The following is a 144,179-nucleotide window of genomic DNA, read 5'->3' on the forward strand; positions in this document are numbered from 1 at the left end:
TGAGAACAGCTGGTAAGTTGTAACTTAGACCAAACATTCACATGTTAAGGTAATGGTTAACAGTATTTGAACAGAATGACCAGTTACTTTAATTTGACAGGTTTTTGTGCCCTGGAGGGCAGATACAGTGAGTTTCATTTGAGCAGAAAGTGAGAAGGAAGTGAAGCTGTATTATTAGGTAGATGGTATAAGAGAAAATTATACTTCCTGGAGCAGAAGTCATATGATATCAGGATAAAGCCTTTTATACTGATACTATAATTCTTCTGACTGAAGATACTCTTGGGCATGAGCTCGTGAGATTTAATGCCCCTGATAAGGGGAAGGCTTATGATTCTTGTTCGGTCTTCTACATAGCATATTTGTAGGCAGAAGATGGAGTTGTCTGCAGATTCGACATCATAGTGTCTCCTCTGTGAAAGTGTTGTTTGTTTATTGTCCAGTATTTTGGAGAGGAGAATTTTGATGCATGATGGTTTTTTTTTTTTTTTTTGCAGAGACACTCTGTAACTTGGAAAAAAAAGTAGTATCTTTCAAAAGCTGTTTTTGTTCTTGTATAAATGGTTATATTCAAGCTTTCAAAGCTAAGGAAATAGACGGATATATGGAAGAAAATACTCTACTGCAGTTTCATTTCTACAAACATTTAGAGATAAACACCTCCACCCATTAGTTATGTAAGAAGGGTTGCATGACTTTTCCTTCAAAGGAAGCACTTCCACTTGCTCCCAGTCATCCCAAGCATACCTACTTGTTACAGTTGTTGTAGTGACAGTTGCAGACCTGAAGATTGATTATAATTTTACCTCACAGTTAGTAAAGCAAGGGGATTACCGGCCACTCTGTACTGCAAGTGCTCTATGTCATGTGTTCATGGTTAGTGTTGATTAAAGGCTCCATGTTTTAGGGGAAACACTCTTTGATTAGCTGCATTTTTACTTTTTAGTTCTGCTCCCCCATCCCATTTTTGTTTATAGTTACTAATATTTGGAGATATTCAGATTGAAACAGCACCAGATAACACCAAAACATAACACTGAGCTCTGGAATTCAAAGATATTATATTTCCATGTTTACATTGCCATGGTTCAGTATTGCCGTACTGAGGTTCTTCCTTATTCAGCCCATTGCACCTGTTTGATGACACAGCCCATCGTCAAAACCCTAATTTGTTCTTTACTTCATTCATCAAGCTGCAGTCTCTGGTGTTTATTGTACTGAGCATGAAAACACAGAAATGCAAAACAGTTGCAGGAACACAAACAGATGCAAAAAAATGAGCCTATGTATAGATGTAAACCTAACTGTGCAGGTATTGCTACACCAGAGCAAAGGCACATTCTGAGAAAACAGCAACCTAGTTGTTGCACAGTTGGGTGTATTTCTCAAGAAATATGCAAGCCGATAGCACTAGATGATGATAGTCCTCTCACAGGCATAATTACTGAGCACATGTGGCTGAGTTTTCAAGTTTGTCCTACACCTGTGCAATTAAATCCTTGACCTAGGACGTACAGTCCTGCCTGTCATCTCCTAAGCAGAGATGTGGCTAGAACCACACCAAATTAAGATTGTGCTTTTCAATATATGTGTGTATGTATGTTTTATATATTTTTATATTATTATATTTTTCATATATGTATATATATGTATACATGAGTACATGAGTCCAACTTTGAGAAGAAATACTTTCTTTGAGGGGATGCAAAGTCACAGTGCAAGTTTTCTTCCCAGTTTTTCATATGCAGTGGACAGGCTTGTTTCCATGTGCAAATGTTGATGTATTCTGGGACTGTGTATTAACTGTGACATATCCCAAATCATTTTTCTTCCTCCCAGCCTTTCCCTGCATTGTATTTCTTCACATTAATATCTAGATTAATCCTGTAAGTTTTCCAAAGCAAACCCTACCACAGCTGTGGCCTTAAATTAACATGGGATATGAAGTATTGCTGTAATGCTAATTAATATCAATACTAAACTCTGGAGAGCAGGTAACAGCGAATTAATGCCAATGAAATCCATTTTTCCAGAAGTGACCAGAAGATGAAGTGTTTGGCACTGCACTGTTAGTTCACTGTGCAGTCTTCTCCTTCAGAAGGTTATCTTTGCCAATTGTTTTTTTTTTTTTTTTAATTAATGGAGTGAGGCAACCTGAAAATGTTGAATCCATAATTTGCAGAAGCATACAGCCGTTGTTTCATTCAACAGCCCTTCTCTTCTGTACAAGGTCTGTGTAAGCATTCAAATATTTATCACTGAGCTTGAGGCCAGGTGTTAGGCAGTGGTCACTAAGGAACGAGCATGCACGTGCATTCCTGTACTGCACACTCTATTAGCTGACAGCACATGAGCAACTGAGCAAATTTTGAATACCACCACGAGCCCATCTCTGGTTGATCTGTAGATGGGCTAAATGCAGCTAGATGGGCTAGATGCATCTCTAGGTGGACATGCAGCCCCATCTCTAGAAACTGCATTTCTCCAAAAAAGGAACTAAACTGCCTCAAACTTGTTCTCACCGTGGGGTTTGTATCCTACCTCCTCAGTGTACAGCCAAGATCCTAGCCTGAAGTAGAACAGTCTTATTGGAGAGGAGTTACAGGTGTTCATACCAGCCAAGGGATCCCCACTGGTGTCTGCAAAGGGAGATAGCACAGGAAACTGTTCTCTGTAGTGTGTGTCACACAGACACGAGCTCTACTTTGCCATTTCTATAGCCTTTTCGCCTCAGAGGTTTCCTCACATGGAATGTTGAATCCTTTCAAGTCATTCGAAGTAAATCCAGTGACTGGAAAAGAGATTCATACTTGCAGTGTGCTGACATTTTATATACTGACATGCCTTTGCTTTGCATACTATTCACAGCCTCGTTGTCTTTCAGAGCCTCAGCAGATCTTTGGGTCAGATCCGGGGTCCCTGTGGGGTCCCTTACAGTCACCCGCCTCTGGCTGAGGCCTTGGGCCATTTTGTCAGGAGAAGTCCTCTATGCCAGGACCTCTCTCATGTCTCAGTGAAGAGGCTGTGATTGCAGAATTGCTCTGCTGGTGCGGCAGAGAGAAGGGAACTGTTTCTCAAGTGATGCCCATGCCATTTAGCGCACATCAGGTGAAGGAAAACATCTTAAGCAACAGCCACACACCACGTGGTGGCTAGTACCCATGAAAAAGAGACTCCCATTAAAGCATCCAGAAAAGGAAGTTGTATGAAACTCCAGCGTGAGTCAGACATTGATCATTTACATGAGATTTTTCATGTTCTTTAGTGGGGAAGGTGCTGGGGGAAATGGAAAATGGTTTAGAGTAATTTGTTATTTTAAATTTCATTGAGTCGTGTTTTTTTCACTGTGTGTAACTTTCCACTTTTTTTGTAATAAAGTGTACTTGAGCAGATCAGATGAAAAAGTGATTACACCCTGCTGTAACGTCTAAAATATGCTTATTCAGCTAAATATGTTTTGAAATATTGGCAAAAAGGAGCCTGCTAAGTTCAGACTGGAAGTAGTTTCCGTAGTTTCTGTGATGGATCCCTCTACTGTTCAATATATCAAGAACTTGTAGTGCTGCAGCAAGTAATATTTTCTACTTCTGAAAAATATCTTGAGGTTCAAATTCATATGAATTGATTCTCCTTCTCATATATAAAGAATAACAGTGTGAGCTGTTAGTAGATTATTTTTTCTAAGCAAAACTCACATATATGTTGTTTTTTTTCTTTAAGGCTTTCCAATTAAAAGAACATGCAAATGTGAAGTACAAGCACCAAATTAAAAAGTACTTTGTTCTTTTTGTAAATTCACTTTTTGCAGTACCAATGTAAGAAAACCTACTTTAAAATTATCTTTATTATTTCAGAAAATCCATATTGAGATTTTACATTAAAGAATAGAACCACAGAATCATTATGTTTGGAAAAGATCTTCAAGATCATCGAGTCCAACCATAAACCTTATCACCACCATGCCTGCTAAACCATGTCCCTTAGCTACTCAGCTACACATTTCTTGAGTACTGCCAGGGACGGTGACTCCACCACTTCCCTGGGCAGACTGTTCCAATGATTCACCACTCTTTCCATGTAGAAAATTTTCCTAATATCTAACCTGAACCTCCCCTGGTGCAACTTGAGGCCATTTCCTCTTGTCCTATTGGTGGTTATTTTGAAGAAGAGATCGACCCCAAGAAATAACCATGCACTAACTCAGCCAGAATTTAGGGGGAAAAATTCAAAGTAACCTATTGTTAGGAAAATGAAAAACATTGAATTTAGTCACTAAGGTGCTAAAATTAATGGGCTTTGAGTGAATACTTTATTTGCAGTTGTGGTTCACTGCTCTGGATTGCAAAGGAATATTTTAAAAGTGTTATTCAAGTAAAAATTGACTTGCGTATTTCAAATACATAGGATTGGGTTTTTTTCTACATACTTTGTAAAAATCAAAGGACCACCGGCCTAAAGACTTGAGAATCATTTTTTTCTATCTTTGTACAGTGCAAAGACAGTCTGGCCTGAAGTAACGGGCCATGTGTGGTACAAACAGTAATTCTGATAACTCAAACTGCACAGTAATCTTAAGTATCCTTTAAATGGTGAGGAGGAAGAAAATCTTTGCAATTTTTAAATGGAGAGTGGTGTTACATCTTAACAGAGAGTACTGGTTAGGAAATATTCGACTAACTCTTTTTAAATAATTGCCCTAGTCTTTCCCAAATATTTGCAATTTGTCAACTGCGTTTGCAGACAGATTTAAGCAAAACATCTCTGGAGGCTATATAAAGAGGGAAATTTTCTAAAAGGCAGTCAAGTTCCAGATGAGTTTTGTCCTCTTTTGAGCTCCTTTCCTATATCTATTAGGATCTATTTACGGAAACAACATACCATTTGATAGGTTTGGCCTATATTACAAATAATACATGAAGAGAAGAAGGCTGTACAGCTTTCTCTGTAAAGAACATCCTCTGTTACACAAAGCTAAACAGCTAAACACAAAGCATGGCATCTTCTGTTATTTTAGCTCTAAGAGAGGGAAAAAAAAAAAGAAACCTTGATACTGTAAAATCCAAAGAAGGTTAGGACTTTTTTTTTTGTTTATGCCATGCCATGGTTGCTATGTTCTCTCTGACTGTGCTAGGAATTTCTATAATTCTCAATAATCTTCAGTCAATGAGATTTTGTCATATAAAATTTTAAATAGGTTTAGGTAGGCAAGCAATTTGGGGATTAAATGTAATATGTCTTAAATAAGTGAAGGGGAATTATAAAAGCATATCTGGAAAAGCCAGTGAGGCATTAATCATTTAACGAAAAAAGGTCTAATGGCATTAGTGCATTATGGTAGAGTTAAAGTAATCTGTGATGTATTCTTTTTCATCACCTGTTAGTTTCTTTTGTATAAATTCAGTACATTCCAGAGCTTCTGGAAACAGATTTTGATTTGCTAGATTCATATCTGCATGTGAGAGCTTTAGTCACAAATATATTTAGATTGGGAGCAAACCAATATAGATTTATTTTACAACACACACAGTGCTAGGAGACCTGGTACAAACTTCCACATGACTTCCTGACAGATGCAGCTATATAAAAATAAGCGTGCAGAATGCAATGTTTGGCAACTTTTAAAATTGTTAGAATATCCTTAGAAATGCTGTTGAATTAACACAGATTTCATCACTCCACTCCACTTCCCATTATTTATTTTATTTTAAAATAATTCAAAAAATCTATTTGGACTGAAACAAGTGTAAAAGAGTTTTTAGTATCAGCATGCATTGTAATGTGTAAAAAAGAATACATAAACACTGCTTGTAAAGCAGTCCTGTCTTAGAAGTCGAATCATAAGCAAAACACAGTATTTTTATAACATCAATATGGTGAGATAAAGAGACACAAGCTAGAAAATAAAGTTAACACCTGACTATATATGTTTGTTTACATTTCTGGTTGGCTGATTTTGACTTTGATTCATTGAACAAAAGATGATGTGAAGGATTTTCCACTACTTTCACAATTTTTCCAGTTAAGTATCGGCCTTATTTCCCAGTAGCAAGTGTCTTGTCCCAGAATATGTGAATGCTGCTCTTAGATTCTTAAGATAATAATAATATGACCTGTACTCACAGCTTAAACCACAGTTGTGTGGTTGGGAACCATGGTAAGAGGAAAGGTCTAGCACTTTCTCATCTCCCATACATGCTTTTTTTTTTCATTTGCCTTTTCAACAATCAAAATCTATAGTCTGTGCACTGTGAACATAACTTCAACTCTTAGTTTTCCTACTTTTTCTTAATTAGATCATTTATCAGATCAATCTTTCTGTGATAGGGAGTGCGGATAGATAGGTAAGTTGTGCTGTTTTCAAAGCATCGTTTTTTAAGAAAGTAGAAGTATGTCAGAAACAGTCTGTAATAAGAAATGCTTTCACAGACAGGTTTATTTTGTTCATGCAGACAGTAATGTTTTTGATTAGTTTAGACCATTTCTTCCTCTTCCTCTCCTCAACCATTCTGACCTAAGCGTCCTAGATTTCAGGATCCAGTTTTAGTGTTTTTCATCAGTGTATTTGTTAGAAGTTTTATAGTAGCTTTGTGATAGGAAAGAAGGGAAAAGTACTGTAAAGAAGTTAAAATTATATTGCTCCAGATCCAGAAGAGTGCCTTCAAAATTATACTTGAGTGCAAATCTTGAGTTCCAAATTCTATTTGGAAACTGAACTATTTCTCTCCTGGAATAATATATATAGATACAGATATATAGATATATATTTTAAGCCTTGACCAATTTTGGCTTGAGCCAAGTTGACTTCAAATTACAGCACTGTGCTAAGATCATTTAACACCGAACGGCCCTCACTCTTCTATTGAGAAGATGCTTGTTGCTGGATGACTGCTGCTTCATTAAAGCAGCATACTATGACTCTTATTCATTTAAGGACTTTGTTGTTTGCATCACGATACTCTGATGTAGAGGTCCTATCCTTCCAAAGTTGCAGCCTGCCTTGTGGTCTTGATTCCCTGTTGCTGTGATCAAGCTGTTCACGGTTAGGTCTTTGCAATGATTTTCAGAGAATGACTCATTGTGAAAATCATTGTCTTTTTGGATTGTTGCACATTTAACTTTAACTTCACAACTCGTGTTATCCCTTATTTATCTCACTTAGGATTTTGCTTCCATGACATTAATTGCCAGCTCTCAAAAATACCCATATACTTTGATGGCGGTTTGGTTTGGCAAGGATTTCTAATGGTCACTTTGTAATGTGGGCACTTGCCAGTGGTGTTTATGCTTAAGACATTTATGTTCCTGAGCTGACAACACTTGACTTTGTCCACATGGCCCCTGAGAAGTCACCAGCTGCAGCCATCATGAGTCACAACTCTTGTGCATGTTCAGCCAGACATGGAAGGCTCCACAGCCCATTACGCTTCCTCCTCAGGCATAACCAGCATTGCCAACTGTACAGTGCAAAACTTAGGAGTCAAACTTTCCACAGACCATGATATTTGCTTAAAACAATTCTTTTTGCACTTTTATTTTATATTGTCTTTTAGAACTGTAACATCAAGGAAAAAATGACTTTTATTAAGCAGTGGTAACTGGAAATGTAACCTAATGCCATAATGCATACCACCCTTTGCTTTAAAACTTGCTTTTAAGGAGGTGTGTTTATTTGGCAGAAATCCTTAAACTCAGGCATTTTACTCTTGTTTTTTTAACACACTCAGATTTTAAGTCTGTTAATTTTGGTGCCTTGTTTTCTCATTTGGGTCCATGAGCTGTAGCAAGCCACTGCCAGTGAAGTCTAGGGGAAAGGTGTGTTTGCCAAACAGTGCCAACATACACAGTGCTTGGTAGTGCCAAGAAACGTGAAAAACCAGGTTCTTCCTCTCAATTTGGGCACCCAAAATGGAAACATACTTCTGCCAAGTCCTTACTTTAACAGTAAGTCAAGGTAATATCTCTTTTTGTGGAGATAAATGAATAGATAGAGAAGCATTCAAGGATCAAGTTGTAAGTATTACAGAAAATCCTTTTGATTCTGGCTCTTGAAGAGAATCCAATAAATAACATGTGGGGCTGAACATTATTTAGTGAGAAAAATACAAAATGCTCAGTACCTGCTAATACTGTCATTCTTTTGTTTCATGCATCATATGAAGCTGGGACCCAGGAGAAAAGGCAGAATACAAGTTGTGATGGAGAGTTGTTTTATGAAAGAAACTCATACAAGAAATGCTCCTGCACAGCAGATTTTATTCCTATTTTTTGTGTTTGATTCTGCACCTTTAAGTCTGCTTGAATAATATTGACCCTTGTTTTAATCTAGTTTTGCCATGTGTAGGCCTATGTATATGTGTGTGCTTGCACATGTTTGTGCATGTATTTTTGAGCAAGTTGCAGAGGGAGGTTAAAAGCAAATTGCTCAGATAGGGATTTTATCCTGTGGCAGTCTACTAATTTCCAAATGAGTCATCAGCAGGAGCTGAATATTCTGCCCCATCCCACAACCCTCTCCTCCTTGAGCCAGCTGATGGCAGTAAGATATTCTCTATTTAAAGCACCTCTGTAGTAAAACAACTTACAGTTGTTACAGTGCAAAAACAGTACAGTTGTTAGTGATTCCTTCTTTTCTTCTGTCACTGTGCTGTCTTGTGAACACTCCCTCTTGTTCTTTCCTGGCTCCAGGGTTCTGGTTTCTTTATGCAGATAGTTTCAGCTTCCCTGCCCAAACTGGGAGACCAGCACCACTTTCTGTTCCCTTGCTCTGCCAAGGCACTGTCAGTGTGCTGCCATCCTTCCGCCCTCTCTTTTCTCCATTCTGTTTTAGTATCTCTAGTTCTTACACGCTTAAACAAATTCTTTCTCAAGACTGGCTGGATGCAAGTAGGGAAGGCCGAAGACATTCGTTTCAAGGCACCTAGTCCAGGGTTTGTGATTGCGCCTTGTTCAGCCTTTACAAGGCTGAATTACACAGCTCTGGTCTAGAGTGTGTGATACTTCTCTGTGCGGTCTTGTCAATCTGGAAAGTTGTGAGAGGTAGCAACATGCCTAGTGAAGGTGGAAACCTTGGGAATTTTTCCAGTTAAACTTTAGCAAGTCTCTGACAAGCGTGTGTGAACTGAAGTTTTGAAATGTTTACAACCTGACTAGAATGAAGTAGCAACATGCACTTCCCTAGCAAACAATCTCCCTTCTGAATCTCCCTTCCGAAAATAGGGGTGCAAGGGCTTCTCAGAGGTTGCTGCGATTTTGTAATGTGGACCAAAGAATTGATGCTTCAATAGGCTTATTCTTGGAAAGGTCTGGACAATTTAGCTGCAGATTTCAAATAAATTATCCCTGAGGCACACACCTGGTAAGGACGTTTTCAGCCAAACAGTTTAAGTTTGGCAAACTTTTTAAGCAACTGAAAATGCAGTATTATAATAGGAAGTATCTGGCAATCATAAGAGTTGGCAGTTGTACCAGCCCCACCTATAATATATAACTTTTTTGGATCGTTTTAATGAGCTACATTTGAGCTACGGCTCATGGATAGATCCTTTAAAGTAAACATGTTGAGTTTGTAGTTGGCAGCCAATTAATATAAGCTTGGTAATACTGGAAAGGTTGAAATTATTTGAACATGTACCTAAAAAACAAGAGAAAATGCAGTAAAACCTGTATTGATTGATTGACTTTTTCAGTTTTAAAACCCTCAGAATCTCCTTAATTATTTAGACACATTTTCACTTGATACAGAAATTATATTAGAAACCTGAAATTAGTCCTACTAATGTGTTTCATCCATGTGTGTTAGCTTCTTAGGTTAGTATCAGCTCCTGAGGGTATCACGCTGCTTTAAAACAAAAAAGTATCAACACAATAAAAGGGTGATAGCATATGCAATAAACATGCATTAACACTGATAGCAAAAAACATTTTGACATATGCTACTTTTGCCTGTTTTAACACAATATTTGGTATTTGTTTTTGTGCCTGTGCTTGACTAAATTAATAGGTCAAAAGAGCAAGCTTTTTATCCATTTTTAACTATGTCTATTAACATTTCTTATAGTTGCAAGATTATATTCTCTAAAGAATTCTGTGGCATCTGAAAACAAATATGCATCGAAATAGTTTGTGCCTGCCTTTCTAACTCTTCGTGGATTAGGATTTGTTCAGAGTGCTTTTTGTTTGTTTACTTTGAGATGCCATCTATGAATGCAAAGCATTTGGGTATAACAAGTTGTTCTTCATATTGCGCATCAGAATATAATTGCTGATATGTTAAGATGATGAAAATTTGCTTGATGGTGGTAGTCAGGCAATGGCTTTGGCAGTTGGCCCAGTGTGACTTCCTATAAGATAAGGATAAACAGACCCAATAAAAACTTTTATAAAACAGTAATAATAGGGAGTTAAATACAGAGACATCTCTGATCAGAACAGCAGCTTTTGTTTTTCTTTTTCTTTTTTTTTTTTTGGTTTGTATTTTATTTTGTTTTTTAAGTTGTACCGTGACCTTCTTATTGGAGCATTTACCAAATGCGTGAAGCTGAAGGACTGTGATGGGCAGGCATTTGTTAACATCTAGATGGGGGGAGGACCTAGCAGTTGGTATTTGGGTCCTTTACATGATATTGTTAAATTTTATTGCCTCTCCCTTCTCTCCTTGCTCAGAACATTAGTTAATACGCTAAGTAATACCAATGGGATCAAATGGGATCAATGGGACAAACTTGCTGCCAGATTGGGAATTGACCACAGGAAGGAAATGAGCCTAACTGGCCTAAATCGTGTCTGGATGAACTCAGTTTGCTTGAGGTGCCTGACAAGTAACATACAGAACTCACACTGTAAAAAAATTTATGAATAAGTCAAATGATCATGCTCCTAGTTCGACCAAAACAACAAAAAAAGCTTTTGTTCAATGCATGGCACAGTCCGTCTATTTTGAATATTCCCAAAAGTGTTCTGCTGCCTAAAAATTTATAAGCTTTTGCTTTTACTGTATATTGTTTCTCTTTCTTACCCAAGGAAACGGAAGGTTAAGTGGGGATGAATAACCAAACAGATGCAGGTGAAATTCTGGATTGCCGGGATTTAAAAGAAGGGAGGGATAGGCAGAAGAAAAGGGTTAAAAACTTGAGTTTGAGCTGGGCAGGAGGGTGGCTGTGGATAGCAGCAGCATCTCGAGAGCAGGCGGAGAGGAGATTTTCCTTTTTTCCGTGATGCCTGCAGACTGCTGAATCACGCCAGTCACGTGGGCCCCGAGCGCGACGCCGGCCAGCGGCCTGGCCGGGCAGGATGCAGCGCCCGGCGCTGCAGGCCGAGCGCACACAAGCGCCCGAGGGAACCGAGGAGCTGCTCGTGACCCGCGGAGCTCACGTGCCCTGTCTGACTCGCCACCGGGCCAGCTACTGTGCACAGGTTTCCGCAGCTTGAGTTTCCACAGCCCTAAATTTCACTGAGGATTTCAGGGACTAACCAGCACAGGGAAACGCAGCCTTTCCCGTGGGGGACAAGAAAACCCTGCAGCCTCTGTGTTACGGTTAGGTCTGAAAGTACTTGGAAGAAACAGAATAATCGGAAGTTTGAGCTTGCTGGTAAATTATTGTTAAATATTTTGATTACTGTATACAGCATATTTATTGCATGCCTTCATTCATGTTTGCGAATCTGAGATTCTGTGTGCAAGTTAATCACAGTATTTCAATAAGGAAATATTTTCCTAGTTTGGAGGACTCCGATGAGTTTAAATTACACATTTTATTGGATTTTAATTGCAATATTTCTTTGTATAAATAACTTTGTGAGTATTCTTTTAACCTAACTGCCAGAAAAGACACTAATTTACAATCATACTAAAATTTATAAGCATTTTTTTTCCCCAAATGAAAAGCTAATGATGAGTGGATTGCAGCAAATTCCCTTCATTAGTTCGTGGCTATTCAGAGCCTGGCAGAAGAGCTCACGTGGCCGCCCAGCTCCACAGAAATAGCATAATTAATATTCCCTCCGAGTTCCCAGCAACCAACTAGCGGGGGGAATCCTGAAGACTCGCCTTGGGCAGCCGCTGGCACGGGGAGCGAGGAGTTAAAGCAGGCCGGCTCTCTGGCAAGCTGTGCTGGGCAGAAAGCGCAGGCCTTTCCTCCTCCTTTTTTTTTTTTTTTTTCCCCTCCTCTCTCCTTTTTTTTCCTTCTTAATTAATCATACACTGCTTCCCCCAATTTAAATATGGAGATGGCAAGCCGGTCGCAATTATTAATGAGCCCGCAGGCTGTGCCGGGGCGCTCGGGGGCGAGCCGCAGCAGCCCGCAGAAAGCAGCGTGGCATCTCCTTCCCGAGGCGTGCGAAATTCGCGTGCACAAAGACTCCTCCTTATCTAGGCGCCGGCTAAATAAATAAATAAAGGCTTTTGTTTGCCGGGCTGCGCGCACATGGCTGTTTTGACTAAACCCGCACCGTGTTATGTGCAGTTTACAGAGAGGGAGAAAAAATATGGGGGGGGAGGAGGGATAGGAAAAGAGAAAGGGAAGATGCCCAAAGCCGCTACCTGCTCCAGCGTGGATGCTTCTCAGCTGCAGCCTCCTTGGGGCCAGGTGGTGCTTGCCCTGGGGCGCGGGGGAAACATAAAAAAATGAAAAATAAAAATAATGCAACCCCATAAACTTTGCCCTCGCCTGACACCAGCCTTGCGACAGGAGGCTTGGCGCGCTGCCAGCACTTCGCCCGCGACGCCAGGGCAGGAGGAGCGGTGACAACATGGCTGATGGTTGGTCTCCGCTCCCAGCCCTTGCTGGGAAGCAGCCGCTCTCCCGGGGCCGCCGAGGTTTATCGCTGCACATCCCTGCTGGTGCGAAAATAGAGGTGATGGCTCTTAGGGTTTAAAAACTGCAGTAGCCCTTTATCTTACTCTTTTTTTTTTTCTTTCTGTTATGTGAGCTTTCTATTTTATATAATTTAAATGCTAGGTTTGAAAAAAAAATAGTAATAGGTACATTTTATTGGGTTGCGTTTTTAGAGCCGTTATCAGTGAGGAGCAGTGAAAGGAGGGAGGAGGACGCTGGGACCGTGGGAGCAGGGACTGCCGAGAGGATAACAAAGAGTCAGGTGCAGCCCCGCGCGTGCAGCCTGCGCGGGTGCTCGGGTCTGCTTTTCTCCTGTTTTTTAATTTTACTTTTTAACATTTGTGTCATGGGTTAAATGGGAAAATGGAAAAGCAGAAGTCCAATTTCTAATTGTGGCTAACAGGCTTTGAAAAACGTGTGTGTGTTGTATCAGGCACTGTTGCTGCAGTGATGGGTGAGCAGATACCATCCAGCTCGGTGGGGAAACACTGTTTAAAGATACGTTTGCCTTTCCCCTTCCCCCCCCCCCTTTTTTTTTTCTCTCTTCCAAAATAGTCTGCTGCTTCATTGTCTGAAGGTAAAATCCCCATAACGACGTGTTTTTGCAAGTTTGCCACGTTAGATAAGAGCATGACTTTGATGTCTTGATGCGGTTTCGAAGCGAAACAAAGCGGGGCAAAGGCAGTGATTTCAGCTACAGTGAGAAAAAAGGGCAGGAAGATCAGGATATGATAAACAACACTGAAAAAAATGGCAGGAGAATAATGTTTACTTTTGAATGTGTGGCCTGCTGCCAGGTTGGCGCTGGTTTTTAGGTTAGCAGAGGTTGGAGGAAGGGCCAGACTGAGGCGTGGCGAGCTGCTGTCAAGGAAAAAAAAAAGGTCTGCAAATTGCTGCTCTCAGCTTTTTTCTCTTCTCTCTTCCATCCCTCCTCCTCCTCCCTCACCCTTTACCACCCCCCCCCCAAAAAAAGGCAGTGCTTTCTCTTAAGGCTATTAAAAATGATGCAGAATTTTAACCATCTGCTGTGCAGGGTGCTCTGCACTGCAGAGCGTCGCAAAGCTGTGTTTATCTGAAGGAAAGAAATGCACAGCTCTCAATTTTTAAAAATATATTATTGAAGCATTGTAATATTGTCTGAAGCAGCATCTTTAAGGAAGGGGAGGGTATTTTAACCTGGGGCTTGAGAAATAGGCTTTAGCAAAATTGTAGTGATTTGAGGAAACAGCCTGTCCTTATCAGTGCAGGGCGAGCAAAGGGCATTTTTCCGTAAAGGGCTTCAGGTGTTAAAATGCTGCCTGTTAGTGCTGTGGAAACGTAGTGACAGCGAGCAGTATGACAGTCAAGAAATGGACAGCGATGGGAACTGATAATTTTTGGTTTTGAATGACTCTGTAAAGGATTTCTGTTGAAGTGTACAGGACAGAGCTGAATGCAGCAAGTCATTTCTTGCACTTGTCCAGATGGTTATGTGTGTGCAGGAGTGCAGTTAGCTAACGAGTAATATGGAGCCTGCTGAAGAAATCTTAGTGCTGCTGTGGCATCAGTAACTGTCTTTGTCTGTCCAGTTCACAAAGGAAAAATATTTCTGATGATAATAGGTGGAAAAAGTGCTTTTGAATTGGTGAAGTTTAAAGAAGAAAAAAGCAGGAACCTTGTATGTGGTATTCTTACTTCTCATAAATTATATTAACTATTTAAGTGCCATGAAGAGCTTTTTCTTTTTTTAAAAAAAATCTGTAGATCAGAATCTAAATGTTTATTTGGAGTACAAAAAATAAGAAAAGCAAAGGATATTGCATGGTAATTCGGCTAGATATTTATGAACAATTAGCAAGTTTTTGGAAAAGAGATTGTAATGGAGGCATACAGCTGCTTTGAAAATGCTGTATGATACTTCATTTTTTGCTCTAAAGATCTCTGAATCCTGGCTTGTTAGCTGCGGCCACTGGTTATTATTTGTTACTGAGAGTGCTGTGTTTTATTTAACTGAAACATCTACAATCTATAACTGAGCATTAAGAGAGGCTGCTGTTACATTCAGAAACCAACACAGGGCCCAGTTAAACCTCTTTACCTTTCAAATAAAAGTCTCAGAAGACTGAGATAGATATCTTGTGCACTAGGTAAGTTTTATATTTGTAAAACTGGAGGGCGGGGGCTGCATTTTGTCACCTGTTGTCTATGAGAGAAAGGGGGACGTGGTGAGGGGGAAGCTGTGCTGCTTATGCGAGATGTGCTTCAGCCTCATGGTTTGTCATGTCACTATTGCACCATCGGGAAAGCAACCCCCCCCCCGCTTCTTTTTTCCCTTTGCTTATAGGTGCTATATTAAATTGTACAATACATTTGCTCCAGATAGTGTCCGAGAGGCATAATGAGGTGCTTAGTCACATTTTGGATGTGGTACTGGCAGAAAATATACAGGATGCGTGGGCTGGATGTTTAAGGGAATAGTCCTTGTAATTCAAGGCAGCCTAAATCCCCAAATGGCACCCAGGCAATACTGGGACATTAATTCTCTATTCGCTTCTTGCCTGTCTGTTATCTGCTTAATATTTTTCTTTTCTTGCAAGATCTTCAGTATAGCTGGGGATTTTGGTGGTGTTTTCTTTTTTATTCCTTCTCCATGCATATGCCCCCTGCCTCCCCTCAGTTAACCCTTGGATTTCTATTCCTTCCCTTTCTTGCAAAATATTGGCATAAATACGAATGCAAAGAGCCTGGAGTGAGTGAGCTACTGTGGCACAGGGCATGTAGATGGGAAGGTTTTGTGGGGTGCATATTACAGACCAGTAAAACACTCGCATGCTCATCTTTTCCACTAGGATTTTGCATTTGGATTTTTAAATCCAAATCCACCAGGGCACTTCAGTACAGTGCATGTATCAGCTAATATGCTGCAGTTCAAAGAAAATGATTTTTTAGATGAATAAGCATATACATGAGCACTACGGTATTGATACTATTCCGAAAGTTAATTGTATTTTACTGTATGCATGGTGTACAGCAAGCGCACTTTACCTAAGCTTGCATTTTGCAGGCTGCAAGGTTTCAAATTTGCATGTGGGTAACCACTTACGATTTGGGACTATATAAAATTGCGGACATCTCTACCAGTAGTGAAAGTGCATATAAATATTTTTTTCTGTGGTTTTGAAAACATACATGAACAAATATGTAATAGATGCTGGGATGACAAGATGGTTTTTGATTTGGAGTTATTTTATATACCACCTATAATATGTTATCATCACAGCATAATATATCTTTTTATAACATTTTAATTTTATGACCAGTTTGCTCTTTCTGCAAACAAAAGGGTATGACGCTGTGGATTCTGGTTACATGCATAGTTCTAAATTTAAATAAGTCAGCAGTTTATTTTAATATTAATGTTACAGTCCTGATGATAGTTAAACAGTAATACCTTTGTGCTGTTGTTTACAAAAAATAAGATTAGATGGCTTAACCTTAAATGCTTTGTTTTTGGCTTGTTTTCAGTGCTGGAGCTGGTTATTTGAAAATAAATGTTCTTCCTGAGGCACTGGGGGAAAAAAAAAGCTGTTTCTATTACTGTGTATTTATATTCAATATTGTATGGTTAAATATCATGTGAAATGTAGTATAATTACAGTATCATGTAAATAATACACTAAGCCTGTAGGTGATACGATATGCAAAACTGTATAGCAACCATCAATTTCTATAATGTTCTTTGTATTGCCAAATTACTGATAAAATAAATTGCATGAAATATAGTAATGTTAAGTACACGTTGAGTGATGCACACGATGCAGTTTCGTTCTGATTGTGGTAAATATAGAGTGAGCTAAATATTTGACAGTCTGGGTAATACTCTGAGTAACATGTAAGCTGAGAAAGATTTGCTCAAATATTACTTTCTTTTCTGAAGTCTGAGTAGAACCAATCATTTTCCTTTTAAATCTGAACCCCAGTGATAAAGAAGGGAACCTCTGGAGCACCTTTCTAAGTTGTCTGCATTGGTATCTGTTACTACCATATAATGCGTAGGTTTGTCAGAAGTTATTCTGAAAAGCCTCTGTTTTTTTTTTCCTTACCAATGGAGGTGACATTATATTAAATCCTATGAAAGAACTGAGGGTTTGATTATTCTGTCAACACAGAACAGCTTTTAATGATGTTTTTCGTGGTTTGAATAGAGCGCCAAATCAGGCCCACCAAATTTCTTTGAAGTAAAACAGAAAATAGAAATGTACGTGTACAAATATATAAATTTGGTGGGGTTTTTTATTTCAATCTGCATAATTAAATCAGTAATGCAGTATCTGGTGTCCATTAAAAATGTATTTTTTCAGTGCCTGGCTTAGAAAGTATCTCATGGTCAGTGAAGAAAAATGAGGAAGAGGAGGGTGTGGCTGCTGCCTGGAGAGCCTGGCCATGCAGATGGGGCTGCTGGAGGCTGCGCCTTGGGAGATGCCGCCCGTGATCTTTGCACTGTGAAGACATCTTTTTAGGTAAAACAAAACCCTTTTTATCACAAGTCCAGCGGGCGTGCGATCCTATTGACTTCTTAATTGGGATGATGGGTGGTTGCTTGTTCTCACTTAAGGTTGGCGGTTTTGTGTGCTCTTGCTTTGCCTCAAATTGCTCAACTCTTTCACCACAATTCATGACAAAAAGCACAAAAATCAGTTTCAACTCTTAATTTTGATTTCCATGCAGAACACCACAGCATTAGCCCCTAATTTGGCACATATGCTCACAGAAATTTCTCCCTGTAGTTCCTTGCATTATGACTGCAGTTACAGGATCATAAAGCTTGGGATAAGATTTTAAGTATATTTTAAGTGAAAACTCTTTATGGGTGAGACTTCAAGAATATTTCCAGTAAAACCACACATTTTAAGACATAACCCACATTTGTTATGATGGTTATTTGCTAATAAGGGTTATTTACATTACTAATTCTGTGTAATAGATTTTAAAGTTTTTTTTTTCTGTAGTGGCCAGTTTTTATGACTCCTTTTTTTCTTCTGCTGTTGCAAATGTTATTTAAGCCTCTTGAACATGTGACTGTTTTACTGACATAATGAGCGAAAGTGGAGCTGAATAAACTTCTTCAGTAGTATAACCACGCACAGGTGTGGTTACAGAATCTGTTCCCTCATCTCCTCTTTTACATTTGAGCTCATCATCTCTTAATTATGTATCCTTATTTTCCTTTGAAGAGCAATAATCTGTGGGTTGTGGTGAGGTATTATCACAGTTTGGGTGAGTTGTTAGCCACAAGACTGAAGGCTAAGTGTAGCAAACTACCATACAAGTGGCAGTATCCCAGGATCTGACACACATCTTGGAATCTCTCATAATTATTAAATGGTTTTTGCAAATGAGAATGTGTGGATGGGGAAAAAGATAATAAAGAAGAAAACACAGTTGTTTAGTAGAACAGTATATTACTTATAATTTCAGAGTTCCTTCTAATTAATAATGGGGAGGGGGCAGACCAGGTGGCAAAGTCAACATACATGTTTCTAACTGTTTTTGTTAAGTTTGAGTGATGCCTTGATAGTGTGGTATCAAGCATTGTAACTTAGATGATTATATATTTCATTTTTGTTGGAGTGAACTTTTCCATTTTTTTTGCAATCACTTTTGGCCAGAGAAAGCCTTTCAATATAGAAATTATTGCATTGGACCAGATCTACAACCTAACAAATACTTTGTTTCTTTGACAGTTTTTACAATGATGGTAGGAGATTATAAGACTAAGAGGACCATCACTTGATTCTTTTGGATTCCCTGTCCTTTGTGGAAGGTGGGCCAAGGAGATCCCTTGCCAAAAGTTTTATCGTGGCTTTGCGCAAGTGTCTTCCCAGTCCTTACAGCAAACAATCCTATTTAAAGCTGTAATATTCTGGTAGGCTGTGCGTGGATCTGTTTTCTTGCAGAATCCCACTGAGATCTCTTAGTGATGCACTGTGGCACTGATCTTCACATGCTGAGCCTGTACTTTGCAAAATAATATGTAGTAATATTCCCACGATTTTAACTTAACTGCTTATTTAATTTAACCTAATGGTCTCCTGTTTGAGATTGGGAATAGATGACTGCAGCTCTGACTTTTAAAGTATGTGTCTTTGTCATGTTCCCTGTTGCTCATGTACTCGCTAGAATAAATAGTTTAATCATTTGTATGGTCGTATATAGGGCGTCTTTCTGTGAATCGAATCACTGTAGCCATCTGCGCTTGCATTCCTATTACTTCTGGGCTTTTCATGAGGTGAGGGTTGGAAGGAACCGCAGAAAGCAGTCTCCATGAAGGTATTTCCCTAGCAAGTCTAACAGATAACACCAAAAGCATGATGTTTGCAATATTGTATTGCATGCTTCTTCCTATGCATCGTAAGATTTGTCTTTTCTGACATTGCTGCATGTACATGAAAGCTTTCACTGACTTTCTCTGATGGCTCCTAGGTCTTTTCCCTCTGCTGAGAATGTCATAGTATGACTTTTACTTGTCAAAACTAAGGGTTTTTTATCATACTGATTCATGCACACTCAACTTTGTTAAACCCGTTGAGTAGCCCAAATACATGGCAATCAATTGTCAATTTTGCCGCCTCACTATACAGCTGTTTTTTTGTGACCACTAATGAATGTTAAAAGCTGATGCAAGCATGCTTTCTACAGGCATCAACTGCTAACCTTTTTCTACTTAAATTGTCTCTTTATTCCTACATTTTGCTCTTGGCTGCTTAGCTAATTTTTAATCACGACTCTGACTCTGTCATGATTATTCTGTTTTCTTTATGGCCTTTATGAGTCACATTATCAAAGCACTTTTGAAAGGCCAAATAAATAACAATTTCTTCTGAGGATTCATTGCAAGTTGAAGAAGACATTTCATTATGTTAGCAATGCTGCTTTTTTCTCCATTATGGAATCCTTGCTTAGGCATTAAAGTTACGATGTTTTTAAGTAGCCTTCCAGACAGTTGGCTAAATGCTAGAATTCACTGGCTTTAATCTAGATCATTTGTAGCAATATATATATATTTTTAAACATGAGCTTCAACCGGTGTTTGAGCTTTTTCAGAACTCTTGCATGTGTATTTAGTCCGCTGACTGGCCTGCTTTTTAACTTCCTCAGTTATTTCAGCACTTTCTGGTTTGATGTGTGCTATTCTCTCATCCTTTACCTACCAAAGTATGGGTTAATGGGATTTGAAGTGAAGCAGGAAGACACAAGTACAGTTTGATCAATTGCGTATCACGGTATTTCAACTGTTTCCACCTTGTATTAGACCCGATAACTACTTTTGAGCTAAGGGTTTGTCTCTGGGTTTTTCTTGATTTATGGACACCAGGAGATGAAGAGGTACGGTCAGGAATAAGAGGTAGGATCAATATTGCTCCTCTCCCAGAATGGTCTATACAGGAGTCGTGTGCCACAAATTCAAGCTCCCTTCTGCTGTTTTCTTGTTCTAGAGAAGGAAATCTTATTCCACTTAAAATGTTGTTTTATTTCCTATCTTGGATCTCGATAGTTCTGCTGTCTGCTGCGAAGGTTACGCAGAACAAGAAAATTAAGGGCCAGAAGGAATAGTCCTGAGTTTTTATTGGGAAGACCAGTGGTTATACAGCTTTTTATTTTAATATATAAATAAATAATCTATTCCAGATTAAGAACCCAGCTAACAAGAAGTGCTAACGTGCTTATATGTACAGAGTGAGAAAGGGTGAGTTTACTATTTTGGATGACTAAATATCTCAAGGTCGTAATTAACCATTATCTTTTCTGCAGTGCTTTTCCTCCTCTTTATTCACTCCCTTTATTTCCCAGGACTATTTTAGACTTACCAGACAACTGTCGTACAGTCTTCCTGCTTCCAAAATATGCCAATAAAGCGGTTCTAATCCTTTTAATAAACCTTATGCTTCTAATCACCACTTAAAATATTATTTAAGTATATTCTTTGTATGAGCTGTTTTGATGCAGTGCTTTTGCATTTTGGAAGGCATACCTCTTTGCCTCAACCTATTATAAAGCCTTTTTTCTGTGTATAATTTGTCCTTGCCCACATACTTCTCCTCCTTCTGTTATCCTTTATTTCTGACTGATCACCCACCCGCAGTGCAAATACTGCCCATCATGGTGCAAGCAGGTGCAGATTTGGAAGTTTCTTCTCTTACATTTGGCCTTTTTTGAGGCTGTTGCGAGCTGTCTGGGCTAAACTCCATGCTTCCCAATGGGACACATATGCTAGGAAGGGTTTTTCAATTCTGTTTTCTTCCCAACAGTAGGTTTCCCTCTCTGCCTGCACTTTCCTGCTAGAGAAAGGAGAGATCAGAAACAGGTGCTAGGAACAGCAGGGATAGGTAAGGAAGGAAGCAATTCTTTTCGCAAGGGATAACCCAATAAATTGAGTGCAATGCTCTTCTTTTTTGGGAGGAGGGGAGGAGAGCGTGATCCTTGATTTCATTGTTTATCTGTTAAGATTCTTTTAAATCCATTTGAGATGCAAATGGGAGACATTAATTCTCACTCTTCCTTACTGCTCATGCCTGTTCTGGAAGACAGCGGCCTAGCATAGGAGAGGAGGAAGCAGGAGCTGGGATCTCCTGGCAGGTCGGTGAGTTGGGCCAAGGATGGAAAGGCAACAGTGCAGCGTGCTAGCAAACAGGCCCTGGTGCCTCCCGTGTGTTACCAGCACAATGTTAATCTAGGTGCTGCATAAGATCATTTTGTTATTAATATATAACAAAATATATTAACATATTAATATTAATATATTAATATATTAACATATTAACATATTAATATATTTTGTTATAAAGTGTTAAAGATAAGCAGGTGACAGAAAGCCTCATGCCAAAAACAGGTGCTTATTTCACCTGGGTGCTCCTAGCCAACTAGCAGCATGCCTTTGAATAAAGAACATTTTCTCTTTCCTTCCCCTTTCACTAGTGAAATATTCTAGATTTAGCAATAATGTCCTACACTAGCTAGTACTCCTTCTACATATTGCCACATTTCAGGCTATCTTAAGATATCAAATATGTAACAGCTCCAAAAAATACAGCTTTTTACTAACCATTTTATGACCATTTTGTAAGTTGACTCAGAACTTTTCAGAAGGAAATGTAGAAAAATCATACTGAGGCGATGGATTTTGTTTAAGATATTTCAATAGCTTTAAAAAAACAACTTCAAAACAGCCAGCTGCGTATGCAGCAGTTAACCCGTTTCTGCAAGGAAGGCCACACACAAATTTTGCAGGCTTTTTTTTCTGCTTTTGCTTGAGAAATAACTTGTCAATGAGCCAGTTAAGGTGTCTCAATTTAAAAGGGAGGGAAAAAAAAAAAGGAAAAGTCGAGTGATTTACTGACTGGTGAGAGTTGCCACTGGCGCGAGCTCCATCCCCGGGGACGTGACCTTTTTAATCCTCTTTAGTTAATGTATTGGTGATCTTTACTTAGGCAGAGTAAACAGTGCTGTTGGGCACAAAGGGGAGGTCACGCTCCCGGCATTACGCCTGACCCCGGGTCGCGGCCTTTGTTCCCCTCTCAATGGGAATTGCTCTCCCAGGGCCTCCGAAAAATGGAGAACTAATTTGGGCGCGTGCGGGCGGCGAGTGGCGGCGGCGGCGGTGCAGGTTGGCCACGCCGCAGCCCCCAGTAGGTAGCAGGGCCTGGGGCGAGGGGCAGCCCATCAGCGCTTTGCTTGCCGGGGCCTGGGTCGCTTCATCCGTTCCCAAGGAAAATGTCTTCCTCAGGAAATTAAATTCCTCTGTTTTCAGCCTCCAACGTTATTATTGTACCATTTCCCTGCGCTTTTCCAAAGGAAGAAATATGAGATCAGTGAAAATTGCTTATTTATTTTTTTCTCCTGGAAGAAAGATTCCACACGGTAACTGCAGCATTAAAGCCAGGCCTATGAGGCCATCATCAACCTCAAGATCCACATCTTTTTTTCAGCTCAGGAGACTTCCCAAGCTGAAATTTCACCCCCCACCCCTGCTTCCTTCATAACTTTTCGTAGAGTTGCACCACTTTGTGTGCACGCACAGAAAGGGAAAAATCTCAGCCTGTGCTCTGCCTAACCAGGGCGAAGCAGAGCAAGGGGCACAAAGCCAAAGTGAACTAGGGCTTTCCTGCACTCAGCACCAGTTTAATGTACCAATGCCGCGTTTTGCTTTCAAAAGGTGGCAAAATGGCAGGATGGTTTTTAGTTGCTGTGGCCAGTGGACGTGGATAATTTATGTCAACTACCGCATGTTTATACGGAAAGCTTGCTATAGAAAAACTGCCACATTTCTCTGAGGGATGTTTATTATTTTTCATCTCAGAGTGCTGTTCTTTGTGTAGCAGGGAAATCTGCAAAGTAAAATGACAGATCGTAAAATAATTACTGAGACTGTAAACACATCTTCTGCAAAAGTACAGCTTTTCCACATTTTTTCCTTCTATCAGAAATAAATAAATAATAGTTTAAAAAAGCCCCTAAATTGCTGATGGCAACCAAGTTGTCTAAAACACGGCAGGGTTTGCCCGACACAATCACTGGCTTGGGGTGTGATCCTGCAAAGGCTGCCCTGAGTCTTTCTCTGGACCCGTTCTGGGTGGCCGCGGTGAGGCACAGGGGCCATTCCCTACTTTCCGTGGCCGCGGTGAGGCACAGGGGCCATTCCCTGCTTTCCAGCCTGCCCGTCCGTGGTCACCCCTTGTGCTGGCTGCCTGGATGGTGCGGGAGGCGCGAGGATGCGTGTGGCGGTGGCCGGCGCCTGGGAGCATCCCCAACTCCCCGCTCTTGTGTCTAAAACACAGGTATTTTCTGCTGCAGATATGCTCTGTGCTCTCTTTTCCTCTCCCTCTCCAAAGTTTAATTTCTTTCATTTGGTTTGCCAAATTTCTTTTACTTCAAGTAAAATATTACATCTCTTTCTCCCCCTCCCCCCTTTTTTTTTGACCTTGTATTTTTTAAAAAAACACTTCCAGGCATCTACTCGTAGGTTTAAAATGGAGGTTCTGTAATTCAGCAAAATAAGCGACTTACTTAAACAAAAGCAGCAGCAAAACAGTTCAGGCATCTTTCCCTCCTAATGAAAACTTGCATTCAAAGCTGGGCCAAACTGACAGCACAGAGCTAGAGTGTAACCCTGAATACAAGCAATACTGAAACCAAACCTTCTGCTTTCCTTATTCGTTATTTTAAATTCCCTCAGTACACCAGCATTACATTTGAAGGAAAGCCAGGTGGGAAAGGTATACACCTTATATCCATTTGATGTGACAATATTTTAACACGCATATATTCCTCCCTTGTGTTAGTAGGTTAAAATTAAAACACTGACTAGTGAAAATATAAGATCCTTTCGCTGAGTGCTTTTCAATACTAATATTTAGTTTCTGCTAGTTGCTGGATTTCAAAGATTAAAGCATGTCAATGCAATGTTGGTTAGGTTCATTTTCTTTTTTCTTTTTGCCATAAAGCATTGATACGGTTGTGCTTTGTTTGGAGTCAGAGTGTTGTAGGATAATTTTAAAATGAGAAGAATTACTTGAGAAAAAAAAATGGTGAGGAAAATATCCAGCCAACAGTAAATATGTAAAATGTTTGTATTTTCTGAAAACAATAATTTGAACCTTAACCATAAATACAGTTACTGTCTGCTTGAAATAAAAACTGTTTTTTTCTGAGTGTATGCTAGGTTATCATCACATTGTATATTGAAATAATTTTAAGAGAAAGTAGTAGAAATAATTCTTCTGAAAGCTTCATCTTGGATGGGGCTTTTTAGAGGTTTTCTGCTTTGTGTGTACTTCATCTTTTCAAAAACTCTCAAGCTATTTATGTTAATTTTTTTTGTTTGCTCATTTATTTTACTGTTTAAAATACTAACTTCATCTCTGGTAACATTTATATAAAGTGGATGGACAGGGAATAGTCTATTTTATTGTGTAAATTTGATTTCTCAGTGTTACGGCTGCCAGGGATTTCTCCGGGTAATATACTTTTTAGCAGTCTTTTTTGTCCTTTGAAGCTTTTTTTGATTTGCTAGACAAAGACATTACAGAAATTAGACATTTTTGTGTTATTTTTCTAGATTTGCTTTATCACAGTTGTTTCCAGGTGTTATCCCTCTGCAGTGAAATCTAAACAAGACCCAGTCATATTAAACAGTAGTCTCTGTGAAGTAACTGCTATACACCTGTTATTCTACTTTTAATTTTTATTTTTTAGCCCTTTCTGTCACCCACCTGATTTTTTTTGGACAGTAATTTACTACATTTTTGTTTATCTGAGAAAGAAAAGGTTAAAGGAAAAAAAAAATATTGTGTAGAACATGGGTTTGGAGAGGCTTTACATTTGCTGTGGAAATTACTGAGTCTATTCATTACTTTTCTGAAGAGAAACATTTTTCTAAATACTGGACTGCGAAATATTTAGGCCTCCAGTAACTCAGCACAGGTCAGTTGAATTAAATGCTAATTTGCTCATTTTATTTTAAGGTAAAATCTCTTCTGCCTCTTTCCTCTGAATACTTGAATAAAAAGAAAGACACTAAAGAGTTTCAACATGGTGCATCAGTACAGATGGCTGCATATTGTACATTTAAAAAGTTAATACTACGGTGAGCAGAAAGTGCAGAACAGGCTATTTGTTCTTTTACACCTGTAAAAATAGAAACATCGCTTTTCTGTGGTGCTGCGTTGCTATTTTTCTGTAGTAACGAGAGTACCGTCCTGATGTTTTCTGCAGTCATTAACTACTTTGGAAAGAAAAACGTAGTAGAGGCACAAAATGGTGTTTCCTGAGAGAGAAAGGCACACAGAAAGGCTCCTGCAACACCGCAGTTCGAGCACAAAGTGGACTTTTCCAACTAGATCACGTTTCTTGTGATCTTAAGGTTTTGGCCATTTGCTAGCCAGCAAAAGGTAAGCACTAAAATAATGGATCCGAGAGTCCTTTAAAAATCTGCGTCTCTGAGTACAGCATAGCCCTTTGCATAGATGTGTGCAAGTATTAAGGCAAAACTATGCTTTGCAAATCGGTGCAATGAATCTTGAAGTATTTGTTTTGCTCTCCTTTCTGTGCTGAAGACTCGCAGCACTGCCAGCTGAGAGCTGAGCAAAAGCAGGGAGAAAACCTTTGGCTATCAGGATAAATGGGAATGGAAAAAAAACATTTTATGTGTGCATGTGTAGTGCTGCATTGGATGAAATATCTCGTGTTTAAGACAGCTTTCCTAATTCTGGCAGTTCTTGCAAATAAACGAGGTCCTAAATTCAGGTAGTTACAGATCGGTTAGCTGTACATGATCCATGCATGTAGTGAAGAGTTGCTACAATAAAAATCCTGGGATAAAAATAATACTGGTGTAGGACTTGTTGCAATTTTTGAAGGGTTCTTTATGCTGTGTTTAAATGCTGGGTTTACTTGGCTGACAAGGAAAAAAAAAAACAGTTCTAAAATCATGCCTTCTATGATTTGCCTATTAAAATTCAAACCTAACTTATTGTTAGTAATTTTTAGGCAGCCCTATTAAAATATTAGGATTTATACTAAGCTGTAATGTGAAAACTGAATATTAGCACTACGGCCTTTCACTAGGGCAGTTCATACCTTAAGGTAACCTATACCTATAGGCACATAACCTGTAAGCACATAACACGCATACATATGTCTGGATGGGTCTACATGCAGCACCGTGTGTGCACACAGAGAAGAGAAATCATGGCATTTGGTTAAAACAGTTGTTGAGGGGAGGAAAACTTGTTTGTTTTTCCTGCAGCCATATGATGGAAGTAGTATAGACTCTAGATGACAACTTTGATTTTGGCATTTGCCTTAAAAAATTTCTGAGAAGCAGATGTCTCTACAAGCGCGTCAGGGAAAGTGCTCGACTCCCAGCCCCAGACTCACTACCCTGCTGCCAGGACACAAAAGGTGTCCCTGTCATTTATTTATTATTATAGCTTTTTTTCACAATTTCCTTATTAAGGTACTCATGTGCAATAGCAAATATATTGTGCCGTTTTCTTGAAATTTGTTTGGCGGACCGAGAGAAATCCATTGCATACCATTTCTGGGAATATAAACTGAAGAGACGACCTTTTAACATTTCACTGTTTTTATGATCCATCTAAAATCTCCAGTGAAATGGAATTATGCCCTAGCAAAAATGGTTAATTTCGAAACTTGAAGTTTTCATGGATTAGTCATTAATATCCGCTGGGAATTCTCAGTATACAGAAAGGGAAATGCTGTTAAACAACTGAAAAAAAAATGAATGAGTCTGGAAGCCGATTTTCAATAGTTTCTTTTCTGTTTTGATGATGCCAAAGTCGTCATTCATTTTGTACATTATCACTATATACAGCAGACTAAAAAAACCCACTGAAAAGCAGTGTTCATATTAGCAATGCCAGGTTGCAAAAAAATTCATTAAAATAACCTTTATTAAATTGTGACATACATTTCACCTGCACGAAGGCAGATTAATCTTTTTAAAGTAAAATGAAAAAATATATAAAAAGATTATTTGCAGTAAACTTACAGTTTATTGACAGTACCACAGTAGCAGCCTTTTTAAAACTACTTTACATGATATTTAATGTGAAGGTAAGGTAATGTACATTTTTATTCAAACATAAATAGTTCAATTTGGAGTGCTCTATGCTCAGTTGAGGCCTTCTTGCTAAATCTGCTTTGAATTCCCCAGCTGTAACTCCATCACTGCAGCTGGTGTTAGTAGACTTACTTTGAACTACTCTTGATATAAATAAGTTTGTAACGCTGTGTATTGTTCATATTATCTGTTTGGGAGTAGGATAGGAGTCCATTTGAATTTTCTAAAATCCTTCATTTTTATTCTGCCATTTTAGTCAAATATGCAATGTGTGCGCATGTATAAATAATGTCTAAATGTATCTCTGTCTGGGAATACATATTTCTGGGCAAAGGAAATATAGGATCACATATGTGTGTGACATTTTGTTTACTAGAACTGAAAAATAGCAGAATACTGTTAAAGCTGAATATGTAAATTTACACATCCTTACAAAATGAAAGAATTTGATAATGGGTGCAACTGTGACAACTTTAGTGAGTATTCTGTCACAGAGGAAAAAAGCAAATGATTCATTGCATGGCAGCTCATACAACACACATTTTATGACGTTTTTAATCGACAGTGATATTTACCTGACTGATGTAGAGAATGCCCATATTACTGATGCAAATAAATACATTATTGCATTCAGTGGGAAAATTATTTTCTTGAAATTATATTTCACAGTAATAACAACATGTGTCAATATTGTTCATCTTTTTTCAAGAAAAGGCATTTAAATATGCTAACATTTGCCTAGTACATTTAAATACCACTTCACCTACAAATATTACAGTTTGCAATTTCAATAATATTTTAGATAGCCAGGCTAGATATATGAATCTAAAATGCATATGTAGCACATATTTTAAGTGTCTTAAAATAAGTATATGTTTAATTGAACTCTAAAATTATAATTTCCTATAAAATATAGACGTAATACTAATAGTTCACAATTAGATAATGTACCTGTGAATGTTATATTTATAACCACATTCAGATTAAATATCTATACATTCTGAATAATTATAACTCTAGTGTGCATCTTTTACCATAATGGACATCCTTTTCTGTTTCCCCTAAAATTTATGCAAATTTTTAGGCTTGACTAAAGTTTATATTAATTTAAGCAATTTATTTGCATGTCATTTTTGTTTCCATTAGAATTTACTTTGTTCAGAATTGCAGCACCCTATTGTAATGAAAAAATGAAAACTCTTTTAACACAGAATTTAGTCACTGGGCAACTCTTGTCTATTATAAAAACCTGTAAATAATTTACAATATAAGGGTAATTTTATCTCCCTTTTGAAGACGTAAGCTTTAAGTTTTCATTATGGATTTCATCATGAATGTTTGCTTACCTCTTGCAGCTTAGCATGTTATGAAAATTAGTATTTTATTATTTACCATATATTGGCTACTTTATATTTTTGCAATTCTTTGTAATTCGTAATTTTGTTTTTTAATCCAGCAGTTATATCTACAGGGCTTTCAACAATCATCCAGTTTTAAGCAGACCTGCCCATTTAGATAAGTGGAGGGCTCTGTTTTAAAACCCAGTAGCTTATTGTACCTCTGTATTTCCAGTGATCCTGGGATAACAGTATTGCCAGAACAGAATATTTATAGCAGGAAAACTAGAAATGCCAGCCACTGCTCAAGGCATAGAAATATCAGCTGCTAAAAATCTTTCAACATTTCCGGGCTGCAAACCCTGCCTGTAAACCAGGACGTTCCGTGCTACGAGTGCCCGCGCTGCTGCTCCAGGCTCGGCGGGGTGTCCTGCTGCTGCAGCGAGCGGCTCCCTTCTCCAGGGAGCCCAAGGGGCGAGGGCCGCGCGTCAGCAGCGCCGCGGGCACGCGGCTCTTCGGGAGTTAGCTAGAGAACACCGCACCGAAACCAAAATCGTGGCATTTTACAGCCGAGGAGCTCTCTCCTTACCTGCGCATGAAACGAGGGCTGAGCGTGTCATTGCTGCGTTTCCAGCTCGCACCTCCTTCACAGATGGGCACGGCGGCTGAATCAGGCTCCAGGACTTTGTAGCACGGCTATGGTAATCAAGTAGAAGCCAGTAAACAAAGTTCAGGCTTGCGCTTTCGTTTGCTGCTTGCAATGTGAATTTCATCAGCGAGCAGGGCATGTAAGCAAAATGCTATTACTTTTGAGCATACAGCTCTGTATGGCTAAAAACAAAGGTTCGAGAAAAAATTGTGTTGTAAACCCTTCTAAAAAACTGCACATGCAATGCACTGTTTAATGCCTTTCTCAAAAAATAAAATAAAATAAATAAAAAACCCTAACCCCCTAAAACCTTGTCCTACTGCCAGAGTTTAATTTGTGTTGGTACCCGGTTAATGCCAAGTTTGCTGCAAAACATTACAGTTAAAATACGATGTATTGGAGGAAATGTTTTTGCAAAATGCTTCATCATGTTGTGAAGGCAAGGCTGTGGGAAATGGATCGGTTTTCAGATACACTGAATCACTTGAAGTAAGAATCGCTTGCTTCAAAATTGTCTTTATTTGGTATTTAAATGTTTTTCCCCCATAATTTAATGCGTTACGCATGCATTGGAATAGATATGAGTTATTCCAGGGTAAACAGAAGTTTCCCAAGTAACTGTCCAGTATGAAATTGCTGTTCTTCCTATGCAGTGTGCACCAGCTGTAATCCCAGAGAGCACCCTGAATCCCTGCAGGGAACACTGGACAAAGCTGCTTCACGTTTAGTTATCTTTTTCAGGGTTAATTTTCAGCCTGGAAGAGTATCTTTAAAAAAAGAAAGAAAGAAAAAAAAAAAAAAAGACTGCCTAAATCCTAAGTTAAAGCTATCCTTAGTGATGTTATGTACTGGAATTATTTTAGTGATATGGTAAGAAACAAGAGAGGGGAATTTGATTTTTCCCAGACAGCTTAACCCTAAAATTGTACTATATTTAATTGGATTTTTTAAAGTGCTTTTTTATTATTAAATGTTTATGATAGGTTTTTAGAGCCATCAGATATTGAAAATGTCTGCTATACAGGAGAAAAAAAATCACAAATATGTTTAGAGCTGACCTTAGTGTCAACACCTGTATTACACAGAACTGAGATAAAAGAGAGAGAGGTATTGCTCTGAGTTTAATTATAGAAAGAAATGCTAGTGTATTATAAACAGGAGCTTCTCTAATGAGTTTACAATAGACTGAATTTGTGACAAGTGAAAAGAGAGAGGTTATAAAACTACGTAAATGTTTTAGCAAGAACAAACCTCAGCATGAATGTATTGCTGTGTTGCTATTTATATAATTCAAAATCAATCATAAATTGATTCGGCTCCTTTTGGAATTCCTTTTCTATTCAGGGAATCTTGTAACTTAGTCTTTACTTAACTGTTTTTCTCTTTCCTGAATCCTTTTTATTATTATTATTATTACTGCAGTAACTTAAAGATAAATGACTTTCAATCTTATTTTTCAACTGTGGGGACAGATAAATGCTTTTATATTTCTCCTTGAAGAAGAGCAACTTTCAGTGAATTAATTTGAGCCGTAATTGTGCAAGAAGATGCACTTTTAACCCTCCATGTACACCAGAAGACATGCACCAGAAGATATGTATTTTGCATAGAAAAATTAAAAATAAGGAGTCAAAAATATTGCTTAATTAAAAGGGGCGGGGGGGGGAATTTCAGAATTCCAGAAAATTTCTTGAATACAAATAAAGCAAGCTTAGTTGTTCATATACATGACTCTGATCCTCCTTTAGGAAGCACATCTATCTTTTATATTACATTGGCATCAAAAGTTGAACACACTGCCCCATATAATCTCTTTTCTTCTGCATGGGACTAGCATTCTCGTGTGTGCATGTTCTGTTACATTAAATACTGTCATGAATGTAATATTATTTTTAGACAGCAAATTATAACAAGAGTTTCAGCTGGACATTATGACCATCTGCTGCTGGGTTTGATATCCAGAATTTTTGCCTGCTTTTACTTTTTAACCACCCAGAATTTATGCATAGGTATTCTCGGTATCAGTGGGCCTTATGCAATAGATACCAACATTGTTAGAGGCAGAGTTCAGAATTAGAAGGTATGATTATATCCAAGCAGAAACTTGGTGGGAAAGTCAGCTTTTTAAATATCTTGTCAGACATGTTCTGCTAAGCTGTAGTATGTTCTTACTGTAATTCCCTAAAAATAAATATTAAAAACACTTTGTGGTTTCACACTATAAAAAAAAAAGTTGGTAAGGGTAAACCATAAAACATATAGTTGGCTTGCAAAAGAAATGTTTATTCTTCTCCGAATGGTAGTGGTGGAGTATTTTCTTGAGATTTGAGGCTTCATAAAAATGTGTAACAGAAGTTCCTTAAATATGTCACTGCAGTAGTCATTCAAGTTGTGACACAGGCAGCTAACTCTGAGAAACCCACATGTGCCACACTCCCCAGGCTTGCCGGATATTGTGCATTGTAATAGAGTAAATGTCATTAAAGACATGTCTGAAACCAATGTGATGATTTAAATATGCTTCATGATGTACAGGTAGAAAGTATTTTCTGTCAAATGCAGTATATACTGCATTTCGTGTGGGATAGGTTTTTTAGTAATTCTTGCTTTTGCCACTCTTATCAGTTTGGCAGAGTTCATATTAGCTGTTGGAATGGCTGCATTGCAAGCTGGAATATACTGCCAATCGTATTTAGTCTTTGCCACTGTCATTACTACGACAGATTATTACATGTTGTATATTTAATGCATCTTGGAAAAAAAATCTGTCACTCCGAAGACCTAAGCTCCATTTTGCAGGCTAGTGAGTTTTTCAGCAGAAGTTGGAGAGCAGCCTCTTTGGATAGAATTTGAGAGTTGCAAGGAATAGAAACTCCCATCTACTCTTTTCCTTTCCCTCACATTTTTTTCTATCTTCTGATCAATATTTAGCAGAATAAAATATCACTTCATATACTTGCTATCAGGAATGTTTTATGAAGTCTTAGAAACACATTGTATTGACTTTTCCAGTTAGTTGAAACTGCGCAGCTGTTTTAAAAGCACATCAGGAAAGCAATGATAGCATAAGCAAAATAAATATTAAATTAGAGGGACAATTATGAGTTCTCTTAAGTAACCATGTAATCCCTTTTTTTCTTATGGTAACATATTTTCCACAAAGAAGACTCATCAAGGTTGAATCCTGTACAGTGTCTTTTTTTTTTCTTCCCCCTTTCCTTCATGGAGAGCAAACGAAATGCTCGACAACGTTTTTGTTAGGAAAGCATATAAAAATTTTTGAATATACCAATAACAGAGAAAGTACATATATTTTTATTGCAACAGGGAGATTTCATTGGTTGAGTGAAATGGCGAGATGTGACGCAAAAGGACACTTGGACGGGTAGAAATGCTGATGTATGCCAAAGCAGGCGTACCAAGAAAGGCTGTTGCTATGAGAGAAACGGAGAGAGAGAGAGAGAGATCGTGAGAGAGCAAGTTGTGGAGGCCTTATTTTCTCCTTTTTGGCTTGCGCCGCAGGGACTGCAACATCTCCAGCTTTTAGCAGGGAGGCTTTAGGACCTTTAGAGCAGGGTTTTCACCTCACCAAGCATTTGGAGGAGGGGAGGAAAGGAAAAAATAGGGAGAGAGAGATGCAGGTTACTTTACAGTACAAGAGCAACTGGAAAGTAGAAAAGGATATAGGGTATATACTAAGCCAACGATCCGTGCCATGATAGATATACAAATTAGCACAACAGAGGAAGCAGCTGAGATCATTATCCACCTGATAGTAGCGTGTCTTCCCATTTAAAATCACAAAACTAAAATGCATACAGATACACACAGACAGACACACACACTGATATTCACCCCACCTTTTAAGCTTATGAATTATCCAGCTGGGATACCGGCGTCTCCTGTGTAACATTCTTTCTTAAGGAGCTGCAATAAATTCACCTTATGAGTCCATTAGTCAGGAAAGGGGGAAAATAATTTGCAGGAGTATATATATATTTTTGTCTCTCTTCTTCGGCAAAGGGGAAAAAAGTTTGTGCTATGAACTTAGCCTAGCAGCTTCTGGAACTTGAGCCAAAAGGGGCAGGAAGTTGTTTTACAATAGCGTTACAGTGATCTGCCACAAATGGAAAAAGCCAAATGTTGGACTCTGAAAAAAAAAAAAAAAAAAAAAAAAACCTCTTCTCCCCCTTCCTCTCTCTTGCCCCTTAAAAAGATTTAAAAAAAAAAAGGAAAGTTTAGCTAAAAGTTCTTTTTCTTTTAATTGCTTTCTGTAAGTAATGGAAAGATTATCTTACTTGCATATTCCATGGCAAAGCATGAGGGAAAGAAGTATCAAAGGGACGTTTAAAAAAATGCACTTGGTAACTAGCAACGGGACTTTTGGCACAATTCCTTGAGTTTGCTTGAGGTTATGGAGGGGGGATGGGAAGAAGAAAAGCCAGTCTACGCAGTACGTTTTCTTTAAAAAAAAAGGGGAGGGGGAATGGAGGAAAAAACGTATAAAAGTTTTTTTTTTTTTTTTAAGGAAATGTGTGTTGATCCTCTGAAGCTGAATCCTCCGGCATTCGTGGCCCGTCTTTGCCGTCCGATGTGTTTTTCTGTGAGTGTGTGTAAGCGCTCTCAATCAAACAGCAATCATGGCAGCTGTTTTTCTTCCAGCACAGCAGTTGAGCTGTCTCGCCCAAATGCTTATCAGCTTTTGACTCCGTGCCAAGATAGTTATAAGGGCCAAGCAGCCTGAGCTTGGCTGTGCAGCTGGTTTAGAAGTAAGGGCATGAGAAAACAAAATCACTGAGTTTTTTTGTCACATACAGTATTTACATTTCCAAATCTCCATTTGCAGCTCCCTTTTTCTTTTTGTGGTGTGTGTGCACACTGCAGTTTCACAGCCCGTATGTACAGACCGCTTTGTTATAAAGATGTGTAGAGGGGTATAAATATAACGAGGAGCCCTCGTCTCTCTCAGTTTTAATCCCGGAAGATATTTCCTTGGGACCTCCCCCTTCCCCCCCCCTCCCCCCGGTAATTAAAAGCTTCATTAGCTGAGGCGCATGAGGAGCCGCATCACTGCGTTGCGCGCTGCATTGGGCTCCTGCGGGCACCTTGGTGCCCGCGCGGCCGCAGCACAGGCCAGGCCAGGCCGCGCGTGGCTCTTCTGGGGGCCATGAGGACGAGCCTGCTCACGCAGGGCCGTGCCTCTGTTTCATCATCAGCTCCGCTGCACTAGCTCAGTCCTCCTCCTGCTGCTGCTGCAGCCGCCGCTCGCCCTTGGCCAGAGCGCTGGCTGGCTGGCGTCGCGCGCGAGGGGGAGGCCGGAGTCGGAAAAAGGGCCGCTGCCGCTCGCATTCCTGCTGCAAGGGCCTCCCCTTCAGACGGCCCTTGCCAGAGCAGAACTTTTAAAAACGCTGCAAATAGGAGCTTCTCTCTCTCTCTCTTTTTTTTTTTTCCTTTGCTGCTTTATTTAACCCTTCTCTTTCAACGTGGAGGAACTGGCCTGATTTTCCTTCTCCTCTTGCTTTGCTTGGCTCTTGCCGTGTATCGCAATGTTGAGGTTAAAGCTCCAAGTATTTTCCCCTCCGCTGATCCTTTTCTCTCTCTCTTTCTCTCTCCTCTTTTTCCTCGGTAAAAGAAATTGATTTCTTTGAGCAGTGAATCGGACTCTGCTAGTTTGTATGCTGTGGGAGTGAGGGCCTTTTATTTGCAATTTCTTTTCCCCCTTGAGTATCAGCGCACTGTGCTGCCTACAGACCAGCTTCTCTCTCCCTCTGGCTTTCACTTTAATGTATTTTTTTTTAATTGCTTTAGGTATCTGTGCCATGTGAAATAGGGCGGATCATATCCCTCCAAACCCCCTGTAATTTGACCATGGCTGAAAAAGGAAATATTGTGGAGTGTGTGTGGGGAGACAAGGGGGCTGCCTGTGGAGACGGGGGGGGGGCGCAGGGGCTGTGTATGGGGACGGGGGAGCGCAGAGGCTGCCTCGTCCCCCAGACGGCTCCCCCTGCGCTCCCGGCGGAGGGAAGCGGGGATGTGCAGTAAAATGCCGTCTCTGGGACAGGTGCCAGCTCCTAGACAAAAGAAGTAAAATAGGCGGTAAAGAGGGATATGGGGCGGCGGCGGCGGGGGGCGGGGGGGAATTAATAACCAGCGAAAAATAGGAATCAAAAATCTCGGAGAGGCAGCGCTGGTGAAAGTGATGTTGCCTAACTGGCCTTTTTTTCTTTTTTCTTTTTTTTTTTCCCTGAATTTTGTTCTTAGCCGTGGGTCGAAAGGAGAAAGTTGAGGCGCACTTTTTATTCACGTCTTCTCTGCAGACGTTTGAAAGCGCAAAGGGAGGGTGGAGGATGGCTCCCCCCCCCGCCTCCCTCTCTCCCTCTCCTCTCTCTCTCCTGAATTATTCATAGTGTCAGCGGTGCAGCCAGGACTATTAGCATGCACCAGACATGCTGTTTGTCTGTTTGCTAACATTCTTCATTCAGGACTTGTTAACTACCAGACAAGCTTAACACGCTCCGCTCCTCTCCCCTCCCCTGCGCTCCGCCTGCGTCTCCCCGTCTCCGCGCGCCTCATTCCCGCCGTCCCTTCCCGTCCCGCCGGGCCGGCCGCCCCTCAGACGCCCATTGTTGCTGCCGGGAGCCCGCAGGGGGAAGAGCCGCCGCCGCGGACGCGGAGCCGGAGCGCGTTGCTAGGTAAGGACGGAGGCGCCTTCCCGCCGCGCGGGCCGCGGAGGAGCCGCGAGGTGACGGCGCGGCCGGGGCCCCGCGCTCGGCGCGCCCAGGTGCGGCCGCGGCGGCCGCGAAGGGGGAACAGCGGCAAGTCCCGCCCGCGGCCCCGGCGGCGCGCGGGGAGCCGCGGCCGCAGCGCCGGCGCTGAGCCGTGCTTATAACATCACCGCTTATCGCCCGGATTTCTGATTTTTTTTTTTATCTCCTCACCTTTTTTTTTTTTTTTTTTTTCCTTACTTCGGCCTCCCTATCTGGCCGCCCCTCCCCTCGGCAGGCCGTGTAAAACGGGCCAGCTTCGTTTTCCGAGCAGACAAAGGTCGATCGCAGCTTTTATTTCTGAATGCAAATGTTGCAGGACTTGTGCCAGCCTTGCCTTCATTGATTGCGATATAGCTGCTTCCCTCAGTGCCATCACCGCCCCACCTTTATTTTTATTCTCTTTTATTTTTTAATAGAAGGAAGGCCATGGAAAGCAGAAAACAAAGTTGAGTGCTACGAGTTTTTATGTATTTCCTTAATGTTTCAGCGCGTCGGAAGCAGATTATTAACCGCCGGCGTGCAGCGTAGCGGCGGTGCGGCTGCTGCTGAGGGCGCAGGGCTGTATGCTGTTGGTGTGCGCACACACGAGCGTGCATCCTCGCACCTCCTAAGTCATGGCTTCTTAAGGAAGCCGTGTGATGATCTTCGTTTTTTAATGTCTTGTCACCACTGTTTTCCTGATCGTCCCTGCAAGGCAAACTTGGACAGAAATATTTTCAGGTTCGCTATTAAAATTTTTAAACATCCGGAACTGTTCAGGCTTAGTTTATAATGCCCATTTTTATCATCTCTTTATTAAATTCTACTTTTGAAAGCCTTTAGAGGCTTGCAAGTGCCGTATTTTCTTCTTCTCTTGCTCTCTTCCAAGCGCGCGCACGGGCACATGCTCACACACGCACCCAGTGTCTATCTCCTGCCCTTCATGTATTAACGAATTTATTTAAGTATCATAGTTCAATTTTAGACTAATGCCATGTTAGGTGGAAGTAGCATAACCATATAGCACGTAGATGCTCTGAGTTAGGTGCAGTGTGACAGACCTAAGATTTGTCAGTACTGTGAAATGGCCAGACCTTCAATATTGAGTTTGTACTCTTTATACAGACAAGTGCACGTGCAAATTCAAGGATCTGGAAGTAAATATGTTTTAAAGGTACTTTATTAGAAAGCTGCTCTTTTCATTTATGTTTTGTAAAGCAAAATACTTTCCTCTAGGCTGAAAAAATCAGATATTTATGCAAAGCACCTTATTGGCTTTTTTTAACATTCTTGAATTTAAATAAATAACAGAACAAATTCAAACAATATTTTTCCCACAACCCCCCCAAAGTAATTAGAAAATACCTAGTGATCTGTACAAAAGCACTTTAAATTCAGGCCATTGACAGTATTGTATCCCCAGAATGGCATTGCATTTTAACTGTTTTATGGCAACATAAACTGAAAAACAACTCATAACTTTAAGTAGTAAAGCTGTATTTATTGGCCAATCAAGCTCAGAGTAGAAAATGTTTTGGTGAATTGTGGAGATTAAGAAAGGAATTCAAGAAAGCATGGCTTCGTGATGGCTAAAATTAATTTGTTCGGAGCTCTTTTGAGAGGCCTGTAGTAGCTGCACAGCACAGTGCAAATGAAATAATAGTTGGTGTTTTTAGCCAGCACCAGTTCTTATAAAATCAGATACTGTTGAAGACCCCCTCACTGAGAAATTTCGGACTGCTCGATGATGTTGTACCTAATGATGCTGTTTACCTTAAGAGGATTTTTTTCTCCCTTTGGTTGGAATCCTGTTGGAGTTGCTTTGTTGCGGAGGACTAGCATTTAAAGGAAGATAAAGCAGTTTTTGGTTTGTTAGCTTGTTAGTTTGTGGTGGCTTGCTAGAAATGTTGGTTGTGCAAGTAAGAGCAGTAAAATTGCCTTTTTTTCACAGTAAGGATTTCTTTGAGCATGCTGTAAATGAACATAGCAGTGCATAAAGATCACGTGTGTGTTAATTGAAGAAGAGGGCTTAAAATGAGTTCATTAGATTGGTAAATTCCAGTTTTTAAATTTTCAAGTTATTTTTGTCTACAACTAGAAATATGACTGCTCATAGAAATACTCAGCCTCTCAGATGAATGCCTTCAGGAATTACGCACATGAACTAACGCATTTGCATTTTGAAAGTGTTTTGTGTTGAGCTGCCAAATATTTTTTTACATAATATTAGGTGAATGGAATGAAGTACTGAATGTATAGACGATACTTTCCTTAATTAAAACATTTTTTAAAATAGGTGACTCGGATGAAGCGCTCCATTTTCTCAGATAAAAATTTAGTGAAGCGTTGCGAAAACAAACTAAGATGCACTGTTATAACAGGAAACTGTTTTTTACTCCACCCCCCCCTTCTCTCCCCGACGCTTATTCAAAATGATTCGGTTCTTATTTAAGGTGTTGCTGGTAAATGAGCTTTCTGGTCTTGAACTCCCTCCTCTCATGATTAAAAATGTGTCTTTCAGCAAATGATATTAAGACAGAGAAAGCTGGGAGCTCAGGGGAGAAAGGCATGCAAATTGTAGGCCTCAGCTCGAGAGCCCTGTTACACGGAAGGGCGAGAGCGGCTTGCACTAAAACACGCCGAGCGCGGCACGCAGCATTTGAACGAGTAGACGGCCCGTGGCGCGATGGTTACTTTCAGAGATAGTAAATTGGACGTGTGGTCAATCCTTGCTTGGGGTTTTGAAAATTAACTGGAATTTTCCCTGGGTGAATGCTGCAAGATTTGGGCAGAGGAGAGGGAACGAGGGGTTAGGTGAAGACAGGCAAAGGGAATGGAGCAGGAGTTACCCCTTGTGAGTCGGAGTTCCCGTGCTGAGTCTGTGCCTCCTGCGCATGTAGGAGACAGCCCAGGAGTGGGTTCTGCTTGGCATGGCCCTGTTGGTACAGCGCTGCCTTCTCGGAGCGCATGCCAAGTATTCATAAACATTGTGCGGCCGCTAAAGAGGAATAAAAGGAGTGCCAGGAATGCCTCCCTTTATCCAGATTTCTTTTTTGGAGGGTGGTGTTTTTTTTTTTTTTTTTTTTTTTGGTAAATCACATGCACTAAATGTGGCAGCAGCGGAATTGTTTCACAGTAATCGGCCTTCGTTCCATGTGGCACATATTCCTGTGGTATAACAGACCTCCACAGGATCTGGGAGGTAATAAAGCGGTACCGGGAGTCCCTTGTGCACATGGGTGCTTAGGGCTCAGGCAGGCCAGGGATCGTGCCACCTTCCCTCCGGAAAACGGGAATCTGCCCCAGTTAGACATTCTTCCTCCTAACTGCATCAGTCGCTTGCAGCTTGAAACAGGTGCAGGTGATCAGCGCTGCCCCTTTCCCTCCCACCATATGGTTGCTATTGTGGAGGTATATTATATATGCTTAACAATGCCCTGCTGTGGTACAGTTATCATTTGAAATTGTAGAGTTTACCTGGCTGAAAAGAGGAAAAAGAGAAAAAGAAAAGCCAAAAGCAGTTCGGAATAGGAGTGTGTGGCTTTGTTTCTCATATAGGGCAGACTGTGTAGCTGCGAAGAAGCGCGTGGTGTGCGTGTCCGGGTAGCACGCGAGCCTGTGCATGGGATTGGGCTCGTGCAGGACACATACTCGTTCATCCAGCCTGCCTGCAGCCAGCCAGGCTCATGGCTGCAGCCAGGAGACCAAGTTGTTGCTCTGAGCCGCTGGAATCGCGATCCCAGCAGATGTAAAATGGCGGGCGGGCTCTGCAAGCGCACACGCGCTTCGGCCGCTTCCAGGTCTGTACCGTGGCCGTACACAAGCGCAGGGGCTGCGTAACTCTCCGCTGGTTTGTGCATTTAACTCTGTGCCTGGTGGGAAACGGGCTGCCCTCGGCAGCTTTGGATGGGCTTTGCACGGAGCCCTCTGCACCCTGAGACTCCTTTGCGTTGTGCATCTGCGCGTCGGGGGGCTTGCTGGCCAGTAACGAAGCAGCAGGGAGCAAAGCAGGTGGTGATTTTTGTGAAAACGGTGCAGAAATTTGTCCTTGGCTATTCCTGCCCTCACTCGCAGGCTTAAAAACTCCTTGTGACCTAGCAGTGCTGTTAGGATTTCATGAAAATTTGACACGCAGCCTCTAAAACAGAATGTGATCCTGTTTCTGATGCCTCGATTTCTTTATTTGATGCACGTAGGAATGGGTAAAATGCCCAGAATCAGGCCCTTTGCAACCCGTCTTTTAAAAATATATCCCGTCAGATATGAGTTCTCATCATTTTGCTTCGCTTTTTGTGAAAACAGCCCTTTTTTCACGAATTAGTGTGTAGGCACATGCACTTCCCCCTTGCATACATTGGAAATTTGCTGTGCCATGCCTCTTGAAACAAAGGATCTGATCCAGAGGCCTGTTGAGGCGATGAGGTTTTTTCCATTATTTCAAATGGGCTTTAGGTTAGGTTTATATACATTTGCAGTAACGATCTGGCTACTGGAGTGTTTTTCTGGCTGTTCCACAAAACTTTTCAAAACTCTTAAAAAATTGTTCAAAATTGACACCCTGAAAATGCAGGTCAAGGCACGTGTTAAAAGAAGGGGTTGGGGGGGGGACTATCAGGGAGCTTCGTTTTGCTGGTCCTCCAAAGGGAGTTTTTGAGTTCTATGAATGAGCTAGGGGTGTGTGTTAGGAAGTTGATTGATTCATTGGCTTCTGCGTTTTTTATTTAAATTATGACAGTCTTTTTTTGGAAGAAGTCTGTAGATTTAAGACGGCAGTGTACTCTTTATTTATTTTTATGCACGTAAGCTTAAATTTACTACAACCATCATGTCCCGTTGTCTGCCAGGGAAAACATGTAGCTCCCGACCGGTGTCTCTGGGCTTTCCGAGTGATTTGCTCTTTTAAACTTGTTAAAACACAGATAGAAAAGTAAATTGCTTCAGATGCTGATTGCAGCTTTTGCAAAGGGGTAGGAAGAAGAACCAAGGAAAGAGGGATTTGTTATTATAATAACCAATATACCTTTATTAAATATTAATTAAGCCATAGTTTTCTATAGCCCTTTATTGATCATGTTTGAATTTCTGACTGATACTCGGGAATGCCTTAAATTTGGTGTATACTTAGCATGTTGCCCATGACTTCAGATACCTGCATACAATATGTTTGCTATGGCATTCATTCACCTGCTGAAATTCTTTTGTCTGAAGCCAGTGCATCTTCAATTTTAGTATTGAGGAAGTTTACATGCTTTTAGAACTACAAGCATACATATATTTAGAATGCAATATTAGGAAAAAAATTGAAGGTGGTCTCATTTCTTTTTTTTTTTCCCTTTTTCATCTTCCCTCGTTATAGGTAATTTCAGAAATAGAAAAAAAAAATGCACCAGAAAAGAATTCTGTCTGTAAAAAGCCAGAAAAGAAAAGCAGCACCATCATGGCTACTTGCAAGCTGGCAGGGGGAGCAGGCAGGGACATTCAGTAGCTTAGAAAATACGTAATAGGGTTTTTGTTGTCGTCGTCGTTCTTCTACGATCATCATAGGCTAAGATATTTCATGCTGAAGTTTATTTGTCTTTTCTCTTAGGGGGGGCGTAGTAGTTTGGAGCTTTTGTGAAGATGGTATTGATACTGATATTTCAACATAGTTTATGTTAGTTTTTCTAGTACGTTGCTCACAGTAATTGTGATATAAAGAATTTCCTCCAGCAAGAATTTTGAAATTATTGAAATCTTATTTTATCTGTAAGATGTAACAAATAAAAAAATGCTACACATATTTGCAGCATTTTAGGTGGACAGTTATTGCTTCAGTTCAGGAAGTACTGATGAATGTAAGTCTTTGACATAGATGTTTAAATGCATGGGCGGTCTTTTGGGAATTATTTGTGCTTTTTATTGGACTCTCGAATGCCATACTGACTCCAGAAGATTTTGGTCATCATATTTGTTTTGCTACCCATGCACAAAGAACTCTAGTATATTTATGTCCACGTATGAATATCCAAATAGTACAATTAAGTAAAGAGCCTATTCTTGAATAAATCATTGTTTTATTTCTTTTAATTTTTTTTTCTGCCTAGTCGCAAGCCCTTTCTTTAAAAAGGAAAATTCTCTTTAATGTTTTTGTAACCTTTGGCAGATGAGATTACTTGTCTAGAAGGCAAAAGAAAAAAAAAAAAAAAAAGTGGTGTCCAGTGCAGAGTCAGTGAGAAGTGCCCCACAGATGCCGGAGTGTTTTGCGTTATACTCTTAGAGCAAAGTTACAGTGATTTGAAAACCTGATGCAGGAAGCCTGAACTCGAATGGCTCTTAAGGTACCTTCACAGAGTGCTCAATTCTGTATGAAGGTCGGTACCTTCACGCAGGGTGCTGTTCTGCCTTCTGGCTTGGCCCATGTAAAACGAGGAGTGCCAGAGCGCTGCTCGCCTGTGTGGAGGGACGCAGCGTCTGTGTTCTCCCTGCTGCCACAGACGTTTGTGCATCACAGGGTGCACGAGAAGCAGGAGCTGATTCTGTTAGCCCCAAATGGTGGAACCTGCCTGAGAAGCCCAAAGGGCCTGGACTTGCAGTCTCTGCAAGGCTCTGTCAGGGTGCTTTGCTTTGTTTTTTAATGTGATTCCTGAAAATATGAACTTTTTGTTGTGTGGTGTTATGAATAACTTACATTTTGAAAATCTATTTTTATTAGTAGCCATTTATTTTTTGTTTTAAATAAATAGTTTTCCAACTCAGGCTAGTTAGCTAGTGTTTTTTTTTTTAATGGAAGGTTATACATTCCTTATTCTATAATTATTACAGAAGGAGGAATTAACATGATCGCATGGAAATTTTGTTTCTTGAATGGCGATTTACATTGATGGATTGAAGGTTTAGGGTGCAGATTTACATTTAAATTACATATTTCATGGCATTTACATTTTAAATGATACTAAAGCAATTATTTCTACTGTCTCCTTGGTGCCTTCTGACTTTGTGTATAAAGTTATTTCATTTAAGTATAACCCGCTGCAATATGTGTATGTTCTGTGTATGACAGGAATGTGCTCTTGTATGCATGCACACCTACTTGGTGTACGTCAGTGATGATGTACGGACAATATTCACATGTACACATTTAAGATGTTATTTAGTACTTATTTATAGTGGTTAATTACTTTCTTCTGCAGGGGGGATGATTGCTGTTTTACAAGTTAGGAATGGGATCCGTATTGCTTGCCCCGCAGATCCTTTCAGGAGTCAAGCCTTACAGTGTTGCATAAGGCGAGGAGGTAAGAAAGACCTGTTAGCCACAGCTCGTGTGTATTAATACTTCAGCAGGCCCTAATTTCTGGACAGGTGCATGTCTAAGAAACTTCTACTTTGAAAGAGTGAAAGTACTAACTTTCTCAGTGACTTATATCGAAGCAGTTGCCAGTGTTATGAAGAAGAGCAAAAAAAGTTGTGCTATTTGAACTGCTTTGATTGAGACTTAAACTATACATAGGCCTTGAACTTGTCCACAAAGAGGAGAACCGCACTCTGTTAAGAGTGGCTTAACTTCCTCCATTTGCCCCTGGAAACACTAGAAATATTTTTCTAAAATACTCAGGCCTGTGACAAAGTGCGCCAGTGCACTGCCCAGTGAATTTTTCAGCTTGGTCTTTTAGTGGTAATTGAACTGTGAGACTATTTATTTGTTCTTCTGCTGTTGACAATTTTAAAACTAATATATGCGGTCAAGACATAGGCCTGAGTTTTCACAGGTTGATCTCCAGGAAAGCTTGTTAGCCCTTCTTCACTGAACCGTTCCATTAATCTGTATTTTCGATTAGACTGTATCTCAGGAGGAACGCACAGATGACAACAGAAGTTACGAAATTCAGACGCCGCAGGGATTTGATACTCTCTCCCTCAGCCCCCTTTTCCATGGGAATCTCAATCCATGACCACGTGTATTCAGCTCCGCAGGCACCAAGAGTTCAGAGGCTTGTAACAGTTATTTTAACAGTGCTGGCATCGTAGTGTTTCTGTGCCAGTCCTGACCCTTACCAGGGTGCACAACAGCCATGCGCAACTCGCAGTGCAAAGAAATACTTGTCTTCCCAAAATAATGTGTTCCTGACGTTATGTGCTGGCTTGTCAGAACTGACTGTAAGGTGTGAGCTACAGTGTCACAGGCTGAGGAATTAGGCCTTGTTGAAGTACGAGAGCGTGTGGATTGTGGTGCCCTTGTGTTGAAAATGGGTGAGAAACTGGGAGATGGTTTTCCAGCCAGCCAGGGGTGTCAGAGTAAAGAGTCTTTTCTGTGTTTCTTCATTTTTCTTTGTCTCATCACTTGTAAATTTGAGATAGCTCTGACCCTGTGCACACCATTTCTTCTGCGAGAAATAGTTGGTGGCCAACTAAACCAAGCGCAACGTGTATCTATAGTAAGCTAGAAAGGAAGAGCTGTGACCTCTTTTGCAGTGCACACTTACAGATTTCAAGGGGTTAAATACTGATTTGAACAAAGCTGTGTCCTGTGGCCTGGATTTCTGCTGCAGCTGCTGTGCTAGGCCTGGAGTTCCCTTGAACAGGGACCGTCCCGCACAGCTTTAAGAGGAGACTCCTCTACCTCCCCAAGTTCAGTGTCACTGCTTACTGGGGGGAGGTTATTTGCTGCCATGAGGTGTTTCTTTCATCACCAACATCCTGAAAATTAGCTGCTGTGTTTTATGCACTCATAAGTAATAAGTGAGATTACAGCATGTACAGCATCTGCATAGAAGCCCCTCAAATCAAAGTCGAAGTGTGATCAGAAGAGCTCAGCAAAAAGATGCAGGGAAATTGCCGAGCGCATTTCCTTTCTGCTTTAGGATGCTGCTCTACGAGTAATGAAAGTGCAGTATGTTTTTAAGAAAGTGTGGGGAAATCAACTAAATCATTGACCTAAAAAAATAAAAACAAAACAAAAAAACAACAAAAAAGCCCATACCTTTACAGAATCCTAAGCAGTGATGATGGAAGATAAAACTTACAGATTTTATGTGCTCCCTGTGGACCAGCAGCCCAGGAGGGAACTTGTTAAAATAGTGGTGGTGGCATATTCCAACCTTTTGTTTGCTGACTATTTTTTCCCTGATAATTCCATTCTTTTTATCCTATTACTTGCCCGAGTGAGGCTGAGCGCAGGATTTTCTTGTTATTTTTTTTTACCCATCCTGTTTAGCACTGGAACATGGGCGCTGTGCAGCAAATGGCAGCCCAGGTGAGCGGGCTCTCCCCTCTCCCGGGGAGCCTCATGCGGGCACATGACGATGGCGCAGGGCCCGGCCCTGCTGTAATTGCTGTCATAAAAGTGATTTTCTTTTCCCTTCCGTTTCTGTTCAGTATTGACAGTCCGATCCTGCAGGTGTTCATGCGTGGGGACTGCTTGTACACCAGGAGTACGGTCAGGTTCGTGAGCAGAAGTCGTTGTGTTTCCAGGGCTGCTCTGTCCCCCTCCCGCCGATGCTTCCTCTCCTCTCCCATCGGCAGCAGCAAGGATTGCTTGAGAAATGGGTCTTGCAACCAATACCGCAGGCCTGGAGTTTGCTCTCGTTTTCTGACACGTTCCCCGGAATTCTGTGCCCTGTTTGAGAGCCTGATCATTAGCAGTACTGAAGGTCTTCAAGGGCCCTGAGTGTGCTCACGTCTGCATGTCCCTGCTTGCGACGGTGACACTTGAGCGCAGTGTCTTTAATGCAATGTTGCAATAATTGTTTAAGCTTGTGCACCATCCTTAAAGAATGGCTTTAATTAGAAGTCAATTTTAAAATTTACATTTTGAATATAGATTTTATGAATAAATTACTGTTATTGGATATGCTTAGTTTAGGTGGATTGGTGAAAAAAATCAGTGTTTTGCAATTCGGTGGGGCTTTGCAGAGAGTAATATCACAAAGGAATTTGTGATATTGTAATGTGTGTTACAATATGAAACCTCTCCTCCAAAAAACTGGCCAGTGAAGATATAAAAACAAGCAAGGACATAAAAACAATTTAGAGATAGAGAGAGAAAGAAACTCCTAGAAGGCCTGTCTTTCTATTAATTTAAGGCTATGTATTTTATTTAATACTTAAGATGTACTTTTTTATTATTAATTGGTAAAATCGTTTTGATGCCAAGTGTGAAAAACAGAAGCTCTAAGTCTACAAACGTCACACAGCTTCATTTTTCGGTAGTTTTTTTGTACTTGTGTTTGTATATCAAAATTTAAATGTTGATGCTGAAATGAAATAACTCTTTCTTGTAAATTATACTTTCAAAAGGGGGAAAATACATATTTCCAATGAGATATATATTACAAGAAAGCCATGGCCCTGGGCCTCCTTGGGGTGAAAGGCAAAGCCCAAAGACTGCTGTAATTGCAGAATCAGGCCCTGAGTAATTGTCCGTCTGGTAGCATTGCATTAGCACAAACGCTGCAGGAGCGATACTTTTTAGCAGGCTTCTGTTTTGTCAAAAGGTGAGAGAGGTGCCTATAAATTACCCTGATTGATCGTGTTGTAGCTAGTGATTTTTTTTTGGAGTTACTACAGAAGTCAGCATGCTTTGTATTTTTCTTACATCTTAATAGCATGCAATGTTGTAACATTTATTATACCTTTATTTAATTTGTCTCATCCGTGACATAGTCTCTTCTAAGGAGCTCAAGCTTTAGATTAAAATGTAGTTCTCAGGCAGAAAGAAACTGCAGTAAAAGTACTTGTACTACTAGTTCATCCTATGATTAATAGCAAGACTTGCTTAGAAGTTAGTCTTTGATTTCCTCTGTTTAATTGTAGCCCTAAGTGAAATGGGCTTTTGATTTATAGAAAATGCAAAATTGGGTACAGAAAGTTTTAAATTACAGTAACAGTAAAAAATTTCCCACAATAATCATCCCATATTGTTTCAATTCAAAAGAGCTAAGGCTTGATTTGTGTGGGAAAGAACCCATAGCAGCCAAGTTCCACGTTTGAAACTGGGGAAAGGGGAGGATCAATTACCCTCTTTTGAGGGTATAAAAATATGCCTGATCTTCACTGTGTAATACTTTTATCATTTAATGAATGGTATGCCTCTGTGTTCCCTTCAGAAGGGTGCATGCTGATTAATTACTTTAGAATAACTATTTTCTTGCACAGATAGTATGGAAAAGTAAGTAGGAAAGTTGTGTTGGCACATGCAAGAACAATGGTGAAAAAGGCAGCAGCATTAGTAAAAGCAATGGCCTGTAATTATATTTGAAAACTTAATCTGTCCTGCTTTTTTGATAATATTTGCGTTGTTACACAGAATGGCGTAGGATACTATTAAAGCTTTAATAACAGTAGTTTAATGATTGCAGCTTTAATAGCAGTAGTTTAATTCCTAAACAGCTTTTTGGAAATTTTGTATGGTTGATCTCTCTGTTGCTTCACTGTGTTTATGGTGACATTTTTTCATTAGATCACAATCATTATATATGTTTACAACACTAAATCTACATGTTGAAATTCTAGATAGTAAAAATATATTTAGAGTAATTGAAGGTGCTTTGGGGAAAATTGCTTAGCTTTAACAGGGTGAGACCAAATTCTGCTCTGTTTTCAGGGCTAAATGCCGAAAACCACTATTACAACACATGCAGGTTTACATCTTTATTCCTGAGAAGTGAGCTTCGGGCTTTCATATGTACTTTTATGTGCACCAAAATCCATTTAAAAATCTTTTGAAAATAATAATACAGTTATTATTCTCTTGGCCAACTTGCTGATTTTTAAAATCCTGCTTCACAGTCTCTCCTCACATGCAGATTTTATTTGGAACATACAGAGTTTACAGTCTGAATAATGCTGCCTTATAAAATGTTGCTTCTATTCTACTTGATTTGGCATGACCAAAATTTGAAATTTAAACATAAAATACATTTTGGATCCATCTGTAAGTTTTTTTTTTTCTAATTGTACTTCACTTGGATAATTTATTGTATGAACATTTTAAAGTCAGGTAAGCTCTGCCTTTGTGCTATAATCTGACAGTTTAATCAAGATACAAATTTAGAAACAAATCAGCACTGTCTTTTATATAGTGCCTCTAAATCCATGGTAATTGGTACCAGACCTTGGCAAAAGGAAAGATCGCCGTTTCATGCTACCAATACCATCGGGTGCTGCTCCACAGCTGCATCGTATCAGAAGAGAAGATGCAAGAAAAATCAAAAGGATCCCCACATGCATTTTTTTCTGTAACATACCTTTTCCAGAATATGAGGTTGGTGGAAAATTCCCTTGCATTTTGTGTGCTAGCCAGCTGTAATAAATAGTGCCATATGTTGTATACGCTTTAACCCTTACCTTTTGATAGCACTGGATAATTTTTTTAAGCAAGCTTTCTTTATTTTGTAGTTGCGAAACATTAAGAAGAAAAAAAAAATTGAAAAGCTTCTACTTAATAAAATCAGAACAGGAAGAGTAGAACTGAAGTGCTGCTGGTTTATGTGTATTATGTTGATGTCAGCTATTTAGCTTAGAACTCTCTAAAAGGGCCTATTTTTCATATTTCTGTAATGTCAGAGCATAGCCTGCAATATTAGCTACAGTGCAGTTTGCACTGCTCTTCCCTCCGTTTCCAGAGCATTCGTGTTGAGACGGAGCCTATATGAGCTATAGACTGAAACTGTACGTGCTCGCAGCACAGATGGAGTATTCTGTCATTAGAAGTGTTTGTTGCCTGTTGGAACACACAGCATATTTCTGCCGTGGCATCAACAGTTTCTAAGAACTGAGGTCAAAATAAACAGGTTGCAGTTGGATGCAAGAACAGCCTGGGAAACAAAATTCCCTGCTTGAGTGTAAGTGTATTTCTAGATATGCGGGTATAAATACATTTTTATAGCAAGGTCTCGTCTTGATTTTTACCAGCACATGTGGGTTAGCATGGATTTGCAGGAGCACAGTAAGTTTTCTATGGACATTGGTATACATATGCAGTATTGACAGTATTTTAAATAATTAGCTGAATTTTAATGCAATAATCTTGCTTTTCCTCCTCCGCCCCTCCCCCACAAGTATTTGTTGCATTTTAATAAAAGGTTTATCATACTGCACATTTAAAAAATGCATATTTGAGTCGGTATTTAGTCTTCTCTGGAAACACGTGCGTCAGGAATTGCACTGATGCAAACAGTCTCTTTGAAGTTGATCAGATTCTTTCCATGAGGGAAGTTTGGGCGCAGGCGGGCAAGCTCTGGCACACCTTCCCACAGTGTTTTTAAGCTCTTGCTGCCCCAAACTCTCTGCCCCACATTCTTGCTGGGCGTTAGTGCTTCCTCGGCAGAATTGACAAGGGGAAAAATGTGCCTGCACCTGAGCTGCTTCACTGCAAAACTTGGAGGGGCGCCTGGTGCCTCTCGCTGGTTTGGCATGGCGGGGTGATCTCTGCCCGCTGCTGGAGCAGACCCCAGAGCGGGGACTTGTTAGCTTTGGGATAGCAAGGTTCACCAGCACCACCGCTTGGAGCATCAGAAAGGATTCACAGGGTCAGTCCTTGCCTGACTCAAGGCCCAGGTGGAATTCTGGCCACAGAGAGAGAAACAGAATTTCAGATTTCGGTGAAGCCAGGGTTGCACTGATAACGTCTAAAGAAACCAGATTTTTTTTTTTTTTTATCTAGCAAGAGAAATACTTGGAATGGGGCTGTAAATAGATGTATTTGCTTTCATCACTCCTACAGATTTACTTATATTTGACTTATCACAGTTCATTTTTATTTAATGCAGCTACCTCTTACGTGTCTGTTGAGTTGCAAATGCATACAGGTGTAGCAAGCTGCTAGGAGTTAGAAAATGGTCTCACGGATGTTTTTTTGTTTTTTGGGGACAGGGATGTTAAATGTAGTTGATGTTACAGTAGCTGAGAAACAAAAAGGGTTATTTTTAGTTTTCGGCAGAGGAGCACTATAGAGCTGCGTGGAGTGCATGGCAGTGCGGAGCCAAGATGGGCACATGTAGTGGCTGTAGTGAAAAGAGAAGGTTTGAGAGAGGGCTACAAAGATCAGTAATCTGAGAACATAGGTCAAAGCAGCAAGCACCCCCCCCTAGTTTCTTTGTTGCTACTGGTGTGCGGCCGCGTCCTTACTCTTCTCGTCACCGGGAGCCGGGGGTCCCGTTGCGCCGGGCGCTGCTGCGGTTCCTCACCTCAGCCTCCTCATGCAGACGCCTCGTGCTGCCGCCACAGGCGCTGCGGACAGGTCGCTCTAGGAGCAAGCTGCTCTTGCGGGCTCCTCTCTGGGTCCTCGTCACATTTCCTCTTGCTCTTTTCCACACAGCCCCTAACCACACACGTCCCTCTTAGGTCTAGGCAGGCGTTTTTTTCCCCCAAAACCCTCACAGCAGCAAGTCCTGTGCCCCTCTCTCCGTCTTAATCTGTGGTCTCTCTGCAACTTGCAAGCTGTTTCTGAGCCTGAGCTCTTGGCCGACTGCAAATGCAGCCAGGAATCCCCTTCCCACCTTTTCTAACTGGCTCTGCGAGCCCACCGCAGATGGTCTGCACCTCATACATAATACAGATATTTTTTTTCCTTCTGAGGCAGATTTCTGTGAATGTAAGAAATGCTGGCAAGCTTGGACCTGTGTTTTTATATATTTTTTTTAAAGTGAGCCTTGTGGGACTTGTTTGCCATGGCTTGGGACTTCTTAATAGCTTGAGGAGCTCAGTAATGTCTTGGAGCCTGTTTTGTCCATTTGATCTTTTCTTAGGGAAAATTATATATGTTAGCAAAATGAAGTTAGGAAGCAGCTGGACAAGAAAAGAAATGAAGCAAAAATGCTTGCTCTGCTGAAAATCAGTCACTTTAAGGAGGTGGTCTTCTAATAAAAGTATAACAGCTTTGTGCTAACTGTGTTTGGAAGTACTTTGGGGTGGTCTGCTATGACTGTGTATTTCTTTCTTTGAGTGTTTTTTTTTCAGTGAGTCCCACTCTGCATTATTTTTAGAATAATAAACTAAAATGTACCTAGAGCTTTATGTAGGAGCAAAAGAAAGAAGGGAACCAGCATTTTCAAATGTCAAACGGAGGAAGCTTTAGGTACCTCAACACTCCTGCTTCCCAGTTCCTTGGTTTATTTCCTTTTGTGCGCTTTTAGGCTAGGAGTGTTATAGTAGTCATAAAAATTAGGAGAACTTGGACAGGTAGGCATTTAGAGAAGGTCTGTTTCTTAGGTCCTGCTGCACATATGCGATGATTTTCTGATAGGCCTGGAAGCTCCATCCACAGGACTGGTCTTGATCTCAGCAAAGCGCTTTGGGAGCTGCAAACCTATTCAGAAAAATATTGGACACACATTCATACTGGTAGTTTAGGCAGCTGGTTTGACTCCATAAAAAAGCTTGTGTCCGGGTTAGAAATAGGGTTCTATTTCTCGAGAAGATCAAGCTAGACATGGCTTGAACAAAATTTTGTTCATGGTAGGGAAAAAAATGATGAGTATTTTGTTTCTCCCAGTTTTGCGTGTTGACACTCTGGCGGGGTCACTCATTAGACAAGTAACAGTTACCATCCAGAATCAACTCGTGGATTTCAGAGGATCTGTTAAAATATTTTGGGGTTCAACTACCTAAAAAAATAGTTGTATATAACGTATTGCTGTCTTTGATCATTCTTTCGCGGAGTGAATAGTGTCAGAGAAAGGCCTCTATAGTGTGAATAGAGGAAAATGAAATCTTTGAGAAGAGTTTAACTGCAGAAAGCATGCCAGTCAGGCAGTGGAGATATGCTACACAGAATCATCATAAGATTATTCGGGTTGGAAGTGACCTCAGGTCCAACCGCTGGTCCAACTTGCAGCTCAAAGGAGGGACATGTGAGAGGTTCCTCCTGGCTGCCCAGCACCTCACCTGTTTACGTCCTGAAACTTCCAAGCACAGAGAGTCACAACATCTCCAGGCACCCTGTGCCACTGCTCGACTACTGACCTTACGGTGAAGAAGTTTTGTCCTTAGATCCAGTCCGATCCTCTCTTATTTTGATTTCTGTCCGCTGTTTCTCATCTTCCCACATTGCACTGCTGCGAGCAGCCTGGCTTTGACATCCCAGTGACCTGCTTACGGGTCCTGGAAGGCTGTTCTTGAGTTTCCCTGAAGCCTTCCTTTTCTTGGCTCAACTGGCCGGGTTCCCCTCGGCTCTTCTCACGGCCCCAGTGAATGCTGCAGCCCCGGATCCTCGCGGCCCTTCTCCTCAGCAAGCCAAGGGGCACCCGAGTGGGCACTGCTGGAGCTCTGCTGCGGAGCTCCTCCACTTCACCTGTAGCCAGGAGTGCGCTGGTGGCCGCATGCGAGCAGTGCCGCTCTCCTAAAACCCGTCTAAAGTAAAAAGGTGTTTTTGCTGGCCATCAGCTGGAAGCCCTGCCAGAAATCTGATCTTACTGGCCAGCATGGCCTTGGCCTTCACGGTAGTTTCTGAGTTAATGGGACAGCTTTGCTAATTCCAGGTATTTATTTAGGAAAATATTAACCTGGCCTTCAAAATTTATGACACTGTTTAAATGCTGTGAGATGGTAAAATAAATTCTGTGCAGTTTCTTTTAATGTGCTGTATGGTTTTTGAGCTCCAAGATAGACGTTTTAGGCTTTTATCCTTGAAGACGAGAGTTTAAGGTATAATCAATCTTTAAAAGTGTTTTACAATTGTGATTGTATAGCTGCAGGAGCCAAAGCTTTAAGAACAATAACAAATAGAAAATTTGTGATTTGATTGTAAATTAAGCAACCTCATGAAAAAGGGTCCGTAGTTTTTCTGTTTAGTGTCAAATTTTTGAAAATCAGGTGCTTATCTAAAAAGACTTTTTTTTTTTAAATAATGAACCATGTCTGTAAAGTTTAAAATAGTATTTGGGTTAGCTGCTATTATATGCTCATCTGCTTGGGACAGTATTTAAAATGTACATTAATACTCTAAGGCACAAGTTTATGGAAGTAAGAAAGATACAGAGGTTAATATTAATCACCAAGGCACAGCCTAAATTGTTTGCTGAGGGCATCGGTGTATATGTTTCTATAGAGAGTCATATGCTTGTGTGTGTTCTGCGTAGCTGCAGATAAGTTTTAGTATTTCATGTATTTAATTTCATTAACTACTTGTGTGGTTTTTTCATATATTTAACTTCTCATCAAGCTTTATTTATTTCTCACAAGTACACCTTACAATGATTACCCTAAAGATTAAATAGTCAAGATATTCAGATGTAACTCGGTGTGTCTTTCAGTTGTCTGCAAGTGTATGTCTGGGCAGGAGTTACTACCTCTGGAAGGTTTGAATTGTCCGGGATGACTCGTTTTCCCATATGTGCTGCACGTGGGGAAGGTTCTCTTGCAGCACAGCAGGCCTGTCCCTCTCTCAAGCTGCAGAGTGGATATTTACCTAGATCTAGGCAGCCTTTGTGGAGGAAGAGGCCCTGCTCTAGCGGAAAAGCACTGTCGTTCTTTAGCTGTTAGCGAGGATGTTACCTGGAGCTTGTGATGTTGATTCCATCTCTGGCATCGTGAAGAGCAAGCAGTGTCCTTACTAAATCGCCAGTCTGAATTTATGGACCACTGTGCAGTTGCAAAGTAAGTGAGGTATTACCACTGTCTGCAACATGGTTAGTCTTTATACTGCAAAACATAAAAAAAAAGGAAAAAAATGTTATGTTGCTGCTATGCAGGACAGTCCAGATCAGGTCTGCTATTACTTTGCAGACTACGTGACTTGGAAATCAAATAGCAGGTGCCTGTCATTTTTGCTCTGCTGAATTGCATGCAGCGTATAGTAAAACAATACTGCTGCCCTGCTTTACAATGGAGATAACTTCTTTTATAGTTTGTCTCACTCTATGGAGAGCTATTTCGAATGTATATGTATGCATGCTGCTTGAGCTGCTGCATTTTTCTCAGTGTTACAGTTGCAGTCCTCTAAACATAGATGATCCTTCTCTGCAGTATTATCATGGAGCTTGTAGATTGTGATAGAGAAATATCTAGCACTGTGCTGAAAGGGCCACAAAAAGGATATTTTTTGTATGGAAGTTTGTATGGAGTCGTTTTGCCCTTGCAAAGCTAAAATTTGTGCACTGAATATGTGTTGTGCTTTCCTGCCCACACTCTGATACAGGACCTAATTTTAAAAGATGAATGTTTCTGTAAAACTTTAATTCCCAGACCCGTACACGTGTCCAGATCTCTTTGTGTGTTTGGGGTCTAAAAGTAGTGTTGAAGCATTCTTCCTTACAACTAACACTGATGATCCTGCTGGAGTTAAAAAGCAGGAAAAATAAAAAACTTACTGGCATTTGCTTCTTCAGTGGATGTATATTTCCGTGTGTATACATGGTGAAAGATTATTCTTTTAACTGTTTTTCAGAATAGCCTGGATGCAGTCTCTGTGTAAGGAGAAAAGGAGTGTGAAATGTACAGCTGCTACACTACAGTTTTAAACAAGCAAACCAAAAAAGCTCTTCCCTGTCTGAACTGTCATTCAAACCACAGGATGAAAGCAGCTGAAGAAAAGTTGTTTATGATCTCATCTGCAGGACTCTTAGAAAATTCTTCAGAAACTCCGGGTAAGCCAAAAAAAAAACTCTTAATTGTAGAGCAGAAGCAGACACAACGTGTTTTAGAGCAGAGAAGGTTCTGTATTTGCATTGACCTGTCTGCTGAAATATCTCTAGCAGCAGTTCTGTGTGAGAGCAACATCTAAGTGTCGATACTTATGCACCTAATGAAAAGGAAACAACAAGAACAGCAAGATTATTACCAGAATTATATACATATACTTGAAGAAAAAGTTGATTTACTGTTCAGAATGAAAACGTGTACTTATGCCCTATTTGTTTTGTGGTAACACATGTCAAAGGACAGAAATATTCAACTATGAAAAATAGGTTTTAGTTCAAGTATGAAAAGTATGAATTACTAAATAATGTAGTACATTTTGACTTGCTTAGCTCCTGAGAAGTGGCTGATTTTTTTTGCACTGCACACAGTTAATGCAATTGCTTTGTTCTTACTATCTTCGTTTTGTATTCAGTAGTAATACCCATTATCCTGTTTGCTGAATGAAATGTTTCCTGTGTATTTCCTTATTGCTCTGTCACTTTAGTACAGCTAGGTGGGATGTTGTCATGACACCTTTTCTGTGTCCATAGTCTTAGTATTTCTTATATAGAGCATTTTCAAAAGGATAGCAATACATTCTCAGATATGTAGGTCTGTTTCTCCTGTTTCTGTTTCAAGTCAGATATATATAACAAAAATTCATGCCTTAAGACCTTGTTGTTTAAATGTATGGGGGTACAGAACTTAGTACTGCAGGTGTTCTCCCCCATAGAAATATAAACCCCTCTTTTATGACAAATAGTGGAATTCTCACTTTAAATCCTTAGGAATTTGGCCAGGGCATGCGAAGATTTGTCTTACATTTGTTTATAGTCAGATGAGCTTTTAATTAAGAGAGTCATGGACATAAGCATCCTTCCAGCCCTCCTATCTTCTCTTTCTTGTTAACATCAAAGGGAATATTTGTGGTAGAAAACATTGCAGTAGGTAATAAGTGTTTGTGGGAGAATCAATAGCATGTATATCCATATATGTATTTTTTAATCTCGTTATTCCCTATCTACATAAAGAGAAATCATGCCTACATTTTTTGTAGTCATTCCAAATGCTGTTGATTAAAATAATAGTTGTGCAGTAGTAGCACATTCTGTGCACGCCCCAGGCCACTAGAGATAGTAAAGAAAATGTGCGAACACTTATATAACCAGTCTATCAGTCTTTTATTTTTAGAAGTGTCTAGTGTAAACTTACCTTTTGCTTATAAATTTATTGCACTACTCTGTAGCCTGTACAGTCCAACTGTGGTTTAAATGAAGAACAGATTCGAAGCGGAGAGTGGGAGACCTAACACACTGTGGTGTCGCTTTGTTTAACATAGGAACATGTATGTGGATAACCATGTGTGTACATGCACACTTGTGTATAAATACACAAGATGTTCTGCATTTATTGTGTCTGAGAGCAAAGCCCCATCCATAATGGACCTTTTAATTTAGTGGGTTGTGTGTCACTTGGGTTGGTACGTGCACAGTTGAGATCAGCTGAGATACTGGTGCTCAGGTGTTCCTGGTGTGAAGAAAGAGGGTTGCAAGCAGGGCAGTTTTTATCCGGGCGCTTTTACTCTATGATTTGATGCCCCCCACTATTGAACCAAAATTTAATGCCTTGACTATGAAGCCCATGTTTTACTTTTGCTTGGGATTGTGAATGTGTATGCAAAGGTACTAGGTGGGTTGTGAGTTTCTGGACTTGAAAAGGTTTTTGTAGTGTAGTGACCTCTGTTGATGAAGTGTTAAGCGGTTGGGCATTTTTTTTTTTTCTTGGATTATGTCTTGAGTTACAAGGCAGTGATGTTAAGCAGCTGAGGTTTGTGTGTTCCTTTATTTTGCGCTAAATTTAAAATATAAATAGCACACATAAGAATTTTCTTACAAAAACTGGAAAGAGGGGAAAAAAATATGAGACCATTTAAGACATATGTATTATTAAATTTATGTATGTCAGAGACAGCAATAATTCACTATCTTCTTAGTAAGAACAATGATATCTTTAGGATTACCCTGCAGAATAAATTGCAAGATCAGAGACTAAATTTTGGTCTCTTAAAATTTATAAGGTATATGAAAGGTATAAGATCTACCCCAAGAACTCTACTGGCATCAAGCCTTGTGCTTGCCCTCCACAGGCTGTTCTTCATTCATCAAAGAAAAAAATCAAGCTAACACTAAAATCAGATAATGCCCAATGATGTTGTCATGAATAATTAAGTAAAATTATTGTAAGCAAAACCACCTGCAATATATAGGACAAGTACTAACTTGTGGAGTAGTGGAATAACATTTTCTCTCCCTTTTTTATTATTTTGTTTCACAGCTCTCTCAGTAATATCCAGTTTATGTCCAAAATACTAACCAGTGCATCTTGGCCTAACACTTATCATTCAATACTTTTACGTTGCTGTGGTTCTTCTCTAATGTATTCATTCATAAGAGGGTTTTTGGAACAAACCTCAAAAGCTTTTTAATGCCAAATAAATCTTCCTTCAAATATGCTCACTCTGGATACTCTCAGCGGGAGGAGGAAACATCCTCCTGTGTTTCAGGTTTCCTGGGTAGGGGCAGTCTACTTTCTCGGCAAACACGGATCTGCATCGCTCCGCATATAAATAGAAAGGGAAATCAGTAAGTCAAGTTTTATCTCACCTGTTGTAATGTGAGAAATGAAGCATTTTGAAAACAGCTGCAGACACAGATACAAATTAACTTTGCGCGTTCCAATATCTGAGTTTCTGACCCGGGGAACAAACATGATGTTCTTAAATGCTCTAAGCAGTCAGAGGGGAATGACTGAAGTGTATAGATGAAGAAAGATGTTAGTTTTTTTTTTTTTTCCCTCAGCTGCAGTTTTCTTTATAATTCCTCAAGAAAATGAATAAATCAGGGTCTTCATACGAAGAGCCTTAGACCCATCTGTGAAAAGCAGATTCCCTTGTACACAAGGGATCTTAACTCAGCTGGTGAGAAATGCATATGGAAAATGGACAATGCGGTGCTCCAATATTAATTCCCTCTTGCAAGCCTATCATTCAAGTCTAGGCTTCTCTCCAGTCCACAGGAAAGGACCGATAATCCTACTTTTTTTTTCAGAGAAGGAATGTGTTGGAATATATATCAGAAGGTAACATTAAGATAAGTCTTATCCCCAAGTTAGTTAGTTAATTCATTTGAAAGGTATTGCCTTCTCTATCCAACTTAAATGATAGCAGTAAATCAGGGAAAGTTGTTTTGGGAGAGGCTGGTTGCTTCTTATTTCCATTGATTTTTCCTTAAAATATTGCCAAAAGATCAGTATTTGGGATGGACTTAACTGTGATAGGGCAACCTCAAAATAGCTCTATCTGAGAAAATGGCAATCTTAGCTTCGGCATCTTACAAATTTTGAGGACTTTCAGCTCTAACCGCAACCTTTTTCTCTTTTGTGGGAAATTTTATAAAGGTCCTCTTAATATAAACCTTTGTTCACATAGTAGGTTGGCTGATTTAATCTCCAGCTGAAAAGTGATTATAAAATGAATATTGCTCTGTATAACAGGTTTCGAAAAGGACTATGTGCAAAAATAAATATTGCAGTGGTCTTCATGTTGTATTGCTTCTCTCTATACATTACCCTTGTGAAAGAAGCCCTGTGAGAAAAAGTGGCTCAGCTACTCCTAAATTTAAAAAATAGAATTTATTTTGAAGATTTAGGGGACAAAAAAGAAGGTGTGAGAAACAGAATGACAGGGTGAATTCCTCAATTAATAGGAAAAACAGCAGAAAGGCAGTGATGTTACTTTTGAGTATTAGTCATATCCTTTCTTTTATCTTTATTAAATTTGTATAGATTACCAAACCAGATACCAAATACTTTCATGATCTCTCAATATTACTTTAGCACTTTCAACAACTTCCTTGTATTAGTAATCAGTGAAATGAAATTATTAAGAAAACTGTCTTGCATCTATGAACTGTTATTACTGGAAGCTACTTGCACATGCAAAGTGGAAGCTGGAGATACGCCAATTTTAACAGGAGAATCTGGGGCACCTCTGCCATATGCATAAATATCCTTGGTGTTTTTGCTGTGTGAAATGCATCAGAATTCTTTGTTTTTCTGCATAACTACAAGGAAGTAACTCTCATTCATTGCCAATGATTAGAATAGCTTAGCTGCTTTGAAACTGTTAAATATATCCTGACACAAAATCAAAACTTTCCCTGGAGAAAATAAAGTGAATAAAGCAAAATTGCAGTCATCGTGAAGTGTCTTGATGATGGGGCTGTATGTTTTTATTTACTCCAGCAGGTTAAGCACTACATGTAAGAAGATGATCAGCAATATGTGGCTGTTTCTGACAGGTACCACACTCTAGATCAAATTACTTACGTGATTGCTAACATAAAAATATTTGTACCATGTATGTAGTTGATGGCAGAGCATCTTCAGACAACTTTTGGAGAAATGTCTGTGAAAAGCCTTTTCTGGTAAATTAAACCCACTCAGAGTATGAGTAGATTGATCTTTATAGGTGCCTGCTATCCTATCTGCTAAAAGGAACTACAACTGTAAAGATAATTATTCTGGCCTTGGCTCTGTGACAAGGGCAACTCACCTGATAGTAGTTAGCACAACGTAGGATGTGGGTCTTGTATCTCAGAATTACCTCTGTTTTACTGTACGAGGACATGGAGTAATATGTTATTGCCAACTCGTCAGGCAAATGGGCTGCACTATTTTCTGAGTTCTGTTAAAAAGTAGCACGTGTAAAACCACACGCTCCTGTTGGTGTCATTACTGCGGGGCAGGTGAATTTTCTAAGGCTGGATTAAAGCTCGCCGTGGGGTTTGGCCGTGTTCTGAAGAGGCGAAGCTCCCGCGCATCCAGCGCTGCTGTCGCGCCGAGGGGCCACTCGCCCAGATGGCCGCGCCGCAGCCACCGTGACGTGTGATCAAGGATCTTCCCTTTGCTGTTACTCACTGTGCTGATGCTTGCCTCAGGGAAACTGGCTCAGAAAAGATACTCAGAAGCTAGGCTTTAATTTTTCCTACACTTTGGAGTTTTAGTGGCGAAGGTCTCCCTTCAGCAGGCCTGGGAAGAGCCTTTTTTGGATATGAAGAATGTTTTTTTATGTGCTTTTGAGAAGTAATGCCTAGATGCTGGGTAGAGGCCTACCTGGGTTGGGGTCGCTCCTGTTCTTGTCTCATGTCTTCTGAAGCATCCTGGCAGTGCCGCCCTCATGTGTCCCAGTGGAGCCTGGAGCAGGTCGGGAGCTTGGGAGCAGCCCGGGGGAAGGCGCGTGCTGAGGACACTGGAGCCCTTCTGCAGGAGATGCCTGGTGTCCCGTGATTACATCTAAATATATGATCTACAGGATATGCATATGACTTCTTTTAATGAACTCTTTCTTTAATGGGAAAAAAACAGTTCCTGATAGGAGTATGTTTTTGGTGAAAAGTAAATATAAGGGTGTGTTATTTCTAATGTAAATGTGGAACCGTTATGGTCACAGGCACGCAGACTGCTCTGAATTCATAGGTTTGTGCAGCATTACTGCTGCTTCAACTGCAAACACTGGTTGCAGCATAATAACGTAAAGAAAATGCAGGGTGTCATTTTTCCATTTTTTAGATGTGGTTTAGCAACTAGGAATGGAATTAATCACTACCATTTAACTACTCAGCTCTGTGTGGAAAGGCTCCACAAATCATAAGTGAGTCCAGGGCTAATAAAACAGCTGATGTAAATAGAAGGTGCATCTCTAAAACTGGTTTCATGCAAACAATTATCCTTTCTGTTCTTCTTAAATTTCAAGTACCTTGAGGATTAATAGACAGTGAAGTATTGTCCACAAAATCCCAGTTGAGTAAACTGTCCCCTGTAAGCAATTATTTACAAATATAAGCATGAAAAAATAAACAACTTTGTTTATGAGATACAGTTGTAACATCTTTGTGATATATTTTTCTTGGACTCTGGAATGAGGCCCCGGGACTGACATAAGTTGCACAGAGTATTCATTGGGTTTAAATTTCATGCTCTTTGGCTGCTATCGTGAAAAGAGGGACAGTGCAGCAATCAGGACAAATGTATATGTGGGCAAGGAATTAAAATTGGTGGTACCTCTGAAGTTTCACTTGACTGATCTCGCCGTTCCTGCTGCAGGTCTGCTGTGTGTGTTGCAGTTAGCTTATGGAGCAAAGAATGAATGATTGGGCATGTATTCCACTTGGTAGTAAGGACTCCTATATTTGATTTTTCTATACTTTTTAACCCTGGAGTTTTCATGTGTCTCCCCCCCCCTTTTTTTTTTTTGTTGATGAATAAGTAAATAAATCTGACTGTAAGATTCCTCTGCCTTTAAACTGCAGTAAAGATGTAAGCGTGAACCTCCTAAATTTTTTCCGCTCAAGAGGAAATGTCTGATTTTTAGTTTGTCTTTGATCAGGTCATCAATGCAATTACGCTCTTTCAAACACTGAAGTCTGCAGTTGATTATAGTGCAAGACTGGAACCTTTCTGTTACCATATTTTTAGCAACAGTTGTTACTTTAGGACTTAACATTACAGTTGCAGAAGGAAAGGGCTGTGCTGGTCCCAAATGTTAGCCCTTAAAATTCGCTCTCTGTCATTCATGCTTCCAAGAGAGCTCCTGGAGGACTGAGTTCCTGCATCCCCACTCTCCTGAGAAAGGAGCAGTTGGATGCGACTCTGCTAGTGGGTTTGGCTGGGTGGTCTTTCCCTGTGGCTGGGGGTCTTGCGGTGCGAGCCGTTCTGAATCGCCACGTCTCGCGCCGGCTGAGGGACGCCCTCCCTCCCCGTGCAGCGCGGATGCGCTGGCCCAGGAGCGCCTCGAGGCAGTGCCTGGGGCAGGCACGCGCCTGGCCGCGGTTCGGGAGGGTTTGTCCGGGGGAAGGAGGAGGCTTCTTACACCTGTGAAGCAGCTCAGCCCCGCGGGAGCGATTGCAGCAGAGCTCCCTTCCCACTCATCGTTAACGTCTTTCCAGAGCAGAGCCTCTGCCTGCTTCTCAGAGCTTAGGTACTTGATTAAAACATAATTTCCCTTCAGCTTTTGAAGCCGAGGAGCTCTTAGAGGGATGAGTTAATGGGGAACGGGTTGACTCCTACAGAGTTGAGGCGCCGTGCTGAAGGAAAGAAAATGATACTGCGATATGATTTGTGAGGCTTAAGCAAATCTTCCAAAAATTTTCAGGGAAGCATGATTATCTGCAGTTCAGACTGGGTGCCTGACACTGTCACTTCTTCTTAGGAAACTGCCTGTTAGCAAATGCAGTTTTTTAAGCCTAGCCATCAAAGTCCGCAAAATAGAATGTAGTATTTTATTAAAGGAGGGAAGTGGTGCAGAGAAGTATTTCAGAAGATTTGGAGATGTTTGCCAAGCTTGTCAGAATAACCTCCTGTCAGTGTGGCTGTGGTAGTACAGTTTACCAGTTTGAAAAATTGAAAACGTTATTCTGGTTGCATCAGAGTGAAATATCCATGTATCATATGTACTAAATCTCTGCAAATACCAGGATTGAAGTTGGCGGTAAAAATATGGAGTCCTCATGTATTATTTACCTAGCATATGGTGTGTATGGGAACATGGTTAGCATCAGGCAGGCTGAGAGAAAGCCACAGCAAGAAAAAGAAATCTGATTAACAGGCAAACAAAGTAGCACCTAGAAACCAGCACATTAATCCCCTGCAAAGAACCAGACCACGAGGAATGCTGAACTTCCAGGCCAGAGAGACCGCATATGTGCAAGGAAGAATTGAGTCTGTGTATAAACCTGGCAAAAGGAGGGGCAAAAGGAAAGGATAGCTTCTTGTACATCTTTGCAAGACGAGAATGGAAGAAAACTGAATGAAAAAAGAAAATTGCTAGGAAGAAATAACCAAACTCTGGAACGATTCTCTGGGGAAATTTTTTGAGGTAACAGAGGGATAGTTTTCTTTAAATCCCTAAAGCAAAAAGCAGACAAGAGAGGAGATACTTGCAGCACGGAGCTGGAATTCTGGCATGCACATGTAACTTTAGAGACATGAAAGGTCTCCTAATTAGAGACAGGATCATTTGTGGGACATGTGATTCCAGTTTATAGGAGGAATTGCTGAGAAAAAGACATCTAACCCTAAAGGAATGAATCACAGAACAAGAGCAGCCGAACTGCACGGGGCAGGGCGCAAAGCGAGGACAGCCGCCCCATGAGGACGCGGGGCTGCAGCAGGCGGGACAGGGCTGCATGCAGCCTCTCTGGTGAAAACACAGCTGTGCGTCATTACGGAGAGTTTCCCAAGGTGTGGGGGAAAATCCACTGCAAGACTTTGGCAAATTCCAGATATTTTTTTTTTTGGTAGCATGTCCACTACAAAAAATGGTCAACCCCGATGTTTGGCACTATTGTTCACATCAACTGTATTTGCTCCGCACTGCTGGATCGTGGTAGGAGCCTAATCCATTGTGCTACATTAGTAGCAATGTACATCAAAAAGCAGAGGGCAAGGCAAACACAACCAGATTTTCGTGCGGAGGCTGTGGCCTGGGTAGTGGTGAAGTGGAGGCTCCCAGTGATGCTGGGAGGCATCACAGCACTTGGGGCCTCTAAGGATGGATTCCTGAGAGCACAATCCGGCACAGGGATGGCTGATGCCTCATGGACCCCCAGCAGGCCACGTGAAGTCAAACTGATCGTGGCAGGCTTGCAAGCAAAGGCCTGCGTTGAGGCTGCCTTTGGGTGAGCGCCTCTGGTGTAGCAAATCTGCAAGGGCTCCCACAAAAGGCGCAAGAGCAGCCGTGAAAAAGGAAAGTTGTGGTGACTGGCCCGGTCTGGAGAGAGGAGGACAAATAGGGAGGTAGTGTTTGAAAGAAGCACTGGGATGTGTGTGACCTGAATGTTACCCCCATTTGTTGTGCTTTCGTACAAGGCTCTCTAAAGAAAAGCCAATTATATTTTAGAAGAATAGAGGCTTCTCATGTTGTTATTCATCATGTGGTACGTGAAACACTAACAACAACCAGAAACTGTGAGTTAACCTTGTCCTTTCATCACGTATGATCATCTCATCACTGGGCTAGTGACTGCTCAAAGCAGCCTGAAAATGGTCGGGCCCCAGACAACTAAACTTTTATACATCAGTACAAAAGGACCAAAGAAGATGAGAAGGAAAAACGATTGCCTCAAGGGATACAGCTTAGTGGTTTGGCTAGTTCTGCTTAGAAAGTCGCTTGTGGCTTTTATAACTAGGAACTTCAGGTTTGAATTTTCAGAGTTATTAACTGTACATTTGTTTGTTTTTTATTAACTTTCTATACTGTGCGCAACATTTTTGGGAGTGTTGAGTCAAGCGATCCATTCATCCAGCTTAGCTCTGAGTACATGAGCTTTCTTTTCCTTAAAACTTTGAAGAGGTTTGAGTCTCAGAGTTCCTTAATTATTTCATTGTATGCCTGTCAATTTTTGGTAGCACAGCTCGTGTCTTCTAGCCCGTTTCCCTCGTGAGAGCATGTGTTTCTGGCTAACATAGGATGGACACGTAGTTCTGCTTTGTTCTGCTTGTTGACTGGTGAGAATTAGAGTTGTCTCTTTATATGTACAGACACAATTAAGCCACTTCAGTCTGCAGGGGGATCACTGGAAGTTGCCAATCCGATAGCCCCTTGCTCCAATGGAAGAGAAAGAGAGATCAAAAAAAAAAAAAGTGGAGCAAGGTATGATTTTTAAGCTATTAGATTATGCTTCATCTAGCTGCTAAAAACCTTGACTGTAACAGTTATTAAATATAATTGCATCCATAAAGGTATTGTTAAAAAAAAGACTTTCATTAGCAGCTATCTTTAGGAATCATTGATTCCTTGATTTAAAGACTTGGATCTAACGTTGCTGTTTTATTTCAGGTAGTGTTTTGAATGTTACTTAAGCCTAGAAATATGCCTAAATAAGAGTAAATGAGAGTAAATAAACTACAGCAGAAAAAGTACACAGTTCTGAAGTATTCGACTTGGTTCTGTTATATAACTGCAATGCTTGTGTCTTTACTCACTTACTTTACTTTTTTACAAAAAAAAAAAAAAAAACCTATGCATAAAACTGAAAAGTTAATGGGAAAATATTGAACCATCTTAAAGATCTGGCCAAATAATAAATATTTTGCAAAAACATATTACGTTTGCAAAAACACCAGCTATTTGCCAGCTAAAATGTTCATTGAATAGAATGGAAAGATGCCCATTAATTTCAGTTAAAGCTGTTGAACTCATGTGTTGGTCTGCATACTTCAGAAACTGCCTACTATAGTTCAGTTTGGTAACGAATCTGTTTATTATTTTAAGACCTGAAAAAGTTACTGAACTTCTTATTTTCATATCTTTAATATTTGAAATAAGCCACGTTTGTAACAACATATATACAATCTTTATAGAGATTGTAAAATTTCTCCGAATTTGAATTGTATGTAATTTGAATTAAGAAGAAATTCTTCTGAGGTAGTCAGATGTTAACAAATTAATCAATTCTGGTATAGTACAGAATACCACATGCTGTTCTGTATCCTTGGAGATGAACTGGATGTTTGCAGATTTGTTTTTAGGGCAGAAGAGCTGTCAGAGGCTGGCTAAGGCTCTAGAATGTAAGGCCCCATAAAATACTGACAGAATGCGGAGCTTCTACTCGCATGACCAGATGTAAGGAAGGGCTACTTTCAAGAGACTATGTATTGTTGAAGAAGTTAATAGTACCGTTGCCTCTTCTCCATTTGTGTCTCACGTCCATCGTCACTGAACTTTTTGTTACAGCAATTTCACATAAAAAGTTGCCTATTTCTAAGAATGATATCCTGCTGAAATTCAGCGTAAATATGCAGGTGTGGCAGTAGTGTTTTCAGAAGCATTAAAACACTTAGGTGGTGTTGCAATATGACCTAAAAACACATGATAGAAAAGTCTGTTAAGTCCGTAAATAACCAGGGGTCTTGAAGGGCTGCTGATTCTGGAGCAAGTGGAGTCAGAGAGCTGCTAAGACTCAAAAAAATATTTTATATTCCCTTAGCTGACCCAGAGCATTAACTTTCATAGCATCTTTCATGCCTGCTGTGCTCCAGGGAAGCTAAGGAGGACAGTGGCACTGCCCTCCCACCACTCTAGTGGTGAAATAACCTCTTACCCTACCAAGGCATGACAGAGCTCCACTGCAGAAATGTTGCTACCAAATTCTTTAAAAAGGAAAGAGAATTTGTGCAATATTTGTCTTGGTAATTGGATGTTGAAAGGAGTATTTCCAGTGAGAACATCCATGAACATACAAATATTATTGCAAGTATTTATATCAGGAATATCCATTACTACGAAAACAAAAATACAACAGCAAGGCCTGTTTGCTGACAGAACTAAGATATCCCAAATATGTGCCAGAATCATGTAGTATTTGTGGGTATTCAGGAAAAGTGATAATTTGGAAGCAGAGAATTCTTTTGGTATTATTTCCATTGTGAAAACTGGTGGAAATGTTTTTAACTGCTCCCCTGAAACACCAAGCTTTAAGTCTAGGTCTTGGCAGGGACGGTGGTAGGACCCTGACCTATACTTACCATTGATCTTCCTTTTCCGTACGTAGGCATTTTCTACTTTTTCAATTATTAAAGGTATTGACAAAATCAGAATGTGTTAATATTTAGAATACCAGAACTGTGTCCCCCAGTGTAGATATGCAATATACAAAACAGAAAAATCATATGGATTATGAAAAAGGAGTCCCTTGTGAATTTATTATTTCTAGTCTCTTTAATTATTTACCTTTTATTTTGAGACTCCCAATGTGGAAAAATATGTGATTTTATAATCTCAGGCATTTTTTGGCCCTCATGTGGTTTTGATTCATAGTTTGAAATTCTGTTTCTGTGGAAATGGGCTGAGCCATCCATCAGTTTTGGATTTCTTCCACAGACTGAGGCAACTAGGGGAGATCATCTCGACTGATTCTGATCATGATGTTGGCCTTAACATTTTACATTGTATATCCCATATGAATGGGAATGCTATTTCAGGGATGATTAATGTCAAGATTCCCAAATGTAACAATAATAAATTCTTTTTTATCAAGAGAAACCCTAAATTACTGAAATGCAAACAACTATCACACATGTGCGCACATAGTTAACCTCCTAGTGACATGCACGCAGCCACAAACCTCCCAGAGAGAGGGGCAGCCCTCAACACAACTACACTTTAGCTTCCTACAGCCCATCGGCCTCGTCTTTGTGCAGCTGACTTGCAGCTGCAGAGCCTCCTTTGGTATCCTGTTTCCCTTCTAGATACTGTTGGGGCATTTGACAGATAGGCTTGAGTTGAGACGGAGTCAAATACAGAAATGAGTGTCATCCATAGTTAAATGCCCACTGGATATAAGCCTCCTTCTTCACCTTCTGTGCATCCTGAGCAGGAGTTAAAAAAAAAAAAAAAAAAAAAAAAAAGAAGGTGATCAGGTCCTGGCAAAGAGAATAGCAGATTTTTCTCTTCTAAAGACCTGAAAAACAAGCAAGTTGACCATTGAAGATTTGCAGAGGAGCCTATGGCATCTCCTGGTTACGTGTGTTAAAACCTGACAGACGTGGCTCAGGCACCTGATTCCCGACTATCCCTCGTGTGTGGGAGGGAGGACACCAGGGTAATCATGCAGCCTGTTCCCTGACCAGCTTCGTCATCCAGAGCCACTTGGTTCTGATGCTCAAACCTGAGTGTTCATAGTCTTCTTGGTAATTTTGACCAAAAGTGGAAGTTGAGTTTGTGGCCAGTTGGTTATTGTGTGGTTGTCAGCATCAGTAACTTCTTGTGTGACAGCTGCCAACAACCTCCTCGTCAGAACCAGCAGATCTGCCTCTTCCCTCTCTTTGCCAGGAATGGACATAGGTTCATCCTCTGATGACCCTGAGCATAACTGAAATACAAATAAACACATAATCTTGCACAAAGTCAAAAAAAAAAAAACAAACAAACAAAAACCCCAAAATCTACTGCTTGCTCTGTAGCTTGGGGGTTAACCTAAATCAATTTTAATTAGAATAGTAAGGACAAGTGAAGCTTAAAATGTCAGCTTTGTTTTCTGAGCTCTAGCACGCGTAGTGAAAGAAAGGGATGTCGCAATATTTGACTACTGTGGGCACAGAGGGTCTGGTCTATAATTGTTTGCTGCTTTGAAAATGTTCTGTTCATCGGATATTTGGTGGGAGGTTGTCAGTGAAAACAGACCCTTTCCTGTATTGGGAATGCCAGGTGCCGTACTTTAGCAATACTCAGATTATGAGTTTATTTCTGGCTCTCTGGATCTTTGATCCTGCCATTGAATCCGCGGGGGTGCAAAAATCCACCCACACAGATCCGATTTGCAGATCCTGGCTTTAATTACTTATGGTTTGGGTTGGACAAGTTACTGCTCTCCTTGCAATAGCCACAGTTATTACCAGCAATGTAGAACTATCTAAAACATAGAAATCTACATTATGAATGCCTGTATTATATATATTTTTAAGATGTTGCCTTTATTAACATGTTTTGAGGCTCAACTGAAATTGTTGTTGCTCAGTCTTGCACTGTGCTGCTTTTCATCTGGCCCTGCCAGCCTGGATTCAAAGCAATTGATTTTTAGAAAAAAAGAGCTCATAATGTTTCTAATCTAAAAGCAGTTCTAGAACTAAAAGAAGACCATTATCTTAACACACCTTGCAGTAGGATCCTAGTACTTTGTTAAGTTAAAAATGGACTGTTGTATTTCTTCAGTATAAAGCAGCCCCCTTTTTTGTCTGTGGGCCCTATTCATAAAACTAATCCATCTCAGGTTGTATGATTTTCATCTGCATATAAATAGAAGATGAATAAATTATGAAGAAAGCACTTCTAACCAAGAATTTTGAGTAAGAATGATGAAAGCAAGAATCACGAAAGATTCTTGAAGTAAGAATCATGAAATAAATTGGAATGTTGTGGTAAAATCAGACATGTTGGTACCATTACTGAGCCGGGAAATGCCAAGCAGGACCAGTCTAAATAGAATAAGGCAAGCTCGGGAATGTCATACAAGTTTTTCCGAAACCTTTTTATTTATTTATTTATTTATTTATTCGCTTTAACTTTTACTGGATTTCTAAGTATAGATTAATACAAGCAAATGTGTGGCCATAATCCCTATGGTTTTTCAATTCTTGAGTGTTGCTTTAAATTTGGAATCTTATCTCTGTTTTGTTCCTTAGTAGACCTGGGTCAAAGAAATGTGCTATGTTCAAATGGTCAGTCCTAGGGTATGGCAAACTGTGTGATTTCAGTCATCGTGTGTTCTCATTTGAAAGTCAGCTGAAAATTAGCAGAAGTTTTCATGATACCTGCTTAGAATACTGTAAAGCTTGAGTTTTCTTCAAAATTGGAATTAGCCTGCTTTTAATTAAGTGCAGTTCACTCTCAGAAAAAATATCCGTAATTCTCAACCAACGTGTCAAGTTTGGGATTGGCAGCCCACCCTCATAACAGCCAGGCCGTGCTTTGCACTTCACAAAAAATCCAGCAGTTGCCCTCCTCGGAGATGGGGGAGGCAGTGGTGTCTGTCCCACCTCCTGCAACCTCCCGCAACCTCCCACCCGGCTCTGCAGGCGGGAGGACCAGGGCTGGGGCTAAAGCCGAGGGTTTGGGCTCGGGGGGTGGGAGCTCTGCCCCCAGCTGGGCCGCGGGCCTCCCGCCTGGCCCTTCTCGGGGCGCCAGAGCTTCCTCTGTGACGCTCCCACCGCCTCAGAGTACCTGGGGCCTTCCAGATTTCCTTGTTAATGTTTATTGAGCGCTCGGATGTCTCCAGGTGGAGGACTGTAGAAATAGGAAGTATCGTTTCAAGATAGCCCCTGTGGCCTGTAATACCTCAGAGATCATGAGTTTGTCTAACGAGTTAGGAGCACAACTTTTCATTTTCAGCAACTGTGCTAGATGCAGACTGCAATCCAAGTCTCTGTGTCCAGCGATATTTGTTTTTCTCATTTTATTATTGAGAAATATATACGGTAATGAAAATGTACTAGTGTGGAAAAAAAAATTATCAGTGCAAACCCTACCAGTGATCTGTCTGAAAATTGAAAACCTCACAAAGCACTGTGTATTTGTCTTTTATAGAAAATAGTATATTTACCTTGTAATACATAAGATGTATATTTTTTATACAACATATGGCTTTAGCATTTTGCCAGATTATCAGATATTATCAAAGACATTTTCTTTTGTTCAGTTCAGCTAGCTCATATTTCCAGATCACCTTAGTATTTAGCTAGTACTTCTTTAAGGAATTTCCCAAGCTTTTAGAGCTGCTCATTCCACAGTTTTGGTACTGTATTGCAACCTGTTGCAACTAGCTTTTTCCTAAGCATGAAATATCTCTTGAAGGAGTCCTCAGTCTCTCATGATGGAAAGTAAAAGTAGGTTAAATCAAAGTACCTGTTGAAGGCTCTTAGTGATGAGAAGCCAGTTATACAATGGGGTAGGATTTTGCCCTTAATGTATGTTGTATATATATTTATTTCCCTACAGAATTACCAAATCCAACCATGTGTTGTATAATTATTAGAAAACTTATCTCGAAAGACTGTGAGCCAAGATTTAAAAATGACCAGTCATTTTGAAAATGTCAGTGTTGAGGGAGCCAAACTTCAGACCTTGAAAAGAGGCCTTCTAGAGGTTTAGAAATGTTCAGCTCTTCGTAGAAAGTTTATCCATATATTGTATCTCATATTGGGATTAAAAAATTATAAGGTGGTCACCTTTATCATTTGACCTACTTTATAGCATTTTCTTGTAATAAAATTAAGCCTATACTACCCTTTTAACAGAAAGTGGTGTCTTCAGTTTTTTAATAGTTTTGCACATAAAAAGTCTGTGTATATTTTAAATGAGAAATGTGGAAATATTATACAAACAAGAAATTTGTTTCATCTTTCAAGCTACAAATAGATGATGGCTTTTGAAAACCTGCACACTTCCTCTGCAAATTAATCTTCCCCTCTCTTTTGCTAGTATCTTTCAAGTTCCATCAGCTTTCATCTAGAAAGCTAATGATAAAGCATCAGAATTGCACCCTTTTAAAAGAACAAAAGAGCAATGCACGTATTTTAATGAAATCAAATCTGTCTGTGTATAGTTTATTACTATTTACCTAAATGCTTGTTCATTGGCATGTGGATAATTTCTTTAACACTTTATCTTCGTATTACATTTTGCAGCAGCCGTCTGGCATCATTAGATACACACCCACAAGCGTTTTAAAGATTTTTCCACACAGCCATAAAATTGCACCTTCCTGGTTGAATGTAAAATCAAGTACACCTGTAATAACAAAGCAGGGAGTACTACGCATCCCTTCCTGGATCTGTAGCTGCATTGCAGTAGAGCTGTGGTGGTTTGCCTTCACAGACTCAATGAAATTAAAGGTCATGTCCTAATGCTATGTCTTCCTGTTTAAAATTAATCGCTTGTAAATGTTTATCTCAACTAGAAGTGAGAGCGTGGTCTACATTTGTGCTCTCCAGTTCCCATTTTGAGGAACTGTGCAGAAAAACAGCTGCAAATCCTTTCATGTCCTTCTTTTGCTATTAAACATTGACATCTTTGATTTCAGTTCTTTGCTGGGTTTCTTCCTTCTTGGGTTTGGATTCCTAGTGAAGCTTACAGTAGTGCTATAGAGATTTATAGTGGATTGCATTGTTTTTTGCATGGAAAAAAAATACTGAGAATTCATGTACAGTGTCATACAATATATAGTTTCTTTGTGTTCTGCCAATATGTATTTCAGTTTAAAATGTCTTGAGGCTGGTTGGGCTATTTCTATAGAGAGATGACCAAAATATACAGTATATTGGCTTCCATTTTGCTATTTTTGGATAGTCAGGGCTGCTTTCCATTTCCTACAGTGTTCCAGTATAACTAAATCACATATACTCTGTAATGGAGGCTTCTGAGACCTGAGGCTTCTGTAAAATGTAAAAGAGCAAAGTACTATTTATACAGTGTAATAATTTGATTCGCTAATGAGCTGTGAGGTGGGTATTATTGTGAACTACTGTGCAGTCGAAGAAGGTTCATAAAACATGCGTCGAGTTACTCCATCTCTGAATCGCTGCAGATAGCGTAGTGCTCAGTTGCTAATTAGACTTGCGTTGTGCTAATTCTCATAAGCAGTGCAAGTGACTGACGTTCTGCATTTTGGCGGCGAGTGTTGGAGCAGCTGAGTCCAGCTCCATGGTGAAGCCGGCAGGCAGCTGCGGAGAACAGCGAGCCATTGGAGGAACCGATTTGCAAGATTAACCCGTACTGATTGATATGGCCTGGTTCTGAGGGGAAGGAGGAAATAAGGCACGTAGCCTTGAATTAGGCTAATCATATTCCAATCCTAAAAGGATTAAGAGAGAAATGTTTAACTGAAAAAAAATCCTATGCATAATATTTCATAAATTATTTACTTTGGGTAGTCTTTGCATTGTGTATTTCCTAGAATAGCACAAAGCACTTACAAACCATTCTTCTCTCTGACTCAGTCCCCCATGTTTAAAATGCTGGTGGTTTGTTCCAAAACTGATTTTTCTCTACTTGTGTAAGTGATAAATGTAATCTCCAGGGCAAAATTCTGTGAAGTATTTCTTGATAGAACATGCCAGAGCAGCATAGGCATCTTATGAAGGTTAAAATTATTTTTGATTAATTTTTGCTAGCATGTTTTCTTCGTGGCTGTTTTAAACTGGTATTTTTGTTAGCGCAGCTCTTCTCTGAAAATCTGCCAAGTGAAAATGACAATATGGTATAAAGAGTCTCATTGAACCAGGTTTGCCTGGTGTACATCAGGTTGTACAATCTTCAGGCCTCTGGTCAGGTTCCACTCTTCTCGGTGGTAGCCAGTGACAGGACAAGGGGTAATGGATACAAGTTGAAACACACGGAGTTCCACCTCCATGTGAGGAAGAACTTCTTTCCTGTGAGGGTGACAGAGCCCTGGAACAGGCTGCCCAGAGAGGCTGTGGAGTCTCCTTCTTTGGAAATACTGAAAATCCTCCTGGATGCCACCCTGTGTCATGTGCTCTAGGTGTCCCTGCTTGAGCAAGGGGATTGGACTAGATGATCTCTAGAGGTCCCTTCCAACCTCAGTCATTCTGTGATTCTGTGATTCTTATTTCTTCAGTCAGATCCTAAAAGTTAAATTAGGCTTTTAAAAATCATAACAGTAGTTGTATCAACCAGTAGTAAATAAACTATGGCTCTTTGATGGCATTCCCATAGTATTTGAGCTTTTCACGGCTTTTAAAGCTTTATGCATTTCAAGCATTAAAGGCATCTTTAATTAAAGGCAGAGCAGCACTCTCATTCTGTTACATGGGGTGGAAACAAATGGCTGTGGTAAGATCCATCCTACACATTGATATTACAGGCCAGGGGCTGGCTAAGGTGTGGCGTTTTCTCAGGATGGTCAAGCTGTGACTTGCTGCAGGTGCCATCTGCCCTCTCAGCACGTAGTCCTGGAGCCCTCCTCGGAACAAGCTCCTTGGATGATCTCTTGCCATGAGGTCGCCTGTGGAGTGTCACCGGAGAGGCAGATGGGACACACGGGGGCAGCTTGGACGGTCACGTTTGGCAGAGGGCAGCCCTGTAGGGTAAGAGAGTCAACACAGGTCAGAGTTTCTAAGCAAACGGAGCTCCCTGTTGATATCTTTATCCATCCTGGCACAGATCTCAGTGCAGCACTTTCAGAATTGATGGGCATGCACTGGAGGCTGCAAAGGGTGTGTTTTTAAAAGTCATAAAGCAAATAAAGGTATTTTCGTTTTGTCTGTGTGCGTCAGCCAGCCAGTGATAATTTCTTGCAGGCTACATAAATAAAGCTTTGATTTTGCTTCATCAGTTGATGTTGTGGTGGTTTAAATTAGACGTGGAAGTCTTGACAGTGCCTTAGCTAATAAAGCTTCATCATGAAGTAAGAAAGAGAAAATTTGTCATGTGCTTGAAGCAAAGGGAAGGTGTAGCATAACTCAAAACTCCCATTTTCATCCCCTCTGACCCTGCTTCTTTTTCTATTTCTGAGAAAAAAAAAAGAAAAAAAGGACTCTGACCTCTGTGAAGGCATGAGGAAATTCGAAAGCAATATTGCATGGCATGAGCAGTTTACTCAACTGTAGTCCACATTTTTTAACTCTATGACATTGCAAACTACTCATGCTTTGTTATACTGAGTACAGATCTACTGCTTGCTTTGAAGATGTAACTTCTCTTGGATCACATTGGTAGTAGAATCAAACTTGCTACAAATCCACGTTGTAGATTAGGTTGTTTGCTTATATTTCAGTTACAGTATTGTTTTCTCTTCTTCTACTTTCTCTTCTACCTTTATTCTGCTAAAGCTGTACCACGGGCTTTTTGAATACTGGAGCCTGTGAAAGGACATGGGGCATTAAAAATAGAAGCTTTGGGTCTTTTTTCATAGTCAAACTAACTTTCATATCCATTATGCTGCCCAAGAAAGAGGTATTTTATGCTACCCAAGGACGAGAATATTGTTTGCTGCACTTGCAATAACGCAAAGCCTCTTCCTCAGTCTTTGAAACTAGAGACGAAGTTCAACTTGCTGTCAGTAGGAATTTGAAAGAAATTCACGATGCTGCTTCTGTCGAATAAAAAATCTATGCGTCCATGCATCTATGACATGTACCATCCAAGTTAGGTCTGATCCTCCCTTCTGTCTTCAATATAACTAGTTCTTGTATTATTTTTTTCAAGGCACCTGGAAGTGGCTTGTCACTGAAAGCAACTGTAACACGGATTTGCGGAAACATCTGCCCGCCCTCCCACCCCCCCCAAAAGTTGGTAGGGTGGCCTAAAAAACAAAAATTTGCCCTTTGTAGAAAACTGCTCCATCTCATTGCCACATAGGACTTCTGCAGTTGGGCCTCACTGGTAAGGCATTTGCTCTGTCAGTTCAGCAAAACACTGAGGGAGAAGAGGAGGAACTGTGAGCATTAGGAAGAAGCAGCCATACCACGTCTATTTTAGTTATCACTATGTCTTAAAACAGAACTACAGTGAAACTTAAATTATGCTTGTAGAGATATAGGATCCTCACCAACAAAGCTTATAGATCTTTTCTAAACTAGATTTTGTAGGGGAGAATATAAGCAAGCTTGTTGTTGATGCCCCTCTGGAAAAATCTTGTATTTTGGACATGTCTGAGCGGAGGAGTGAGGATGAGAAGCATCTTCATAGGAATCTCCACTCTGTTATTATGCAGAACATGACTTGGAAAACTAGAGCACATCCACTTACGTGTGTTTTGGGATCTATATTTAACATTTATCAGTTTAGCCAGGAAGAAATGCATAAGGATAGTTCAGCCCATACCTGTATGGTTCTCTGAAGAGGTAAAAGGTCATATGGTGGTGGCAGTTAGTCCCTCCATCTTGCTGCAGGCAAAATGCACTTCTGTTGGTTTTCAGAAGACCTGTATCTTTCTGCTTCTTCCTGGCATCCTGTCCACCTTCCTAATGCAAAGTGCTTCATGAATATCTGGACCAGAATGTAGAGCAAACAGTTTTCAAAGCAGGTACAGTGAAACTGCGAGATAAGGTGAGTTTGGATACATCTGATCAACAACACCCCTGCACTTCTCACTGTCACAGCAGTTGCACAGTTCAAAGAGAAACCATGTTCCGTTTTTGGAGGAAGAGTCCTATCAGACTGTTACTCATGCACTTAAACTTCCTCCAGGAAAAGATGTAAAGGGGTGACTCTATTTCTGCCTTCTAATACTTTTAGTTTCTATCAGAGCTTAGGGAAAGCAAGGACTCTGTTCTTTTGCTGCTGTATAGAATAGGGTGATTCCTTCAATTTGGAAGGTGAGGAAAGTGTAGTGTATGGTAATCTCTAAGTATTTGCACTACTGATACAGTTTAACCTGAAGAAGGGCTGAGCAAAACAGAGTGTGAAATGTAAGAATTTGAAGGAAGAGGTATCTCTCCAAAGTGATTTTTCCCGTGGGCTTCTCCACTTGCAGGATGGTAGAACCTGTCTTGCGCTCAAGGCTGTTTTTTATATACAGCTTAGTGAACCTGAATAGAAATGTAAAGCAGAACTCCATGGTGAAGCTTCTGTGTTGTTGTGGTTTGTATGAGGGGAGATGTGCATAGGTAAATGCAGCTTCTAGGTATTCACATGGCAGCAGAAAGAAATTTTCGTGTTGTGCAGCTGTGAGATCATCTCTGCAGCCATAAAGAGCCTTAGGGCTTTGTCAGGCATTCTTGCACTTCTCTGCTTATTCTGTAGCACCTTGACAGACATAAGAGCATTTATTAGATCCTCCAGTTTAGACTCCCTGCAGTTACTTGGTGCATAGAGCCTTAAAGAGTTTGTTTTCTTGCAATTACATGTTTGTTGCTAATGGAAGAATTTGTCTACAGGAAAAGAATATGGTTTTGGACTCAGTGGGGTGCTATTGATGTGTAAAACATCTAATATCCTCCAAATGGTGTCTAGAGCCATTTCACAGTATGTCTAGCCTTGAGACTGGAAAGCAGTTAGTGATTTGGGGTGCTCAACTTAAGGTATCTTCAAAGGGATCTACAATCATTGGAAATTGCTGTTAGGCTGTCTAAGAGAAAATGTCTTTTAAAAAAAATCACATTGCACCAAATTTTTGAAATTTTAGGCTTCTGTCAGCATTCATGAGAGATCCAAATTCACTGACATTTAACAAAAGAATACTTTTATGGAAAGCACTTCACATGCAGAGTAAATGCTTTTTAAAACACATTTGAAATGTATGTGCACATTTTAAAGTTAAAGCTACCAGTAAGGCAAAACCTGGCAAACAGAAGAGGTTGAAAGTAGCAGCTAATATGTCAATCTTCCGCTGGAGCTGGGTTTGAATTAGACTTATAGGATGTGGGAGTTTTGAATACATAACACAGCACCGCATGCGGTGATCAGCACCTAGTGAGAAGGAGAGGTGGAGGCCTGAAGCAGCGGGGGGTTTGCACACCCGGGTTGCCTGGGGCCCGTGGCAGTGCCTGATCGGTAGGGTTGCTTGTTCTTCATGAGCACCAGCCCTCATACAGCTGTTTTGGAAGGTAGAAAAAGCAAAATATCATAGCCAACCACTAAGTGTAATGTAGAATGTGCACTTTTAATGATGCAGCCACAGTAAGTTTCAATGTTGTTGAACAGATCGTAAGGTTTGCAGTTTTTTAAGCAGGGACCCTAAATTGACAGAGCACGTCAGCAGTGCCTGATTATGTAGGGAGATAGATGCAAACAGCCTAGAAATGGCTGTGATACCTGTAGGGTGACGGGACTAGCCCAATGACTGCTAGTGATGAAGGGTTTGGGTCCTGCTCCAGGTGTGTGAACTGAGAACCTCGCAGCACCAACTAGCAGGATTTGGGAGTGGTGGATTTTTATACATGCAGGAACCAAAACTTCTGCTGTATAAACTGGCACAACGCCATTAAGCTGAGTGTAAGCTTATGCTAGTTTGTATGGCGCATAATATGGCCTCAGCACTATGCATCAAATGGCTTCTCATTCTCCCTCTTACTAAAGTACAGAGGTAACCAGTGGTGGGAAAGTCTCAATAGTTTCCCATTTAATTTTGCTAATAATGTGATAGTCCCAATAAGAGCAGTGAGGTGCCGATATGTCGTAGAGATGCTGTGCTCAAGCTCGTGTACTTTGCTGGTGCCACTGAAGATGGGGAGGAGACAGAACCATCCCTGAGTGGCAAAGAGAGGGAGTGGGCAGTAAGGAAGCATTACATCCAGCAAAAAAGAGAGCGCTGCCAATTTTCTTGAGTGCAGCTCAGTTCAGAAAGTTGAAAACACTACTTAAAGGAACAGTGGAAAAGTTTTCCGTCATTTTCTATGTAATGACATGATTTGTTCACTGTTTCTTGTTTATCAATCTGCTCTGCATGATATGTCACATTTATCAGTAAAACAGACTGTAGGGAGTAACAGTACTTAAATTTAGTTTATGGCATTTTAACTTGTGCTTTGTTTATTCTGCATATTCTGACTGAATTCATATATACTCACCTAGCTTTTTTTTCTGCTCTTACAGCATGTCTGTTTCCAGCTGCTCTTAAAAATGAAGTATTAATCTGGCAAGAGGAAATCAAGATGCACAAAGAGAAGATATTAGACACTATTCTGCAAGGTATTCAGGTATTTGTAATTTCATTATTTATACCAGTAAGGGCTTAAAAGGAGAATGTTCTTGTTAACTCACGCAAGGTGATGATAAATTGATATTAATGAAAAAGTCACAGCAATTAAAGCTGTTTAGTCAAAATCCCACCATGCAGCACGGAGATGAAGTTGTCATTAAAAGGATACTGTGTAAGAGTTTGAGATTTAGAAAATTTCTAGATTATAAAGAAAATTCATTTTTAAAAAATATACAGTGAAAAGTAGTGAAGTTGATTTTAAAGAGGCATCTGTTTAGACTGTGTTTTACATCTTTGAAGCAAGCAGAGCAATTGTGTGATTGCTTGTCAAAGTTCATTGTGAGCAGGTGATGACAGGCAAGCTATAGGTGTGAAAACATACAGCTTAACTACAGTAAGGCATTACATTTATTTTTGTATTATGATAATGTAGAGAGATTGACTGTACATTATAACTATGAACATTTACTGTAAATTTATAACTATGATTAAGTTAAACAAAATGGACTGCTCACAGGCTTAAGGGTGAGTTGTTTTTTGCAGACTGTATCAGTACAAAGTGCATTCAGAGAGAACATTTTACTAGTTGAGAACCATTGTAATTTTATGTCTTACCTCGTTACAATATTTAAATCAATGTAATTGATATTGCAAACTCTTTTTTACAGTTAAGTATTTTAAACAACACCACAAAAACACTTAACCTCCTAAAGACATAAGTTTAACATATATGTCACTCATACATGAAAAATCACTCATTAAATGTTACACCATATGTGACTGTCTGAAGAGCACATATGAATAAACAGCAGTCATTCTGAATATTTTTTTTAAATTCCTGAATTACACAGTGTATCAGTTTTCAGACATTTATTCAAGTTTGTGTTTTATTATGTGTACATTCCAGTGGTTTTGGCAGTGTGTTTGGAGACAGTATATTGATGTTCCCTTTCAGATTCTGCTACCAAATTGCTTGCTTGCTTTGTGTAGATTACTTCCTCAGAGTGAGCCTCAGACAACTTGTATACAGCGTTGAGAGTAAATCCCAGAGCACCAGCTTGTGTTACACATAGCACAGATATAAGGCATGGGACCAGAGAATGAGGATGGAACATTAATAGCACTTTCCATTTCACTTTTTCATCTTCCCTGGCTGTTCTTTATAACATGGGTCCTCCAATGTAAATGGGTGCTAGCAGCAGTGTCCTAGATTATAATGTCAGTAGTGAAAACTTTCCTTCAGGAAAAAAACTGGCCTTCAGGAATCTGATTCTCAGTCTTCTCTTTGGAGTGACACTTTTCTCTATAAGAACAGGAATTTGCTGTTAAAATCTAATATAGACTTAGAAAAGGTTTCTCTTCAACTTTTAAGAATGATATTAGTTCCCATATGAACAATAGCTGTATCTAAATAATTTAAATTTTTAAACCTTTTTAAAGTAAATATATTTGAGATTAAAACTATTGAACCAGTCACTTTGGCAGTTCCTTAAGAAGAATTAGCACTCTGAGAAGAAGTGAGCCTTACAGATTTTATTGACACTAGGTAGGAAGAGTATTGCCTGAGAACATTGTTGGGCAAATAAAAGTCTAATTCAATACCCAAAGGTGGAAAATTGGTGGTCAAACATCCAGTAGTTTAGACTTGGATTACTAACTTTACTTAATTTGCTAAAATCTCATAGGTTTGGTAAGAATAGGCTTAACTTTAAATTTCAGCTTGTGCTCATTCCAGCACATCTAATTCCCTCCTTGTAGGCTATGTATAATTCAAACTAAGTATAATTTGAATATCTGTGAGTACCAAGCTATGTTAGAAAATATTTTTTTCCTTTTTAGAGAAAAAAATATACTTAATACTCATTTTAAATCTTTCTTGTATCTAATAGCATCTTGATACACTATTTTCTAAATTAATTACAATGAAATTTTGTTCATTTTGGTTTTCAAAAAAGTAGTACTTCTGTTCCACAAACTTTTTGCAATTTTGGAACCTGAACAACTTGTGATCAGTGTATTGTCACAGTCAGTATTTTTTAAAAGAAAGTGGCATTTTAAAAGTGATTTTTCTTATCTGAAAACTTTGTGAAACTCTTAAAACTGTAGTCTTCATTCTAAAATGCCCCACACTGACAGAGGATGCTATACAGGAGAGCTTTCATGTTGGCAGTTCCTGAACATGTCTGAAATTTTGTTTTCCTTGAAAATGTTCAAAAAATCTGTTTTGGGGGAGAGAGAGAGGGGTGGTTTTTCTGTCTTGATGGGAAGTGGGACATTCATGGGATCTAAGAAGAAAGTCGTAGCGTATATTGAACAGTACGATGCAGCGTGGGGAGGGAAGAGCATTTCAGATGTGTATGAAGCCCAACTTACGGTGACTCATAACTGACAACAAAACACCCAAGAAGAAATGTGAGCCAGGATGAGATGAAATGAGACAAGCCATGAAAGAAGAGGTAGATTTATGAGTTACCAGCCTACGGATGGAAGGGGAAGATATATGAGTGGAGAATGAGATCATAAAGCCAAGATATGTTAAGGGAAAAGCAGGCGGTTCAAAGGACAGATCCCAGTGGGCTCTTACAGATAGTAGGAGGATTGATTTAAGCCATAGGAAAATGAATGTTAAAAATGGTACAAAGATGGATTGGATTCCAGCCCGCAGAGGGGTTAATGTTTTTTCCTCCCGCTGCATTTAAAAAACAACAAAATGAGAGTTAGGATGACCCTCAACCTCAAACAGTACTTAGAAAATGTGCCCCTTGATGATAATCCCACCTAGCTCAACTCTCGGAAACATGCTTTCAATTTTGATAATGAAAGGCAATTTCCAACATTTTAAGGAAACTGCTGCATTGCCTAAAATGAAAACTGGAGGCAAAATTTTCACTGCAATCTGAACAATACTGTAGTTTTCTTAAAATGTTTAAAATTTGCCTTTCATTCCTGAAACTGAAAGCATGTTTCTGAGTAAGTATGTCCTTTCTTCTACACTGCAGCCAAATCATTTCTTATGGATTATAAGCGGTGGAATTGATTGCCAAGGCTATTAGAATGAAATTTCAGTTGGCACCATTATAATCCATTTCAAGATTCAGCATTTTAAAATTTCAACTTTCAGGCTGCTCAAAAGGTACTAAATGGCATATATAGATCTATGATGCCTCTGTGCTTATGTAGTCTCCCTCCTCCCCCCACCTAACACCTTTAAATTTTGTACTCATATCATCTCTGGGTGAACAGGAGGATCTTTTCAGGGAAGCTCATTTCACAAATGTCTGTTCTTTAGCTAAGTCTGTAGAATTGGGTTGGCATTCTTGTGAGAAAACTTTTCTGATGGAATTTACTCCTATGTATGATTCCGTTAGGAATAAATCAGAATTTGGAGGAGACAGAAGAGTCACACACATTCAGACATTTTGTCTTGTTTGTCTTGTTTTCGCTAAGAGGGCGTGATGGCTGTTGGTCAAATGCATTAAAAGCCATTAGGCTCAGTAAGCGCCAGGTAGAACTTCAGATAATCAATAAAGCGGTTTTAATTCTGTTGAATGTTATTAACTTGTTTAAAATTGAGTTTTGAACATAAAAGTGGACTACATTAAAAATTCATTTAAAATATATTATTCCAAAACTGTATCTGGAGTCAGTTAGTTCTGGGTGGAAGGATTTGATAGAATGCTTTGTTAGAACAGGAAAATAACAAAATGCTAAAACCATTTTTGATCAATTGTAGCCAGTCAGCTCAGAGAGGATTTGGTTCAGCTTTAGTCTTTCATTTTTTACAGTTTGGTGAACTGTTCCAGATCATTCAGGAACAGCACTTTGCAATGATGGGGAGTTAACATTATGGATACCCCTTTTGCAAAGGCTGAAGCATAAAAGCCAAATAATAACCCCAGTAGCTTAGAGCAGTGATTCATGCAGCAGAAGGATGGACTGGCCATCCGTTCACCACCACCCCTTCTTCAGCAGGGACTAAAACTAAATGCCTAAAGAAATGTATTAGAAGAAGGAAATTATATTTATTTATACTGAGTGCTCCTTTTTTGTGCAGACAGAGGTATACTGAACCAGACAGGGATTCTCTGTGTTTTGTCACCCTGGTGGATTTCTCTCCTGTGAACCTGCGCAGTCTTTGTGGCCTGTGAGCTTTGAGCATCCGTATTATTCTTGGTTAAGTTGTTCCACAACCTAAGGTGCGTGCGTGTGAAGGGCTCCTTCCTTCAGCTCGCTTTGGAGCTGCCTCCTGCTAGTGAGGGGGGTGGAGGATACGTCAGGGAATCTTGCAGCAAGGCTGATGATAAGGGTGAATTGGGATTCCCGTTTCGTCTTTTTTTTTCATCTTTTTTGCGATTCCCGATTCGTCTTTTAAAGAAGTTACTTTTCGGTGGTATGCTGAGTGCAACTGAGCAATCCAGGACGAAGCAACCATGTAAGCAGGAAACAAAATAACTACAGATCTAACAGGTCTTTACTTAAAAGATGTTACTTCTGTGCAGCCATATCAGATATAAGCATGAGCAGAAAATCTTCATGACAGGCATCAGTTAAAGGAAACACATAAGCATATGTTTACATCCACTGCCATGTTTCAGCCCAAGTATGTGCCAGGGGATTTTACTGAATCCGGGTCTTAAAGGATTTCTGTATTTATAAAATTGAATTCTGCTGGAACATGTCTTGTATATTAAAATTTCGCTTTATGCATGTTTCCTTCCTTTTGGAGGGACACTGTTTATTTATCAGAATGGTTGGGATTTCATTGAGATCGTTGTTATTTTCAGCTTCCCAGTGATAAGAGAGAAGTGGGAAGTTAAGAGGGAATGTGTGTCACAAAATCTGTCATTTAAAAATCTTACAAAAGAACGTTCATCAGTCTTTTCCATTTTGAGATACAAGATCTCCATGGAAGGGGTTAAAAACACTTAAATACTGATCAAATAAAGATCTGACAGACTTTGAGAGCTAAATTGTCAAATTTATCACATTCTATAAGTTAGGCTTTTAGGCCTAACACATAGGCTGTTTTATAAACATACCTTCAATTAATTCAGTTAGAACTTTGTCAGGAGTCACAAGGTATGTTTACGGTGAGGCTCTTCTTAAGCTCTGCCAGACGTAATAAGACATACGTAATGGATTAAGTACAGTCCTGTAGTCTGTATGCAACGTTGAATACTTAGATGAGAGGATGAAAAAAGTGGGCAGCAGATTTATCCATCCTTCAGTGGGAAAAAGGCAGTTTGGACATGGGGAAGTCACAACTGCACCAATTGCTCTTTGCTTGCAGACCCTGGAGCACTTCATAGCGTCTGTGTTTAATAAGAACTGCTTGCCGTGTTCGTCAAACACACTGAGAGCTTCAACTGGAAAGCAGTGCGAAGAGGAAGGTATTAAAATTGCTATTTGTTTTGCAGACTGCAAAACAAAAATGAACAACCAGAGCAGGGAGTTTTTCCTTACTTTATTTCATTTTGAAAATGTTTTATATTGCAAATAGATGGTGCAAGATTAAATCCAGTAAAGCTGAACTGTCTTAAATGTCAAAGCTTTTATTAGGCAAATTATTATAGTAAATGTAACATGAAGTCACACAACGTAACATTAAATGACTGTTTTAATAGGAAGTTGAAACCGAGGACAAGTTGTCTGCACTTTTGCTCTTGTATATCTTGAATTTTTTTTGAAGCTTGGAAGAAAATAAAATCTTTTTTTCCTTATGACATACTAGAGCACAGAAGGTTCAGGACCAGAGTGTCAAAAATTCCCAAATGTTGTTTAAACAGCAGAATAAAAAAAATGGAATTTCAAAAATGCTCAGTACTATTGGTACAAAGCTATTCTAAATATCTGATCATAAGAATAAAAACAGTACCTAGTTGATGCTCAGCTCTTTTGAAAATCTGACATCAATGGTGGGCTTCTAGCCCTGGAAAATAAACAAATAAGCTCTTGACTACGAATATGTTTCCCCAGGTAATACAAAAACTATGATTCAGTGTAAAAAATCATCATGGATCATCCAGACACCATTAAAGGACCAGAAATGGCCAGATTTGTTGTCTGAACACGACCATCGATTGTTGCATTTTTAGATGGAGTAAAAAATCAGTTTATTTCTAGATCAGATTGACAGAATACCATTTGTGATGAAACAAAAAATCAAATACACGCTTTTAAAATCAGTGGTTTAATAATCTTCTAGTGTGCTTATATATTGTATATATCTAATCATAATTAGTACTGATACAATAGATGTATCTTAACACAGAATAGTTAAGTAATTTTGTTTTCTTTCTTGAAGCTACTTACTGTATTACAGTTAGGTTAAAGCTGAGCCTTTTTCTGACTATTGATGTTCAGCTTTCCTATTATATCTTACTTGAAATTCATCCAAGTTAAAATAAAGACCGTCTATAGAGGCACACAATGCGGTTTAGTTGTTTAGCCTAATAATATGTGAAGAGTGGGAGAGACGGCAGGATAAGACTATGCAAGGCAACATTCAAGGCTAATTTAACCTTTTCTTTAACTGGAAAAATAAAAAAAAAAAAAGTATTTTTTCCAAGAACGGCCTGTATTTGTACATAGTCAAAATCCTAATCGATTTGCTGATATTACTGACAGATGTTGCAAAACATTTCAAGGCACTAGGCAACAATTTGCGGTAATTCTGTTTTCCTTTGTGAAGATAGTTAAGCCACCCAACAGCTGTGTGGCAAACACGAGCGCTGTGCTACCCTGTCCCGGGAGAGCAGCGGCAACGCAGGGGTGATTTGACCAGGCGACTGCAGTAAGTGCATGGCAGAACTGGGGCTGGAAGGAAATCTCATCAGCCCGTTAATGGTGAAGTTATATATTGTATGGCTGAGGAAGGCGAAGGCATATTGATTATATGTAAAACCCCTCGTTCAGTGTGATATGCAAATATAGAAGAGAAAGTTGTCATATGGATGGATAAAAAGATACAGCTGTGCTAAACACTGCACACACACAGAAATAGGGATAATCCTCACCTCAGGACTGTTCAGTCTAACTATGTGAAATAGATGAAACTCTGCCATAAATTTGTTTAAAATGAAAACACAAAGTAAAAGCGCTGTCCAAATTGAAAGAGGTTTAAGTGTGCATCTTGAACGTTTTCTGGAATCCAGGCCCTGTGTTGGCTACAGAGGGCACCTTTCAGCCAAAGGCCTACCCCAACATCATGTCTAAAAACATCGTGTACGTTGCATTATTTCAAAATTACTAAAACCTCGTATGGTTTGTACAGTATCCTTCTTCTCTATAAATAAATAATAGCTGCCCTTTGTCCCCTGGAAGCCCAGTAAAGGCCCTGGCAGGACATCACAGAGCCTCTCTGTGTAACTTGTCAGCTATTTGTGGAACTCTGCCGCGGTGTCACTGAGAAGCAGAGTTGGAGGTGACAGTTCAGATTTTGCATCCTCCTTCCGGAAGCCATTTCAATTATGCAGCTAGTTATGTATCTTACTGTGCATTTATAGCTTAAGGAATCATTTGCCGATGAAAATAGTCCTGGGCACAGCAGAGATGGACGGCAAAGGTACAGCTCTACTATTGCTTTTAGATACTGAAATTTAAATGTATGTTTACTGGGTTTACATTTTAGCAAAAATGTTGGAAAGATTAAATAAATGTAAAGATGATCTAGTTCAGTAAAGATGCAGTATACAATGGTAAAATATTTATATGAACTGTTGAATACCTTCTTAAGTAGGTATTATATCAAAATTGTATATTAAAACAAAATGCAAATTTCCATTCCCTGTTTAATGTTAGTTACTGTCACTTTCACTATTAAAATGAAAAAATTTCAGTTATTGTTTGATGATCCTTTTCTGCTTAGATACATAAACATCTAAGTTCAATTAATTTAAAGTTCTAAATGTAGATAATTAAACTTCCTTCTGCATAAATGGTCAAAACAAAAAGTTAAAGAATGTTTAGAAAATAGGCATATTGTTCTCACCAAGACATAGTGGTTTTGGATGTTCCCCTATTTTTTGCTATGCAGGAGCAGCAGAAGAAAATGGGTATCATCGAACTTTTGGGAGGTTGTTCTTAAATCTTTTTCAGGGGTGGAGGATAATGATCAGGTCTCAAGCTGTTTAAACTGAGGGTGTAAAGTCAGCAGGACTGAGTGTCCTGTCTCGCATGGCATCGGATTAGCTTTTGCGAGAAAGAGTGATTTTCAAACTCTTTTCAGTTTGTGACTGCTTTAAAAAAATCCCCACATAGAGTGGCTCTTTAAACCCTCCCAGGGCTCTTGAAACTGCAGCCGGCGTGTAGGAACTTGCTTTCCAAGCCACCTGTCACAGAGATCATCTCTGTCCTTCGTTGTCCCCAGAAGACAGGTCGCAAAGTGCAGACCTCCTGGCCGCTGCTCTGGGCTGGGGAAAACCTGCTCCCTCGGACAGAAGGAGACTGGACAGATGTGTCTCCCATATACATGCAAGCGTACACACGAGCATCTCATCGCACTCATTGCAAGGACTTCCATTTGGCTCTTGTTTTTTTTTATTTTTTTTTTGCTGACTTGTCTAAGGTGACTTCTACTTGGTAGGCTTCTCTGAGATGCGCAGGACCATCCACAAGGATGGTTTTTGTCATATGTCTCATCTCTAGGCCATTTTTACATTGTGCTGGTGAAAAGTACACTGAGTATACCACATGCATTGCACTTTTTCAGAGGAGGAGTACAGTTCATGAGAATTCAGAAGTTGAGCTAAAAATACAAGCTTTATTTGCAGGGCACTACTGCGGTGATGCTTCACACAATACATGGGGTAAACATTGAATATTCCCAAAACTCAGTGTAGTGATCTGGAAAATGTAGTTTTAGATGAAAGCAATATGTAGTATTGTAAAAAATATGTAGTAAGAAACAAAAATGATTTTTTTGTAAACAGAATTTTCCTGCAGTTTTGATAGTTTGTGATTTTGAAAGTTATACCTATCTTAGTGGTATATCTCTTGCTTCATTGTTAAGTTTACATATTTCATGTACAACTCCGGAGTGACATACAAAAAAAATGCATCTACCCTGAAGGTTTTTTCTAATAAAGATAAGGTAGCAAAAATCAGATCTGAAATTAAAAGACTCCTGTAAACCCTGCATTTTTTTCACTGTTTTGCTGTTGACTTAATGAATGCTCAGTGCAAAATTACAATTGCAAAGTTGGAAGGGAAACTTGGGCATGTTTCATGGATGGTTTGTGTTTAAGCAAACACTGTGTTTCTGGGTTTCTGCTGTTGGAGTTAGGGTTTGCAGTTTGCAGCATGGGGAGCCCCAAGGTAGGTGGCCACAGTTACATGGTAGATTCAGTGAAAATTAATAGTGTGCGTGGATGTCAGAGTTGATAAATGTCACTATTATCCTGCATTTGTATATAGAATGTTACCTGTATTACCCTCTGAGGATAAGAGCCTGCAGTTCCAGAGGAGAAGCACATAACGTGACATGAAGAAAATGAAAACACATTTAAATAGAATGTCTCCAGGTCAGTCTGGGGAGAGATTAAACGGGCTGGAATTCAGCCCAGATCTCCTCTAGGTGCCTGCACTGATGAAGAATTAACAAAATGGGAGGCTAAAGGGATATGCTTAGCTTGCCATTTTCCCCCCAGATGGTAAAATCTGGCATATAATTTCTAATATAACCAAATAATGTGCTTTGTTTTGTTTTGCTATTAGTTACTTACTTAGAAAAAATACTAATTCCAAGGCTTCTTTTCTTTTCCTGCTGATGTTGGACAAGGTTTCCTTCAGGAGTGATGCAACTGGCTGACTTAAAATAGGAAAAAATGCTGTGAAATATGGCATGTAAATAAACAAAACCAGAAAGGCTCTTTATGTGTTTGTTCCCTCCTAACTTCTCTCGCTGATGATAATCTCAGTGATTATTTATAATTACATGAAAACAGTGTCTATTTGCACAAATACCAAAAAGACACATCTGATTTAGTTGTGCATATCAAGAAAGGGAAATACATAGAATATTTTTCATCCTTGTTAATTCTTGATTGAAATCCATTAAATATTGTTATTCTTTAACTAGAACAGAGAGAAAAAAAAGAAAAAAGCAACAGACTGTCACCAAAAACACTTCCTGAATTCATATTTCAGAGGATAAATGCACAAAGCCTACAACTGTATTTTATGAATATATATGTGCATAGATAAATGTACATTGGTTCTAATAAATAGCAATACAGCAAAACTGTGTCCAGAGTAAAACAGAGATAAATCCCTGGTGGCACTGCAAGGCATAGATTGCAGTTGCAGTTAGGGAAGACCTGTTTAATTTGTGAAATTAGCACTTGCTGGCTGTAGACATGTGAAGTACAGGGTATTGCATTTGTAGGCTAAGGAAGGAACTGGTACCTGATGTGCTGTAGCATACATACAGCATGTGAAAGAGAAAGCCAGGAAATAACGAGCTTGGAGAGTTTGGGGAAAAAGCAAGTGGTGTTCTGTACAAATCAGGCTGATGTTGTGTTCTCAGTACTGGAGAAAGGAAAGTTTTCTCTCCTTGTAGCAGAAGCAGATCCATCTGTGGTGATGGGCTTGCTGGAGGAAGTTTACTATTGGTTTTCCTTTTAATTTACAGTATTTGATTTAAAATAATAGAGTAATATTTGGAATGCAGATTTACATAAATACTTACGTCTCCTCTGTAAAACAAAATCTATGAAGAAAACAGATTAAATTTTGGTCTGCTTAGCTTGACACTATGTCTTTAAGAAAAGAGTCTATATTTGGGGGCTTAGTTTGTATTGATAATCATAAAAATGATTTTAGGAAGGGAAGGAATGTGTCTGAAACAGTTTATGGAAAATATCATTAGGAAGAGTAAACAGTATGTCTTTCTTAAAAATAAAATCATAGTAAGCACCCTGCAGAGAGTTTTGCTCTTTATAGCCAACCCATAACATAATAGTATATGGGCATCTCTGAGAATCCAGTCAAGGAATACTCTATTCTTTTTCCTGAATGGGGGTAAGTGCAGTTATGCACACACCATCTTATTATGGTTCTTGAATTCATGTTGTGCATTTCCAGTGCAGTGCTTTGAGGAATAACTGTTATAGTTTTAATATATTTCAAGCTCTGTCAGAACATTTCTTCGGCTGTTTTGGTGAATAACTATAGCAGCTGCTATTTTATTACATCTTCAGAAATGCAGAAATACGAGAAACAGAAATATAATATAATGTTATTTAAAACTTTTTCATCAAAATGGTAAACTGTAACAGAACTTTTTTAATGGGCCATACCTTGTGTATGATGAAAGAACATGTGACTAGTACAGCAAGTATTAGTGTAGCTGATGATACTCTAGAGAGCTGTAGCTTCTACCAAAACAACTTATCTACCAAACATACCACGTGTGAGCTAGTTTCACATCATTACTTGGAATCAGTAAGTTATGAAATTTTCTAAACAGTAAAACACAAATCAGATCCCATCATAGGTGTGGTTTCCTTCTTAATTAAAAGATGTTATGCCAATGACATTTACAGGGTTCTTCGGTGTTAGATTTGCTGCCACTTGTGTCAGCGGTAGATCTTTGCTCAACTCTCACACACGAAGAATAAGAAAACATATTTCTGCATAATTTTCTGAAGAGATATAAAATAAAAATTCAATCACAGAGTTAGGAAGATATCATGTCCTGTATATAACTTACCTGTATAGAAAACATGGTTTTCCAGTGTAGATTTTGGCACTAGATCTTGCCTTGAAGCAGGTTCTTAACTAATTCACAGACCTGAAGTAAGACAATTGCTATACTCTGTCCTTACCTAACATGTATCTCAAACTACCTTTGTGACAGATTCTAACAAAAGGAAGATTGTGCCTTTTTGTGTTTGGCACTGGGATGTGTGGAGTGATTCCAACCATGGCAAATGTTGCTTTCTCTAAGACTGGATTGTGCAGCTCAGCCTAGTATTAAATGCACCGACCAGTTACGATAAAACCTTTGAATGTTCCTGCAAGGATATTCGGGGTTGTTCTAGAGAACAGTTATAGAAGATTTTTTTCCAGGTGATTTCTCACACACAGGATTTCCACAGGGTTTCAAATATATTTGCTAGATCTTAGGGCAACCAAGTAAACAGTTGATTGAGAAAAACAGATATGTAAAATATGTAAGTGTTGCAGCAATCATCCAAGTATTTTACTCTTTTTATACAATCTGCTGTTGCTGTGCAGAGGATTCATGATTTCCATGAAAAACAATGGATTACACTATTAATGTATAAACTCAAAGCCATGTAGCAGAAGTAGATTGATAAGTTGTTTTGCTAGCTTGCGTGCTCACCAGTTTTCAGCTACATTATTGCTGATATTAAAGTATTCCAAATACTATGAAGGGGGCAGTGAGCCATGCTGTTAATAAATGCAAAATGCGGCAATCTTCCACAAAAGGCAGGTTTTGAAGTAGTCACAATGAAGATCTGAAACTCAGAAATCGAAAGCTTTTCAATTTGCTTCAAGCAAACTTACCATTTGAGCAACTTGCTGTTGAAAACAGAACCATAAAAAAAAAAAGTGAGTTCAATGCTTCTTCCTGAGTAAAAGCTGAACTCTGAATGCTGAGGATAATAAAATTTTGTGTAGGAAACGTAATTTTAAAACTACCATCACCTATTACTATTTTTTATGGAATCCTGTGGTACTGGCTTCTTATGAGTTGAGATTTTGTCATTGTTGGGATCTTCAGGCATGCCAGTATTGAAGCTAGACGGTACTTACATTCTCATAGGCACAGAGAATAGAAGTAATTTTGAACGCAATTCTTTATTGCAGGTCCACTGATAATGTGCAAACTGGAGTCTGCTTGCTGTTGTCTGTGTGAGATAGGACATAACAGCTAGCAAGGGACACTAAGAAGTGATGGGATTCTAGACAAGAGTGTTTTGGGTAAGTCGCCTGTGTCTGGTTGAGAAACCAAAAAATGATTTTTCATTTGGAACAGATTTGTTACTATTCCTTTGTATTTAAGACATGCTTTAGGAAGCAGTGGTTAAAAAATTAGTAGTTGGTTCATATTTTGGAAAATGTTCGTGCTTTGAGAAGACAAGGAATCAAAACCAGCATGTTCCTGGAGGGAATGTTTAGTTAGGATATGCTGGTACAGGCTAAACTTTTGGAAAGCTCTGCAGTCCATCAGCGTTGTGTTCTAGTTTTGGTTGAGTGTAGCACACTGCTCTTTGTAACTGTGCAGCTTCCACATTCCTCCAGATTTAATTATTTACATGTTGCAGCTACATCCTTCTCAGTAAGCTTACACTGAGCAACATGTCAGAACAGAAGATTCTCATATTTGGACTCCATTGAATAACATATGAGCAGGAGGAGACTCAATGCATTCAAAACTGTCTACTGATTATTATCCAGCATACTGTAAATAAAACAAGTCTCACAATACACTCCTAATCCATGTATTCCATGTATGTTCATTGTTTAAATATGTGTAACGGGCTTCTATGTCCTTCATGAACCCCCTTGAAAGCTTGGTTTTAAGTGATAAACATTTGACTTTTGATACTATTCATTCTTAAACATATTCATACTCCACTTCTCATGTTGGCATGCATATGCATTCTCCTAGCTCAATTCTCCTAGCTCAAGCTCATTTTCCTAGCTTTAATTGTTATAATATAGTGAAAAATGTAGCTTGACTGTATTGAAGTCTACTAATGTATTTAAATGGAAGTGTGAGATGGGAAGTGAGACTTCCCATGCATATCAGTAGCTAAGTCAGTTCTAATCTATATTTTTACATACTTGCATCTGTGATCACAGTATAACTATTCAGGTGATTACAGGAAAATGTGTCACTTGGAACTAGGGTGCTGGTAGGGTAAATTCAGATCTGTCTGTGTATGACTGTGTAGACATCACCTAAAGATAAGTTGAGTATGCATTTAGGAAACAATTCCTGAGGAGAAGAGAGATTTATACTGTCATGTTTGGGCTTCTCTTCCCTTTTTTTTTTTTTTTTGTTTTAATGAATCTCAAATATGATAATCTTATTGAGGAAAAAAGTATTTCTTTACTATAATATCTGAGCATAAGATAGAGAGTCTCATTCCTAAGGTAAAATGGTCCCGAGTAGGAATCATTTGGATAAATTCTTCCTTATTTTTCCCACTTTGTAGAACTAATGTACAAGCTGATCTGACAATGTGCGTTAATATAACAGGTCAATGCTATGAAATACAGATTTGTTTCTGGAAGTTGTGCACTCCTAAGAATATAAGTGTAATATGAAAAGTGATGTAATACTGAATGGATTGGTCTGATATAATTGGAAAGGCACATTAATCACAGGCAGAAGAATTAAGGCTGATTTTCATGGGTTGTCTTTTATATTTAGTACATAGACAATAATCATTAGGACTAAAAAAAAATCTCGGTAGTTGTCCTTTTGGTGTTCTGTTTGGCAAGTCATCTTTCACTCTCCGTGACAGCCCTCTTTCTCTGCATAGTCTTTTTCTAGGTGATGAGTTGCTTCTATTACAGACATGTAACAATGACTAATAGATTCACAGCTCCACATCCGATGCCCCTATAATTCTTACCTCATCCCTTGGATATTTGCTGTTGGTTCCAAACAGTAACTTATACAGAGCTCCCTTTTCTCTCCCAGAGCTCCCAGATTCAGCCCTTCATTTTCTGGTGGCAATGTAGCCATCCTTTGTAGGGTAAAGCATGCAAGCTTTTGGTTCCTCTTTACCTGTTTATAGTACACTGGGGTATTTTGTGGAAATTTGTCTTCTATGTCAACTTTTCCTTTCTGTCCTGTTTTTTCACCCTCATTTTCCAGAATTTTTAATGGTCTCTTGTCTTGAAAACTGGCATTTTTTTGCTGTTCGCCATCCTGGTTGAGTCAAGTAAAAAGTAGAAACTTCTCATTCACCATTTTCTCTTTTCTGTAAAAGCAGTAAGGGCTGTCTGCTGTTGTACCTGAAAAGGCACAGGAGTGTTCACTTCTTAGCATCATTGATGTTCTGGTCATTATGATCCTTAGACAATTTTGTCTGACATCACGTATGCTTGTATGCATACACACTATATGCTGTATGCATTAGCAAATAGCTCAGAGCCATGAAAGAGTTTTGGTGTTGTGCTTCTTGGAAAAGTTGGAGGACTGACATCTACGGTACTTTGGGATGTGACAAGAAGAGCAGAGGCTAACTAAAGGGAAGGACTCTCAAAATTATGGCATATTTCTCATGGTTCACACATCAGAAAAAGATATCTAGCATGCCATCTTTTTCACAGAGGAGGAGGTAAAGCCCCATACACTTTTCTCTTCTGCAAATATAGAGTCTAGGATACTTTTGATCTAAGGTATTAGCATTTTATTGACATGATATTGTTTGGACTCCTTCATGTGAGCATTGAATGACCAGTGCATCAGAAAGGGTTATAGTTGGGTTAAATAACATTGCCTATTTGCAAATGAGCAAGTAAGTTAGGAAAATGCCTCTTCTCCCAGGGCTACTGGCATTGATACTTCTTTACACGTTTCATCACCTAAGACTGAAATTAATTCCTTTCGTCAGATATGCCGCACAGCTTTGCTCTGGCAGCCTCTTGCATGACCTGTTCAAGCATGGGCAGTGGCAGAGTGACTGCAGACTTACACAAGTAAGGTTTTCCTGCCAATTACTGTGGATCTGCCTTGGTTGTCTTCACAGCCCTTGTCTTCCCTCACTCTGTTCTTTTTTTTTTTGCACTGTTCCTTCAGCACCAATTTCTTCAGGCTCCTGGCACAAGTTCCTGCATTCTCAGTGCAAAGTATGTGCCATTTGCAGCAGCTGGTTTCTGCCTCAGTGGGATTTTCCAAGCCTCTGAAAACATTGACTTCCTTCCCTACACCTCCTCAGTCATATCTCCAAATCAGAACAATGTCTGCACAAAAAAAAATGGCTTGACATAAGTCTTGTTACATAAGTGACCACAGAGGACAGTGGTCTAACATCAGAACTTGAAAGTAAAGCTGATCAGCAAGTGATAGTGCCTTTAAATTGCAGTTTATCAAAAGGGAATCCAAAAGCAAAAATAAAGTAAAATAAAATAAAAAAGTATTCCTGTATATTAAGAATTACAATATTTTTTAAAAAAGCATGAATTAATGTTTACTGTAAGGTTCTTTTTGGACTACAAACCGAACAAGGAAGGAAACAAAGCATTTGAGTTCCCCGTGTAAGGCAGCTACTTTCTCTGAGCCTTTTTCTTTCCTCTGTTTAATTCCCAGTACCCCAGAGATGCAGTTTCCTCCCTTTGCAAGGGACTGTGACCTTAAAAATAGCAGCCTCCAAAACAAATACTGCAAAAAAACACTTCACTTGTTCCACATACATAGTAAGTAACCAAAGCCATGTCCATGGTAAAGCTGAAATTTATAAATTTTTTTGGAGCTGGAAATTGGTCTTTTGTATTTTGTGTTCATGCCAAATGTCAAATAAATTTGTTAAAACTTCTGACACCATTCATCAATAATTTGATGATCAACATAAGAAAGCAGTCACCCCAGATTGGTTTCAGCATCATTCGAGGTCCGTTCTCATGATGCACTCTTATCATGTGGATAGACGTCATTGCTGCATGGGGTCAGCTGCAAGAACTGATAGTTTATTGAACAGGAAACTATTTCTGTCACATTTACCTCTAATTTTAAAACACCATCTCTTATCCAGTTGCCTGAAGGAATGAGAGGAGGAGTTGGTCCTCCCTGGACTCCTGTTCTGGACTGAGGCCACAGCAGGAATCTCGTCCAAAAGGGAGCATGAGGCGCTCTCGCTGCCGCCGCTCCACCACTGCCTCCACTTCCGTCTGCAACTGGATCAGAGTGAGTTCACCGTTTATACTACAGCCAAGAAAGGAATTTATCATTAAACAGATTTGAAGGGGAAAAATCCCAACCCCCAACTTACTACATGAAAGGAAGGCTCATGTCCATACACGAAAGCCTTTCCCAGCTCACTGTTGTTAAAGCTAGACTTTTCAGTCAGGAGCCCTCCAGTAGTATATAACCAAAGAGAACTGAAAAATGGAGTAAAGAACATTCAAGGATGTTAAGTCCACAAATTAAATCCCCACTGACAATGGCCTATTGTAGAGGAGTGTTTCAAGAGCCTGGCAAATGTGCTGTTGTCTTTACGCCATTTCATGAAAAAAAAAGAAGTCAGTCTGGTCTTGTTTATAAATACTACTTCATGGGCATAAGTGTCTATGGACATTAAACATTACAAAAAATTGTTAAAAAACAATAAGGATTAGGGAGTAGCAGGCTGTTGCGTTTTTCAAATGCATTTCAAATCCTTCTCTCTCCTGTTACAAAACACAGATATTCCTTGTACTGTCCAAGGCCTGAGTTCATATTGCAGAAGTAAATTTTCTACCTTATCCCACAGGAAGATAACAGCTAAATTGGTGTGATGCAGAAAATGTTTAGGTCCTGTAATACTTTCTTCTGGACATAGTCTAAACTCTCTCGTTTATTTGGAAATGTGTGTGTTACAGTATTTTGAAGTTTCAGAACAGAACTTCATGGAAGAAAACTATTTTATTTTTTGATTAATGCAGACAACTAAGTTACTTTCATTTTAGGGGAGAAAAGTACAGCTAGAAAATGATAAGGAGGAAGTAGCAAAAGTGTTATCTTGTGTACTTTTCCATCTAATGTATAGCAAGGTTTTGGAAGACTTTTTTTAAGTGCATCATGTTAACCTAATCCACTGGGAACTCATGTTGAAATTAAATATGCCAAAACATTTATGATTTAAAAAGAGGGAAAAAATAAAAGCCTTAAAAAATATCTTTTATTTGATCTATTTGTCGCTATGATAATATTGACAAAAGGCAAAAGAATGGTCTTCATTTAGCTTATTATTGTTGGCTGGCTTTAATGCTTTCTTTTTAAGGGCATACTCCCATTTAGATGTGAGATTAACTCTTTCACTGTTGCAAAGGAATGAAGGACTGAACCTCTGAACATAAAACTGCTAAAGTATGACTCTGAACTTGGTAATTCGTATGTGATTCCTGCTCAGAAACATGTAATGCATCAGAAGGACCTTTCAAAAGTAAAAAACTATATGGAGTAGTTTATGCAGAATCTGTGTTACAAAATCTCTTTGAAAAACAGTCTCCCATCTAAAATCCAAAATGTGCTGTTAATTATGCACTTATAAAAGTACTTCAGAAAATAAATACTTCATGAGGAAAAAAAAAGAATATTAAAAATCTCATAGACACAAAGTGCGCATGTGTGAAATAAGAGTCTGTCTTCCCTGACGTGGTAAGTGGAGGCCAAATTCATTTGTTACAGGTAAATAACTTGAGTCACTCATAAAAACAAAAAAATGTTCTTGTAGAGTGCTTTTTCACCTGATAAGCGAAGCTAGTCCTTTGGGAGCCTGTTTTGAAGAACAAGTGCTACTGATGCTTTGATAGGTAATGCGATAGGAAAACCGTGTCGAGAGACTTCCAGCTTGCCATACCACAGTCATGCTAATCCAGGCATGCTGTGCCGCTAAAGAAACCATTCTGGTGGCCCAAGTGCCATTTGTTCGTACAGTTACTGTTGCAAAAAAAAAAAAAAAAAAAAGACGAGACCTGCCACAACAGTGAAGCCCGTGCTAGAACTGCATCTTCACAGTTCGTGGGCAAAGCAGCTTCGTGCCATGGGTCAGGGCACTGGAAACCCCCACGGATGTGGTGGTACATCAGGAGATCAACTCTTAAGGTAGATAAACCAGTCTGTTGTAAAACTAGTCTGTTGCAAACACCGTGCTGCAGTGGATAGGCTGCTGCTTATGCTAGCCATGCTAGGCAGTTCAAAGCCCTCTTGAGTAGCTGGGGACTCATTAAGGTTCCTCAAAGAACATTTAGCTAGCTTTGGTAAGTACTGTCACACCCAGGGTTGCAGAGGAGGCAAACCTGAAGCTTAGGCTGTACGTTGGCTTCTCACAGAGAGGGGGTGCTACTATTGCCATCCCTGAATTTTTAAGAGAAAGTGCTAATTTGCACCATCTATCCCATTATCTTCCCATTGAATTAGCATTAGTAATAAAACTAATTGTGTTGTTACCCTTGTGGTATTTGTGGAAGCCATCAGGCCAGAAAACCTGATTTTCAGAATATCTGTTGGGATATTTAATTTCATCTCCCCTGACAATGTGTGACTGTTCTCTTTTGCACCTTTTCTATTAACCATTAGTGATCTGTGTAACTTTGTAGAATAGGTAGAAGTCACTCAGGACAGCACAAGGCATGTATAAATCTCTATTTGATAAATGGATTTTGTCCATACTCTCCTGACCATAACAGACTCTTATTCAAATGTGTTTTTGTGGCATTGATGAGATCTGTTTCTAATAGAGGAAAAATTACATGCAGTTTGTTGCTGATCAGTATGTAATACATTTTCATCGATATGAAAATCTTCATTTCAAAATTAACTTGTTCAGCCTATTTCAAAGGCCTATTCAGTGAAGCAATCACCACTTCTTCTGAAGATGAGCGTGTTAATACTTATACAGCTTTACATACAAGTATTGTCAAAATGATTTTGTTCTTAAGTTCTATCTAATTTTTGTTTCTCATTATTTTGTATTACTTCATATTTAACACTCAGTAGTTTTAAGTAATTTTTATTTCACACCGATGCCAACATGCACTGGGAATTTGGAGAGCAAGCATTTTGCTCTATTTCCCCTCTGTTATATTTAAAATAGGCTGTTCAGTTTTTCTTTCTCAGAATTTCCCACCAGGCTGTGGTTATTCGTATGGGCCAATCCAATTTCATGTCTCTGTAATTAGACTAAACTTAAAGATTGCTTCTTATACTACAAGGAACTGATCCTGCAAGGAGATACCTTGTTTGACTTATCCATGTAGTGTTGTTTAAAGACCGTTTGCTCAGATGTACTGGATCTGCTGTCCCTTGGCACTTTATGAACCTTTCATTAGTACCTCACATCAGATTTTAACTGATCCCTAGGCTTTAGTAAATATAGCACTCAGCATTTAAGACTATATCATTGCAACACTTGCATTGGGTTATGGTTATTTTATTGGAGTCCCAGTAGAAGAAAAAAACTTCTTGATTGGTGTGCCATGGGGACTCCAAAGGAAGTTATGGACATAGAAGGTATCATCAGAAGTGATGTTTATAACAAGTAGTCAAACTTGTGCTTGGAGTTGTGGAACAGAAGTATCACTTCCATGCACAATTCATTTGGTGTGTGTAGAGGCAGTTTTGCTTTTTTTTTTCATTTCCTCAGCTTATTTTTCTGTTGTATTATATCTTTGGCGCTGGGGAATAGATTTCTTTGTTGCAGGAACATGCAGTATTTAAAATATAGCAGGGCATTGCTTTATTAAAACAATTCTTTCAGTTGTCACGGCAACTCAGATTACATAAATGGTGAAAAGGAATGTATGTAAAAAGATACATTAAGTTATAATAGTAAAACTTCAAAATAACAAGAAAGCACTCCAGGGTTCATTGTTGTAGTAGTTGTTCATTTTATTCTGAAGAGTGTTTGCAGCTTTAGTATTATCCCAGTTCGCAATCAGGAACCTACAGTATTTGCATGTTTGGAGCTGTAGCAATTTGACTCTCTCTTGTCTATATACCCACTAAGCTCCTCTGTTAGGAACAGAGCATTAGGAACAGAGGTGGCCAATTTTGAAGAAAGTCGCTGAGGAGAATGTTCTAAAGCTCTTTTATAAAAATGGTTAAATTTCTTACAATTTTTTTCTCTACTAAAGGAGTCGACATCACCGGTTTGGCATGGGATTAGGATCTGCATATCATTTCAGCGTTTGCAAGTAGCTTTAGAACGATTCACAAAAATAAATAAATAAATAAATAAAGTGAGCCCCAAAGGCCAAGACTATGCTGACAAAACTTAGTGTTTTTTCTCTTTCTCTACCGATTCACCAGTATAATCAAAGGTAAAAAATACTAGTATTTCCTTGCTGCTCAAAACATTTACCGCAATTAAGACAAAATCTTTGTCAAAGAAACATAGAATGTTATAATTAACATGCCTAGTCTCTCATTTTATCCCCATTACCCGATTTTCGGTACCATTTTAAACCTCTCTCCTCATTTTTCTCTGCTTTTTAATCTTTATTCTCATCTGTCTGTAATTGTCTCTCATTTTCTTTTCATATTTTACCTTTGTCTTTTTTTCCAGTTTCAGTCTTTTACTCTACTTGTCTCCTATGTGTTTAAGCTCATTTTTCCATTTTTCCATAACCTAGTACTGATAGGTTATATGGCTCTCGACCACTGTTTACTATGCAAGGAGTGTTCTTCCACATTGATTGCATTTTCTTATTTGCAAGCTGCTCTTCACTGAGACCAAAAAACTGTGATTGCTTGAGGTGTTCTGCACCCACTAGCTAACTGCCACCAAATAGTGCTGACATCCACACTGTTGTGAACTAACGTAATGTCACCTTCTTTTTCATTTCCTTCCCAACTGTCAAAGGCAAGCTTAGCCTTGGCCAGTCTAGAAAAGAGTCTGGGATTTAGCCCAATACAACAGTGAGCATATCTCTATCTAGCCTTTATTGATGTACGTGTATAGTCACAAGAGGAGACATGTTATAAAGCACTGTGCGGTCCATCTGTGGGTACTCAAGTAAGCGTACATCCCCAATGTTTGTATTCCAGTTGAAGTTGAACAGTAGAGCATGTGGATTTTTGGTTTTTCGTGTGTCAGCAAGTGAAATTCAGTGTATTAATTTCCCAGGAGCTCATGCTAACAATTTTTTTTTTTCATCTTTGTCTTGCTCCGTGCAAATTTGCAGCTGCTGGATCCTGCTTTGGGTTTCGAGTTCAGAGGAAGCCAGCCACTCGTTGTGAAATAGCGCAGAAACCACTGAACTTCACCTGGCTTTGCAAGGAAATCGTGTGAAACCACGAGTTTCCCATACTTCCAGTGTGAAGCCTTGTGTTAACTCAGAGCTTTTTCTTCCCACCTCAGATTGTCCTTAGCTTAACTCCAAAGGATCAAGACCCTTAGGGAACTTTTTCATGAACTTTGGCCTGCTTTCATGTTTGTAACAAAACTTGGAACCAGACATCTTTCCATGATTTGGGGGTTTTGTAACAAAAGCAAATTGCAGCTGTAATCAGTATAGCTTTAAAATCAATGGTTTTAGAGATGATTTGTAACCTTTGAACATACAGTTTGCATGTTAAGCTCGGCAGACATCCTGATTTTGGCAGCGTTGCTCAAGTTCAGAAAGAGCTGTCCCACCTGTTGTCCCTGCAGTCTGGAGGCACTAGCCCTGTTGGAGAGATACAGACTACTGCAAAATGAATGTTTTAAAGAAATAACATCTTCCATAAAAAACAGAGGGCTGCCTAGTGCTGTGAGCCTCAGCCTTTGCTGGAGTGCTGAGGCGCTGTGTAGCAGCTGGACTATTCAGACGTCTTTTTGTGAGGGCTTGCGGGAGCGTGGGACCTCCGCCACATGTTCACGGCATAGCACAGATGTCCGTCCTGGGCAGCTCTCGCTCTACTGGGGTTACACACAGTGGTAGTATTTCTCCTCTTGTCCCTTAAATATACTCTGAGGTCTAGGTGGCCCAAACTAACACCCTTTCACTTCCTTTACTTGCTTGTAGGGGAAGATTTGAGTCTGTAACTTGGGAATTATTCACATGTAAAGACACAGGAGATACAGTGGTGGTAGTAGATGTGTCACAGTCATATAAACTCTAGGCTAAAATTTTAGCTTTTCTGAGAATGTCTTGAGGTGTTTTTCTCAGGGCTCGGAGTTGCTTGCTTTCAACTCCAGCAAAACATCTTTCCTCTCTTTACTACCAGGAGATAAATTAGCCAAATTAGCTGTTAGATTATTTTTTCAGCTGTCCTCTTCCATAGGCTGCCTCTATGCTGAGCAAGGTTACCTAACTTTTGATTTTGAGCACCAGCCATTTCTGCTGGTCAGTATCTTTTGCCCATGTCTTGTAGTCTGGTTTGCTGATTGTCCAGTAACAACATCGCACTGGAGTGCAAGCTTTTTTGACAAGAGACAAATGGGAGCCCAACTGCTTTGCTCTTGCCCTGTCTCTCCTGATGTCAGTGTAACAGCCTGTGTTTTCATGGCCAAGTAGTTATTCCCTAGGTGTTTCACTTGTGTAAATTATATACTCTAAATCTTAAAGAACAGAAATATATTAATAATGATGATTTTTGTTGCATTTATTCATATTATATCTCCCTTTTCAAAGATAGCACTACCCAGCCTTCTTACTTCTTTTGCTTTGTTAAATAAATATGAGCAAAATCTCTCCATCAAAAATCACCAGTTTTGATTTATAGGAGAGTGACAAATACACAGTTTTTCTGTGTTAAATTTGTTGTGTTTTTTGTTTTCTTTCTCCTGAGACAATGGTGTAGAAATGTCTGACTCTCTAAACCTGAAATTTGGCAGGTACCTAAATCTTTAATGAGCAGCATGTGCTTCGCTGTTTTTCCTGAAAATTTGCATATCTGCTTCTTAAGAGGCATCAGTGCTAATAATTCTCAGAGAGCAGTCTGATAGGTGCATAATGAAAAAAGAAAAAAAAAAAAGAAAGAAAAAGAGAAAGTGCTTATTAATTCTTGGGTGTTTAGGCTTTCATTAGCTACGATATTACTTTGCCCTGCTTTTTATGGTTCCCAGCTTATTGTGTGTTAGATACCTAAACTTGGATGAAAAGCTACCTAAAGGGATTGGGGTGAGATTCATCCCTTCAGATGTCCAAGTGCTGTTTTTTGAGACAGTGTCTTTAAGAGCCAAGCTGAAAATGGTCAAGTTCCTGGAGCCATAATAGAAAACATTAAGTGCCTGGACTTGGAGGGAAGAACGTGGTTAAGATTATAGCGACTGAGTCATTGTCGATGGGTGGTCCCAAATCCATATGGCACACAGGGAATAGCACGAAGGCATAGGTGAAGAGCTGTGCTCACTGAGGTAAAAGTCTGTGAAAAGGGAAACTGGACCGTGTATAACCCTGATGGAGGTATAAAACACGGTCCAGTTGCCTCGTAGTGTGACTTAGTCTGAAATTTACTGCAAAGTAAGGTGGAGGGTTTGCTCCTGAGCTCCGTGTCCTGGTGCTGCTGGCTCCTCTTGGCCCCTGGAAGCGCTTGTTGTCGCTGGGCGCATTCCTATTGTTCTGCCGAGCTCCTAATGAGACAGATACAAAATGTCTGCCTCGCCCGGGCCGCCATTTTGTGGCCGATTGTTGGATAATGAAGGCTGTGAGAAACACCAAATAAACAGCGTGGCGCGGAGGCGATTTCAAAAGGAATACGAAATCTGCATGTTTTATTTAGATGCTTAATTGTTGTCGACTGGCTGCATTTAAACAAGCAGCTTCCCAGCGTCTGGAAGAAGCCCAGCTCCCGAATCGGAGGAGCTGACCTTGGGTAGATGCCATCAACTGTTCTTTCCCGCTGGCACGGCAGCGTTGCTGGCAGGGCCTCCCGGGAGCTGCTGTCGCGAGCCCCAGCTCACAGGCAGAACCTGCCCACGTTGTGCCAAGCCCCTAGATCAGGCCATTCCTCCTGCATGTTTCTGCAGCCGCCTTTAGTAGCCAAGAACAGATGTGGAATATATGCAATATTTAAATATAAGAACCTGCAAAATAGCTGTAATTAAGCCTCAGCCATAGAGCAACCAGCAGTAAAGTTATGTGCAATATTTATGGAATTTTATACGTAATTTTGCTCAAAAAGGGGAGTGGGGGAGCTGAGAAGAATAGTTTGCTTTCTGCACACTAAAAAATGCACTGTGAGAATTAAAAGGATACCTCGGAATTGCTGCCATGGTCCTATGAACAGGTCATAACTGTGTGCGGAGAATGAAGTTAACGTCATTTACTTGCTCCCTTCATAAAAGACTCCCTTTGTGTGTAGAATATGGCAAGGGGGGATGGGAAAGGATGCTTTACATTCACAGTAGGATGCAGATTCAAAGCTATTTAAATTTCTGCCGTGTCTTAATGATCCCAGTATCAGAACAGTACTTCTATTTTTAAAATGCAATCAATCAATCACTTTAATACAGCGTGCCCTTAGTGCCAAACACCTCAGAACATTGTGTGTGCAGTAGTAAAAATAAAGCACATGAAACCACAGAATCACTCTTCTTTCCTTTCTTTCTTTACAGATCCGTGTACTGCAAAGCTGCAAGCGAAGTCTGGGATTACGTACGCAGGGAGTAAGTTCTCCAAACGCGGCAGATTGCCATGTAAGGAGAGCTGGAATACGCGCGGTGAGGAGGGACAGAGCAATCGCCATGCCTGACTGTAGACCTCTGAAGAAATACAGTATGTGCTGGCCTTCTTGCGTTGTGCTGGGTTTTGCTGTTGACTTTTGGGGAAAAAGCTGCGTATAGATGCTAGACTTTCTTTGAAGAGGATTGCCCTGAAAATTGTTGTTTTCTGTTTCCTTCACAAGAGAGCTCCCAGTGTCTGGCATGCTCTTTCATAAAGCTGTCCATGTAGATCCCTATTAGCAATTCAGGTTCAGTTTCTCGCTCCGCTACGGTCCTTAAATGATTCACACAAAAGCACACAAACCTCTTTGTACGTATGTTCCTCACCTGCAAAATAAGGATTAATGCTTCCTTGTTAGGGTTTTATAAATTACTTTGAGGGTCTTCCAATATGCTACAAACTGTTAGTTAGTAAAAGACTGAACTACATCACTCCATCATCTTAAAGATGTACTAAAAGTGAGGTCTTTTAACATAACCTGAATCTAAAAATATCGTTCAACACCATATTCCAGTGAATAACTGACAACAGTGAACTTGTAGTACCTGTATGTTCACTTCCTTGTAAGAGTGAGCTTGCACTGCATGGATCAAAGACTGCTGTCATTAAAGGTCAACAAGAGACATTAATGAGTTTTCAGTTGCCCTGTTAATAGGTTGATGTACTGGACCATCCTTTGTCTTTTTATTGACACTAGATTCTTGTCAAGCCAAGACTTTTTACATATGAGTAGGCCTCTCTGTCTGCAAAAGCCATTCTAGTTTGTATCAGGTCTCTGTTAGGTATTCTTAGGTATCAAAACTAAGTTCGTTTATCTACGAGGTTTTTGTTTGTCTTTGAAGACTAGTTAGATATGAAAATGATATTGAGATGCTTTGTCTTTTTCTCATTTGCACAGTTAGCATCACTGCTCTGTGTTTTTTTTTTTCTTTTAATAAATATCAGCGGTGTAGTATGTTTTGTGTACTAAGCATGGGGAGTTTTGTAAGTCAACTGCAAATATACATTGTACCCCCTGCACCCAATGAACAATAAGGATGACCCGTGCATGCGTATGGAATGAAGCATATCTGGAGAGGTAAAAGCAAGGCTGCCCAGTTTGTGGATGCCATATTGTCTCTGGTACCCACAGGGTTGTAGTTCTGATTGTACAGATGAAGAAGCAGAAGTCCAAAAGCTTACTATTTTTGGCAATGCAGACATGGTAAGAGATCAGGCAAGGGTTCTGAGACCTTTGACATGAATGCCTAAATTCTATTAAAACCCTGCTTTAAGTGCTTGTGGACTTTTATGAGCTCGTGTCTTTCACTTGATTCTAGCTTCAGTGTCTGAGGATGTCTAACCCTGAGTCATGCTCGATCTCGCATCATAAAATTGTGAGTTCAATTCAAAAGTTCCTGTCGTCCAGATAATAAGTAATGGGGGAAGACCTGGAAGAGGTTTTTCATTAGAGAAGAATACTATCCTCTCCGAATAGCAATTACATAAGGAAAAGTAACTCAATGCAAAGCATGTTCTCTTAAGATAAAAATAGAGGCAAAGGAGCAAATGATCTGGACTCAGATCATTGGTTACAGAAATAAGACTTCTGAATTTCTAGTCAATTCTCAGATTTGAGACACTGAGGAAAAAATGGTTCTCTATAAGGGAAAAGCAAACCTCATTAACTCCTAGTTATACCAACAAAGTTCCTTAGGGTTTAAAATACTTCTTAGGTTTAAAATAGTACTTCTTAGCCTTATTCATAACTGTAGCAGCATGTTTTTTGCAATTTTTATGTATAAAGACATCCTTCCTAGGAACAGCTTCCTTACAAGCATAATTCTTCCAGACTTTAGGATTTCTAGTCAATTCTCTGTTGGTATAACTAGGTGTTAATGAGGTTTGCTTTTCTCTTATAGAGGACCATTTTTTACTCAGTGGCTCAAATCTAAGTTCCTTAGGGTTTAAAAATGAGTTTTCCATTAGTCCCAAATAACCACCTAGGAAATACAGGGCAACTTACAATAGTACTTCATAGCCTTATGCATTCGTAACCATAACAGCATATTTTTGCAATTTTTGTGTATAAAGACATCCTTCCTAGGGACAGCTGCCTTACAAGCATAATATGAGCAGTCATGTCTAGACTGTTTTTGAAAGTGCTTCTGATAAGCCATATCTTAGGCAGAATCTTAAAGCATTTTATTTTAAGTAGCAAGAATGAGGAATTTTGTCTTTATCTCTGGTAGCAAAGGACAGGACTTGGTTCACTAGATCCCTTCCCATTTTATGTTACATTTTAGAAGTCAGCAAGCATATTCAGTTACTTCCTTGCCATGAGCTTGCATTGTTGATATCTGCAAAGCAGCCATATGGGGTTCCACACATAGTTGTTGCAAACACCATTTGCTGGTGGAACGATCCAGAGCAAACACCTCTTTTGGCAGAGCTTTGTTGCCATCTATTTTTAGTTGAACTCTGGGCACCTACTCTTGCACATCAAATGACTCTCTGTAAGCCTCCAAGAGGGCAGCTTATAGACAGGCATCAAAGAAGAAAGGAAGGGTTTAGCATATAGCTTTTAGGGTTTTGAATGTGTGTTGTCCATATATATCTTCTGTGATACAGCTCCATCTCTTCAGTGTAATATTACAAACTTATTCTGTTGTGATACAGAAACTGAAAGAACAGTGGGACTTGCACTGTCCTTACTGCTATCTGCATGGCATATGGGAGGAGCACATGTAAAACCTGAGAGGGCCATGCAGGCCAAAACACTCCGGTTTTAAAATAGCTAAAGTGATGTACTTTTATCAGCAGAGCATACACACTGACAATGAATCCAGTTACTGAATAGCTAAATAACTCTCCTTTTCAATCGCGGCTGAGATCTTTGGCTTTCCAGTAATTTTAAGTAGGTTTCTGCCACTACGTATATCATATATAAATACCTGTGGTATAAATGAAAGTCTTAATAGGACTCTTACTAGGATATGTTGTTGCTATATGCTTTGGAATTTGTCTTACAGTTCCATGTGTTGCTTTCATCAGCAGGACTATCATGATGGAGCATAACACAGTTTGATTTTGTTTGGAGTCTCTTCTGAACAGGAAAAAAAATTGCTAGGAAGACCATGGCATTAAAAAGGTTAAATTACCTTTGAATTTTTAGCAGTGCTGTTTGTACAAAATATATCATACATTTACCACACAATTGTTTGTAGCTCAAAAGCACGTAAAATCTCATTTTCTTTCATGAAGATTTGTAGATTTTCTTTGCCCCTGACTATTAGGACTTTTGAGTAAGAACTTTCTCCTCTGAATGTAGATTGCATGTTTTGGCAAGCATTTTGCAATCATTTGCTTGCACGGTGTTTGGAGGCTCAACAGGCTGCTGTAGATGAATAGTGGCTGGGAATAGCAGCTTTCATTCCTTTCCCATACTTAATGTCAAAGAGTCAGACCTGATCAAAGCAGTTTTATAAACAAAGTTTTGAAATTGCATTACCTATGTTTTCAGAACCAATAAGGCTTCAACGTGAGCTCTGTTAGACTTCATGTGGTCAGGACATTTTATTTCGGTGTTTTCTTGTGTGATTACTTGCTCTTTGGCATTACCTGACCCAAGTCATTTATTTAAAATATTTTCAGTGGAAAAAAAAAAAAGAAACACCAATATTTTAAGATCCTTATAATTGTTTCCCCTTGATGATAGATATGTTTTCATATAGCAGAAGGCATTTTTTGCTTCTATTTCATTATGTCCTAGATATAGATCTACCCTATCTATCTATCCAGATATGGTATAAATTCTCAAAAAAAAAAAATGTGCATCATATATCAGTCTACCTGTCCAGAGGAATAATTTTCAGATAATGGACCATTTTTAGAGCCTTTGTATTATTAGATGAGAATATACAAATGAATTCTCTGTGTATTCTTGTAGGCTGTATTGAAGAATGTGTTGCATTCCCATCTTATCCTAGATTCTATGAAATGCCCAGTTTACTAACTTAATCATTCATCATCCAGTGTGAATAGTTGAAACCATGACAATCCTAGTCATCCTTTCTGCTTTAATGCTTTGTAATACGTTATGTTTATATTAGAAAGATTGTAGTATTTTCCTCCATGAATTACTGAATAGGTGAGGGTTATAATTGTTAGATGATTATCTTAGATGATTCATTATGAATAGAATGTGCTGTATCCTCCTTAAACGAATAGACTTATTTTCAACTCTCTATTTTGCAATTGTTTTTCCATGACCAGAATTTGGAGGTGGTTTGTTTTTAGCAGTTAAGGGTCCTTCTAGCAAAAATGAGTAGAGATCTGCAACCAAAACTTGCAGGTTCTTGGTTTTCAACCAATCCAACCTTTTATATAGACAACATCAGCTGCCTTTGGAGGAGACAGATTAGCTGCAAAAGGCAAAAGACTACAATGTTTTAAGATTCAGCAAATCTGAGAGACCATGTACTGAATTTTTTGAGTTTACAAATTCTCAATCTCTCTGTGCCATTTTGTTTACAATTGTAATTAAAGTATTATATATTCAAAATGTTTTATTCTCAACCTGTCTTGAATGTAATAAATCAGCCAACTGACAACTGTGCACTTTCAGGATTTCTAGCAACTGAGTGAGCATGAGGCTGCGTGACAGACCCTGGTTGTAATATCCCAGTGCATTGATACTAATATTCTTACAAGAAAATATAGTCTGCTACAGACATAGCAATATTTTGTTGGCTTTTGTAAAGGTGCTTTCTGTGCACAGTTGATGCCGCAACATGAAAATCTGGAAACTTGAATATTGACATTTCCACAGAACAGTAAAGTTGCAGAAAATGTGTGTTTAACAACATTACTAGTGTCCAAAAGTGATGCATGTACAGTATATGGGCAAGGAAATATTTTAATGTTGCTAGGGGAATTTAAGCTTTTCAGTTTCTTAGGTTTTGTCTGTCCTAACACTGAACATTAGCATTGCATGAATTCTGGGTTTTTTTGGTTAGTATTCCTCCTTGCTTGCTTGCTTATGTATTTTACAGGCTCTGATTTTCTGTCCACAGTAGAGCAGACAGAATTACTTGATGTTGAGAACCTTGTTAATTTTATGGCCCATTTTCACATGGAGATCGGCTTTTATTTCCCCTTTCACTCTTTATTCTTAATTCAATTGTCAGTAAGGTTTACTGAGCAAAAACACTGGATGTATTATGCTAAGAAATCTAATCAATGCAGCACCAAGGGACAGTCCTTCAGAATCCTCCCCGGTGGCTGCGAGCCAGACTAGAGGTTACTACGAGGTTACTCTGTCTGACTTGAACCAAAATACCCTTCTACTTCTGAAAACGCTGCCGGCAGCCTTGTGCGTGTGTAACAGAAGCCTCGTTAATATGAGCTCCCAATATATATACACCTGTTATGCTAGCCCCCAGCACAAAGCCTGTGTTTCCTATTTTAAACACTTTGCATGGCTGTCTACATTCCCCTCTGTCTGCAGTTGCTCTAGCGCGGTACCGCAGAGCGGCTCGTATGCAGTTCCTCCAGGGAATGCAGAAGGCTAAATAAAGTTGTGACAGATGTCAGTGGGCTTTGCCAACCGCTAATTTTCAAGTTAGGTAGTTGGAAAAATTCATTGACTAACCCAGACTTTACCATACGCAAGTAACCCCATAAAGGCACAGTCTCACTAAGTTTGCAGTTCTCTAATGTATCTGCTCCTTTAGCAGGTATTGATGCAGGAAACTGTGTGGCATATACGTGGGAGATATTCACTGTTTGATTGGCAGAGCTCGTTCCCTCACCTGCCCCCGCAAAACCCCAACCCTGCTGTTTCGTGTAGAGTTTCACTCTTAAAAGTCTTTGAAAGGTACAGTACCTCCTTAGGGCTCTCACCTGATTTGGCTATGAGTTCTAATAAATCATTTGACAGCAAAGTTACTTTAAGACAAACTTTCCTTTTTGTGAAACCTTTTTTTCAGTATGTTCCAGAATCTGTTTGACTTAAGAAGTTACATATTTTCTTTGCTAAAGAAAAAAAAAAAAGAGATTGAAAGCACTATCAAGTACAAGTGCTAATTCAGCACTAGAAATGCACAGAGCTGTTTTTCATGACTAAAACTAGCTTGTTTTTCCTGACTGATGTGCTAGGAATGATTTGTGTCAGTACTTCTGACAGACCCTTGCTGTGTATGATATAAAGGAGAGCAAGTTTGCTTAGCACAGCTCTCAAGGGCAGCCCGTTGTTCCTCCTTGGCTGGGGGAAGGAGGCCCAAAGATGCTGTGAAGCCGTGCTGCTCTGGGCTGGCACTCACAGCTCTGCAAGGTGCTCCTGGCGTTGCATGTGATCACAAGGGACACCCATCTGGTAGCTGTGTGGGTCCTGTTGCCTCATGTGTGGAGCTGAATTTCTGCAAGCAGGCACATCTGCTAATGTGTTCACAGTTCTCATAATTGTGTTCACAATGCACGCTTCTTAATGACTGTGTCCTGTTTGTTTCCAGAGCCTGTTCTGTGGAAATGTACAGTAAGGTATGAATGCTAGCACCAGACACTCATGACTAACAATAGCCACCATTTCTGATGTGAAACGTGCTGCAGTGAATCAGAGAGAGGCACTGAAGGAACTAGCTGTACTTCAGCTTTTGCACTTCTCCATCTGCAGCCATGATCTTCTCACTCTTCTAATGCTGCGGCATTCTATGGCAACTTCATACTGCCTGAGGAGTTTCTGGCAATTTTGATATGCATGAACATTAAACAAAACTTTGAGAAACACAGTCTTCCCAGTTCAAAATCATAAGAACCTGAGAATTAACAGTCTGGGTTAGACCTAAGTTCTGTCTGGCCAACTGTCCTGTTTCTAGCACTGGTTAGCAGATCAGAGCTAGAAAAAAATGCTAGGATGTGAATGAAATAAATAGGCAGAAGAGTTGTGGCTATTCGGATTAGATCCTCTGGCTGATCTGTAGTTAAGGTGTGCCAGAGCATTCTTCCTGCACTAAAACCTGCAGTGGGTGTGACCAGATTCACAATAACCTATTTTATCTTACAGGCCTGCACAGTGCATCTTGTCAAACACCAGATGAGTCTGGGGTTAAGTCCACATATTCCAGCCATTTGCAAATGATCTCACTGTGTGAGCATTCATCTTCGGGGACAGTAAATACAGGATTGCTCAAACGCAATAACTAACTAAAGGATCTGTAGTAACCTGCTTCATTGCATAATGGTTTTGATTTGCTTTGATTGCTTCCACACTACTTCAGAACAAGCCCCATTCCTTCACTCTTTCCAGGTATTTTGAGACTGTAGAAACAATTTTCAGTAGTTGCCTCAAGTGATGACGTGACAAAAAATGGTATTTTATATAAAAGTATTTTTAATAAGTTCACACACTTTTGGATTGCTAATTTCCTGGCATTTCTGAGTGTACTTCACATTTGCCCTACAAAAACTGTATACACTCTAAATATTCTGTTCTGCTCATTGGGAATGGACCTAAACACATCAATAAATCTTTGCAGGTTCAAGTTCTTCGGTATTTGTTAATAAATAGTAAAAAAAAAGAGTTTCTAATTTCATATCACATTATTATTTCAAGAATCACTATTCATATTTTGCTCATAGAACTAAGGCAGAAAGCATGATCAAACTAAAACAGATTGCATCTAATGTAAGAACTGCTGCTGGGCTGTGGGGAAAACTTGGCTTTGAACTTCCAGTGGTTTGGGTCCAAATTTGTGAGATCAGCAACACTGAAGGTACAGTGTTAAGGCAAAAGTGAAATCCTTTGGTTTTATGTAAGGTCGTCCGATAGTCCTTTCAGCCAGAATATGTTCTCAGCTCTTTTTAAAAGCAGTTCATTTATTTCCTTTTTTGTGACGTGTCTTGTAGGTTCTTACTAATCCGTTTTCAGCAAATATGATGAAAGAGTTTAGTCCAAAAAACATTAAAACAGAATTAGCGGTGTCCCAGGGAGCCTGCCACTTTGCAGAGAACCTGCTTCAACACTGTCCCATTATCCCCTGCATTTTAGTAGGATTCACCTCCAAAGTGTCAGTCGTGGGAATGCATTTGACCACAAATGCTTTTTGCTGTCTCTCAGATGCTCTCTTGTTTTCACAGAGATTATGAAGAGATGAATGTGAAACGAGTTACAGGTTTCCATGATATATTTAGGAGATGCTCTCTGCCTTTTTTAAGAGCTGAATAATGTTATACAAAGTTAAAAAATCAGAATATCAGGCCCTGAAACTTAACATTGAGGTTATCAGACCCTTCAGGAAGCTCAAATTGGTCTTTGGTGGAAAGATATTCCTATTGTAAGAAAACATTAGCAATTTAACTCCAATCTGGTGATTATGGTCGAGGCAGTATCTCAGTGTTACCATAGACTTGTACATCCAGTTTAGGAAATTCATAGGTTTCCTAACAGAAAATGCATTAGTCAGTGTGAAACAGGAATGAACATTTCCATTCCTTTACATCAGTACTTGTGGTTCATAAGCACAGGATTTTTTTTCGTATTCTTAGCCATACTTACCTGGAACAAGAATAGCAGAAGAGAATCTACAAGAATGTAACTCTGCAGTTTTTATGTAATATATTAGTCTTTAAATCTGTTTGCTGTAAGCTATGTGAGCACTGTGAATATATATCCAAAAGGAACCCTTTGCATACAGAGAACTACTCAGAGCAAGTGCTTTTACTTCTTTATCGACTTCTTTAGGAATTTGCTGCTAGTTTCACATCTAAGCATTTCCAGTAAAAGAAAACACATATTTTGAGTCCATCATCATGGATTTAATGACATCAGGTGGCATGCACAAAAAAAAATTGGATATGGAAGAGAAAAAAAAAGGTAAAACTCCTCATGAAAGAAGTAAGCAGTCTGACAGGTGTGAGGAGGCAAGAAGGGTATGTGGAAGTTGTGAAATTTAGCACAATATTCCACTGATGGTTCACTCAAAATATGGCTGCTGTATGTAGGAAATAATTAATGTAAAAGTGGGACAATGGACTTCCACCTTCTGAAAGCTAGCTAAGAAATAACATAAATTGAAACTTTCTGCTCTTGGTGACAAGTTCCCAAAAATACTTGCATGTTACTCTTCAAAGGGCTGAAAAGAAACAGCAGTGGGGTTTTGGACAGTTGTCAGATTTAAAAAAAAAATAATTTAGAAGGACAAAACACCTGTTCTCCACATCATACTCATAAAAACACAGCACAGCAAGGAAGCCATTGACTTAAATGTGCAGTGGTAAAAGAGTTTCACATTTTGGTGTCTTATATCTTTGGCCTTCAAAATTACTTACTAGGGTTAAACTAAAACAATTCCAGTGATTTCTACTGTGAGCCATTCATTCTTGAGGTTATCTTTACAACCCTTTTTTGGTTCTTTGAATTTGTGAAGAACCACCAGCTCTGGGACTTTGGCTAAAACTAACTGTGGACTTTACTATCTGAGTGTGCAGAGACACTGGGATAGTTTAATAGAGTGGATATCTCTCTGTTCTAGATGTACATTTTTGTGGGTTCTCAGTGTTTGAAGTGAAGCAAGGTCCTAATTCAGAACAGAACATTAACAGAACATGGGCATAGCGTTTTTCTGAACCGGCACATAAGTTTAATACAGTGTTTTTTTGTCATGTATGCTCTGATATTATACAAAATGCATATATATATCTGTATCTGACAACTGCTGTTCTACTCTGAATCTAAGAATAAGGGTTTTCTTATATATATTCTCTGGAGAGGAGATTTTAGATCCAATCCTGAAAATGCTAACAAGGCTGAGGAGACTTCTTCATGTCTAAACATCTGCATGTCTATAAAATCTTAATATGGCACTGTACCAACACATATTATTTATGCAGATCTAAGGCAGTCAAATTTGAAGAGTTTCTTTATCTGTAGTATTTCTATCCCATCTTGTGTCTGGATTTTTTCTGCCCATGGGTGCCCACTGGCCACATGTCTGACTGAAGCTGAAGATTACTTTCATGTACATTCTGTACAGCACCTGTATTCTGTTTTAAGAAAAATATACGCATGCATTTTTCTTCCCTTTTTAATAAACTGACTGACAATTTAAAATAAATTATTTCAGCTGTTCAGAATGGTACGCAGATGTAATAGCACATTTCAGAGCAAGTTAAATAGAGAGCAAGAGTTATGTCACCAAAGGAGTAGAAGAGGAGGAGCTGAAGCAAAATAAAACATTGCTAAGATGGTAACTTTGAGAAGAATAAATCAGGCTGTGCTACTATGTAGGTGGACAACGGAGGCAGCAATGAAAGAGAAAAGTCTCATCAAAGGGAAAAAGTGGGAGAGCGACAAAGATAAACTGTGAAGTGAAAGAGCAAATGGAACAAGTGGGAAAAAAAAAAACACTGAAAATGAATTTGAGACATACTGCAAAAAAGGAAAACAAGGCTCACAAAGCACATGGCATTAAGTGGTTGATGCCTTCACAGAAAGGAAGGACTGGAATGAAGAATGAGTAGCTGCTGATGTAAAACCATATGTGATATCCAGAGACAGGGATGCTGGTCTAAAGTCCTTAACTTTGCCTGCAAATGGTATGGGGAGCTCTGATGCCTCACCAGCATTTGTTCCAAGGCTGGGTGTCTGACAACCAGAAAACCCAAAACTAATTTGGGGTATTTTTAAGTCTTTATAGGACTTGCATCTTAGTCTTGCAGTGAGGAGAGCACTCACTGAAGTTTAGACATAATTTAGGTACCTGTATAAGAAGTTGTTTTTCCAGAGATGTTTGTATGGAGAGTAGGGAAAATAGGGAAGCTTCTAAGGGGCTGATTCAGGCTAGCGGTATTAGGTGCACGCTGCAGATTTCTCTCTGAAGGACCCTCTCTGCTAACACTATATATTTTAATCCTGTTGTCCTAGTTTAAGACAGTTAAGTGCCTGAGGTTAGGGGATATGCGTCCCTTTGTGTCTCTATGTTCCTGTTCTGTCAATGAAGATAATTTCTGTAATGTGACATTAAGAGGGTGTTATGCAATGGGAATGGTGAAGCACTGACATACTGTGCCAGTCAGGGGTAGAGAAGTGTCCAAATGGCAGGTGTCTCTCACTGGAGGAAGTTGACATCCCAAGGAGATTGTATGTTGTGAGCAGTGAAATTTTTAATAACACTGTGGAGAAAACTAACTTTTTGTCCAGAAAGTGGAAGAATTAGCTGAAGAGAACTGGAAGCAATAAGAAGTGAATAGGTTTAGAATGCAGTCTGATGAATATAGGGAGAAAACTGTCATAGTATCACTTCTTTAGGATGACCCACAATAATCTGTTGGGAATTGTTGCTCATCCCTAATAGCTAATTTTATTGTTACCACAATGCAAAAATCCTTATTTAACCATATTGTGTGGATTTTTATATAGAATTAGTAGTTTTTATATGTAACTAAGATTACAAAGCATGTGGAAGAATGTGTAGAAATAAATATATTGTCAAAAATATTAGTATCATTAGCTGTCAAGATTAAGCTGTTGAAGACCATGAGTTATGAATAATTTATATTTGATGCATTGATGTCCATGCTCAGTTGATTAATCTGAGTTAATCTTTCTACTACCAATGTATACAGTAGTGTTAAAGGACTAAAAACAAGTTATTCAGGTTAATAGTCAGGATAGAAGTTGAAGTATTTTTATCTGATTATGTTTCTTTAAAATTGGTTGACTGTGAAAGTAGAAACTTTTTTTTTTTTAACTTGAAGCTTTCAATGTCTGTAGCAGCTAAATAGAATTGTCTTAGAACTCTTTAAGTCACAGTGCTTCCCTGAGGGTAACATCCTCCCTCTACAAAGTGCCATTCACGCCACACTTACCCTGCATTAATGTTTTCAAAATCAGTTTGAAGTAGGATACTGACCTTGCACTGAAATCCATTCCTCACATACAGAAAAGACTTCGGAAGGCTTGCATTTAATATCTGTATGTGTATTCCTCTTTTTTTTTTCCTCATAATGATAACATACAACTTTTCTTATTTTGTCTTCTTTCCTTTTTTTAAACAGATAGAACATCTGACTAGGGAAACCTTGCTGACCAAGTCAGAAGATGAAAGAACTGAAGTCTGGTCATCTGTGCAGAGGAAACAACAAGGTATACATAGCAATCACACAGGAGATTAATGTCATACTGGTGCAAAGGCCTCCAGGGTAGATGGCTTTCAGCAGAAAGTTCAAAAATAGTCATCAGAAACACTGAAAATGATCCTTTATAAAGAGCTTCTTTTTCAGTTGATTGCCAGAATGAGCTATCTTTAAACCAATTATCGTGTTTAATTATAGCTATGTTTAGGGGTAAAATGACAGTTGTGTTAATGAAATCTATTTTTGACAGAGGCCAGTAAAAATAACCCTCCCAACACCAAAATGAAATCGTACCAGACAGTATCAGTGATAATTCCAGAAGTTTTGAAATAATAGTTTCAGGGATTCATTTAAATCACTGCACTTGGGCAGTTAGTGCAGGACCTGTAAAAGTTATAAAAGACAAAGAAAAGTAGAAATTTTACGAGATCTGCTGATACTCCTTTCATACTGTTTTTAAATGAGAATGTCTGAATATGAATATGAATAAATGAATCTAACTTCAGGAATGTAAAATCAGCACTGCTCACATTCATGTCTCTTAAATAGTCTCAATAATATAAATGTGTGATATTTATATAGTGGCTGCTAAGAGACTGGCACAGGGCTATATGCCACTTAAGTTCTGAGGTTAAATGGTGCTTCAGTGATGCATAAAATTTGTATTGACCATCTGCCCAACATTGAGTTGAATCCATTAATGAATAAGCCTTACAGCGTCATTCTGAGATAAGGAATTATGCTACACATTTAACAAGTGATAAAACTGAGCCCCAAAGGGCTTGTATAATCATTTCAAGTCATCGAGGAAGTGTGTAGCAGAACCAGGAAGGAAAGCCACCTCACCTAACCTGTCATCTTTCATATTTTGACTTTTTTTTTTAATCCCTTCGTTTGTTACCCTTTTCACCACATTCTGTAATGTGTGGTGTGTGTACATTAGCAGCTATGAATTCTTCATGTGTAGTTTAATGGTCAAAGACTGTTGCAAATAACTTAAGACAGTTCATGTGAACAGTGAATCATGCTTCTCTATTTGAGACACAATGCAAAAGACCAACATAAATAGCACCAGATGGCCTTCATAAATTGAGCAACTTAGCACAAAATACTGAAAGGGAGATCTGTTATTGTGACCTCTATATATTTTTGTGCAACATTGAGAGGAAGACTACACCAATCTTTTTCTCATAGAGAGAGGGACTGCTGGTATAGGACAATTAATACTTTTCCTTTCATAACCTTGCTGAATTTCTCTTTGATTCCACTAGCAAATGTCAGGTCACGTGTTGGTTGCTTGCATTCTAAAACTGAAGGGGAAATCATCTTCAGTGTCATTATTAGTGACAGAAGCTGTCATTTTTCTTTGGAAAATATTTTTCTACTACATCTTATGTAACTGTTTCTGTTGTTGACATTTTTCCTAAAAGCCCTGTTCATTTGACACTCGAGCAGATTTCAGGATAAAGCTATAGACTGGAATAGAGAATTCTTTCACCATTGCCATTGCTTATAACTGTGTCCTTTACCATGAGAAGAAAGGAATATTTTGCATCTATGAGTCAGGCTGTAGAAAGGTATTGTATTTTTAATATCATTAGAATTTTAAAAGAGGGAAAACCTTAGCATAGATGAAACCAAGAGTTAATACACTTCAATTAAAGAATGTAGTTATTAAATTTTGATGGACCAGTATCACTGATGCTTCTAATAAAATTATGATATGGTGAGGTTGGGAGTGTGAATAATGAGTTGAATGCTAGAGAAATAGCTGGCGTTTTTTTATGGAAAAATTATATAAAAAGTATGTGATGCTCAGCCTGAAACTTAATGTGAATCTAGCTGTAAGAAAATATGGAAGCACAGATTTTTATGTCTGTCTTAGGTTATGTGTACAAGAAGGCACCGCTACACAGTTCTGTTTTGCCTTAGATTAAGACTGAGAATATTTACCCAAACTTTATGTTTTATTGTCCCTGGTTCCTACCAAGTTTAAGGGTGATAGTAATCTGCTTTCCCTCCATTCTTCCATCTCCCCAGAAAACCGATGACAAGTCTTCCTTACATGTCTTTTAAAATTGTCCTAACTGACCTTAGGTAATCAAACTTACCATGAACTTTGTAGAAAAAAAATGCTGCAGAATGTGGAGTCATTTGGTATGATATTCTTGTTGGCAAAGCCTTTCACTTGCAGCTTCTGCTGGACCCAGCTGAGGGATGAAAGAGGTTATTTTTGCAGGTATTGCAGGTCATTGCCTGTGTCAGTCTTACCATTATGGTCAGTGAATTAAAGTGTTTCCAAAGAGCTCTGGGAAACATGCAAGAAATGCCAGCTTCTTTCCAAGAGCATGCTGCTTTTAAGACTTCCAGGGTGATATGGAGTGCCAGGACTTTGGTCTTGAGAATTGGTCCATTATTCCTAATGCATCCATGGTCAAATTTTGTAGTTAAGTTTTAAGCAAGCTAGAGACTTCTGTGGCTAGGTTACTTTGAGACAACTCTCGATGGGTTGGAAGGTAGGCTAAAATGTCTATATAGAGGTACTCTTAATCCTCCCAAACCCAGATCCGACTTGCTTGATTAAGTATCCTGTTACTGCTGAAGAACGCTGCTGAGTTTAGGAAGGCAAGGCAGATCCCAATCTTATCTCTGTGTTATAAAGAGAAACAGTATAGTATAACCTGCACAGCTAACAGCTGAACTCAGTGCAGACACATGCGAGAGAGGGGCTTTTGTCACAGTTAATGAAAGGAGTGAAAAGTGCCGTCCTTATTCCTGTGACTGGCCTGAAGGCCAAAATTTCTGCATAGTTCAGAGCAAACCACCCTGCAGACATCTATGGTTTGGGCTTTATGGAATTGCATTCCCCTCCTTGTCAAAGCCAGCAGTAGGATGATGATCCCCAAAAAACGTACTCCCTCTGTTAGTACATCATGTGTGATTTTATTGTTGAAGATTCTCAAAAGTTGCTTCTTGGATCTTTTACATTTGTTTTCTTCATCTTTTAAAGACAGGGATGTTATATTTTACAAGTGTGGCACTGAAGCACCAATGTGCATATTTTCAGACGTGTGGCCTCAACAGTTGAGGCCAGGTATTTAAAAGTGTTAGTTAGGACCTGCAAATCTTAAAAAGTTTTCAGAAGATCAACCGACAGGTCATAGTTGGCCTTTAAAAATCAGACTAGTTACCTTACTGTCTAGAGAAGCCAGGAGAATTGGATTTATTTTCTTGATATTTGCCCAGGATTGTGAAGGAGATCTGTGTTACAGTTGTGAAATGTGCCCCACTCTCTCCAGTCTCTGAATAGTCAAAGGGCCATGCTGTCACCTCACTCTATTCCCCTGCCCCGTTGACTTCTTTCCTGAGTTTTTGGAAGACCATTCAACGCTTAAGTAAGTGAACTGCTTTCATGAGATGTTTCTTTCTCCTGACAGAAGTTTTGCTAGAGGAGGACTCCCAACTGTACTCTCAGAAAGTTTCTAGCCTCCAGTCTCCTAGAGTGGACCCTGACCCTGATATCTCCAAAGGCTTACCTGGTGATCTCCTTTTAAGATCTCTATTGGTACCAGTTATCTCAAATTACAAACCATTACCATGTCTCAAAACCCGGGAGGAGCAGGTCTCCCCAGTTGTTACATATCCCAGGAGATCTGCAAAGAAAAGGAGAATGATTAAAGTTTATAGCTTGAGAGAGAGGAAATTAGAGGGAACATTTCTCATTTTATGAGATTTTTAAAAGAAAAAATATTTTTGCTGCAAGCCTTTCTAATGATTGAGGTACACTGTGAAGTCTGTATTTGCAAAAAGAAGGCCTAGAGGAACACCCTTTTATTTTTCAGTAGAGAACAGAAGTCTTTAGCACTTTGAATATTAAGATCTTTGGAGCCGGGGTTCCCTGCTGCTGTTCCTAAAACAAACTTTAATCAATCTTGAAGAAAGACTTTAATAACCTGAATTATGGCCTCTAGTGCTAGATCTTCGATAAGAGAATGAGCCTAGCAGTACTGATGTTTTGGATTCTCAGCATTTCGTCTGATATTTTTGCCACCTATTGGCAAAGCCATATATATTTTAGTAAAACCTCAATATATAAAATGTCTTCTCCTAGCAGTCATTCTGTGTAAGTTTAAGTAAGTGGATTATCATGTCGGGTACATTTTTCTTCTAGTTTTGAAGGAAATACACTTTTGTTGAAGATTTCAGATTCCAAAACTGAAAATGGAAGCTTACTTCTCTACCCTAATTACGACACACCTCTTGTCGGTCCTCTCAGGTGGCTAAGATGAGGCAGAAGGTAGCATGGATAGTCACCATTTATTATCTTTGATTTCTCTGTCTCTGTGAGGAGGCAAATTCTTTCAGTTTGATTGGCGTTTTCAGTCCTTGTTTGTATATTTAGAAGTTGTTAAGAGTTGAAGTTGATAAAATTGCCTAAAGAAGCTTGGAGACATTTAGAGTCTTCCTGAGAGAACTTCAAATACCAGAAAGCGTCTGCCTCCATTTTTGGCCAAGGAACCCCATGGAAAGTGTACTAGAGCAGCTTACACTACTATTTTGGTGTAAAAAAAGATGAAAGAAAAAACTGAAACTACTGATGTTGCTAATATTTTACTAGTTTTGTGTTCTATGTGAATTACAGCAAAGTCCACAGGTGGCATCTTGTATGTGGCCTACAGACTTGTGACCTCTTTCTGAAAGGTGACATTGTGGTTTGGAGGTTGGCTTTCCATGAATAAGTTGTTATTAAGCAGACCACTAATGCTTCTCCACAGCACTACTGCTGTACCTTTATAGGGTCTGTTAAATGATGTGGTATGTACCACAGAGACCACTGTCCAGAGGAAAGTGCTGTGAAAGAATGAGAGGGGGTTAACCACAAAATATTTACCATATTAGTATGCACTGAAAAGAATACAGTTGAAAACAGGATTTTCCTTTATCACTCTTTGTTCATTGTGGTTTCACACTGGCTGCAGAAAAGGTTCTGTACAATGTTGATTTCCTAAAGCAGATGGCAAACAATGATTAACCAGTTCCTTCCAACTGCTCATTAATGAGCAGAAACCAAGTTGAGTCAGTTATTCATATTGAGTTTAGCATAGTTATGAGCATAAATGTTCTCATCTAAATCTAAACTTTCCCAGAATAGCACATTTGTGCTGGATGTCTTTCTTCAAGCTTATTTCTAGTGACACAAGATGCAAAAAGGTAAATGAGGGTAAAATATGATTATAGATCTTAATGTAATTTAAAATTATTTCATTATAAATGAAATACTGGTGTACAAAGGCAGGATCTGTGAACCACACGCATGTACAAGCCCATCCTACACAAAAGTAAATTTCTGGTAAGCTGTTGTTGAGAAATGCTATCTTGAAATAAACTCTAAAGCTTTTGTAAGATCTGGGTGGAAGCACTGCTAGCAGTAGTATCAAGGATTTTAGATTTATGGCATTAAGAGCTCAGGGAAGCACATTTGCTATACACCCAAATTCTCGATGCTGTGTTACTCTTGACACTTCAAGACCAGTTGAGGCCTTGAACAGATGAGTTTTAAAATTAAAAAAATAATAATATGCATAATTTGAAAAATGGTGTGTATGCTGCCATCAGTGAGATGGTAACAGTATAGGCTGTTGGCCAAGTGTCTAGCTCTGTAGAAAAGGAGCTGGTGAACATAAGCTGAACATAAAGCAAGCCGAACATAAGCCAGCAGCGTGTGTTTGTGGCGAAGAAGGGCAATTCCTGGATTGTTTTAGCAAGACTACAGCCTGCAACTCTAGAGAAGTGGCAGGCATAGAGAAGGGGTCGTTCCCCTCTATTTGGCACTTGTGCGACTGCATTTGGAGAACTCTGTCCTGTTTTGGGATCTGCAGGGTAAGAAAAATGCCAATATACTAAAACAAGCTCAGTGGAGGACCACCAGCCTGGCCAGGGAGCTGGAGCAGAGCTGCATGAGGAGAGGTTGAGAGCCGGAGAGGAGTAGGTGAAGGGGTGACTTTGTTGCTGTCTGCCACTAACTGTTCACAGGGTACAGAGAAGAGTAATGCGGTGTAAGGAAAAAGATAGTTAAGGAAAAAAAGCTTATTGGAAGGGTGAGAAAAACCTGGGACAGATGCCCAGAGAAGTTTGGGGATCTCCGTGCTTGGAGGTGTATAAAACTTGACTGGACACAGCCCTGAGCAACCAGATATAATCAGACGTGCTTTGAGCAAGGGATTAAACTAGGTGCCTCAGGAGGTCCCTTCCAACTGAAATTATTCGGTGATTCTTCGTTTTTGTAACAAGTAGGACTAAAACAAGACTCAACTCCTAAACTACTATTGGAATGCTTGGCTTTTTAGTGGACTACTTCTTACTGCACTGCTTCAACTACTGAAACAAGACAGTTTGGTCTGCTGGAAGATCAGGAAGGAAAAACTGGTTGAAAATCAGAGTGGAATTTAAAATGATGTTCATCTGATCAGTTGAGCTTCAGGCACTAAAAGAGCCAGAGGTTTATGTAATGAATAGTTATCTCAGAATTATCTTTCAAATGGCTGTGCCTGGCGTGAAATCATGGTGCCATTGAAGCCGAACAGAAAAACTCTCATTGACTTCATGAGGCTGTGAATTCTGTTGTACTGAATGGAGATCATCTGAGGGGTTTTTAAATTCAAATAGTATTAATGTGAGGAGAACTTCAAAATAAGTCCTGTGTTTTGTTTTGATATTTTGAAAGCATATTTCAGGGCTACATAACTGCTTTAATATACACGGATAAAGTTAATGCTAGTGATGGAAACAAGTTACAAAAAAGAACTCCAGTATTTCTGTCACAGCTTTGTACCTGTGTTCCTGTAACTCCAAGTATTAAAATGAGCTGCTGAAAAAAAGGAAAGGAAATTTGAAACGTCCTTCCCACGATCTCCAAATTATAAAATCTTTCAAAGCTTTGGAAAACATTGGCCAACTCTGACATTTACAAAGTATGTCTTACAGCGAAATCTTATGTAAAAGCCCAAATCCTGTAATGTGAGCATAATTCACTCTGAAAATGCTTACTTCTTACAGCCAACTATGACAAAACATATAAAAGGTAATATAAAGGTATACTGTAACTTTGGAACATATGTTCATTCACAGTATTTCTGAAGAGGGGAAGGAGTTTTTAACATTGCTTAGGCTGGCTTTTTAAACTGATGCTTGGCAGCAGTATATATATAACGCTATTATTGTTAGGTTGATATCACAAAAAGCTTCAAGGATGTGTTTCCTCCTTTTAGCTCATCAGCTTATCCTATCAATTTGCATGTAGTCCGGACGACAGTATTTCTAAATGGGGGAATTATCTGTGAGTACACATAGTAGTAAATTCACACTGCAGCCTACTTGGCCCATAAAAAATTTATGCAGCTCTTAAGAGAAGTTACTGTTATTAAAGAACCGTTTTGGAAACCAAAATACCTGTTTCAACAGTTAGGCCTTGGACCTTTAGGGCAGTCAGTGCTTGAGTGCAGGTGCACGTATGATTATGTATTTAAAATGGTCCAGGAATAATTGAAAACAAAAATACATCCAAAATAGCGGTTAATTTCTCCTGAATAATGATGACCAAACAATTTGGCAGTTCTTCTTTCCTAGCTTTTATAATGCTGTATCCCTGCATATAACAGCAGTCTCTAAGGGGTGTTTGTCAGTATGTTATTTCCAATAGTAATGATATATGTTTTGTTTCTTTCCCTCCTATGCTTTACCTTTCAGAGCTTGTTTTCTTTGCAGTGGTTTCCATATAGTCATGATGGAACTTCACATATTTGTTGAGAATCTGACATACTACCATCAGTCCAGTGGCAAGGGCATTAAAATCAAGTAACACAGGAATTGTGATCCTGAGAACTGGTAATGCTACTTTTAAGATTAAGGAAGATTTTTTTTTGATGGAGCAATTAAATGCTTGTATGTGTAACCATTACATGGCACACACTGTGGTTAGCAACAGCTTTTGTATATCATGGTTCAGGTTCCCATGCACTCCTGACAGTATGTATATTCATGAGATTCATGACATTTTCCTGCATCTGCTCTTATAACAGATTTAATTTCAAAGCAGCATTTCATTGATGTAGAACACTGACGCATTTTACATATAATTGCTTCTCATCTGCTTGTATGATTATTTTGTGACACCTAGTGGATATATTGATAGAAGTGCCAATTTGAATTTCCTTGCCTTTTTTTTTTTTTTTTTATCTTGATAAATGTTCTGGCCTAGAAACTCAGTTCAAATCACCAAGATATAGACTTGCTTTCTTTCTTCCTTTTCTTCTTTCCTTCCTTTTTTTTTTTTCTCTAACCCTTTGCTAATTGAATAACTTGTTCATAACCAGGTGAGCAAATACCCAAACCCACTCTTGAGGAAGTTCTGTAAGTCCCTAGCTAATTTCCAGAAGTAAGCATTTAAAAAGTTAATTATATTGTTTGGTAAGAATCCCTGCGTGTGCAGTGTGTGATCTTGGATCATCAACTTCTTCTACCGTATCAGATTTTCTCTAATGTGCTTCAAGCATGCAATTCCCCAAAGTATATGCGACATACAGTTATAAAAGGTTAGAAAGAAATGCCCCTACTTATTACCCTGTGAATACTCTTAAAGAGAAATACCTTTTTTTTTTCTTTTTTTTTTTTTTACTATTCTTAGACACCAAAATTTGATGAATAATTAAAATATTCTACAAACACAATGATGTTTTTAGACTATTTACACCATGAAACAATCTGGAAATGCCTTAAATGCATGACCTACTTTCACAGCTAAGATATATCTTCAGAAGTGTATCTTAATTTACATGTCATGGATTCTGTGCCTGAAGCTTATTTCAAAGTTACTTCTCCAACAGGAGAATATTGAAACACTGTCCAATTCACTTGTTAAAAAGGCTGTGAGATAGGAAAGTAGGTATTTTTATGTGACTGTGCTTAATGTTGATAGAGGGAGAGGGGATTTTTCATTTGCCCCAAGTCTACTTGCTGAATTCCTGTGTTGATACTATTAGTGTGAATGTTTCTAACTTAATAGAAGATACAAAATGCTCCTTGCTCAATAGATTCTAAATTCTCAAATGCCCCAGTATCCCGGAACAAATGCAGAGAAGTAGCTTACATGAAAGCTAGGATGAGATGTTAGTAGTTTTGAGAACGAGATAAAAGCAAGTTTATGGAAGTAAGAGGTTCTGCATTTCCCGTATTGGAGAATAGGAATGGAATTATGCAGGAGACGAAGAAATAATTGATTTCAAATAACGACCGTCTCCCAAGATTCTAGCTTTTAACTTGCCATCTCAAAGAAAATGTCTTTCATATTCCCACTGCAGGAGGTTCCCAAATCAGCAAATGTAATACTAAACTGTGTCTTTAATACTACCTGATCAGCATTCTTTTTCTGTGCTCTTCGCAGTTGTTCCTCTTAACAGTTCTCTTTCGACTTTCATTTATGTAAAATTAGAGCCTTTAGCAATCGCATCATGAATAATGGACACACAGAGTCTAACACATCGCTGAATGTTGGCAGAGATCTGTTTACTTGCTACCACCTGAAGCCATGGTTTAATTCCCATTAATGAATGTTTAACTACCAAAAGCTTCAGTCTCAAGTAAAAAGCCTTACACTGGAGTAAATCTATGGAGAGCCTTGGTCACCTGAGAAAAGAGAAGGTTATGCACAGGGGACTGAGAAGAGGCGATGTTGTGTGCCCACGCCTTTGAGCAACTTGCCGTTAGCTCACGATAGCACTCACGGAGCAAACAAGAGCCGTGTCGTGGCACAAGTTGCCCCAAAGCGCTGCATGCCCTGTGGGTCCCCAGCTGTCTCCTGTGCACATCTGCAAGAGCTCCTGACTGGGGCTCATGCCGGAGCCAGCCCTGGACGTGATGGTGCCGTGGGCCACCGCCATGCAGTGCACATGGGCTCACTGCTCCCAGGGACGTAATCTGGCAATCGGATGTTCGTGCTGCTCAGTGCAGACAGGGAAATTGGGCCTTTGCAGTGAACAGCAGTTTTCGGTCATACACCATTGCTTTTTTAAATCTAATTTTATGTGAAACTGAGCTTGGCCTGGGTCAAGGCTCCATGCTGGATGGCCAAAGAGCTTGATAATCTCATTAATTTGTGCAGGGAACAGATAAGTGTTCTTTCCGGTGTCCTTCTTTTTTTGTATTCATGGGGTGGACTACTTGAATCGAAAATAATCAATAACTAGAAGGAAAAGGGGCTCTCACTTAACAGCATTACTTCTAGTAAATCAGTTGAGCTGCCAAAGAATTATATACATGAAATACATAGCACCCAATTCCCAAAGTAAGTCAGAGGACTGTGAGGGTGAATCGAGCCCACTGACTCAAGGCAAAATTCAGTCCAGACCTCAGAAACTTATCCTGAACTGGATTTGATTTTTCAGCTTGTAACAGTATTTTAAAGCAACCACACTGCATAGGTTGGTGATTGAATGCTAGTTTTTCACATAATATTCAGAATATTGTGGATCTAGAGTAATTGTTACAAGAAGAGCTTATGAAGGAGGGACTCTGCTTAACCGCTGCAACTCAGAGCCTATTCTTATTCCCTTAAGTAACTTCATCCTGTTTGCACTGGTGGTAACCGTAAGTGTGTGCAGATGTAAATACACATCTTAGAATTTGATGCTAAATTCATCTAATGCTGGGTTATCAGCCCCCTTGGTCTAATCCTGAGTCTCAGACTACTAATTTCCTCACTCTTACTTGTTGGTTGATGTCAGCAAGGAGCTAAAATTTAAAATGAAAGTCTGGGGGAGCAAGGGGCAGAAGACATTTTTCTACCAACTAGAATTATTAGTGCAGCTGCGTTTCAGTGAAATGAGTTTTAGTTGTGCTTTGAGGGTTAGGACATATTCTGACTAATATTCCCCCTTGGTGTTTAATTTAGAACTTGCACGGACGGGTTTATGTAATTTCAAAACACTTAAATCCTTTTCACAGTACAAACTCATTTTTCCTAAAAAATAATCTATGGATTGAGTTCAGAGGTGGTATTTGTTAACAGGACATCAGACTAGCACTATTCTAACAATTCTAACACTTGTGACCCTTGCTATGTTGTTTTTCTTAGCTTATGCTGGCTGGAATAGATAACATTACCTGTCGGTAGCATCAAGTAAACTGCATGTGATGCTATATCAGTTGCATTTGGCAAAAAAATCTGCATTTCACTGGGTTAAATAATATTCTAATATTCTCTGTGTAGTTAAGGATTTTTCCAGAAAAAAGTGTTTTAAAACATTTCTCAAATCACTGTGGAATGGCTGAATATCTATCTAGCTAAATACATCAAAATACTGTGATTCCAAAGCTTATTATTAGTGAATTAGAATTGCAACTGCCCCGCTGCAATTTTAATTTTCATGGGCTTGAGTGGAAAAGATGCAATTTTAAAGGGGTGAGCATTATCAAATCAAAGATATGCGTGCTCATTTTAAGTATCTGCTGTTATAATCAAGTCCAGGTGATGTGAGGCTGAAATGAGAGAGTTCAGTCCTTTCAAAAAATCATGTCCAATGTGCTACATCTTGAAATTCGTGTGTGTTTGGGGGGAAAACTAAGTCGTTAATATTTGATTCCGTGTCATCTGCATGGATACAATCTACATTAGAACACGGAGATAAATTATGAATGTTTAGAAGATGCTTAGGGTAAGAAAAGCATTATATGCACCCTTTATTCTTCACTCTTTCTGACAAGAGAAAACAAAACTGACACATTTTCTTTGCTGTCTTTGAACACGAAGCAATGCCTAATTTGCCATAGCTTCATCTGCTGGCGCTGCAGACACTCATCTCCCACATAACCTCGGGAGATGCAATTTCTCCTTGCGCGCCGCAGCGTAGCGCGAGCACCTGCACCGGTGGCCCTTGCCAAGCTAGTCCTCACTTGCCCCCGGCACCTTTGTCGTCCCGTCCCAGGTCCCGTGGGCACCGGCGGCTCTCAGAGCTGGGCCAGGCGGCGCGGCAGGAGTTACTGGCAGCGGCGGCAGCCCCTCGCAGCGCGGCGTGCGGCGCCTCGCAGCCATCTTAGCTGTGGGCAGGAAGCCCGTCAGGACTCGCACCGCACGTCAGCTGATCAGTAAGTAGACCTAAAGATTACGCTAGAGAAGCACGGAGGATAAATATTTAAGTCGCGTAAAGCAAATAGCTCGTAATAAAACAAACGGTTGGGCGTTCTGCGTGAGGCTTATTGTAAAAGATACACTTAAATATTTATTTGCTGAAGACTAAAAATGCAACATACACGGGAGCCAGTGATTAGTCTTGAGTTAATTGTTTGGATTTCTCGTTTTGTAGAAGCTTTGAGGGATTGAGAATGTTTTCATCATTCTATTGAATACTAACATTTATAATGTTCGGAGAGTTTTCTAAGCAAAACTCAAAAATAAAGGCAATGCAAAAAATAGTGGCAATGCAGGTACTGCAGTGTGCATGAGCAGGATATATAGTCCAACATTTAAGAATAACAAGGTGTTTTGGTGGAAAACCCTCTTTTTCCCTGCTCCATTCCATCTGTTTAACATTCAAGGCGTTATACAGCAATAAGGCTATTTAATGCTTAACATGCTTGTATAAAACTTCTCACTGATGGTGTAGCACTGCTTTGATGTAAACCTGGTACCAGCTCCTTGTCTTTAGTGAACCAGATCTCTGTATACCCATTCATAGGCTAAAGCAGCTGTCATCAGTCATGTCTCCTTTCCGGATACCATCATAAATCTTTAACTGACTTGGCTTCATATAAGAGTAAAAAACCTTTTCTGTAGGTCCAGGCTCATGGTCAAGCTATAGCGTGTGAGATGAAATTATTTAAATGTCATGTATTTGCATGACTTTGGTTGCCTTTATTTTTCCATACCTACAGTGTTCAGGATTTTAGAAACAGCAAGGTCTCCTATATACAGAAATTGCTGCAGAGCTCAGAGACCCAGAGCTGAGGCCGGTTTCATAACTGCTCCCTTTTCCCAAATACTTTTGAACTGTTCTATAAAGACAATGATTTCAATGAAATGTAACACCTATTAACATTGTGTTCTATTTCTAGTAGAAATCTTCTGCGTAATTATGAAGTAGACAAAGATGAGCATTGACTGTTTAAGATGCATTCACTCATGGTGTATCTCCACATCTGTTTATTAGAACTTCACTGAAAATTATTTTGGCTATTTTTCTCTACTTGAAAAAAATACATAACTGATTTTAATAGAATTTCTGGTCCATGCAAATAATAAATATCCTAATTTTTTAGAATTCCTCTTAAATTCTCCTCTGATACATAAATTTGCTTCAGAAATGAATTCAGAATGGATTAAGAAATGTTACCTGTGATTTTTCTGGCTTATACTCTGTGTTATATTGAATCATGAGGAATTTACTTCAAAACCTCTGAAGTGAAATGAAAATTTAGTCTTCATTTTACAGTGTCTGAGCTGCTTCCCAAGCAACTGACTCTTTCTCCTTAAAAGAAGTCTCCTGATGACTTGGAGGAGAGTGTTTCTGAGCAGAACTGTGAATAGGGTTCTTAGATACCCGAATGGCAGACCTGTGCTTTCTAGCACCAAATAACCTCATTTCTGAACAAATATTGTGGCCAAAGTTGATTGATTACTTATTTGCACATTTTTTGGAAAGATAGTGCTGCTATATAGTAAAGTTTCACACCTGGGGAAAGATTCGTAATTTTAGAAATAGCTGCATTTCAGTGGTGGGTAAATCTCAGTATTCTTTGTATTTTGCAGCAATCTCAGCATCTGTGTTTGCAGAATACTTTTTTACTTGTTAGGGGAAGTTAAATGAAGGCAGTGTGTCATTTTTATTATATTTATTTTAAAACATATTTGAGAGAAAAATTGTCGTACATAGATCCTAGGAAACTGAATCACTCCCTCCACCAAATGGTTTCTATCTGAGAGCTTTAAAAAGCTGCTTGCCATGGTCGTGCTCTGTCACAAGCCTGTTCCTGAAAGGACGACGTGACAGTTTAATTCCCAGTCAAGGCCTGCTGAATTCAATATCCACCACGGCAGAGCTGCGACCGTTTGCTCCGGAGCCTCCCATCCGCTAATGTGTGTGGCACTAAAGTGATGAGTAAGGGCCTGCAAGAGCAGAAGCGGTCACCACACGCTGCTCCAGAAGCCAGCAGAGGCTGGTTGCACGGAGACTGCTGGAAAGCCCGGCTCTGGGCGGCACGCAGGCACTGCGCCCTGCCGCAGGGCAGCTATGCCGGGCCGGAGCCGCCCGGCCCCCTCGGGGCGGTGACGCTCTGCACTTCCGTGAGCGCCGGGCCGAGGCCCGTGTTTGTCAGTCAGTTTGAGCTCTTCGGTGGAAAGGGGCTCTAAAACTGCAAATCACTGTTGGCGTGTTGTGTCCCAGAGTCTGTTAATTGTTAGGGCTTTCTGTAACAACCCTACTTTAAAGCTGTCATCTTTCCTATTACATCACAGAAACAGCAGAGTTGGCTCTGTGCCTCCCTAGAAGTGACTGCTGAGGTATTTATTAACATTGGTTCCAAGAGATTTTTCACTGAGCAGTGAGAGCTGGAGTATGGAAATGTCGTATTTTTTCCTAGTACTAAACAGTTGTTAAACTAGAAACATAACTCTTGCCAGATAAGTTATTTTATGTGCATGTCTTCTTGATAGAAAGAAAATGAACATGCATTTTCCTCTCATTAAGTTTGATGATCTAGTCAGTTAAAATAAGTTTATGAGCAACTTCTGAGAATAGAAGAATAATTAATTTGAAGTGTTGGATAAAGTACTTCTTTTTTCCATTTTTATCTGCTAATGAATACTTTAAATTGCTAGTACCCATAATGTAATAACGGATCTTATAGGAAATAGTGCTACACAAGTTTATAACTCCAAACAAATAATCATTTCAGCATCTTTGTGAACTAACAGATTACACCTGTTTCTACAGAAAAACATATGTTAGGGCAATATTATTCCAGAATATTACCTATAAAAACAATCTTTAGCACCATTATGAAATGTTTAATTATATTTACTGGAAAATGAGTGATTCCCAAGAGTCAAAAACAAGAATGTTTTTTAAAAACTTGATTTTTTTCAAAAAAAGGTGTATATATTCCTATTTTCCAGGGAGCATTGCACCCAGAAGTGAAATTAAAGTCAAAATATGCATTCACTGTTGGACAGCACGACTTCACTCTGTCAGAGTCAGCAGGGTCAACCTGAAGAGGTGGATCTTGACTTGAAATTTCCAGAGGTTGGAGATGTTTGGGTCTGCCAAGTAGCTTAGGATTTCCTTCCTTTTTAATCCCAGATTGGTCCTTTGTACTGTTTGCAGTGGACCAGCCAGCATGAAGAGCTGCTGCAGCAAAAGGTTATATTGTTTTTATTCTTTCACTACAAAGCAAACACATAAAAGTTTCTCTTTGAAGAAAAATCACACAATACACGGCTTTCCTCCAATTATGTAATATCATGCTGTTCTCTGTTTATTTAAGTACAGAGTTTGTTTCTGAACAGAAGGTACTTTCTGTGAGGTGACTGCACTGTACACAGGTACCCCCTAGCATTACTAAAATCCACCAACTTCTGTGCAGAGTTTTAACCAAAGTTCCCAGTGCAAATTCTAAGCTCTAAGGAAAAGTACCTACATCTCCGGCTGTACAGATGTAAAAGATTTTTTTAAAAATCTTATCTAAAAAACAGAGGTAAAGTGTATTTGGGGTTGAGATGATCATTTGGAGAGGAATTGACCTTGCCAGAAAGCTGACACTCAGGAAATACAGGTGTTTTAATGCAAGTTTATGGAGAAAGCCATCATGCTTTGTGCTACAGAGCTTTCCAAATGGCTTTCTTTGCAATTAGAGTGCAGTTTCTGCTACTGGGTTTTACCAGTTTACAGTAACAAGATGTTCAAATCTCTCACTTTTCATAGAGTATAAAGATTACTTTAATGCGTATCATTTTCCTACAAGGTTTTTACAAAGGCATTAATGTTACAAGATGTGAAGTCTGGGATGTACAAGATTTCTGCCAATGCGAAGGTCTCAGAAGGGGCAGAGTTGCGCCCGAGTTGTTGCTTTGTGCAACAGATGTGCACCATGTACAGCTCCCAGCAATCAATAATCTCCTTTTATATGTGGTCTCAGTTCCCTACAATGAAATGATCTTTGAAGTTGACAGTATAACATTGACTTCTGTAGATTAACACATTGCTGTCTGACTTGGTTAGACACATGCATGCTTCTTCCTTCTTAGGCTCGTTAAAAGCACGTTTGTTCCTTGGAGATGAAGTAGACCCCACTGCTGCATGTCTGCAGTGCACTTAAACATTTCACTCAATCTAAAGAAATACCTTTTATTTTCCTCATTATACTTCATCTCAAATTGGGGTTGCTCCATGGGCTGTGGTGTGAGTGAGGGAGTGAGCAAGAAGGCTACTGGTGTTGATGCCTCTTCATGAGAAGACGTGCAGAAGAGCTGCTCTCTGCTTTTTTGCATGCTTCTGCTCACTTTACAATTCTTCCAGTGTGCAGTGAAATGAAATTGCTATGTATGTGTTTTGTCTTCCTCCTCTGTCTTTAGGTCTCTGTATTTACTATGCTGAAAGCATTGGAGGACCGCTGCACTTGAAGTGTGAACTACTGTCTTTGGGGTGAGATCTGGTTTCTAATGGAGCATTGCTTCAGTTTGGCTTTGGTTTTATCAGGTGTGGCTGATGGGTGATCATTCATTCTTGTCTTTCGTTTACTCTTACTGAAAGTACCAAGAGAAATTGGTTAATGAAAGTAGAGTATTTGCTTTAAAAGTTTGCTTATTTTTTGAAGCAGCTTATATTACACTTTAGGCTGGTATCACAGTTATTTACCCTTTTGGGGTTTTCACTGAATGAGGAGTGTTGTGTTCCATCAAACAATAACAACCATCTCAGACTCCAGCCTAGGTGTGAGATTAGGAACACATTATACTACCGTAGCAAATACACTAGTCATATTAACCAGAGCCTATGTAGTATGATAAGGTATGTTTAGTTTGGCCATTAATTCAGGAGCTGGATTACTGTCCTTTTGTGGGGTAGCATATTATTCACATAAGCCGTGAAACTTCCTCACAGTCTTGACAAATCTTCCCTTCTTTTTTCATGGATTTACCCATGCAGAACCTGGGAAAGTAAGAAAGTTACTCAGCTGTTGCCTGATAGGGTGGTAGAGGGACATGTAGCAGCATGTTAAAGAATCCCTCTAAATCAGCATCAGTTCTTTAAATCATAGTAATGCCTTTTTTAGGGGTAAAAAATGGTTTGATAAGATGCAGTCATGTCAGAACTGGAAATACAAAAGTGTGGTTGTTAAAAATCAATGTTGTATCTGCTTTCCTCTCACATATCTTGTCACTGACATTACAAGTTGCATTTGTATTAAGTGTTTCAAATATTTTCAAACTAAGTTGAGAGTAAGCAAAATCTCAACTGATATACAGTGTTTCAGTGTTTCAGAAGTGCTAATATTTGTCTCCAGAGTTTTTTGTCTTCCAGATTGTCAACAAGCAATCCAGTTCTCTGGGAATACGGTCTGTGTTTCTTCTGATCAGAGTCTGACTGTCCTTTGGGGTGAGGTAGTAGGTTGTATAGTTTTAGGGTTATGCCCTGCCTGTCAGATAACTATACAATCTACTGTCTTTCCTGAAGTGGCTGTGATATCATCGCTGGATGTGTCTTCAAATGATAAACCAATTTTTTTTCAACTTACGTATGTGCTGTCTCTGTCTGCATGATGGATTCGGTTCTTGTAGCAGGGTGGTGAAAGAATACAAAGGCCCTTACAGCTTTTAGGCTCCTATACCTGTCACTTAGTCTCAAAACTAATTTTTGTCGCTTTCAGAGGAGGATATGGTATATATTACAAGGTGCAGAGGTACTACGCAGTGCACAGTGGGATTGCTCACACTTAGCTTTCTCCTGCTGCTGATATGCTGGTAAGAACTGCCATTTGGAAACAGCTGACCCATTTCTCCATTACTTGGTGGCATTTGCATTTTCATTCAACAGCAAATGCCACTTTAATTGGCCAATTATTTACATCCACTTTGCATAGGCTGTTTAAGAAACTAAAAAACTAAAGGTTGGATTAAAAGCAAAGAGAATGTCTTCTGGTTCCCTGGGTTCTGCCCTGCAGATGCTTGACTTCTACATGAAGAAAAATGTAATAATTTTTTGTCACTGTTATAACTTACTTTTTTTTAACTATATACATTAATTTGGGAGGGAGAGTGCTTGCTACTGCAATTCTTAGTCTCTGATCCTGACAGTTCTGATGGACTCCCAGAAATGACTCAGAGGAAGGGCTTGCAGGACAAAATTATGGTCTTTTCAAGGAAGTCTTACTTGCAAATGGTGAAAAGCTTTCTTCAGAAGACCCACTTGATGCTCTAACAGGATGAGGTAGTAGGTTGTGTGGTTTCAGGGTAGTGATTTTGCCCCAATCAGGAGATAACTATACAACCTACTGCCTTCCCTGATGAGCAGCATTACAACATCAGTCGCTTAATTTTCAAAAAAGCAAGGAGTAAAATACACTTCTGTGACCTGCAAAGTAAGTCTACATACAGTTGTGGTTGCCCTGCCCCTAATAACTTCAAATTTAGTGACTTGCATCATTTTTAATAGCTTCCTGCAAAATCACTCTCTTTTTTAAAATCCCCTTTATCATAAAAGTTCAATTAAAAAGTTTTGCTCATCCTGAAGTTTGTCTGTTCTCGATCTGTTTCATTTCTGGTTCGTTGAGTGGAACGAAATTATTATGGGAAGTGTTTCAAAAATGTTGCAAACTTGGCATTGAAGATGTTCGTATTTCCCTACCATTTTAGTTTGAGTGCAACAGATTTTACTAGCAACACACTGTTTTTGTTCAACCTTACCTCCCCCTCAGAAATCTTCCAGTATTTTGTAAATAATACTAGGTTAAGTCACACAACATTCTGCAGTAGGCCAACTTTATATTACAAACAAAAGGCTGTAACAAAGAAAAGGCGTTGATTTCGTACCGTGCGTTTCTCAAAAGAAGGCTTATGAGGGCAGATTACTTCAATGGCCCAAAAGAGGAGATCTAAAAGCCATGACATTATGGACAGAAAACACAAGGAACATTAAAGTTGTTTTGAGAATACTATAGTCTTACACCAAAAAAAATTGGAAGACAGTGTATATAAACAATCCACTGCTGGTTTTGCGTTTAGACTTAGAAATCATCCTTCGAAGTGCAAAATACACCAGGAAATAGGAAGGAGGTAAACCTGAGGTTACTTTAAGACCAAAGGTATTAAGCTGATTATGGATACACAATTTTGTACATTTTGATTGTTCAGTATCTCGGTACTGTAGGTTAGAATTAAAGCACGAGTTCATCATAACTCTCCATGCCTGTCTCACCAGTGTGTTACATTAAGAAAGCATTGCTCATATAAAAAGAATTATTGTCATCTTTTTAACTAGGCAAGATAAAATAGTGTCAGAGCAACTAAAACACTAATTTGACAACAAAACCTGGTATTTTGCTGCTTCTGTAGTCCAAACACATCACACACAACTCAGATGGCATTTGAGGTCATTCAGCACTTCAAGACTGGGCCTATTGTTGATACCTTTAATGGAAGGTGAGGAATGGTATTTGACTTGAGTTCTTAGGGAGGAATATGAACAATTGGTAGAAGAGGAAAAATTACTGCATGTCAGAAAAATGTAGGAGAACAGGACATGTTCTCCTACATGTCCTGTTTTTAATCTCTTCTTGCTGTTTAAAGAAGATCCCTTAATTTAAAACTGCTGTGAGGATACAAACCATGCTAGCCATGTTTGTGGGCTTTGGGACATGCACTGCAGAGCCTGAACTCCTTTTCTTCTGTTGAAAATGCTGAGTCACAGCTTCAGCGTAAACATCTTAGATGAGCATATATAGCTTAAAACATCCTGCTCCTCCCCAGGATACAAAATTGGCTGGAAATCTCGAGCTTAATTTAACATTCAGTAAATACATAGCAAATGTTCTGCATGGGAAAAAGGGGTGAAAAGAGGGGAAACATTCTGCAACAGCCCGTTAGATCTCTTCTCTGAAGTTATTTTAAAATATTTTGGCTCTGCCTGGGTCAGCATTTTGTTCTTGGTAATGAGCTGTGAGTTTTCAGATTCTAGTCATTCTGGCAATCCCATTAAAACAAAGGGCCAAAAAATCCATAGCGTTCTCTTTGCGAGGATCTACAGTAAATGCAAAAACATGTGCCTATATTTAGCATTACACAGGCCTGCAGTTAATCGGGTCTGTCCTTAGCAGTAGGTGTCATTACAGCTAATGGGAACGGCAGTAGAAACTTTAAAGGACAACTGTGCAGTGCCAAATGTTTTCCAGAATTGTATACTGAAAATGTTTGTACCAAAATGTTAGTAGTTTGGACAGGATTCATCATGAAAAAAGAGCATTTTTTTAAAACTCGTATCAACATTAGTTCCCTTTGAGGTCATATTCTGGTCTGCTGTGGGAGCTGAGTGGGAGGAGAAAGCGTAACCTTGAGTTATGTAGCACACAACACACACATTGTGTTTGCATTGGATTGAGTTTACCTTCATAATCTGGGTCCGTCTTTTTTTTTTCTTTAGTGTAACTACAACATTAACAGATCAGCAGAATCTTGCAAATGTGAAACGAAGTCTTCACATATGGTTATTGCTGAACCAGGTGAAAATCAACAGGAGCAGGGTTTTCAGTGCTGGTTCCCCTTCCCTGCCCTGATGAAAGTACTTGCTTATTTGAGACCAGAGCAGACCAGGGCACAACAAAGATATAAAGCAGGTCTTTGACATTAAGGCCACTATTAACACATTTTAGATGTCTCCCACAATGTATGGAGCATTTTACCTATTTTTCAGCGATCCCTTTCAAGGTTACGTGTTTATTTTTGTTCGGTTGTGGGGAAGCCTTCGTATTCTCCAAGACCAGATCCCTAGCATGAGAAATTTCCACTCAGAGCTTGGCAAAACACTACAGCAGGTGAGAGCTTTCTTAGGCAACCTGGATAACCCTAGCTGTGCTGCTACCAAGCTGGCTTGTGAAAATCCTTCCTTGCTCCTGTGTGAGGTTACCACAGTCATGCCAGCCAAGGGGGCTGTTCTTGTGCAGCCCCTCTGGAAAGGACCAAACCCTTCAGCACAGGAATAGTTCCTGGGAGGTCTACTGGAAGGGTAAATTTCGAAGTGGGATTTGTGCTGGGATAGCATCCAAAAATGCAGCAAGGCCGCCACTGGTTTGCCAGCCAGCGTTGTTACAGCGTGACACGCGGCAGGTTGTGAAGCGAGGGCGCAGTGGCAGCTTGCAGGGCAGGAGGGCTGATGCTGATCCGGAGAAGAAAGTGTTACCTTCCCTTCGGCTTGAAGAAATTCCCTGCGGGGTACCTGGGCCCAGGTTGTTCTCGTAATGGGACCAATATTAAGTGGAATTTTAGCAGAAGTCAATGGTGATAAAATATTACATACCGTTCACAGAAATCAGGATCTGCTGATTGCCAGGAATTTGCACAGAAGTTACCTTGGAGTGGTAACACCTGAAAAATGGGTTTGGATATTTTTGTAATTGCAACTATGCTGCTTTTAGAATCAAAATGCGTGCTATTTATGGGAATAATGGTTATCTAGGTTCCTAAAGAAAATCATTTTCGTGATGAAACACAATAGCAAATCAAAATGGGAAAGGAGAGCAGGTACAGAACTGGAGTAAAACTGGGAAGGGCTAGGAAGATGGGAGGTTGTCAGGCGAGCTGGAGTTCGACCAGGACTCCCCAGTTCAACTACACATACTTAGCGGGGGGAAAACAACAACCGATCACCTGAGCAGGGAGATGTCACCTCTTGCACTGAGCTCATGTCTCCCACCAGGCAGACAGATTGGAAGTAACTGTCCAACTGGCGCCCTTGTACAGCAGAGCAGGGAAAGCGGCGCTGACCGTCACGCGACAGGGCTCTTCACGGGCAGCGAGATGTCAAAGCACCCCATGAGCTACATACAAACTAAGAAGTATTTGTGGCTTCACATCTCTCGCTGCAAGAGATGTTTGCTTCACTGCATTTTTGCCCTCTAGCTCTGTGTGGTGGTCTGAACAAAGTACATGGAGCACTTAATGGAAGTGAAAGAGGTGAAACCCACCTAGAAGTGGGCTTGACACCTTCAATAATAGTATGTGCCTCACTTTCTGGTTGCATTTTCTAATTTTTGAAAAAAAGACAATGGGGCAAGCTTTACAAAAACTTTCTGGAAAAAAAAATCTTCGAGAGTCACAAAGGAACTAGCTCTAAAAAGGCAAGCTGCACCCAGGAAATATATTTCGACCAGTGCATTTACACTCGTGGCAAGGCCTTTAGCTGCCCTGAGATTAAGGTGGGCATGCCTGGAAAGAGAGTTCTCCTAGGAGCGCCCAGGACATGTGGCACGGCCTTTGAGTGAAGCCTTGAGCCGCTAATGAAACCCAGACTCGTCTGTCTTCTGTGGTGCCCGAGCCCTAAGTCGTGCCCAGGTTCAGGCTGCGGGTAACTGCAGGTGTCGTCAGTGCTGTGGTGCCGATGCATGAAGTGGGCTCGGTGGAGAAGGGCACAATTGAGCCCTCAGCGCACACAGTCCGAGGGACAGGGGTAGAAACCAAGTATTTTAAGCTATTTACACAGATCTCTGATCATGTGGGGCTCAAAACTGTCCATGCAGGTATCCAGCATTAACTTCCATTAGAAAAACCATGGGAGATAAGAGCCTTTGAAGACTTGAACACCCAAAGTGCATAAGGATTTGGTATTGAGCATTTGAAGGGACTTACAACCTTAGATCCTAGATCTCATTAAAAAAAAATCGGTGCTGGCACTGCTAAAAGAGCGAGACAAAATGATTCAAAATCCCAGACCGAAGTGTTCACCAATTTTCAAATAGATCTGTGTCCCTAAGTCACTTTGGCAGTTTTAATTGTTTTACAATTAACAGTAATGATTACCAGTCATGCTAAGCATCTGATGATATAAAAGCTTTTGTCTTGTTATGGAATACAGTTCATGCCTAGTCTCCAATACAAATCAAAACCATATGGGTAACCAGGTTAAGAGACAACCAAGTTTTAACTAAGTTTCCAGTTGTGGCTTATTTTTGAGTTTCAGCCAGGGCCTGAGGCTCTTAGCAGAGATTTTCTCTGTCCAGCTTGCATATTCAAACATAAATAATAATATTTCCATCTTCAAGGAGCCCAAGTGAGATTTTATAATGCAAACAAAGGTATTAGTGTGTTAAAAAGCTCTCTCAATCAACTGAAAGTGTGCAGCAGTTCACATATTAGTATATGTTTTTAATTAACACTGGGAAAAGAAACACTTGATGCACTTAAAACTAGCACAAATAAAAATGTTTTCCTTAACGTGTTTCTCAGTGCAAACATTTGAACTGAAATGAAAGGAACACCTGATCTCAGAGAAGGTAACTGAGTGAACATTTGCCTTCTGTGAAAAATGTGAGTTTTAGCTTCCTTTGTTTTACACAGCAAGACAGATTTTTCAAACATTTCACTTTTTATGTAACTGTTAAGAGTAAAACACATTTTGCTGAACTGGGCCTGTGAGTTCTCTCTCAACCTGATCTCAGTCTTTATCATCCCTCCTTAGGAGGTTGTTCTCATGGGCATGCACACACGCTCTTTTATGTTGATGTAAACCAAATTCTGCACCGTGTCTCCTACATCTGTTCAAAAGCTACCCAGTGAGCTTGACACATGGTGCTATAGCAGCACCTGTTTGAAAATCAGTTGGGGAATGACGATTGCGTAGGGTCTGTTTTTATTTAGGCTTGGCTTGTCACATCACAGTGGCCTCTACTAAGATGAGGTATGTGATGCACGGAGTTAGAATATGAAAACTTTTCTCTAAAATTTCAATATGTTTAATTTCCAAAATGAGTAGTTTTCTTTTTCCTCTCATTTATTAAGTATTGGCAATGAGTAATATGATAACCAAAACTTAATTATTTCAACTTGTATTCCTCCATCTTGTCATAACCTAGAGAAACTTTGAAAGTTGGAATGGAAAAGTTTAATTTCCATTTGACTCCCATTTCCAATTCACTAACTTTTCCAAGGCTTACAAAGCTTTAAGTTATTAAACCATAGCCAGCTTAAAAATACTTTGCACCTTAACATTCATTAGGTTGTGTTGGGTGACAGAATACAAAAGAGAACAAAAAAAAGAAAGTGGTCATTCCCCTTTTTTATTAAAATTTGAGTAAATTAGAATTAAAGGAACAGATCTCTCAGAAAGTTACCACTTTTGAAAGCTTTTCCATGCTAGAGCATAGAAAAACATTATATTGTGCAGTGTATGGTACTACAGCTGGAGTTCAAGCTCCTTCCAAACTTGTAATAGAGGACCTGCGTCTACAACTAATTTGTAGAAATGAAACAAAATAAGACAAAAGTGTTGCTAACATCAAACCAAAACAACTACAATAGGAAAATATCTTCAAAAGATGGTAGCAGGCCCATGTGTGCAGCTACTTGAGCTGCAGTGAACACCCACAGCTAGAAGAGAAGATGGGGTTGGACCGCATGCTCACTGCGCCGCATGGTCAGTTGTCGCTTGGCGATGGCGCCAGGTTGAGGTGAGCCCGGGCGAGCGCGTGGAGTGGCCACGTCTGGCGTTCGCCTCCTCCTGCTGACAGGCCTTGAGCACGGCACCGCCGGTATCGTGCAGCGCCTCTCCTTCAGCGCATCATTTCCACCAAAGGTTTATAATGACAGGAAGTACATTTTCCCCAAGACGTTTAAAGCATTTTGTCTCTACTACGGTCCAAGCCTGAGGAATCCTAGAAATTCCTCCTCCCCCGCCACGCCCCAGTTAATCACAGACCCCTATTTCCCTCCCCACTGCCCCCTTCTCCCCTGCGCCCCCCCAATTATTTGCCTTTAGTCACTATCAAAAACAAAACCAAAATGTATAGAATATGTAACTCTACCTTAACTCACCTCATAAGGTCTCCTCCCCCATTTAGGTATCCTGATGACTGACTTAGTCAGATCTACAAATCCCCTGTGGGACAGCAGTCTTGCGGAAAAGGATAATGCCAAAAGAGCATTGTTAACTGGTTATTGAGACAAGGAAAAGAGCACTGGTGATGGAGCAGGGATTAAATCTGGGAGTGGAGGAGGGAAGAAGAAGGAATATGAAGCTGATGATAAGTTGGCACTAGCTGATAAGTTGGCACTAGCTGATAAGTTGGCACTAAGGCAATGGAGCCTTAGAAGTTGCTGCAAATCCTGTTTATTACTGAATACACTGAGAAATGGGACATAGAATCATAGAATCATAGAATAGCTATAAGCAGAAAATTCCTTTAAAGTAGATTGTTTCTGTAAGTCTTTAGTTAATAATAAATACATAAATACCCCTGCTTTTCTTTGCCTTGCTGTAGCTATGCGCTTGCAGCTTTCCTGGACAGCGGGAGTGAAGCATCACAGCAGCCAGGGACGCCCTCACAGCGGGGCGGCTGTGGGTTTCCGAGCACGTGGAGTCACCTGCTGGCCACAGAAGCAGGACCCTCCTCACAGCCTGAGCAGCGTGGCCCAGGCATCACTATCCATGAGCTAAGCCTTTGGGATGAGCTAGACTAAAACAGCAGGAAGGCCCTTCTCAGGGAAACTGTATAGGTTGTAGCAAAAGTTTTCAAGCTTCTGGTCTAAGCTCAAGCCCTCCTGGCCTTTGGCTGGTTTTGCCAGAGGTATTGCTGGACCCCACGCCCAGCCTACACCTTGAGCTTCTGAGCTGTGCTGCTGCATGGATAAACACTTTAAAGCTACACCTTGTAAACCATGTCCCTTATTTCCTTCTAGGCCCTTTGAGTTTTAGGGTGTTTGCTCTCTTTTCTCCACCCCTTTGCAGAGCCTAGGATCCTGTCAGCAAGCTGAGCTGCCTTTCTGTGCTGCCGAAACCATGCAGGTAATCCTGACTGCCCTCCCAGGCTGTCTGTGCCTTCACTCTCACATCTACGCCGTTACCCTGTGCGTTTCCCCCATCTCTGCCGTGACACCTTCTCTAAACCCGGTTAGCCTTTGATTTCCTTCCTCCAGCGGCACGACAGATGCAGTGGAGCAGGTGGGTCCGCAGGCGAGTGGAGAGCGCTCGCCACGAGGCAGACTGCTCTCCCTGCAGCCTCGGAGCCTGCACTCCTTGGTGAGGAGCGTTGCCTCGCTGATTTACGATCCCTCCTGAGTGCCTCCGATGGAGTTATAGCCCCTTGTATTACATGGTGCCTTCTCTGTTATTCTTATGGCGCTCTATAGATTTATGGTGGCTTTTAAGCCAGGCAGTACATGAAGAAATATGATCTTAGAAAAATACAGAGGGAACCAAAGGAGGTCAAAGCGTGGGAGCTGAACACTATATGGTGATCCAGGATTTCCTTTTATTTACTGCTCGCACCTTCTCAATCTTGAGCAGGTTTCAGCTGTCTCAGCCAGCCCTAACCCATGGGCTAGGGAGGGATCGGGAGGCTGTGGAGTCAGATGCTTTGCCATCAGTGGATATCTTTTATTGTGATTTAGTGCATGTAGGAAATCCCCAAACACAGTTGGTGAATTACATGAATCCTATGCAGAGTGCCAGAAACATGCATAGCATCAGAGTATGTAGGAAGCCCGCATTTGGCCAGAAAAGCTTTCCAGACGGTACCATCTCTTATCATGGCACTCTTCTGTGCCATCATTTCTCCTGCAGAAGGAGGGTAATTTGTAATAGTTTTCCATAAAGTGAAGTGGAGCAAATGCAGTGCCTGATTTTCATCAGCATGATTGTGTGCCAAGGAAAGTAATGCTGCAAGTAGTTCTATTTTATATTGCTGTTTACATGTATTCATAAATTATTCTGAAACTGTAGAGCCTAGGAAAAACCACAGGCCTATCCTTACTCTGCAGACGTGCGATGTCAGAAGATAACCTCGCAGAGCACATAGGACGACGTGAGCGAGGGCAGAGCTGCATGGAGCCACCAGCAGGAGGGTGATGGCCTGCATTAAATACTACGTGTCAAGGCATGAAGACAAGCGGCTGGCATAAGGAGGGAAAGCTGTAACTGCAGCTAACATTCGACTCCCAAGGCAACAGCTATTACAGAGACCCTGAGATAGACAGCAGGAACAACAGCATTTTCTCTTGCGGGTGAGTGTCACGACCCCCTCCAGTGTCAAGCTCTTCATTAACAAGACAGTCTCATATTCTCTCTTCACTCGAAGACTTAATATTACTTCCCTTTCTCAGCAAAGAAAATCGTCTACCTTCTGGCTGTAGCCTAGGACTGTAACCAGGTTTCAGTCTCTAAAAGGCCGGTCCATCACCTAAATAGGCACCTACTAACCTAAACATCCTGAGTAGTTTAGCCTTGTAGGCCCAGATTTTTGTGTGTATGTAGTCATGTAATGTCTGCCATGCTGTGAGCCTTCTTCAAAATGGAAAAAATTAAAACAGGCCAAGACTTGGACACTTTTTGTTAATTGCCTTGGCCATAAGTCCACATCTGAAGCACCTCGTCTTTTGAAATATAGACTTTCCTGGAGTGTTAGATAGAAAAGAGAACTATTTGGTTGACACCACACTGCCTCATGTAGAAAGACTTGGTTATTTGAGTCCAGTGGTCACTCAAGCTTATGAAATAGATATTCCACAGGGGATATCTTTAAAGACAAATAAACCAGGTAACCATAAATAACTTGCACAAAATTTATCACTCAGTTCTTTGTGATTGCTGTTGTTGCTTCCTTCTGGGCAGCAACTCAAAAGACTGCAGCTTTGTCCTAGGAGGTAACAGCTGTGGGCCAGTGTGAGCCTCAGACTGACCAGAAATTAGAGGTGTGTCCAACACCCCTCAGCATCTGGTTTCTACTTATGCTCCCCAGTTCTGCGTTTTCCAACTGATTAGTGAATTTCTTATGCTTATTTCCCCACAGAATGTGTTCTTTATGGTGATATCAAAGATGATCTCTTCTGTAAGTGTTATAACTTCCAGAAGAACTTCTTTAATATTCATGTTAAAGTGTAATATCTAAATTGGTTCTCGTGTATTTTGAATATACTATGTCATTAGAATGTGACTTATGGTAAGTCCTCATACAATGTGAATGTTCTGCTTCCATTTTTCCAGTGATGTTGTAATGATTTGCCTTTTTAATTGTGGATGATGTGGAGAAGGTGAACAGCAACTGCTTCTTGTCTTGTGCTCTAGAAGAACTAGGACATGGCAGGTTCAAAATGATCAAAAAGAGATGATTCTTCGCCAAATGTTAAATCGTGGAGCTCTTTTCTGCTGAATGTATCATAGTGCACTTGGCAGATCTATATTAACAGGTCTAACAACAGCAACAATGAAAGGTTTCTAAGGTTAATCACAGCAGATCTGGCACTATTGTCGCAGCTGAGGATGGATTCTTGGAAGGTCATAGGCTAATTTTATGAAGTGACTTTTTCAGTTAAGTTTAATGGTTGTGAAAAGCTTTTCTTGTGGTAGGAACACTAACTTGGAAGGACTTCTTCAAGGAGCTGCAACAGTACCAAATTTGCTTTCATTTAGGTGGTTTTCCCTGTGGTGTGTTTATTTTCCAAGAATGACTTGGCTTTAACAGAAAGAAAAAGGAGATTGTGGAGATGAATGTGGAAAAG

This window comes from Tinamus guttatus, unplaced genomic scaffold, assembly GCF_059628265.1.
Source record: "Tinamus guttatus ecotype Peru unplaced genomic scaffold, ASM5962826v1 Tinamus_guttatus_pri_ptg000749l, whole genome shotgun sequence".
NCBI classification, from domain to species: domain Eukaryota; kingdom Metazoa; phylum Chordata; class Aves; order Tinamiformes; family Tinamidae; genus Tinamus; species Tinamus guttatus.